Source organism: Eptesicus fuscus, chromosome 5, assembly GCF_027574615.1.
Source record: "Eptesicus fuscus isolate TK198812 chromosome 5, DD_ASM_mEF_20220401, whole genome shotgun sequence".
Lineage (NCBI taxonomy): Eukaryota > Metazoa > Chordata > Mammalia > Chiroptera > Vespertilionidae > Eptesicus > Eptesicus fuscus.
In genome coordinates, this window is record NC_072477.1 from 7,473,255 (window position 1) to 7,615,417 (window position 142,163).

Here is a 142,163-nt window from a genome sequence, read left to right on the forward strand (position 1 = left end):
TGCGGATGCAGTGCTAAGAATACTCTAATAATTCAACCGGTTCCGTGTCTGTGAGTGACAGGATGTCACAGCCTTGTGACAACCGATTCTCTCATTTTCTTCCTAAGTTTTTCCTTCATTATGTGGACGGGAACCCACATTTCTGTCTTCTTCCTGGAGTCTAAGAGAACTGAAACAGCACATGTGGAGCTATATTTATATGAGGGTGGGAGTCAGCTGTGAGTTTTTTAAGGCCGGGACCTAAGAGATGGCACGATAGGTAGAGGTTTTGTTTTTGGGTAGAGAAAGAGCAATTCTGTGGGCAACCGCCACACCATGGCCACACTCTCGGGCACACTGCCCACTGTTTCCTCTCTGCAGCTACTGTCCTTGCTCGGCATGTTTATAGGGCACGGGAGGAGGTGGGAGCAGCGCAGGGTGGGAGTTTGCCCAGGAGACATGGTAGGTAAGTCACTACTGGAGCCTGGTGTCCTAGAGGGGCAAGAGGGACTTATTACGAGAGCATGGTGGAGAAATGGTTTCCAAACCAAGAGATATCTCTTCCTTTGATCCTAGAAGAAAAGTGTGAGAATGCCGAAACCGGTTTGGCTCAGTGGATAGAGCGTCGGCCTGCGGACTGAAGGGTCCCAGGTTCGATTCCGGTCAAGGGCATGTACCTTGGTTGCGGGCACATCCCCGGTGCGGGGGGTGCAGGAGGCAGCTGGTCGATGTTTCTCTCTCATCAATGTTTCTAGCTCTCTATCCCTCTCCCTTCCTTTCTGTAAAAAATCAATAAAAATATATTAAAAAAAAAAGAAAAGTGTGAGAATGGGTTCATGTAGAGATAAAAATGCAGGTACAACCTGGGAGGTTCACGTTTTATGGCAGAGATTCCCGTCTGTTTGGTTCTCAGAGCCCTTAGTGTCTTGGTAACTTCTTCATGTCACCCCTAGACGGAAAGAATACTAGCAGGTCCATTTACTAGGTAAGGCCGACAAACCTAGTAAGTATTCATTCCTCATAATTTAGTAGCTGTCTGAGACATAAATTGGGCACAATACTGGGTGTGCTCTAGTTTTAACAACACATATAGATTGTGACCTGAACGTGTTAGGAAGAAATGCTTCTACTTTTGGGAAAAGCTATCATTGTGGGGCTTTCTGTCTCAGCTGCCAGCTTCTTTCAGATGTAGTTTGGAAGAGACGGTAGCCTTGGAGCAGCGGGGAATCAAAAGGAACTGTACTCCAGTAGCAGTACCTGATGAACTCCATCTAAGGAACTTCAATCACACTTGGACCTGAATTAGGTATCAAGATTCTGGACATCAAGCTGATGCCATAATGAGATGAGACTTTTGAAGGTCTTAGGAGAGGTGACCTGCTTGACCAATTGAGTGACTTTCTGGGACTTCTGAGGCTAGGTCATAAGAAGCCTTGCAGCTTCTCCTGTGCCTCTTGGAATTCTCTCTTTTGAAATACTCACTCTCAGAACACAGCCACTTTGCTGTGAGAAGTGAAAGATGAAACAGAGGGCCGGAGACCAGGGACCAGGACACAGGCTTTACTGGAGAGAAGACCCCTGCTGGCTCCCTTCCAGAGGGAAAAAGAGGGCGTGCCAGGGTGGAAGCACCTTTTAAGGGGAGGAAAAGAGGGGATGGGGCTTAGGGCACTCAGCACACACTGATTGGTGGTTTCATGTAAGGTACATGATTAGGCACCTAGGGACTTAGGGTATTTGGCAGGTGCTGATTGGTGGTTCAATGTACAGTCCACATAAGGTGTTCAGGAATGTCTGGCTGCAGGTGGAGTTTACGTCATACTCCGTCCATCAGTTGGGGGAAGGGAGGATCTATCAAGAAGCCCAAGCCAGATGGAGAGGACCCATGTAGGCACTGGTTGATAGCCCCAATGAGCTACCAGCAAATAGCCAGCATCAACTAACTGTCAGCTATGTGAGTGAAGGAACCATGATGGACAGTCCAGCTCTAGCAGACACCACCTGGAGAAGAACTGAGGTCTCAGACACATAGCTCCTTTTGAGACATCCCAGTCATCTTCATCTATTCAAGTCATCATCACATTTGTGGGCCCAGGCATTGTGGATCAGAGACACAGTGTCTCTGCTCTGCCCTGCTAGAATTTCTGGCCCACAGAATCATGACAATAATAAAATGATCATTGTTTGCCACTAAAAACAAAACAAAACAAAACAAAAAAACAACACATACAATTCACCCATTTACAGTGTATAATTCAGTGGTTTTCAGTATATTCAGAATTGTGCAACTATTCACACAATCACTATTAGAACATTTTCATCACCCCAAAAGAGACCTTGTACCCAAGCAGTCAACCTTCCTCCCCCTTTCCCTACCACCTCTAGGCAACCACTCACCTGTTTTCTGTCTCAACAAATTTGCCTGTTCTAGACATTTCATATAAATGGAATCATACAGTAAGTGGCCTTTTGTGTGTGTCTCCTTTCATTTACATAATGTTCTCAAGGGTTACCCGTGTTGTATGTATCGGTATTTCATTCCTTTTTCTGGCTGAATAATACTCTGTGTATCCATTCATCAGTCAATGAACATTTGGGTTATTTCTACTTTGCGGCTTGAGGTGCCACTGCTAGCGTGGCCTGGGTTCAAAGACCTGGAGAGAGGGCTGACGCGCAAATTAATACACAAGACAAGAAATATAAATTTAGCCGAAACCGGTTTGGCTCAGTGGATAGAGCATCGGCCTGCGGACTCAAGGGTCCCAGGTTCGATTCAGGTCAAGGGCATGTACCTTGGTTGCAGGCACACCCCCAGTGGGGGGTGTGCAGGAGGCAGTTGGTCGATGTTTCTCTCTCATTGATGTTTCTGGCTCTCTGTCCCTCTCCCTTCCTCTCTGTAAAAAATCAATAAAATATATTAAAAAAAAAGAAATATAAATTTAGAAATTATGGGGGAAGCCAGTTGTGAGCTTGGTACAAGGGACCAAGTTCCACTGAGTCTCCGTTCCCATCTGCCTTTTATTTACTAGAATACACAATTGCCTTTTAGGAATGCAAATAGACATATCAAAGGTGATGTTTACTAAACAGTAAAGAGATCACCAGGTTTTGGGGGGTTCCCTTCGGCTATTGAGTCAGCAGCAGGTAACAACAATGCAGACGTTCAGCCTTCTGAATATCAAAAGCCCCATTCAGCCTTCTGACCGGACTTCTCGAATTTATATTAATTACTGTTGATCTTGGCTCCCAGCAGAGGCTATTATGACTAATGATGCTATGAACATTCATGTACAAGTTTTTGTGTGGACCTGTTTTCACTTCTCTTGGGTGGAATTGCTGGGTCATATGGTAGCTGTTAAAACAGGTAAAAATAATTTTTTAAAATCCTCGCTAGAGATATCTCTTGATTTTTTAGAGAGAAAGGAAGGAAGGGAAAGAGAGGAAGGGGGAGGGGAGAGAGAGAAAGCAAAAAAAAACCCAAAAATACATTGATCAGTTGCTTCCTGGATGCGCCCTGACTGGGCATTGAACCTGAAACCTAGGTATGTGCCCTGACCAGGGATCAAACCTGAAACCTTTTGGTGTACGGGATGACACTTCAACCAACTGGTCAGGGCAGATGTTTTTTGCTATTGTTGTTAATCCTCTCCTGAGGATATTTTCTGCTCCATTGATTTTTAGAGAGTGTAAGGGAAGGAGGCAGGGAGAGAGAGAGAGAGAGAGAAACATCAATGTGAGAGAGAGACTTTGATTGGGTGCCTCTTGCACGTACCCTGACCAGGGATCCAGCTTACAACCAGGTACGGGCCCTCAACTGGGAATTGAACTCAGGACCCTTCAATGCACGGGCTGATGCTCTAACCACTGATTCATACTGGTCAGGGCCAGGGCAGCTATTCAAACCTTTGAGGAATGCCAGACTATTACCCAAAGTGGCTGCGCTGTTTTACATTCCTAATAGCGTGTGTATGAGGGTTTGAATTTCTCCACATATTCACCACTTGTTATTATCTGTCTTTTTAATGATAGCCATCCTAATGGGTATGAAGTGGCATCTCAACGTGGTTTTGATTTGCATTTCCCTGATGGCAATGATGCTGAGCATCTTTTCATGTGCTTACTGGGCGTTTGTGTATCTTCTTTGGAGAAAAGTCTATTTGGATCTTTTGCCCACTTTAAAGTTAGGTTATTTGTGTTTTGTGTAGGAGTTCTTTACATATTCTACATACAAGTACCTTACAGAGGTATGATTTGCAAATACTTTATTCCATTCTGTGGGTTTTCTCTTCTAATTTTGAGTTTTAAAAAACATCCTTTGCATTAAAAAAATATTTACTTCACTTAAGTTGCTATTCTTCACCTTTTGGTAATGTATAATTTTAAAATGAATATTTTTTAAATTTTACTCTAAGACAGTGGTCGGCAAACTCATTAGTCAACAGAGCCAAATATCAACAGTACAACAATTGGAATTTCTTTTGAGAGCCAAATTTTTAAAACTTAAACTCCTTCTAACACCACTTCTTCAAAATAGACTCGCCCAGGCCGTGGTATTTTGTGGAAGAGCCACACTCAAGGGGCCAAAGAGCTGCATGTGGCTCGAGAGCTGCAGTTTGCCGACCACACCTCTAAGATGTTTCTCTTTTGAGACCTGAATTCAAATTTTGTCTCTGCTAATACTTAGCTCTAGATCAGGGGTGGGGAAAATATGGCCCATGAGCCATATAAGGCCCAAAAAGTCATTGGGTCTGGCCCTGCCAAGGCATTAGAGGTGAGTTAATGAAATGTTTCACCAAATACTAATTTTTAAATTGATAATTTTGTATGGGCCACAAATCCTATCTAATAAAGAGGGAATATGCTAATTGACCCTCATGCCACCGCAAAAGATGGCGGCACCCACAGCTAATAAAGAGGGAATATGCTAACTGACTGCCCCGCCTTCAAAGATGGCGGCACCCACAGCCACAAGATGGTGGTGCCCAGTCCCCTCAGCCCTGCCGGGGCACCTGCCTCCGGAGTCCCCCAGTCCCCTCAGTCCCCCAGCCGCCCAAGGCTGGCCCGAGGCACAGGCAAGCCTTGGATGGTGGCTGCCCAGCTACCCAGGGCTGCCCAAGGCTCAGGTAACCAGGGCTGGCCGAAGCTTGTGCTGCCGGCAGTGGCAGCAGCAGAGGTGTGATGGTGTCACCTTCCCCTGATCGCCAGGTCGCCTCCTGCCCCTGAGGGATCCCAGACTGTGAGAGGTGAGAGGTAAGCCGGGTGAGGGACCCCCCGCTTCCAGTGCATGAATTTTCATGCACTGGGCCTCTAGTGATGTTATAACTATCCAAATGGCCCTTGGCAGGAAAAAGGTTCCCCACCCCTGCACTAGACAGTAACTTAGACAAGTCATTTTAATTTTTCTGACACCAAGTTTTCTCATTTCTAAAAAGATAATGGTTCCTATTTATAAGGTTGTTCATGAAGAGCAGGTATAAGCACTTAGCATAATGCCCACCTAGTGGGCTCTCACAAAATGTGCTGTATTTGAACACCTTAAAAGATCTTTAAGAAACACTTATATTTCAAGATATGTGTTAAATATTAAGTACCGCATCCACTTAAATGATTACTTAGAAAGGAATAAGATGCTGCCCAGCCAGTGTGGTTCAGTGGTTGAGCACTGACCTATGAACCAGGAGGTCACAGTTGGATTCCTGGTCAGGATATACCAGGGTTGTGCACTTGATCCCCAGCAGGGGGCATGCAGCTGATCAATGATTCTCTCTCATCATTAATGTTTCTCTCTCTCTTCCTCTCTCTAAAATCAACAAAAAATAATTTAAAAAAAGAAATAAGACGCTTTGTAAATGATCAATTTGTATCTAAAAACATATAATTTAGCTGATGTGGCACAGTTGGTTGAGCATTGTCCTGTGCACCTAAGGGTTGTGGGTTTGATTCCTAGTCAGGGCACATACCCAGGTTGCAGGCTAGATCCCCTGTCAAGGGCGTGTACTGGAGGCAACTGATAGATGTTACTCTCTCTCCCTCTCACTTCCTCTTTCTCTAGAATCAATGCAAAACATACCCTTAGATGAGGATTAAAAAAAAAAATTCACAATTTAGCAAACCTAATTGTGTGTCAGACTTACCATTCTGCAGATCTGAGGCAGAAGTAGAAGTGGTATTTAAGGACACTATGTTATGGGATGTTTTCCAAGTTTGTTTTCAAGTCCCATAATCCTATATAATGAGAGAGGAATATGCTAATTATCCATTACTCTGTGAGGCGTATCGACCGACCAACCATGTAACGACCAGATCATGGATCTGCAAGAGGGTGTGGCAGTGAACTACAAGTGGGCGGTGGAGAGCTACAGGAGGGGGCAGGGCAGCAAGCTGTGAGGGGGGTGGAGAGGGGAGCTACAGGAGGGTGGAGCAACGGGCAGAGAGCTACAGGAGGGTGGCAGAGAGCTACTGGCGCACAGGTTTGTGTGCAGGGCTACTCGTGGTCTTATGAAGAAGTACTGAATCATCTATACTAATAAAAGGGTAATATGCTAATTAGACCAGATAGACTGGACGTCTTCTGGACGTCCTTCTGGACAAAGACGTGGTGGCTGTGAGGGCCAAGGAGGGCCGGCAGCTGTGGCGGCCGGCAGTGGCAGCAGCAGCGGGGTGATAGGGGTGTCGCCTTCCCCTGATCGGCCCGGTTGCCTCCCACAGAATCAACCAATTCTATGCTTCCTCTCAATTCAAGCAATTCTATGCTTCCTCTCAACCAGTCAACTTGCTTCCTCTCAACTTCTGATCTTCCTTTCAAAACCTGCTCCTTCCCAAGCTTCTCATCTCGGTTAATGACATTTCCACTCTCCAGCTGTTGTGCCTACTCTGGATTTATTCTTGACTCCTCCATTTCTCCCATAAATCAGATCTAATCTGCTGGGAAATCCTATTGGCTTTACCTCCAGAATACAACTAGGATACTCTAACCTCTCTGTCTGGACTGCGACCACCCCTAGTCCAAGCCTCCACTTCCTTTGGCCTGGATTACTACACTAGCCTCCCAATGGGACCTTCCACTCTTGCTTCCCACAGTCTACTTTCAAACCAGCAAATGGATTTTAAAGCCTGCAGTGGCTTCCGTGCCCACTCTGCTCTAGCCACTCTGGCTGACTGACTTGTGTTCCTTGAACACCCTGTGTTAGGGGCATAAATAGAATATTGGGAACTAGCTATGTTTATGGGAAACATAATCATGCTCTGTTAACTGTGATTGCCTTGTTCTGGTTAAAGAAAGGAAATTCTAACCTGGTTGGGAGTTGTATGCCCCACCCCTGGACCTGGGAGTCAACGTTGGAATAAAGTCCATTCTCATTCAAGAACTGCCTATTATTATGGAAAGATTAACAACTTTGTTGCCCAAACAAAGGAGTACCAACCCAGACTCCCCGTGTAATCCTTGTCCTACCCTATATAAGCAGCTGGTTTATGGGGGGCTGCAGAGCAGAGTTTTGTGGATGACCTGCTGCTCTCCCACACTGACAGCAGTATTGGAATAAACGCTTATATGTGACTCAACCCTGTCTCTGCTGAATTGGCTCAAGTAGTGACAGGCAGCACGGACCCATTGATTGTCCGGATACATAAACACACTTGTGGCTTTTTCCTCTGCGTGCTTGGCACTTCTCCCTGATAGGCCATGGCCCACTCCCTCACCTCTTTCAAGTCTTTGCTGAAATGTCACTTCTCAATGAGGCTTATCTTGATCACCATATTTTATTTTATTTTTATTTTTAAAAGATATTTTATTGATTTTTTACAGAGAGGAAGGGAGAGGGAGAGAGAGCTAGAAACATCAATGAGAGAGAAACATCCATCAGCCACCTCCTGCACACCCCCCACTGGGGATGTGCCTGCAACTAAGGTACATGCCCTTGACTGGAATCGAACCTGGGACCCTTGAGTCCACAGGCCGACGCTCTATCCACTGAGCCAAACCGGTCAGGGCTTGATCACCATATTTTAAACTGCAACCTACCCAACACATTCCCAACTCTCTTATCCTGCTCTTCTTCTTTTCCTAGCACAATCACTATTTGGTTTACTTATTTGTGTTTATTTTTTATCCTCTGTCTTCTCCTTGCAAGAATATAAACTCCACGAGTGAGGGATTTTTGTTTACTGATGCCTCCCAAAGGCTAGAACAGAGTGGCACACCTGAGCACTCAAATATTTGAGGATACAAAGAATTTGAATGAGTCTGGCCGGTGTGACTCAATGGTTGAGTATCGACCTATGAACCAGGAAGTCACAGTTGGATTCCTGGTCAGGGCACATGCCCAGGTTGTAGGCTCAATCTCCAGTAGGGGACATGCAGGAGGCAGCCTATCCATGATTTTCTCTCTCTCTCTCTCTGAAATCAATAAAAACATAAAAAAAAATAATTTGAATGAGGCCCCTCATATTCTTGAGTGTGCATACAACCTGGTTGAAAGGCAGCATGTACATACTAAAAGATAAATACCAATACAAGACAATTAGCATATCCTAATACCAAAAGAAGATAATAGCTTAGGATTATTACACATGAAAAATGAAAGCTTAGCCCTAGCTGGTTTGGCTCAGTGGATAGAGCGTTGGACTGCGGACTGGAAGGTCCTGGGTTTGATTCCAGCCAAGGGCACATGCTCAGGTTGTGGGCTCAATCCCCAGGGATCGGGGTGTGCAGGAGGCAGCCGATCAATGATACTCTCTCATCATTGACGTTTCTATCTCTCTCTCCCTCTCCCTTCCTCTCTGAAGTCAATAAAAATATATTTTAAAAAAAGAAAAGAAAAATGAAAGCTTGGCAAAGTGCCACAAAAGTTTAGAGAGGTAATTTTTAAATTTGGGAGGGGGGGGTGGTCACACCTCTTTGAAAATCTGATGAGGCTACAGACTCCAATAACATAATAAACATGTACACAACATTTTAAATACAATTACAAAGAGTTCAAACACTTCCTGAAGCCAGCCATGTATCCTGAATAGGGAATGCTTGGTTTCAAATTTGGTTTTATCACCAGGGGCTTGGAAAAGGCTTGGTGAGGATGGGACTTAGACTAGGCCTGAAGAGAACAGGCTATAAAGGGGAAAGCAGAGGAAAGAAGGTTGTTTTCCAGCAAGAGAAAGAGCTAAGGGTGATGCAGAACAGTCTGACTTTCTGCAATACGTAACAACAGGCTGAGAATTACTGGGTGCATGACTTAAATAATATGGCTGTTGTAAGTCATTGAAAGTTTCTGGGCAAGAATGCAGTATCTAAAGTAATGTTTTAAGAAAATTAAATTGGAAGTTGTTTATAGGAGCAAAGTTGAGAGAAAAAGTGAAATTAAGGAAATCATTCGTAAAGCTATCTATATATGTAAAAGCCCAGCGACCGGAATGGCAGAACGACCAGAATGACTGGAATGACCGGTAGCTATAACGTGCACTGTGGCAGCCAACCAGCCTGATCTGGGCCCCGATTGGCCCCCAACACCCCGATCAGGGGTGGGGCTGGCTGGCCAACCGCCCACGCCCCCCACCCCCACCCAACCCCACCCGTGTACGAATTTGTGCACCGGGCCTCTAGTTACATAATAATTAAAGTTTGAAGAAAAGGAAAGGGGACTGCTAAGGTTTAGACACTGATGAATTGGAGGCACAAATCCAATAAGAAATTCCAGTATGAAAGGGAAAAATCAGAAATGAATTTCAGGTCAGGCCTAGTTATATACGTTCAGGTATTATTTACTGCATCCTTAAGTGTGGGGGGAGAAAAACTAAGAATAGAGATTATGCAAAGGCATTGGATGGGACAAAGTGAACAGCTTATTATAATTGTGATCACAATAAAACATGTTAGGTTCATATAGAATAAAACTCTAATAGAATGCTTGAGGCATACCGGTATTATGGGTAATTGAAAGCTGTGGTTGAGGGCTAACAAATTATTTTTGTTTTAATTTTTGCTTGCTGAGTTATTTTTTCTCCAAAAAGTATTATTATGCTTTTATCCCCCTTGATAACGGGAACACAATTGAATTATTTTTAGACTAGAGGCCCGATTCACGAAATTTGTACAAGCGTAGGCCTCCCTTCCCCTGGCTGCCGACACCAGCTTTCCTCTGGCACCCAGGACCCGGGCTTCCCTCTGGCCACCAGCAGGCATCCAGGCTTCCCTTGCAGCCCTGACTTCGTCCGGAAAGACATCTGGTCTAATTAGCATATTATGCTTTTATTATTATAGATGATTCAGGATGTCACTATCCCTCAAGGTGATCATTATAAATATACTAGAGGCCCAGTGCATGAATTCATGCACGGGTGAGGTCCCTTGGCCTGGCTGGCGATCGGAGCCATCTTGCCCAGTCCGGATCAGGGCCTGCTGGCTGTGGGGAGGGGCCATGGGCAGTTGGCTGGCCAGCCTTGCCCCCTGGTCGAACTCCCGGTGGAGGGGACAATTTCCATATTAGCCTTTTATTATATAGGATATTTTTAACATAAAATAACAGTTATAGAAAATTGGGATACATCCATGGTGACCACAGAAGACATCCTGGTATTTTAAAAGACTTCTGATATTTATTAGACTTTTATTTTTTTATTAGACTTTTAGGTAAACGCAGATAACATCAAAACAATATAACAAGAAAATTTTAAAGTATTTTAAGGACCTATTAAGTAGAATGTTAGTGCTTTTTTTTGCCAACAAAAGATATAAGATGTTAGTGTCAAATGCATTATTACATCATTGGCACAGTTTCCACTGACATCTACTTGCTTTGTGATACACAAGATGTTTATGATTTAGACTCCTCTTACTTTAGAACTTAACGTCCCTCCACTTCTTTTGTGACCCTCCAGCTACAATGTGAACTTAAAGAAATAGTTCATTCTTTCTGTACCCAATGTGACCGCCCCTCCCAGAATTCTACCAGAATGTTTCTGTCACTTCAGAAACGTCAGAAACGTTCTTATTCTAGTGCAACATGCTGAGGCCCAGGTATAAAATGCTGACTGTTTCACCTTCAACACGTGTGCCTGTCCTTACCTATCTAGACACAGTACAGTATATGCACAAAACTACGCCTGGGAAACAATTTCGCAGCTTCCACTTGAGCCTCTTTAAAAAAAAATATCAACTGTCTATAATCAAAGGGCTATTAATAACTGAGGAAGACAAGTGAATCCTCCTTAGTCTCTGATTCCCGTCCCCGCTCCCCTTTTCTCTAAAAACCTGGTGAAGACAAACTTAACAGAAGTGCCGACACAACCGACTTTTCTTAAAATCAGCCACCGCTCACCTGTAATAGGTACTCAGGTGTCTGACTTGCAAGCTCAGTGTGTGTATACGCCACTCTCCCTCCACCCCGCCTAAAAAGGGTGGCGATGCGCAAAACTCGGGTCCTCGGGTGCCGGGAGGTGCAGAGGGGATCCCGACAGTCGCAGGGATAGGGGGTGGGGGTGGCCGGAGGGCAGGTCCCAAGGGAGGGGGACCGCCCCACCCCCGCCCCTCCTGAGTCATAACAATGGGGCTCCGGCTCCCCTCGCGGCAGAAAAGGGGCGGCAGCCGAGACAGCTCTCTTTCTCAGCGCCTCCGGGTCCCGGGGTGCCTCGGGTCCCAGCCGCCCCGAGCTCACCTACGCTCTGCCTACAGCAGCCCCGTTCCCCCTAGGAGTCTCCGGACCTGCAGGGCGGAGGATGCGGGCGGAGCCGGCCTCACCTGCGCCGCAGAAGGGCCGACTCAGGCCGCGCCCAGGGGAGGAGCCTGCGGCTCCCCGCGGCGTGGAGCGGGCCAGGTGAGCACGCCTGCGCAGTCGGCCCGTAAACAAGCCCGCCCCTGCCCCTGGGCCTGCCTCCGTCGGGCCGGCTCGCGGGTGGGCGGGGCCAGGAGGAAGGGGCGGGGGGAGCGCGCGAGCACGGGACGGCGCCTGCGCGGTGGGCGTGATCCGGGCACTTAGGGCAGGATGAACGCTGCTTTCCAAGATGGCGACGGAGGGAGGAGGGAAGGAGATGAACGAGATTAAGACCCAATTCACCACCCGGGAAGGTCTGTACAAGCTGCTGCCGAACTCGGAGTACAGCCGGCCCAACCGGGTGCCCTTCAACTCGCAGGGATCCAACCCTGTCCGCGTCTCCTTCGTAAACCTCAACGATCAGTCTGGCAACGGTGACCGCCTCTGCTTCAATGTGGGCCGGGAGCTCTACTTCTATATCTACAAGGGGGTCCGCAAGGTACCGACCCGGGCGTCACCGGGGCCGCCGGCGGCGTGGGCAGATGCCGGGAGCAGGGCGGTGACCGCGGGGGCCAGGGTGACCGTCGCGCTTACTTTTGAGTGGGCCGGTAACTCCACTGGGGTGCTCTTGAGGACGGGGGTTTCTGGAGAGCAGGGTGGGGGCGGTGGAAGGACCGGGGGTGCAGGGTCCCGTCCGGGAGGCCCCAGGGCCGCTGCCTCCCCTCGGGCAGGGTCCGGCAGGCGCCGCCAGGCTCTGACACGGCCAGGGAGCGGGCCTGCGAGTCCCCGGAAGAGGTGGGGTGGCCGTCTGCTCGCTGAGACGGCCTCGCCTCCCGGCAGCGCTTGAGTCTCGCTCAGGGTTAGGGAACGGGCGGCTGGGGCCGGGAGCGGAGGACCTGAGACTGGGTCAGAGGGACCCGCCCGGCGCGACGGGCTGCTTCACCTGCCGCCGCACTGACACTTCCTTGGAGTCTCTCCTTCTGGTGTCAACACTCGCTCTTTACAGAAGCACCCGAGGGAGGGCCGCTGTCACTGTCTCCGCCGGCGGAGCCTTCCTCCGAGGGGTTGCTAAAGACTCTTTAGTAAAGAGGGTCAGCTTGTCCCTTGTAGTATGTATGGGGTGGCCAATTAGCCGAGTGTGAGGTCGAACTGACGTTTGCAGCGAACCAAGCTGGTCCGCAAGGGTTCCGTGAGAGCGTGCCCGCATCAGCCTCGCCCAACAAGTCAGACTGTGTCCCAAACAGGGAGGGCTATGCCTTAAAAGCGACTTTACAAGAACCATTCTTGGCGGGCGACTTAACAGTAATTCCGTGAAGCATGTAATCATCCTTTAAAAATATCTCTTTAAAAGAAGCGACTTAGTAGAGCTTTTCTTTCATTAGCAACATAACTTTGTCCTCATTGAGAACTGCTTTAGAGATATGTGGTCTTTGACTGGACTCTTGGAAGACGGAGGAAATTAGCACACCCACAGCACCTAGGCATGGGAAAAGGTGGTGACCGGTTAATTTATAAATGTGCGGTTAGTATGCAAATAAATTGTGCATCTTGAAGAGTGAATATACTCTGAGATTTAATATATCCAGAACAGTAGGGAATGACAGTATCTAAATGTAGCAAGTTGTCTTACTTGTTCAAGGTGAATCTTTTTTAAGAGTGTATGTGTACCACTATGTTTGAGATATGTTGTTACAAGTGACTTGACAATAAATCGCTTGACTGTATTTTTTCTCTTTTGGAATTGGGAGAGTGTGAAGTCATTAGTAGTCTAGGAACAGAAGTTTTAGTCCTAACCCCAACTTTGTCACTGACTTGTTGGGTGACCTTGGACGAGTTATTTAACTTCCCTATCTGCACCTCTTTTAAAAGAGAATGGTGTAATACACACATTTAATTTATAATATCATGGCTGGAATGAACTTTAAAGCCCTAAAACACTCAGTAGATGTAAAATAGAGTTAAAATAAGCATTAAGAGTAACTGTCAAACAGAACACTGCTGTCTTGACATTGATAGGACTGAACAAATCAGCCTTTTCTCTGGAAATAAGTTTAGAATTTTAAGTTAACACCTATTTATATAAAAATAAGCAAGTGCTTAAAAACTAAGTTTTCTAGCAATTACTAGTGTAAAAGAGGGTTTACCCTTTTTAAAAAAGTTTTCTTTGAACATATATTATTTCTGAAGCATTCTAGTGGGAAACCTTATCTGGATCAGGTAGCCCCTCTTTGCATCGTAAAAACAGGTCTCTTGCCTGGAAGTATGGAAACAGCGTTCTCTCTTAGTGGGATACTATTCAATGAAGGGTAAAACTAGGAGAGCTTTTCAGAACCACACCAAAACATTATTTTAAATAAGACAAAATCTTGAACATGTAAATTTGCCTTTAGCTGCATAATCTATTTGGGCACTTTAATTTTTTTGTAAAATTTCATTTTCATTTGGTAATATCTTGTAATACATTCACATTATTTGGTAGACATTTCAACTCTTGTCTAGCCATTATAATTAAAAATTTTTTTTTCATGAATGAGTTTGCATTTATTATTTCTGAGTATAAGTGATTGTTTCTGGGACTGTTTTCTGATTTTAAAATAGGGCAGATAGTGTTCTTTAATCAGAAACCAAAATTTACTTTTTAAAAAATATTGTTTTTATTGATTTCATAGAGGAAGGAAGAAGGAGAGATAGAAACATCAGTGATGAGAGAATCATTGATTGGCTGCCTCCTGCACACCTCCTGATTCATAAGTCGACAATCAACCACTGAGCCACACTGGCGGGGCCAAAATTTACTTTTTGGGGTTAGGAATTGTAAGTCTGTTTTTGACAGTTGGTCATTTTGACTTTTTTTCCTTTGGGGTGCGTATAAAGTTTCACAACAATTTTTCAGATCATTCAGAAGTTCTGATTTGGATGAAGACATTCAACTTAAATCTGCTTATAAGATAAGTAAAAATAGGACTCTTTAAAAAACTTCCTGAAAGGAAGTATGGAGTCGGGAATGGAGTGGATGAGGATGTAGTCTAACAACATCTAAGCTGAGAGCTGTGATTTTGGCCCTTTTAAAACATTGACAGGTCAGGTTCTAGAGCTAGAAGGGACCTCAGAGTTTGTGCAGCCTCACCTCCTCAGAGAAAACCAAGGCTAGAGAGCACGTGCAGACCTGTGTTAGGGTTTTCTCATGGTAAGGAAAAGGAAACACAGCTGAATCTCAAGTACTGCCTTAGTGAGAAGAGACTGATCAAGCTTTTTGGTCACAAGGATGCCATATACTCTGAGCATTTCAGAATTTACCCCAGCATTTTGGCGTATGTTATCTCATTGATTCTTGAAAGCAATCCTCTGAGGTAGGTGAAAGCATCATTTCACAATCGAAGTGGTTTGAAATGGGGTTCCTTGTGTGAGGAGATGTAGTTTTATGAATTTATGTTGCTTAACTCAAGGTAATTTAAACATCCTACCTAATAAAAGAGAAACATGCAAATTGACCGTACCTTCACTACGCCCACATCCAATCAGAGTGAACAAGATGGCGGTTAATTTGCATATGCGGGCGCTGAGTGACCTGGGTCCCGGAAACATCCTCCAGACCCAGGCCTCTCCTAGCCTGTAGACCCGCGCTTAGGTCCTGAGCAAGCAGGGGCCAGAATGCCCCCTGGCCACTTGAAGCCTATGGGTGCAGGCCCCAAGCCGCCTGGCAGGCTGGAACATCCCCGCGTCACGTTCCCGCCCCGCCCCCAGCGACTTGCAAAGGCTCGTGCACGAAGCAGCAGTTTGGGGCACGCCCCCAGCCAGGTGCCGACGACCGGGGGCTGGCTGCTGGCCTCTGGGGTGTGCTGAGACCCTGGTGGCCACCGCTGTGTGCTGCCCAGGGTCCCTGCATGCCCCGAGCCTGGGGCCCATGGTGGGGCTGGCTGCTGGCCTCCCCCAGCGGCTTGCAAAGGCTTGCGCACAATGCAGCGGTTTGGGGTGCCACCCCCAGCCAGGCGCTCAGGACCGGGGGCTGACTGCTGGCCCCTGGGGTGTGACAAGACCCTGGCGGCCACCGCTGCGTGCTGCCCAGGGTCCCTGCATGCCCCTAGCCTTGGGCCCATGGTGGGACTGGCTGCTGGCCTCAGGGCGTTTGGAGACGGGGATGTTCCCGCCCCTCCCCAGAGACTTTCCAAGCTCCAGCACCAAGTGGCGGTTCGTTTTCACGCCCCCAGCTCAGCGCCCTCCACAGGGGGAGGGCTGCTGGCCTCTGGGGTGTGCGGAGACCCCAGCAGCCACCACTGGGTGGCAGGGACACACCCCTAGACCAGTGGTCACAACCCAGGGGCTGCGTGAGCTGCAGAGGATACACCTTTTTAAAAAATATGTTTTATTGATTTTTTTTACAGAGAAGAGGGGAGAGGGATAGACAGTCGGAAATATCAATGAGAGAGAAACATCGATTAGCTGCCTCCTGCACACTCCCCACTGGAGATGTGCCTCCAACCAAGGTACATGCCCTTAACAGGAATCAAACCTGGAACCCTTCAGTCTGCAGGCCCACGGTCTATCCACTGAGCCAAACCAGTTTGAGAGTAAATACCTTTTCTGACAACTCATTGGCTAAGCTCCCTGTAGGCTGCCACTTGCAGTGTTCTTGGTAATTTGGATTATAAGAATCCAAGAAGGTGATCTAGGGTTTTTCCACCACACTCCTGGAGGAAAAAATGAAGGTCCCTTGAGGGGTCCCAGATTGGAGAGACTGCAGGCTGGGCTGAGGGACAACACCCCCCCCCCCCCCCGCCCCGCGTCACCCCCCCCCCCCCCCCGCGTGCACGAATTTCGTGCACTGGGCCTCTAGTTGGTTTAATACTGATACTAATAATTTCAACAAAGATTTGAGTGACTACCATGATAATAATTATACTAGGTCAGTGGTCGGCAAACTCATTAGTCAACAGAGCCAAATATCAACAGTACAACGATTGAAATTTCTTTTGAGAGCCAAATTTTTTAAACTTAAACTTCTTCTAATGCTACTTCTTCAAAATAGACTCGCCGAGGTCGTGGTATTTTGTGGAAGAGCCACACTCAAGGGGCCAAAGAGCCGCATGTGGCTCGAGAGCCGCAGTTTGCCGACCACGGTACTAGGTGATGTGGGGTATCCAAGATGAGTAAGACTGTCCCTCTCCCAAAGAACTTTGAACTGCTAGCTTTCAAGCCTTTTTCTAGCATACTTTGCTTTTCTTTTTTAAAAAAGGTTGTTTTAGGATACAGATGCCAAAGGTAGTTGGGCTTATTGGACCAACCCTTTCATTTTATGGAGACTGTTTTTACATAAATGTGAATGGCCACCATTTAGTTCCTAACTGAAGCATCACTCCCTCTGCAAATCCTTCCAGTCCCAGGCTAGATCAGCTGTTTTCCCTATTACGTGTTCTCAGAGCATCTTGTACTTTGCCTTTATAGCACTTTTTAAAATTTGTAATTCTTTGGGTGATAACGTGTCTTTTCCATAAACAAAGCTCCCTTAGAATAGAGACCATGTCTTTTCTGCCTTCTCTGTCCTCCTAGGGCCCAGCAGAGTGACCAGCATAGAGTAGGCCCTTCCTGTTTACTTGTTGAGTAAACGACAATAAAACATCCATGTCCATCTATGTCATACTTTAAAAAGATCTGTAAAAGCTGAAAAACCTATTCACTTTTGAGCCCACAAGTAATAGTTATTTTTAGTAGCTCACATCTTTTTAAAGGCATTGGAAATTATTGTTAATAGGTTACAAATTAGCTTTCTTACAACTGGGAATTGTGTTGCAAGTGGTGGTGAAGTAATGGCACAGATTACTTTTGATCTACTTCTGTCAAACAATGTTACCTACCAGATCTATGTACTAACAAACACCTCTTTAAAGCTATACATATTCAGAATTACTTGGCATTCAAGTCAAAGAGCCTTTCTCCCCACCCTCCATCTTGAGATTCCAGGCCACAAATGTGCTGCCCAGAGATGTTATTGAAACAATTTCTACAATAGGTAGGACACAGAATTACATGATTTGCAAGGCCTTTTCAATTCTTAAAGTTGTATGATTCTATGCTCAATAATTTTTTTTACACTTTAAAATATTTATTGATTTGAGAGAGAGGGATTGATTAATTGTTCTATTTAGTTATGCATTCATTGGTAGCTTCTTGTATGTGCCCTGACCTGGGATCAAACCCAGAACCTTGGGCTAGCTCTAACCAACTGAGTTACCTGGCCAGGGCAGTCATTTTTTAAATGAAAATGAATTCATCTTTCTATTGAGAAGATATCTTCATGGATTCATTGTCTATTTCTTGAATGGGAATTGGAAAGTGTGGAGTATAGTGAAGGCAAGTTGAACACATTGTGATTCTAGGTCTTTATGCTGGAAAAAGCTTTGTACTCACCATGCTGAGATGGAGCGGGGGGTCTGAAGAGTCCATTAGTAACAGTTAAAATATTTTTAGAGCCAGAGTTTATCCAGGATGGTGATGTGTTGAGTTGGGAGAGAATGATCATTCGGTGTGGAAAATATTCTCTTTGGCAAAGACTGCAGGACCACCTGTTGGTGACTGAGGAATTAATGCTTTGTGGGGGAGGGTGAACTGGATGCCTTTTAAAGCTCCCTTCCTCTCCCTTGACTAGTTTTAGACACTGGATTGCTCCAGAGAAGGTCATGTTCTTCACACTTTTCTCCCCATTTGTAATTTTCATTTCTCTGTGCTCACCATTCATATAGTTTGAACGAGGTTTGAAGTCTAGAACTTTTTATAGCAAATTTACTTGGAGAAATTTTGTACTTAGTAGGGCACATGTGAAACTGAGTGGAAATGTAGAATTTTTTTCCATTAAGGGCTACTTAATGACTTCTAAAGTAGTAAAGATTTAGTTATTTGAGGGGAAAGCATCTTAATTGATCACTTACAGCAGGTTTGAGAAACTCACGTGATACCTTGGTTTTCTTGACCTTGAAACAGAAAATAATGATGAGATTTTGAAAGACTCCATGGATAGATATCAGCAATGGCAAGGACCTCCCAAATATGTCAGTGAAATCCATGACATAGTCATAAATGCCATTCCTTAAGCAAATGTTTATGGGGCATGCTTACCAGATATGAATTACTGTTATAGATGTGAGGTGTAGACCGAGTCTCCACCCTCAAAAAACTTGTCACCTATGTTGTTATCTTTGAGTTAATCTAATGTTTATTGTGCTCTGGTAGAAAACTTGAGCAAGAATCAAAACATAGTGGATTTTGCCACTGACTAGTTTGGCCAAATGCCTAAAGAATCTTGTTTTAAAAATAAATGTGGAGATTTTTGTAGTCTGGTATTTGATGTCTTAGAGAACAACTTAATTTATATATTTATATTTAACATATTTTTAAAATATATATTTTTATTGATTTCAGAGAGGAAGGGAGAGAGAGAGAGATGGAAATATCAGTGATGAGAGAGAATCATTGATCCACTGCCTCTTGCATGCCCCTCACTGGGATCGAGCCTGCAACCTGGGCATGTGCCCTGTATGGGAATTGAACTGTGACCTCCTGGTTTATAAGTCAGTGCTCAACCACTAAGCCACACTGGCTGGGATAATATGTTTTTATTGACTTGAGAGAGAGAGAGGGAGAGAGACAGACAGACAGACAGACAGACATACATTGATGTGAGAGAGAAACATTTATCAGGTGCCTCCCGTACGAACCCCAACCTGGGATTGAACCCGAAATCTTTTGGTATATAGGACGATGCACAACCAACTAAGCCACACTTGTTTTATTTATGTTTAATGAGGTTAGTTTTGCAGAAATATGAAATGTGAACCTATTTGGTTATTTAGGAGTGGACATCAAAAATGGAAATAACTTTAATTAGTAGACATTGTCAGTTTTAACTTTGAGAACATTTTAAGTGGTCTGAGACTATCAGTGACAAGTTTACCTTATCCTGTAAACATTTGGCATCTGTTTTCGATAATAGAGTATAAGGTATGTCTTGTTTTTTAAAAAACAACAACCTCATTCATCAAGTTATGTACATTGGAGTTATGTACATTCATCAAGTTATGTACAAGGTACTGCTGTCTGTTGTGGTTAACTTGAAGGTGATTTCAAGTCTGTAAGGAACTTGTGTTTTTGTACTGATAATTGTAACAAGGTAGAAGGCACTGAAGGAGCATACTATGAAAGGTATTTTGCACCTTATTTTTTCTGCTTAATGATATAGATTGGAGATATTTCCATATTAGTAAGTGGAGAGCTTCTACACACTTGCTTTATAATCCATACTGTGGATGTGTCATGTTATTTAACCAGATGACTCTTAAATACACCTGGTGCTATCTACACTAATAAAAGAGTAACCTGCTAATTGACCATACCTTTGTGATGCCCACAAGCCAATCAGGAGTGAGTATGCAAATTAACTCAACAAAGATGGCAGGTTAATTTGCATACGCAGGCACTGAGCGGCCAGGGGCGGGGCGGGACGCAGGCGTTCCGCACCACCCCAGCTGCTTCGGGCCTCTGGGCAGTGTGGGAAGGCGGAAAGGCGGCTCCCGCCAGAGCGAAGGCGGTGCCGGCAGCCAGGGGAAGGAAGGCCCATTCTTGCACGAATCTTCGTGCATTGGGCCTCTAGTAGTAAATAACTTTGCATGTATAGTCATGTGCACAGAGGCAGGTATATCTATAGGATGCATTTCTGTTTTTTTTCCTATAGGATACATTTCTAGAGGAGGTTGAGGTGCTGCTGGGTTAGAGGGTACTGCTAGGTCATATGTATTTTTGATAGACATCATCACATTACTCTCCATAGAGAGAGGTTGTGCTAGTGTATATTTGGACAGAGCACCTGTGTCACCACAGCCTCACCAACAGTGTGTTGTCAGACTTTTGCATTTGATCTGATGGGTGAGAAATTAGTGTCGTTTTTGTTTGTTTTTCCCTTGTAACAAAAGAGATTGAGCATCTTTCTATACATTAAGAGTGAAATGTATTTCTTCTTCTGTGAACTCTCTGTTTTATATCTCCTGCCCATTATCCTATTGGATTGCGTAATATCCTAATTTTCAAAAAGGAGCTCTTTTTGTATTAGGGAGATTAGCTCTTTGAGATATGAATTACAGATTTTTTTCTTCCCAGTTTGTCTTCTGTCATGTAACTTTGCTTAGGGGTGTGTGTGTGTGTATGTATGTGTTTTTTTTTTGCCATCAAGAATTTTCTTATTTTTTTTGTAGTTAAATTCATAAATTTATAAATTTAAAAGTTTTCTTCTATAAAACTAGAGGCCCGATGCACGGATTTGTGCACCGGTGGGGTCGCTTGGCCTGGCCTGCACCCTCTCGCAATCCCAGACCCCTCAGGGGATGTTGGACTGCTGGTTTTGGCCTGATCCCTGCAGGCCAGGCCAAGGGACCCCACCGGTGCATGAATCTGTGCACTGGGCCTCTAGTATGCATATAAGATCTTTGGTTAATCTCTTCCTGCCCTTCCCTCTCCCCCCTGTCCCTCTGAGATTCATCAGTCTTTTCCATGTTTCCATGCCTGTGCGTTGAGCATCTGCCCCCTGGTTGTCAGTGCGCGTCATAGCTACTGGTTGAACGGTTGGATGGTTGCTTAGGTTTTATATATATAGATTTATAGATAATTTTGACCCATAGTTTTATTATTTAGGTGTTAACCACTTGACATTCTCCAGAGTCTAAATAACAGGAAAGATTTACATTTTAATATTTGAGAATTAGGTTTAACAGACTCTTTTTGGAAGCGAGAGATGAACATTAGCATGTGCTGTGAAAAAGCTGGTGGACAGTGATTCACTAATGCTCTTCATGGTTTAGCATACCTCAGATATATTATGTTAGGGATGTTTTGGTTTGCATGTAACAGGAAACCCAACTCAAACTGGTTTGCACTTTAAGGGGTATGCATTGGTTTATGTCATTGAAAGTTCCAGAGGTAATGTGGGCTTTAGGCGTGGTTTGATTGGGGTTCCAGCTCTGTTTGCTGAGATTCGCTTGATTTTGTTTTCTACTGTGTGTTGGCAGAATGGTGGTAGGCATGGAGCAGAATGAGAGCCAATATCCAGAATGAGAGTGAGCAGTGTTTCTTGTCACTTTCTCAGAAGAATAAGGAAGATTGTTGCACAGAAGCCCCCAGCCAACCTCCTTTGATACATTGCCCAGATTGGATTACCCGCCCATTCCTGTGGCCAAGGAAATGCTGTTGTGCACTGGTTGATGAACCCGCACCTTTAGCAAGGGGGATTAGATTATCCAGTCCCCTGATTGGTCTGAAGCCTTCTCTGGAGCAGTGAGTAGATACCAGACAGGAAAATAAATCTATAGATGGACACTGGGTAGGGAGCCAAGAGTTGCAGACTACACTGAGGATCTCACACTGGGTTAGGTACGGGGGACTCAGACATAATAGACACAGTTCTTTCGTTAAGGGGAGCTCATGGTGAGATGCAGCATTAAAGAGGGGAAATAGAGCGCATTCAAGTTGGCACATTGAGCCTGGCCTAGGCTGCATTTGTAAACCTCTTCTCTTTGCTCTTGCTGTTTGACTATTATCAGTGCCCTTCCAACTTTTCAGTTTTGAAATTTTTTGTTTGACTCTGTCTTCCTCATTACCATGTGAATCTTTTTAAAAATATGTTTTATATTGATTTCAGAGAGGGAGAGAGAGATAGAAACATCAATGATGAGAGAGAATCATTGATTGGCTGCCTCTTGAACTGGGGATTGAGCCTGCAAACCAGGTATGTGTCCTTGACTGGAATTGAACATGGGACCCTTCAGTCCGCAGGTCAGAGCGCTATCCATTGAGCCAAACCGGCTAGGGCATACCGTGTGAATCTTGAGAGCCGAAACCATCTTATTCATCCATGCCCATTGTGGTGCCTGTGCATAGTAGGCAGCACATTGTATTTGATTTTACATGAATGAATTGGTTGAGATTATAGTCCTCTAAGCACTTACTTGAGTAAATTAATCTTTAAAATCCCTGTCACAGGCCACATATGGTCAGTGTTAGTTGTCAAAGCTCACAGATAGCCTTGCCAGTGCCTTTTGCATTGCTCGAGAGGCTCTGAGACATTCTTCACAGCCCCAGGTCTTGTGCTATTTAGAGTTGTGGGCTGTCCCAGGAGGAGGCTGTGTCTAGTGTTTTGATCGCCTGCCGCTGACTTTGTTTGGAAGCTACATTCATCCTTATCCTGATGTCCTGGGAAAAAGTGTCCCTTCTTCCCCCTTAATTATAGGAATTTCACACTTCCTTACCGTGTTCTTTTCCCCCCTCTGGATTTTGGAATAGGTGTACGCTTAGCTAGCAAAATTAAGGGCATTATTAGCTCGGCTAATTAAAAAATGGGGGTGTTATGCTCAGGGCTTTCCCTGATGTGGCATTTTGCTTTCCCATTGAGCTCAGGGAGTGGGGTACAGGTTGAGCTGGAAAAGCTTCACAGAGTCCCGCCGCTGGAGTGCAAGTGTAGCCTGGACCAGGCCCAGGTCCATTGCCACTCCCCTGGTGTCCTTTGGAGCCTCTGCCCATAGACTCATGCTGCTTTTCTTCCTTCCTCGTGACTGTATACTGACTTCTGGCCTCCTCTGCTCATTGAAGACTCTGGTATCTGCCTCACAGCCTTCCTTTCCACTGGAGTTCTGCTGTCTTCCTGCATGGTTTCATGTCCACCATACAACCTGTCAAGCACCTGGCTTTTGTCCGTGATCTCTTCTAGTCCACCTCTGGCTCTCTCCTGTGGCGACACTCTGGGTCTTATCTTCAGCTGAAGTGGCTGCAGCTCCAGAATTGCTAATTCAGATAGAAACAGTTGTCCTTCTGTTCCAGTGTGACCTTGGTTCCCACCGCTCTATTTCTCCAGGATACTGGCTGCTCAGCTTCATGCTGCCAAATCCGTTGGCCTCTGTGCAGCCCACACTTCCTTGACACCGCTGATCATCATCTCTTTACTGAAACATTCCTTGTCGTGACACTTAATCTCAGCTTTTACCTTTCTGGTCCACATCTTTATTTTTAAAAAAATATATTTTTATTGATTTCAGAGAGGAAGAAAGAGGGAGGGAGAGATAGAAACTTCAATGATGTGAGAGAATCACTAATCAGCTGCCTCCTGCACACCCCACATTGGGGACCAAGCCCACAACCTGGGCATGTGCCCTGACTGGGAATCGAACCTCGACCTCCTGGTTCATAGGTCACTGCTCAATCACTAAGCCACACTGGCCGAGTATCTGGTCCACATCTTTCTGGCCATTTACTACTTCTGCTTTTGCCAGTTCTTTTTCTCTCCCTAGTCTTTTCTGGATTTTTCTTAAAACAGTCCTGTTTCGCTTTGTCACTCCCATTATAAGTCTCCACTGTATCTGTATCTTTTTAAAAATTTTTTATTTTATTGATTTTTTACCGAGAGGAAGGGAGAGGGATAGAGAGTTAGAAATATCGATCAGCTGCCTCCTGCACACCGCCTACTGGGGATGTGCCTACAACCAAGATACATGCCCTTGACCGGAATCGAACCTGGGACCCTCAAGTCCGCAGGCCAAAGCTCTATCCACTGAGCCAAACCAGTCAGGGCTGTATCTGTATCTTTTGTTCCTAAAACTGTTTATGACTTCCCTACTACCCCCCAAAAAGAGAAAGGTATTATTGCAATAAATTAATCCAGTGGGTATTTCCTTGAAAATAGGAATCCATTTTTAGGGCAATTAAAACTGACACTACATGTGCTCCAGCAAAGCTCTGTCACCATCATCTTTTTAAAAAAATAAAATTTTTATTGATTTCAGAGAGGAAGGAAGAGAGAGATAGAGATAAAGACATCAATGATGAGAGAGAATCATTGATTGGCTGCCTCCTGCATGCCCCCCACTGGCAACTGAGCCAGAAACTGTGACCTCCTGGTTCAGAGGTTGACCCTCAACCAACGCGCCACACTGGCTGGGCAAAATTTTCCATGTATTTTTAAAAGAATGTATGCCCTGTTTGTCAGGCTCAGGGTGACATCTGTGTACGTGTGTTTGATCAAGTTTTGAATGCTCTTCACATTGTCCATAGCCTTACAGTTTTTGTGGCTGCTTTATTTATCAGTTCCGGATAGGTCTGTTTAGTACCTCACTGATTCTGGACTTGTCCATTTCTCTTAGTTACTTTTTGCTTTATATTAAATTCAGAATCGTTACTCTTTGTAGATTGTTCTTCATGTTGCTATACTGTATTTTTTCATTATCTCTGCTTTTGCCCAAAATTTTACTTTGAAGATTGGAAAATCAGCTTATTTTTGTTATCATTTGCATAGAATGTCTTTCTATCCCTCATTTTCAACATATTTATGCAGTTTTGTTTTCGATGTGTCTTTCTGGTCCTCTTAAATGTTTTCTATTTCATTGTTATTCATGACACGCTCTTTTTCTCTCCCTCCTCTACCTACTTTCACTCCATCAGAAATTCCTCCAAAGTAGATCTCCTTTTGTATTCACTGTTCTCACTCATGTTGCCTGGACACCACACAGCCTTCTGACTGGTCTGCTTTGCTTTTGCTGCCCTCTAATTTATTCTCTATATAGTGGCCAGAGTGATCTTTAAAAATGGGAATCTGGTTGTCACTCTCAGGCTTAACATCTTTGAATGGTTCTTATTGCTTTTAGTATTAAAACCAAAAATATTAACATGGACAGCTAGGCCCTGCATGAGCTGGCACTTCTTACCTTATTATCCTCTCTCCCCTTTACTGTATCTTTCTCACTGGCTTCCTTTTAATTCTTCTAACAAGCCTTACCCTTCTTGCCATAGATTCTTCTTATGTGCTGTTTCCTTTGCCTGGAATGTACTTCCACTCCCTATCCCTTCACCTGTTTAATTCCTACTTCTTTAAATCTTAGTTCATGTCATTTTTGTCCAAGCCTCTTATCCTGACCCCTAGGCTAGGTCACGTCTCCTGTTAGCTTCTACCAGGTCATCTCTCTAGCACATGTCATGACAATAATAAAATAATTTGAATTTGAAATTCCAAGTCCCTTTTCTCCCCACCCCCTAAACTAGATTGCAAACAAAGGAGAGCTGGTTTTATCTGATCTTTGCTGAATTCCTTATGTCTTGCTCAGTGCCTTTAATGTATTATAGGCATTCTATAAATATTTGAATGAATGGATAAATGTATAAGTGACTTTGTCACTTGTTTATAGATGTGGCTAGATTACTATGATAAGCATATTGTCTTGAATATACTTGGTATTTGATTAAATATTTCAAAGAATAAGTCTCTGATCTTTCTCATCTCTGTCTTGAGATAACGTACTTAAAGAACAAAAGCTGTTATGGAAACCTCATTCATCTGTACCTTACTCCTCTCTTCCCCCATTCCCCATGTATATCGACCACACATAGCACTGGCAACAGGGAGGTGCATGGAAGAAAGCTAAGAAATCGATTGTCTTAGAAGGAAAGTCTTGTAATCATTCAAATCACTAATAAGTTTGGTGTGTAGGTGTTTTTCTTTCACTGGTGGCAGTGAGAGGGAACGATCCTTCCCCCCCCCCCCCCTTAAAGTTAAAAGTTAAGGGTATGTTAAACTTCAAGTAAGGAAAAAAAAATTCTCATCTCCCACAGCTGTTTGTATTTTGGTGTTTTTCCTGCCAAACCTTTTTTGGTGCTTAGTTATATATTTTAAAATAATTTAGGTTCCCAGTCTCTAATATTGTGCCTGGTACCATGTAGATGCTCATAAGTATTTAGAGAATAAACCCAGGTATGTGTTCTTTTTCAACTTTAAAATCTTCTGCAGCTTCCTAATTTAGTATCTAAATAAGCATTGCTTTTGCTGATGGTGTTCATAACCTATTTTAGAGTAGTTGAGCTTTACATGAAGGTGTGATTTTTTGTTTGTTTTAATGAACCTATTAGATCATTGTAGAAAGTTCCTTGGGCTAAATATTTTGGAGTCACCTGTAAGTTCTTTCTTTTTCTTAGTCCACTTCCAATTCTTCAGTAAAGCCTGTTGGATCTGCCTTAAAATAGAACCAGAACCATGCCCTAGCTGGTTTGGCTCAGTGGATAGAGCATCAGCCTGCAGACTCAAGGGTCCCAGGTTCGATTCTGGTCAAGGGCACATGCCCAGGTTGTGGGCTCAATCCCCAGTAGGAGGGTGTGCAGGAGGCAGCTGATCAATGATTCTCTCTCATTGATGTTTCTGTCTCTCTCTCCCTCTCCCTTCCTCTCTGAAATAATAATAATAATAATAATAATAATAATATATATATATGTATATATATATATATACTCCTTAAAAAATATAAATATCCAGAACCTTATCACCTCTACCTTCACCTTCACCTCCTCAGTTTAAGGAAGCATCGTCTCTCACTTGGATCATCCTAGTGGTTTCCAGATGGGTTCCCGCTTCTCCCCTTGCCTCTAACATTTTTCTGATGGCCAGCGGTGATCTTTTAAACAATACAGATCAAATCATGTTTGTCCACTGCTTAAAACTTTCTGATGCTTGTTCACATCACTGAGAATAAGATCTAATTTCCTTATTATGATCCGGCACCTTCTTTCTCCCCAAACGCCGGGAGTGATTTGCTAGCACACTGTGAACACATTCAGCCCTCTGAGCCATTGTGTGTGCTCTTACCTCTGACTAGAATCCTTGCCACAGGCTGGCTCCCTCACTTCTTCACATCTCTGCCCAAGTGTGAGCCTGCCAAAGAAGCTTTCTGTTGCCCGACCCAGGAAAGCATTACCATCACCCATACCTCAGCCCCTCAACTCCCTTCCTGACTGGCATTTCTTCGTAGTCCTCATCACTCTCTAATACACACTGATTACTTGATGACTGGCTGTACCCTCCTACAGTCCATAGCAGGAGGGGGCTCTGTCTGCATTGCTAACACCCTAGTGCCTACACAACGCTTCGCACATGTAGCGGAACTCAGTAAATACTGTTAAGTGAATAGTGAAAGGAATTTATCTCGATTAACTTAGTGAGAAATCTTCATTTAGGACATAGGTATTATGACTTCTCAGAGGTATATTTGATTTCTTAAATAGGCGATAAATCCACCTGGTTCAGAATTCAAAGGTCATGCAGTGATGTCTCTCATCCTGTCCCCTAGGTCCCCTGTCTCCCTCAGAAGTAACCAGTGTTAAGTCTTGTGTATATTTCCAGACATGGCCTGTGGTTTTACAAAATCACAGATACAGTCCTCTCCATTAAATGCAAATTTTAGCATCTTCATTTTTTCATACCTTTTTGTTTTGTTTTTTGTAAAATGTATTTTGGAGATTATTCTTTGTCAATGTGTAAAGAGCTTCTTTATTTGGTTGATGGCAGCACAAAGTCCCATTGTACAAATGTATCATAGTCCCTCTTTGATGGACATTGAAGTTGTCTCCAGTCCAATGTGTAGCTCTACAAACTATGCTGCAATAAATAGCCTTGGACAAGTATCCTTTTGCCATGTTGCTAGTATATCTGAGGACTAAATTCCTGCGAGTGGGATTGCTGGGTTAAAGAACATGTGTATTTGTGGTTTTGATAGACACAGATTGCCTTCCACAGCTTGTACCAATCTATACTACTGGCACAGTGTGCTGTTATTTAATCTTTGCCAGACTGACAGATGAGACATGATATAACACCATCGCTTGTGTTTCTCATTCTATGAGTTAAGCATCATTTCATATACTTAAGAGCCATTTGTATTCTCTTTCCTGTGAGTTGTCCATGTCCTGTACCCATTTTCTGCTAGGATTTTGTTTTGTTTTTTTGTTTGTTTTTTTTTCTATTGACCTGTAGGAGTTCTCTTTTATGTGGATTAGCCCTTAATCTATAGTCTGAGTTGCAGACATGCAGACATTTGGTTCCATTTGTCAGTTGACTTCTGGTTTTGCTTGTGGTGTTTATTTCTAGGTAGAAATTTTATTTTTTATAGAAAAATGTATTAATTTTTTCTCATGGCTATGGGTTTTGGGTCATACTTAAATCTCCTAACTATATTTTTAAACATTCTTATGGTTTCTTGGTACTTTCGAGTTTCATTGTTTACATTTGATATCTCTTTGATACTGCTGAGGTTTATTCTGGTATAAGATGTGAGATGAGGTTTCAAACCACATCCACACACACCACACACGCACACGCTTTATTTGTTTTGTTAATCCTCTCCTGAGGATATTTTTTCCATTGATTTTTAGAGAGAATGGGAGAGAAGGAGGAAGGGAGGGAGGGGGGAGGAAGTGATGGGAACATTGATGTGAGAGAGACACATTGATTGGTTGCCTCCTGCACGCACTCCTACCAGGGCTGCACCCCAACCAGGACTGCACCCCAACTAGGGCCACAGATGGAACCTGCAGCCTAGATACTGGGAATTGAACCCAAGACTCTTTGGTGCATGGGCCAACACTCTAACCATTGAGAAGCACCAGCCAGGGCTAGTCTCCCTTTTTTGGGGGGAGCAAACCATTAGGATTTCTTGCTCTTTCTTGATCTCTATGTCTTATAGGAGGGATAATTTGTCTGCAGTTTTCTGCTGAACTCCGAGTAGTGAACAGTGGGGCCACGTCCAGTATATTTTTCAGTGTAAGTTGTGGTGATGTTTTATCAATGTTGACTTAAAAAGAGTGGGTGAAATGCAATCTACTGATAAACATTGTTTTTAAACAGATTTTGTAGAATTTTTATTTGGTAAAGAAAGATTGATAAGATTGGTAATAAATGAGGCAATGTTAGTTAACTTAAGGGACATGTTTAATACATAATATAAAACTGAAGAAATGATTTTTCTCTCTCATTGAATGACTCATGTTTGAGGCCTCTTAGCTCCCTTGACTAATGCCTAGTAATACCAGTTCATAAAGAGAAGAGTTTAGTGAGGGCTTGAGTCTCAGGTGGCTGTGTTTCTCCTGTCTAGTGGACTCCCTGTGTGGGCCGTCATGTTGCAGAAAGAAAGCTTTTGGCTATAGTGATAGAGGGAGTTTTGGGATCACCTGCATCAGAATAAAGATGGTCTTTCACTGCTTTTGCTCTTTTTCCCCCATTTCCATGCCACTCAGTCTGGCCTTACCTATGGTCCCATTTCTGCTGCAATGCCATTTTTACCACGTGACTAACTTTCCAGGATTTGTAAGTCTCACTCTACTAAAACCATCAAACCCAAGCTGAGTGTAGTAAGCATGCTAGCCAACCAGTGGCCTCTTCAAAATCTCTCTGTCCCCATTTCTGTGATGAACAAGATGGCCAAGCTGAGACCTTGTTGCCCCTGCACACCTGTTTTGTGTGTCCGCGTGATTCGGGCTCTCAAGTGCCATCCCACATCCTCGCCTCTACTGTTGCCTAAATATTTGACTTCCTACATTTACGGAAACCATCGAGCGCCTCTTCTCTCTTCCTTTACAGCAGTGGTTGTTTTACGTGTGGCCCTGCAGCAGCAGCATCTGCTCAGCATTTGTGGAAATGCAGATTCTGGGGCCCACTCCTGACCTGCTGAATCAGAAACTCTGGGGTGGGGCGCAGCAGTGTGTTCCCCTTGCTGTCCAGATGATTCTGATGTGCTAACCTTTGAGAACCACTGGCTTAGCAGATCCAATCAAGGCTTTCCTCACAGGAAACTCCAAGTTAAAGCGTATTAGCTATTTAATTCGTAGATTATATTAATAGCTATTGACTAATTTGTATATCATCACAGCTACCATTTATTCAACACCTACTCTGTGTGGGCACTAACCTGGGGGGTGCTTTCACATGGCCGTCTCACCCTCACAAACCCTGTGCACACTGGGCAGTGGTGTTTCCCACTTCCTGAACAGCTGAGCGAGGGGAGGCTGTGAGGGATGAAGGGCTTGCCAGGGCTGCACAGCTGGCAGCGTCCTCTCTAGCATTCCACGCTGCCTTTCGTGTGGACCTTTGTTCCTAAGAGTGCATGTGAATATGTGACTGTCATGTGGTCGTAGAACAAATGGTTGTAATACCACATTTCCAGATTTCTCTCATCATAGTCTTAACCCTATCCACTGAGTAGCAACCTTTCAGCTTTTTTAGAAATAAAGAACAGGCTATTTTATTTTTTCTTCTTAATATTCATTTATTTACAGTATGTCAGAGAAGTGGGGGGTAAAGGAGGCTTTGATATCATAGTCCAGCCTCCACATTTTCACATAGCCATCATGTTCTATGTGCTACTCAGTGTATTTGTCTCAGAAATTAACTTGTATTTCCATCGAGATGTACATTGGTATACTAGACAGATCTGGCCTCTGAACTTATTTTTACAACTTAAGAAATTATACTATATTGAGTTTAGTAAAATCTTAAGTGGTTGGAAAAAGTCATTTTGCTGGCTTTGCCTGAGTCCAGCTGAGTGGTGAGAGTGAAGTGGACAGATCAGCCGATTGCAGCCTGCTTTGACCCTGGGGACAGGGTCATTTCTGACGAGGAGAGAGGGCTGTTGTTTAGGCTCCAGATGCTTCCTCTCTTTGACCTTACCCCCTTCTCACTCAGATGTCCCCCATATATTTATATTCACGGATTTTTTGACAGGCAACTAGATAGAAAAATATACTTTTTTTTTAAGTGCCTGTGAGGAATCAAATGTTTGTTTTCATGCTCACACACTGTACTTCTTGGTTTGAATGCATTTAACAAATGTAAATTGATCTTATTGACTTAACAATTATAATGTTTAATACATAGCACTTTGTGTTCAAATCACCTTACACATTTAACTCCTTAATCTTTAATCATTGTTTGTTAGAACTGTTTATTAATGTAGTACCCCTTATCTGTGGGGGTTATGTTCCAGGGCCCTCAGTGGATGCCTGAAATTGCACATAGTACCAACCCTACATATACTGTGCTTGTTCCTGTACATACACACGATACGTTCATTTATAAATTAGGCACAGTAAGAGATTAACCACAATAACTAATAATAAAACAGAACAATTATAACCAATATGCTGCAGTAAAACTTACGTAAATGTGGTGTAGTTATGCTGGACAAAGGGATGAATCATGTCCCAGGTGGGACGGCGCGGGATGGCGTGAGATTTCATCACACTACTCAGAACGGCACGCATTTTAAAACTTGTGAATTATTTATTTCTGGAAGTTCCCATGTGATATTTTTGGACTATGGTTGAATGTGGGTAACTGAAACTGCAAAAGCAAAACTACCAATAAAGGCGGGGGGGCTACTATATTCTTATTTTCCCATTTTGTGGAAACGGTAGTGAGGAAAGGCAAGAAATTCATCTAGGCTCACAGGGCTGGGAATGGCAAAAACTGAATGATTGGTGCTCCTAACCACACCTTAAAGTGTAATGTAGGTTTTCACCTGAAGTTTTCTCTAAAGTTTTACTTTTGAAATGGTACACTAGTCAGTGTTTTTGTTTTCCTGGATTAGGGTCTGCGTGGAGGATGGGATTGACATGTGAATTCACACAGAAATAATTCAGGTCCTTCAAAAATGTTTGCCAGGGACTCGGGCTGAAAGAGCTGTGGGAGTGGGCTTTAGCCTTAGTTGCTCAGGAATTTTGAATTATCAGGAAGCAAGCACCTCCCTTCTCCCTGCTGCTCTGCCTGCAACCTCAGTCTAGAGTAGCTGCCAGCAGCCGGAACACACCTGTGAACTTTGTGCCAACTCTATGAGTGTCCTTTGGTTTATGCTAAGCTTAATGAGCTTTGCAAGGTTTTCTGTACTTTTAATATAATTTCAAGTTCTGAGAACTGGTTGTTGTTGTTGTCTGATGTAGAAAGGAAAGGATAGAGGGCTTCGGGTTCAGCTACACTAGTGCTTTTCCTGAGTTCACTGGGTGTAGTGCACTTAATAGGGAGTAAGACAAGAGCTCCAAGTTTAGTTGCAACGTGAATTGATAGGCTGATTTGGGGCAATTGACTTCTTTGGTCTTAAATTGCAGCATCTTGAGAGCAAATGTGCCTGTTTTTTTTTTTTTTTTGTTGGTTTTTTTTGTGTGTGTGTTTTTTAAATTCCTCTCCAGCTCTGTTTGTCCTCTGATTCCATGAATGTAGACCATTGTATATAGAGATATATCACACAGTTGCTCACACTGGGAAATAGTTGCTTCCACTTCTGTCCACTTCTTTGTGAATAGCTTTATATTTAACTTTTTAAGTTAGTAGGTGCAAGTTTTTAATTATGTATGTTTTATTACATGAGATAATGAGTGATAAGTGCTTAGAGTGAAGCACTTGTTGCCAAGAGTTAACTTTCAGATTATGGTTGATTTCAGCCTTCACTGTGGAGCTTCTCATTCAGTGCCAAGCTGGTGGCCTGCTAACCTACATTTAAAATACAGTTTGTCCCAGCTGAGGCTATAAATATAATTCCATCCCTATTGAGCTCAATATTTTTATTTCAGGCCTCAAGATTTTAATGTTATATACTAAAATATTACTGAATGCAGAAAAACAAATTCTACCGTGTAACCCTTTTAGCTATTTTTTTCTGGACTGAGGATAATGTAAGATTAAGTTTTCCTATGATTTCTAGAAAAGCATGGGATTGATGATAAATTCTCAGTTCAATTCTTGTGAGAAAGATGTGGATTCAATTTTACTAGTAAACCTACATTAGAGGCAGATTGGGAGGCAAACTTGGAACGGATTGGATTTCTCATAGAAAAAGTAGCACATTAGGAGCACACGGTGGACGCTTCTCACTCTGGAGTACTATTTGAAGAGTGAAACAATAGAACCAGCCATGGTCTTATCTGTCTGTCCTTTCTAGTCTCATTGAGTGACATCACTGGTGCCACAGAAACGTTAATAACCAACTCCAGTGGTCCTAACTCATGTGAAACTTATGATGGAATAAAGCCTCACCATCCCACTCACCCATTTACTTGATGAAACAGTAAGCTCCTTTTATGGTGAATTTTGCTGTTCACAAGCCACATGTTTTCCTGTGACCCTGTGCTAGGCCATGGCATGCTTTAAAACTATTAGAATAATTTTGAAATAGTTTCAGTAGTGTTTTTGGACTATTTGTTTTTTTCTCCTTTTCTATTTAAAAATATTACACAAGTAATATGTGATTATTGAAATTCAGTTAGAAATTAAGGTAAGCACACATTGAGAATGGCTTAACAAACTTCCATATACCTGTCTCCTGACATTGCCATTTGTCTCATGCCCACTATTATCTCACCCTTACGGTGGAGCAAATCCCAAACATCATATATCTTCTGTATTTTTTCTATGTGCATGAACTAGTTTTGGAAAAAAACACTACATTTTCATATGTAAAAATTTTACATTTGAACAGTCTGTTTTTTGACAGATTCATAAATATTCTTTATAGTTGGTCTCTTGATTTATAAGGGTCTCTTTATTAACTTGTTTTGCTTTATTCTACAAGACATTGAAAATAACAATATACTGTTATTTTTAATAGTATGATTACAGCCCTGGCTGGTTTGGCTCGGTGGATAAGCGTCAGCCTGCGGACCGAAGGGTCCCAGGTTCGATTCTGGTCAAGGGCACATGCCTGGTTTGTGGGCTCGGTCCAATGTGTAGGAGGCAGCCAATCAATGATTCCCTCTCATCTTTGATGTTTCTGTCTCTTCCTCCCCCTTCCTCTCTGAAATAAATAAAAATATATATTTTAAAAAATAGTATTATTACAGTATGAATAGTTTTTCTTTGAGATTCTTTTTGTAGAATCCTGTTTTTATTGTTGCATTTTTCATTTAATGATATAGTAAATAATATGGTAAAATAAGTAAATAACCTTCATTTAAATGGCTACATGATATATTCACCCATTTCCTTCTTGAAACACATAGGATGTTAATACTGTTTTGTTATAAACAGATGAGTTGACTGTCTTTGTATGTGTGTTTGCTCATTAAAAGAGTTTAACATTGCCTGGCGGGCATGGCTCAGTGGTTGAGTGTCGACCCATGAATCAGGAGGTCATGGTTTGATTCCGGGTCAGGGCATGTGCCGGGTTGTGGGCTCAATCCCCAGTAGGGGGTGTGTAGGAGGCAGCCAATCAGTGATTCTCTCTCACCATTGATGTTTCTATCTCTCCCTCTCCCTCTCTGAAATCAATAAAAATATATTTTAAAAAAGTATTTAACATTTAAGATAGGAAAAAACAGGGATGTTTCTAAGTTTAAAGCTCTATTAATTTTTCACAAAGTAGAATCAACCGCAGATTAAGAAACAGCATTCCTGGCCACCCAGAGCCTCCCCTGCGGCTCCTTCCTCACACTCCTCAAGGGTGACCACTGTCCTCACTTCAAAGCATCGCAGACTAGTTTTCCTGATTTTCGAACTCTATATAAATAGCATTATTTAGTAAATGCTTCTCAAGATTGTGTTTGAGATCCTTCTGTGTTCTGTTCTCAGTGCCTTACCCCATGAGTAGTAGTCCCTCTATAGCCCACTGTGTATTTAGCCTGCTGTAGATGGACGTTTGTGTTGGGCCAGTTTTTAGCTATTACAACTAGTTCACACATGTGAGAAACATCTTCTAAAGCTAGGAGTTAGATTTATGTCTGAGGAAAGGAGGCTTTTGCTGAATGTTGCCACATTGTCCTGCATAAAGGCTGTGCCAGTTTACACTCCCATGGGAGTTAGGTGAGGCCTGCTCCTCCACATTCCTGTATGTGCCCGTCTTACTGGTCCACGTTTTGAAACTGGTGCTGTTGCGTTACTAGGGCTATACCAGTGCCTGATACATTTCAGGTGCCTAAAAGAGCTTTTTAAATCTCCTGGGGAAAACACAGAAATATTTAAGTGGCTCTTCCTGTGGCGGCCTATAAAGCAGTTATGCCCTGAAAAATGCTGAGAAGTTCCAGTGATGCTATAAGATTTAAGATGAAGGAGAAATCAAAGCTTTCATCCTACTAGTACTTGGGATGGGTCAGCTCTCTGTGACTCTCATTGATTTGAGGCTACTTTCTTCAGCTGAGGCCTGGCTGGACCAGACTATTTGAATTACGGAAGCCAAAGTCAATGTTTAGGTCACTGTTTTAGTGGCTGACCTCTCTTCATTGTATAAGACAAGTTTAATGTTCTCGCTGCCTCTCTTGCTTCCTGTTTGAAAATACAGCAATGTACAGGCTCCAAAATGCTGTCTTTGATGTAAAATTACTGGTACACATTGGTGTCATTTTTTGAAACTTTGCACGTTACAGATTTAAGTAGTTCGTTGTCCCAACTGAAATTGGGTGCTTGGAAAAAAGGTAGACACAGCTTGCTCTGGTTAAAAGCACAGTCCTAGGCTCAGTGAAGCCTCGGGCAGATCACCACCTCTCCCTGGGCCTCAGTTTCTCTGTAGGATGAGGGAATGGGGCCAGGAAATGGCAGTGCCTCTACACAGTTAGGGCCGCTCTCGCTTCAAATGGGAGCTCCTCTGCCGAGGAGCTTATATTACTGAGCAACTTGAGTCAGAAAAATTTAAACTGGGCTATGTGCTGTGTCAAACACTGTAAGCGCGTGAGCCGTCTAAATGTAGGAACACAAGAGTATAGTCCTTAGGCAGCATCTGGGCACTGCTCCCTGCCTGGAGTGGCCTTAGTTGCCCAGTGCTGTCACACCACTTTTAGAAAGTTGTAGAATTCCCCACCCCACCCCTTTCATGGGAACTTTTAAAAATTACTCTCTAAGAATATCAGATGAGTGTCTTTTGCAGAAATGAAAGTATCTTGCCTTTTCTTCCATTTGAAATGTTTTAGTTCCTGTAAGAATAGGAATGCATATTTTTATGCATCTTTAATAGGGTTTAATAAAAAATAGGTTATTTGAATATATTAGCATTTTAATGAGATGAGATCTGGTTTTAGGACATGTGCAAATTGAATTTATCTGGCGTTTATTCATAGTTTTTCTTTAATGAAGAAATCAGTGTTTCATTCGCCTGGACGAATGAAGCACCACGACAGCCTGGTGGCCTTTCGCCTTGATAGGCTCTCCCTGGAAGTGGAGTGCAACATATGACAATGAAGAGGGCGAAGGTGCTGCAGCTCAGCAGCTGTTTCAGTTCATTTTTAAAAAACGACGCGGAGGGAAGAGGAGTAGATTTTGCATAGCTAACAGTTTTAAGTGACAGGCTGCCTTGGGAAAAAATCATGCATGATAACAACAGAAGCCTGTTATTTTAGCAGACATTTGAGTGACAGTGCTGGGGGGGGGGCGGGGCCGGGGGGGAGGAGAGGGTGCTTCCTCCGGCACCACCTGCCCCCCGCAGGTCTGCAGGGAGCTTTCTGTGTGAACAGCAGGCAGCTGCACAGATGGCTGCTCTGAAGACCTCACCGAACGCATTTTGCCTGTTTTGTACCCATGCACCTCTTCCCCTTGTGGGATGGTGGCAGGAAGATGGCCCCGGCACGTCCCATCTCGTCATCTGCCTGGGTTCTGAGGTGGTCTCACTTTGCCCTTCTCTCTTCCTCGTGGAGTCCCCTGTCCCTCTCCTCATGGCCTGGAATATGAGTGGCAGGTGCTCCTTCCAGGCTTCGAGCCTTCAGAGCATGCTAGTAAGGGATGTGGGACGGCAGTCATCAGTGAGGGTGGGCGTGGTGTTTCAGAGGAGGAAAGCAGAGAGGGAAGCTGCTGCCCTGTTTGGGAAAATTATGTTGGAAGGAAAACATGCCTTACACCGGGGTTCTGCTGTTGTCTACAGGAAATTTAGGGCAGAAAGAAATACTTGTTTCTCCTATTTCTATTTCTTTGTAGGTATTAATGGAATGAGGAGAATTTTCAAAGCCTCTATGATAAGCAAAAAATCCTTATGCTTTCAGGAGACGTATAAGTTTAGAAGGGGAGCTAACTTTTCTCAAGTGGCAGGCATCATACTTGGGACTTTTGTATTTTACTCCATTTTCACAAAAACAGCCCTTTGAGGTAAATGCATTGTGAAGGTAGGGCTGGACTCTGGGCCACATGGAGCAGGGCTGGAATATTTGGTTCCCACCTCATCAGGCATGGGGACATGGAGTCACACGGTGATGGAATCGGAGGAGGCAACAGCAGCGTGGTGCAGTTGGAGGAGCCAGGGGCAGAGTGCAGGCCAGGGACTCCAGCAGAGCTTCCTCACAGCTGATCCTGTCCCTGTCCCCATCTGTAAGATAGGCCTGGCAGGGGAACTTAGGGCCCAGTTTGTGACAGCACCAGAGGAGCTGACTTCCCTCTGTCTGCAAAGGGCACCCACAAAGGTATTTGTTGTTGGGTAGGATTTTGGTCAGCAGGAGGATCCTATGTTTGCTTTTATACCTGTCTGGCTGCTTGTCTCTTCTGGATTCTAACACTTTACTTTTCTTTCCCTCCATTTTCAGAATTGCTTCATTTCTACAGTAGATATTTAATGAGACCTATGTGCCAGGTTAAGACATAAGTTCCTGCCCTTTCAAACATGGAAACTGTACAATTGACTGACATTGTTCTCTACTGGGATTAGGGATCCCACACTCAACTGACTTCTTAACACCCCTGATCTGAGAACCTTTTAAAAAAAATAAAGGTTGGACTCTTTAAATATCATTTGTGCCAGTTTTGCAGGGTTTTGCGATGTAACTGTTGAACTGAAGATGCAGAAGGATGGGTTGTGCATATGGGTATCTCACAGATTAGACTGGGTTTTTTTTTGTTGTTAACCTCACCCGAGGATATTTTTCCATTGATTTTAGATAGAGTGGAAGGGAGAAAGGGAGGAAGGGAGGGCGAGAGAGAGAGAAAAAAAAATAAAAGAGAGAGAGCTGTGTGAGAGAGACACATCACTTGGTTGCCTCGCACACGCATTTTGACCAGAGCTGGGGATCTTACCTGCAACCCAGGTATGTGCCCTTGACCAGGAATTGACCCTGAGACCCTTCAGTGCACAATCTAATACTCTAACCACTGAGAAACACCAGCCAGGGCTAGACTGGTTTTGTTTCTTCTAAAAGGGCAGGTGGGTTGGACACCAGAGCCTGTACCATGCCTTACAGCTGATTGCTACCTGAGTGTTAAATTCTTGACCTGAGTGTGAAGTGTGGGCAGTTCGGTATTTGAAAATCGCTGTTGGTATTTTTGTTATGAGAGCCAGGTTATTTTCCACTATGTTGAAGATAACTTCTCTTAAATAGTGCATTGAGCCTTGTTCACAGAGTAAACAGATATCTCAGCTCTGAGTAGTCAGAGCCTCATTTCATTCAGTCTGTGATTTGGAAGGTGCTGGCGTTTTCCCAGCCCCTCTCCCCCCACCCATGACCAGTTAAATGTGCATGGTCCAGCCCAGATTGTGGACTCATCCCTCGCAGGCACTAGGAAGCCCGGTCTCCCCAAGAAAGGCTGTGGAGCAGCCCTGGTGATGTGGCTGCTTTTGGATCCTGAGTCTTAGGTAGGACTCCACAGGTCTCCTCCTTCCTGAGGAGGGGAGCCCTCATGGCCCTGGGGAGTGATCCCTTGTTTCCTCTAGGCCCCAGTCCTGGTCGCCTGGGATGAGGGCAGAGTGACAGTGGAAAGCACGACCTCGGCCTCCTGGGTTTCAGATGGCACATTGGAGCTTCGATGCAGTGGGGTTGCTCCAGCTATTTTTGACTTATCCATTCAGGCTGTCAGTGACTCAGCAGGCTCCTGACTTTGTCATTGTTTTAAAAGGAGCTGGACTTTCACAGTACATGGAACACAGTTAGCATGCTGCGGCTAATGAATGTGGCACATAGTGATCAGCACTCCCGAAGGTGAAGAATGCCTCCGGAGGTGAGATCAGGGGGAAGTGACACTGGTGCTGCTTAAGCCGAAGCGTGTGGATGTCAGGGTGGGGTAGGTGCTCTAAGTGAGAGGAGGATGTGAGGAAAGGCCAGAAGGTGTCAGAGCACAGGCAGCCCCTGGGGGTGAAGCGTGTGGAGGGGCCCACTTTAGGAAGGCCTGTAGATAACAAGCGGGGGAGCTGGCCGATGTTATGTCATGCGTGGCAGGGCCCCGGAGGATTTGAGTGGGAGAGTGACCTAAGGCTTCATGAAGATTAACCTGACAAAATGTGTGGGCAGTGAGGTGTTTGGCTGAATTGGTTGTGGGCAGAAATGGGTGGAAGGAGCCTGGGGCTCAGCCAAGGAGGCCGACCTAGGTTGGGTGGGGTCTGGGGAAGACTGCCCGGTGAGGCTCTGCAGCCATCATTTGGTAGGGGTGCCGTACAGGGGGCCCGACTGAGGCAACAGGCGTTTATGCTTGGGAGCGGGGCTTAGGAGGAAAGAGAGAGGTGTCTCGTGTAGACTGGGTGAGCTTCTGGTCTGGGTTGAGTATTTGGCAGCTGTTAGATATGCCAGTAAAAGGACTTGTTTCTGGCAAGTTTTGTGCGACTGGTTCTCTCTGAGGTGATTCTCAGATGAGGAAGGAGAATGTGAAATTTTGGGAAAATAAAGCCTGTTTTTATTACCTACGTTGCCCCCATAATCATAATCTGATGTGTACTTTTCAAAAGAGGTCTTTCTGAGATACTTTCCATATCACATCAGATGCTTCTGGGTCCTCAGGTAGGTCCCCACGCAGAGGGCTCAGCACAGGCCCTCTCTGTGTTCCTGTTGGCTCCGCAGCTGGCCGGCAGCCGAGGCGGGGTAAGGGCTGAAGGGGTGAGCTGGAACAGGAGGGTGTCTTTTGCAGACCTTTATGGTGCTGGGAAGATAGATGCCCGGTAGTATGGTGCTAAACCAACCAAGCTGACTCTGTATTGCAACAATATCTGTTATAAAATGAATTCCAGGGATTTTAAGGAATAAAAGTCCAAAAAAAAAAAAAAGTCCAAGGAGCTGGACCATATGGTTTAGTGATTGAGTGTCGACCTATGAACCAGGAGGTTGCAGTTCGATACCCAGTCAGGGCACATGCCCAGGTTGCTGGGAAGGGGTGTGCAGGAGACAGCTAATCAATGATTCTTTCTCATCATTGATGTTGCTATCTCTTTTTCCCTCTCCCTTCCTCTCTGAAATCAATAAAAGCATATTAAAAAAATAATAAACCTCCAAGGAAAAGAAAAGCAAGACTTTTTTTTATTGTTGTTGTAATTAATCCTTACTGGAGGATATTTTTCCATTGATTTTTAGAGAAAGTGGAATGGAGGGGACAGATAGAAACATCAGTGTGTGCGAGAGACACATCACATTGCCTCCTGAACGGGCCCTGACTAGGGCCAGGGATAGAGCCTGCAACTGATGTACGTGCCCTTGTCTGGAATCGAACCTGGGACCCTTTAGTCTGCAGGCCAACATTCTATCCACTGAGCCAAACCGGCTAGGGTGAGAAACATGACATTTTAAAGTTTGTACTTATTGATCAAGGATTTTGATAGCTCTGTAGTAAGAGTTTTAAACCATCATTTAAAAATTTTCTGTGAGTTGTGAATATGATACTAACAAATTATTTGTAATTATTAAGTCCTTATGCAGAAACTAATGAGTATAATGATAAAATTTAATCTTACTGTTGAAAAAATTAAAAACAATTGCAGTTTCATTCATTAACAGATATTGAGCGTTTACAACATACTGGATATGGATACTCTACTGGGACTAAATAAGCAAATGTGATCTAATTCTTAAAATTGTTAAAACATTTTAATAAATTGGTTTTGGTAAAATCCATACTTACGAATTCTGATAGTTGGCAATAATTAGGATGCAGAAGCATTACAAAAATTCCAAAGTGTGTGAAACCCATCTGTGCAGAATCCACCAGAAAGCTGAAAAAACAAAAGCTAAGTTTGTGGAACGATACAATGATAACTGTTTAATAAAGTTCTGCTCCTTACAGGAGTTTGTATTGTAATTTTTATCGTAATTATAGTATAATTGATGATAATAGACATATAACAATACTGTAACCACATAAGTGATCACATACTAAATTTTGTGGAACAAATTAAGTACTTGGGAATTGAGGTAAGGAGCCAGCACAAAGAACGGTGGTTGGCAAAGTGCTTGCTGGAGGTGGTGGGACTTGAACCAGATAGATAAGATTAGTGGAAACAGGGGTGAAGGAGACTGTCCCAACCGAGAGGGCTGCCTGCCTGCACCAAACTCAGGCCATGTGGTGTGGGGGGCAGGTGGAGGGTGCAGCAAGACCCCTGCACTGCTCCTCAGGTTCCTCAGCTATAAAATATGGGTGGTATCACTGCCGGTTGGAAGGATGCTGTGAGATTAAATGATATGGTGAGTGCAGAGTTCCTGGTGCATAGAAAGTGGCCCATAGATGGAAGGTTGTGTTGCTGTTAGAGAGGAAGGAGGGCAGGACTGCTAGGTATGGCATCTTACTCTGATGTGATGGGAATTAGGAAGCCATTTGACCCTAAGTAGGATGTGACCAGGATGAGTTAATAATGGTAGTTATCATTTGAGTGATTATCTGGTGGCCTCATCACCACCCTGCAGGGATGCTGGGGGACGGGGAGGTGGGGGGGGGGCGGGGGGGGGAGGGGCAGGCAGGTTGTGCTCTGAGGCTCAGGGGGAGGAAAGAGCACCTTGCACTAGGTCACCTTGCTACCAAGAGGGAAGACAAGGCTTTAGGCCAGGCCTGCCTGGTTCCAGAGTCTGGGCTCTATCCTTCCGGACTGCCTCCACCTGGGAAGTCACCATGGGCTGCTGGCCCCGTGTGAAAGAGCAGTGGCTGGCTCAGGTAGTTATTACTATTACTATTACTAAAAAGGTATGTGAGCCCTGGCTGGTTTGGCTCAGTGGCTAGAGCATCAGCCTGCGGACTGAAGGGTCCCGGGTTCGATTCCAGTCAAGGGCACATGCCCAGGTTGCGGGCTCGATCCCCAGTGGGGTGTGTGCGGGAGGCAGCCGATCATTATTCTCTCTCATTATTGATGTCTGTCTGTCTGTCTGTCTGTCTCTCTCTCTCTCTCTGCCTTCCTCTCTGAGATCAATAAAAATATATTAAAAAAAAAAAGGTATGTGAGTTCAAAGTACAGGTGGGCACATCTCCAGCCCCGAAAATGGAGGAGGAAGAGGAAATAGGACAGCAACACATCAGTGGAAAAAGAGACAGAGCCTAGGACCAGAGGTGCCAGAGACCATTGTGCTGGGGTTGGGCTCCAGAAAACTCAGGCACCAGTGTAGAGCCTGTGGGAGTCTTAGAAGTATAATTTCTTTAGGTACACACCCAGCCGTTACTCGGGCTTCACAGGAATTCCTGCTGCAGGTGCATTCTGCCTGGCCAGACTCCTGCTGTGCAGTACGTCAGTGAGTGCCATTGGACTTGGGCGGGGAGGAGTCACCTCACAGAAGAGGTATCCTGAGGGCTCCTTTGGTCTGGGTCTACTTCTTTGTTTGTTTGTTTGTTAAATATATCACCCAAGAATATATTTTTTTCCCATTACTTTTTAGAGAGAGTGGAAGGGTGGGGAAGAGACAGAGAGAAACATAAATGTGAGAGAGACACGTGACCAGCTGCTTCCCACACGTGCCCCACCCGGACCAGAGATTGAGCCTGCAACCTAGGTACGTGCTCTTGACTTGAATTGAACCTGTGACCCTTCAGTTTGTGGCCGACGCTCCAACCACTGAGCCAAATCGGTCAGGGCTGAGTCTACTTTTGTGTCTTCTAGGACAGCGGTCGCCAACCTTTTGGACCTCACAGACCACCAGTGGTCCACGGACCACCAGTTGGCGATCGCTGCTCCAAAGGTTTCCTTAAACCAGAGGTCGCCAACCTTTCCGATCTCACGGACTACTGGTGGTCCGCAGATCACTGGTTGGCGACCGCTGTCCTAGGACACTGCTTCTCTCACCAGTGTTGAAGGACCAATTTTTAAAATTTCCAGTCTATTTGGACAGATTAAAAATTTTTGTAAAATGAAAAAGGGATTGCCCAGCCAGTGTTTCTCAATGGTTAAGCATCAACCTATGAACCAGGAAGTCAAGGTTTGATTCCTGGTCAGGGCATATGCCCGGGTTGTGGGCTCGATCCCCAGTGTGTGGCATGCAGGAGGCAGCTGATCAATGATTCTCTGTCATCATGGATGTTTATATCTTTCTCCTCTCTCCCTTCTTCTCTGAAATAAATAAAAATATAAAAAATAAAAAATAAGATAAAAAAGGGATTGATACTAAGAAAAGAAACTAATTGAAAAAGATACACAGAATGCACACTCTAATTTTTTATTATTAGATTCAACAGATACAAAATTACTCTGTCAAACTGCTGTAAAAGTTTCTAAAGCTTATTCGCAATTTCTGAATTTAATTTTGATTGCAAACTGTTAAACTATGCATAGACTGATTCATTTTAAAAGCAGTGATCTAGGAAGAGTTTGTTAAGCAAATTAGTAAACAGGATGTTTTTGGAATATTCACATGACTTAAGAGTAAAAAAAGCCTTTCAGTTGACATTTAAAATACTTGAGGTGTTTGTTCACAGATGATCTAATTACAGTGACATCTTTTCAGTGAGTTACATTAAGGATAGGGATGTAGAATAAATATGGGGTGGGCAAAAGTAGGTTTACATTGTATGGAAAATGATACATAATCCTGTATAATAAAACCCTAATATGCAAATTGACCAAACGGTGGAACGACCAGTCGCTATGATGCACACTGACCACCAGGGGGCAGACGCTCAACACAGGAGCTACCCCCTGATGGTCAGTGCGCTCCCACAGGGGGAGTGCTGCTCAGCCAGAAGTCAGGCTCATGGCTGGCAAGCGCAGCTGCAGTCACGAGACCGGGCTGAGGGATCCTGCCCCCCGCCACCGTGAGTGCACGAATTTCGTGCACCAGGCCTCTAGTCTACACTAATAAAAGAGAAACATGCAAATTGACCATACCTCCGCTACGCCCGCAAGCCACGCCAGCCAGCCAATCAGGAGCAAGTATGCAAATTAACCCAACCAAGATGGCTGCGGCCATGGAGCGAGCAGGAGGCTTGGGTTGCCCACAGCGATGGAGGAAGCCAAGCTTCCTGGCCGGCCCTGGCCTCTGCTGAAGGCTACAAAGTTTCAATTATAGAAAATAAATAAATCCCTCCAAAAATGGCGGTGGCCATGGAGCTGGAGAGAGCAGGAGGTTTGAGTTGCCCCCGGTGATGGAGGAAGCCAAGCTCCCTGGCCAGCCCTGGCCTCCGCTCAAGGCTACAAAGTTTCAATTATAGAAGATAAATAAATCCCAAATACCAGGGCCTCCGCTTGGGTTGCCGGGGGGCGTGGCCAGCCTGAAAACCACCACAGGCCCCTTGCCCAGGCCGCCCCACACTCCAAGGGAACCTCCACCCTGATCCGGGACACCCTTCAGGGCAAACCAGTTGGCCCCCACCCGTGCACCAGGCCTCTATCCTATCTAATAATATAATAAAAGAGTAATATGCAAATTGACTGTCACTCCAACACACAAGATGGCTGCCCCCATGTGGACACAAAATGGCCAGCAGCGGAGGGCAGTTGGGAGGGATCAGGCCTGCAAGGGAGGGCAGTTGGGGGCAATCAAGCCTGCAGGGGAGGGCAGTTAGGGGTGACTAGGCCAGCAGAGGAGGGAAGTTGGGGGCAATCAGGCTGGCAGGGGAGTGGTTAGGGGGTGATCAGGCTGGCAGGCAGAAGCAGTTAGGGGCAATCAGGAAGGCAGGCAGGCGAGCAGTTGGAAGCCAGCAGTCCTAGATTGTGAGAGGGATCCCAGATTGGAGAGGGTGCAGGCTGGGCTGAGGGATACCCCCCCATGCACGAATTTTGTGACTGGGCCTCTAGTTAATAAATAATAGGCTAAAATTTTGTGTACTCACAACTGTAAACCTACTTTTGCCAATCCCTGTGAACCAAAGAACTGAAGCTAGTGTGATTATAAGGGATCCATAGGTTTAAACTAGTTGCAATACTTGTAAAAATAGGTGCTTTTACTTTCTCTGTTGTTTCTGAGAGCCATGTACATTCTTTTGCTCATTTCATTTGTTAGTATGTTTACTAATTTTTGGCTTGCCTTTGAATTGATTTTTATATTTTAGTGTATAATGTTAGATATATTCTTTTAGGGGAGAGGCTCCCTAAGCAAACATTTATTTACAAATTTTCATAGTTATATATGCTGACATATATAAGAATTTAATTTGTTCACATTTTGAATTTGAGTTTTGTCTCTAGCTACCTGAGCTCGCAGAGTACTCTTACCACTCAGGGCTAGGCTTCCAAATGCTCAGGCTTTGAGTTTGCTCAAAGATGCCTGTGATTTTGAGGTCCTCTCTGATTCTCAGTATTTAATTTGTTATCTGAAAAGTCAAACTCGAGAATGCTCGGTAGAGTGCACAGGCCTCTTTGAAAAGAGAATATCTTCAGAAGCTGCACAGGGCAGGGGTGCTTGGTAGAGAGCTGTGTGCCCCAGAGCAATGCACAGGCCCCGGTGGCATTAAAGGACGCAGTCAGCAGCGTAGTTGTCTCCACCTGTGCTTTTCGAACAAGAGTGGGAGGGGTGGGTTTCCTCTGTGTCAGCCAGAACAGCCCAGCGCATTGGGTTGCACAGGACGTTGCTCACGAAGAAGAGAACCTGCCTTAAAGGAGGGAGGCACATTGGAAAGTCACGTTTAGCCCAAGTCAGAGTCATTTGCCTTTACCTTTAGGGTGTGTGACTGTGTTTTCTCCCTGTCTCCTTTATGGTCAACAGACCTGAGTTCCAAATCCAGTCCTGCCACGTACTAGGTAGGTATGGTGACCTTGGCTGAGTTATTTAACTTCCCAAAACTTGTTTTCTCATTTGTAAAGTGGGGGAATCTTGTCTACTTAGAAGGGTTATTATTAGGATGAAAGATGATGCATGTACTGCACTTGAGTGAGTATGGGCTCCATGGGTGAAAGGTACTTGAGAGTGAAGGTGGGGGAAGGATGGGACCTAGTAAGGAATGCCTGCTTACAGCAGTGGTTCTCAAACCGGAGTGGAGCGGCGGCGGGATCACCCAGAGCCTTTAAATGCAGTTCTGGGCTCACCCTAATGTCTGATCATTAGATCTGGGTGGGCTGAGAACTGGCATTTTGAGTGTTCAGGTGCTGCCACTGCCCTGCTGGTCTGGGGACCGCTCTGTGAGAATATGGGGCTGCAGGTGACTCACCCATGAGCATGGAGGGGCTGTAGATACATCTCAAAGCTGAGCTTTCATGTGGTTAGAAAATGCTTGAATGCATTTTGCAAATACTGAATTTAGTATCTCAAGGATTTTTCCTGAAGTCCAGGAGTCTTAGTTAAATATATTTGAAGAAGAATAAGTTGTGAAAGTAACAGTTATAAGCATTTTATGGGTAGTCTAACAATGTCAAATTGGCTAAGGTATGTGAAAGTGCTTTGATAAAATGCTAAAATCTGAAAAAGTATTTTAAATACCTTTGTTTTTAAGATTGAACATCACAGTGGAGTATAAAATAGTATAACTTAGATTTCTCATCTCAATGTGCTGTTTACCGTATGTATTTTTCTCTTTCTCCTCCAGGCTGCTGACTTGAGTAAACCAATAGATAAAAGGATATACAAAGGAACACAGCCTACTTGTCATGACTTCAACCACCTAACAGCCACAGCAGAAAGTGTCTCTCTCCTAGTGGGCTTTTCTGCAGGCCAAGTCCAGCTTATAGACCCAATCAAAAAAGAAACTAGCAAACTATTTAATGAGGAAGTAAGTAGTACCCTGTCTTAGCTGTTAAGAATCCCTTTAAGAATGTGTATGTCCTTACCAAGGGGAGTGGGCCTTATTTTACACTTTTGAGCTAAGCCCATTTCTCTCTCTCTCAGTCCTACCTAGTCTCACCCAAGTTTAAATGTGGTGAATGAATTGTTGACTTTTGCCTGTTCTTCCCTGGGGTAACGGTTTTGTGTGTGTGTTTTTGTGGAGCATGCTCAGGTGTCTATAGCAGGTGTTTTAAAACTCCATTAAAATGGAGATAGGGGTAAGACTGTGACTTAATTTTTATAATTTAAATAAGAAAATAGAATTCCAGACCTTGTTCGCATCACCAGGAATTTTCGTGCAGACCAAGGAACTTGATGACATTTAGCTAGGCAGCTTACATGGTACTTAAAGCTTTTGTATGTATGTGTGACAGGCCTTTGGCTAAGGAGCAGTTCTCTTGCTCTTGAAAATATTTGCTGTTAAGTCACCTTTGACACAGTTAGAAATCCTGGCACTTAAAATTGGATCACACGACAGAGCTTTTGCCAGTGTTGTAGTATGTACTGGGGTTTCTAGTATCTTCAGTTTCATTCTGGAAGAAGTCGAGATATCTGAGCTGTCTGTTCAGGAACACATCAAGACTGTGAAATCTGGCAGGTAGAAGTTGCCAAATAGGTTATGTTTGTGAAAACTGTTGGAGTGGCTTTTTGGCCCCAAGAATTGCAATGTTCTCCCTCCTGTATTTCCTGTGACTCTCCTAGCCCGTGGGAAAGATAGCATAGGTTGGCCAACTTACAAGTCCTGGGTTCTTCTCTGTGTGTGACCTCAGTGCTGATCTGACAGGGTCAGGTTGAGTGGGATCCCTCTTCTCAGGAAGGACATGTGGTCTCCCACTGACACATGATTTTAAAAAATATGTATTTTTAGTGATTTGAGAGAGAGAGGGAAGGAGAGGGATAGAAATACAGAAACATCGATGAGAGAGAAATATTGATTGGCTGCCCACAACCCGGGCATGTGCCCTGACCTGACTGGGAATTGAACCAGTGACCTTTTGGTGCATGGGTCAATGCTCAACCACTGAGCCACACTGGCCAGGCACTGATGCATGATTTTAACGCCATTAATTTGGAACAGAAGCACATTATAGATTCTGATTTTTAAGAAATAATTTTGTTTGGGTGAGAATTTTCAACTTAACACATTGCAGTTAAAATTCTGATTCTTTTGCAGTCGTTATGGTACAAGTGGCTCCTGGGTGGCTTTGCCAGTGGACTTGGTGAACTCTTTTGAACCATGTCATCTCTCTAGTTTCAGCTGGGTTGACTGGAAACAAAACTTGCCATCTGGATTGACAAACTAGAGGAAAAGTATTTAAGTCCATTTTCCGTGAACAAAACTTAAGCAGAAAATCATTCTATTTACCTAGATATTTTACTAATATCATCTGAGGAAGTGATTTCTAAGTTAGTTGATGATACTTAACTTTTTTGGTGGGGGAGAGTAGACACAAAACCATCCTTCTCTGCACTGTCAGTAGAAATTGTGAGGATTTGTTTGCGTGGAGGTAGGAGCGTGTTACTGAGGGGGAAGGGATTGGGACCATGTAAAGCGCTGTGGTAAACAAGGTCAGGAGGCTGCTCTGGCCGAGGATGGCACGGAGTGCCACTTAGAGGACAAGGGTTTGTGTGTCATCACTGGGAGGGTGGAGCCAGAGACCGTGGGTCCCTGGAGTCGCAGGGCCCTGAGAGCACGCAGACATCAGCCAGGCTTGCCCCTCACTCTGGACACCTGGAAGTTGCAGGTTAGAAAGCACCTTCTTGCTCTTAGTGATCTAAGCATGAGTTACCTCATACTCTTTTTTTTTTCTTCTAAATTTATCTTTATTGTTGAAAGTATTACAGATGTCCCCTTTGTTCTTTTTTTTTTTTTATTATTTCAGAGAGGAAACCAGAGGGAGAGAGAGAAACATCAGTGATGAAAAAAAATCATTGATCAGCTGCCGCCTGCACACACACACACACACACACACACACACACACACACACACCTGACCGGCAGCGGAGGGCAGTTAGGGGCAACCAGGCCGGCAGGAGGGGCAGTTATGGGCAATCAGTCCGGCACGCAGAGGCAGTGAGGGACGATCAGGCTGGCGGGGGTGGCAGTTAGAGGCGACCAGGCAGGCAGGTAGGTGAGCGCTTAGGAGCCAGCGGTTCAGGATTGTGAGAGGGATGCCCGACTGCCGGTTTAGGCCCAGCAGTCGGATATCCCCCAAGGGGTCCCGGATTGGAGAAGGTGCAGGCTGGGCTGAGGGGACCCCTTCCCTCCTCCCCCCCCGCCCCGTGCCCAAATTTTGTGCACTGGGCCTCTAGTTTCATATAATAGTGGTTTGGTGGTGATGAACTCCTTTAGCTTTTTCTTGTCTGTGAAGCTTTTTATCTGACCTTCAATTCTAAATGATAGCTTTGCTGGGTAATCTTGGTTGTAGGTTCTTGCTATTCATCACTTTGAATATTTCTTGCCACTCCCTTCTGGCCTACATCGTTTCTCCTCATACTCTTTTTACATTTTGTTTGAAAAATGACTATTCAAAGGCATGGACTATGTGTGGTTAATGCCAACTTGGCACTTCAGCTCGAGGCTGAACTTGATTGTCCTTCACAGTGAGGAAGTTCTCTGGCTGTGCGGATGATATTTTCATCAGGTTTTGGTCGGGCTGTCTAAGAGCAAGGGTCGTCAGAGGTGTGTGTCTCAGAGAGCCCAGGTGTGGGCTGGCGCAGTCGTCACACTTTGCAGGGGGATGAGAGTCAGAGGGTTTAGAGCGTTTTAGATGGTCCTTCTGTCCAGGAGCATGGGCAGTTGTCCCAATGTTTCAGATAAGGAACTTGTCAAAGGGAAGGTAAGTGAATTGTCCAGGTCAGGTCTATCTTGGTGATAGGGCTAGAACTAGAACTTAATTCCACAAGCTCGTATGGTCATGGACAGTAAGCCCCACCATATATGGTTGCAGGATGGGTGGGCCCTTGTCCTCCCAGGAGCGCTCAGTTTAGTAAGATGGGCAGACAGTGTACTGCGCCATGTGTTATCCCAGTGTTAGGAACACAGTACCAGTGATATGTGTAAACTCTGTTCTTCAGTGTGTATCAAATATCATAAAATAAAAACAAAAGTTAGCTCGGTGGAAGAGGGCCAAGGAGGCTTCCAGATGTGACATTTGATATCTGGGTCTTGACAGATGCAGAGGAGGTGAGAAAGGCCTTCAGAGCTGGAGCAAACAACTTGGCGTATGGAGGAACAGTGCCGAGCCCAGTGTGGCCAGGTCCCAGCGTGTGGGCCTCAGGGTGGCAGGAGTCCGAGCCCGTCAGATAAACTGCAGGCAGACTGAAAAAGCCCTTTTGTGACATGCTAACCAATCTGGATATGACACTGGAGGCTGTGGGGGAAGCTTTGGGCTTTTACTCAAGGGAGTGACAGGATCAAATGTGTTTTTTTAGAGCTCTTGTCAGCACTTGTGGAAGGTGGATTGGAATGAAGAAAGAGAGAATGAAGGTAGCAAGACCAGTGAGGAGGCTCTAGTAACTGTCCAGGTGAGAGCTGAGGGCTTGAACTAGAGTTGTGGACATTTTTTCATTCATTCGACAGACCTTGATTACTACTATGTGGCTGGCACTGGGCCTACATTGGCAGGTCTCGGTCTCTCTCTCTCTCTCTCTCTCTCTCTCTCTCTCTCTCTCTCTCTCTCTCACACACACACACACACACACACACACACACACAGCAAATGGTGACTTGTGATGTAAAAGGAGACAGTGGGCCTGGGAAAGAGAAAATGGAGGCCACTGTAAATGGGGAGGCAGAGAACATGTCTCAGAGGTAGTGGTGTGCTTTCATCTGGGCCTCACATGAAAAGGAGGTCAGTCAGGTAAGGAACTGGAGGTAGAGAGCTCCTGCAGAAACAAGAGCAGGTGAAGGCCCGGGAGTGGGGACCCAGACAACTGAGAGAGGGTGGTATAACTTGGGACCCAGACAACTGAGAGAGAATGGTATACCTGGGGAGGGTGGTGCCACCTGAGGGCCTTGCCCCTCGGGGTCTGGCTCAGGTCTGCATCTTCACCTGAGCCGTGGGGTCCCATAGAAGGGAGCAGGAGCACGAGGCAGTCGGGTGGCGATTTTGAAAATGACCCTGGCTGCTTCTTGGAAACCAAATCGGAAGGAGAGATGAACAAATCGTGGGTTTCTGGAGCCCACTTTACCACACTGGATAAAAGGGAAGGAGTGGGTGTTGGGGAACGGAAGGAGAGGTCCAGTTCCATTCTGTACTTACTAAACCTGAGAGGCCAGTAGGTGGTTGCATACATCCATCTGAAGCTTAAAACTAGAGGTAAAGATTTGGGCATTGTCAGCATATACATAATAATCACATCCTTGAGATTAGAAGAAAGGTCTGTGAAGAAAGTTTAGTAAGAGCAGCAACAGTGCCTAGACCAAGTCCTGATAGTACTCCGAGATTCTGGCCATCATATCATCCTGTCTCCAAAGGAGCTTTTAACACAATCAGGTTATTACTGCGAATTTGCAGACTCAGCCCAATGGCTCAGAACCTGGAGCCTGAGGCCGAGGCCTCGGGTTCAGACACCAGCCCTTCACTGACTGCTTGCTGCTGTGGGTCTGTTACTGCAGCTCCTCTCAGCTGGAAAAGGGTAAGGACAGTGCCCGCCTGAAAGAGGGATGCAAATGAGATTTAGCAGAGGGCCTGGAGAGCGAGCCCTGGTGGGTACTCAAATTCCAGATAGAGGGGAAACTCAGAGCGTTCCATTTCCCAGGGGTTGGAAAGAACAGCTTCTTGGGAGGTGAGATACTGGCATTTTTGAAGGAGAAACAGCAATTTCCAGAATGAGAAGGTCAGAGCAGGGCAGCCAGGCAGAGAATCCACATACAGGAGACTGAGGATGGAGCTGCTTATCACAGCTGTGGTGTCGGTCTCTCTCATTCTCCAGAGCACTTCTCAGCCACCGCTCCACACGCGTGGTGCACGCACGCCCCAGTGGTGGTGATTCTGGGTATTCTGATGTTGCCTCCTTTCTGGAGGTGCCTGGTACATGCAAATACATCACACACTTGGGTGGGGCGGATGGCATGGAATTGTAAATTCCAGAAATCCACCTGAAATTAAAGGTAGATGGAATGTTCTGTGTGGCAATCAAGTAGATCTTAAAATGTGTTTTTTTCCCCATATGAATTAAAAAAATTTTTAAATGCCTCTAGAAACATTGGGACCCAGAGAAGTACCAAGAAGAGGGAGACTATCACCTGTCACTCCCAGTGCTCACTGTTAACTTCATTTCTTTGTAAGACTAAGAGTCACACTGTCCAGATGCCAGTGCCTTCACCTCCCAGTCTGGCCTCTGACCTGCTCAGTTCAGTTCAATTCACAGAGGCGAGTGCTGGCTGCTCCCAGGCCGTCCCGGTTACACTGGACCAGGGCCAGTCTGGAGGAAGGAAGTACCTGGTCCTTTCTGGCCTCCCTCGGGAGTGTTGGCCTCAGATCATTGGGTCCCTGAGTGGATTTTAGGTTTCTGTTTGTAGCACTTGTATATGTCGTGCCCTTAAAAGTGTCTGATGAGCCTCTTTTGAGAGTATTTTGACATTTCTGATAAACTCCCAGAACATGGAGCCTCCCTTCATAATGGCATTCAACCTTGTGGGGAGCACCCTGAGGGATAAGGGGTTTACTTTTCATTACTAGTGGTTATGATGTATTGGGGAGGAGGAATTATAGAGACAGTTTCTATATGATGATAAACTTAGCCTCGTTCATCTTTATAAAAATGCTAATTATTTCAGGATTGTAGCCATAGAATAGTACTTCAAAGGGTTTTCAAGTATGTTTTCATTGTTGGATAATATGTAAAATCTAAAAAAAACCTTGTCATCTTGGCTTCTTTCTCAGCTGACATGTAATAAGACCCTCTGTTCTTCATTTTCTCCTTGTCACAGGGCCGGCACGTTGAGTAGGCTCTTTAGGTCAAGTCCAGTTGAAGGGCACGGAGGAGACCCTGACTCCTGGGCCCTGTTAGCAGCCCAAGGCTGTGAGTTCGCTCACTCCACTAGCTGCAGGCTCCTCCTGTGCCTGTGCCCGTGGAGGGGGAAGGGGGCCAGGCCCGGCCTTCGCCTTGCAACCTTCTGTCCAATACTGTCACAAGAGAGCGGTTCTGCGCATTCTTTAGTTTTGTTTTTGTTGTTGCTTTTTTTAATCAAAGGAAGGAAATGAACACATAACGATCTCAGAGTTTTAACATTGATAAAAATGACATCTGACCCTCTTCTCCTTGGCTTTGAAGTAGCCTTTCCTAGTGCCTCCTGAGGGAGCCGCGCCTGCAGCCGCCCTTATTGTGGCTGCATTATGGCTTTTCCAGCAGTTGCTGTGGTTTTTGAATTGCTTGTTTTAGTATTTTTGTTATAAATTAATATCTGCATTTTAAAGTGCACACCCACTCCCTCAAAATAACTTTTTCCTGCTTATCATGTTGATGGTAGTGAAATAAAAGATTAAGTGCTTTGGAAGCTTCATTTAGCAGCAAAGCTTGAATCTGGCAACAAAATGATGTTTATTCTTGCTTCCTTTTTACTAGTTTAGTACAGTTCAAAAATCTTATCTGTTAATGCCATTCATAATGGTAGTTGGGGTGTGTGTTTGGTTTTCACTGGGTTAATGTAGGAAGTGGGACAGTTTCGTCGCCATCCACATAGGGAGTGTGGGGGACCTTTAGTGAAGACTTGGGAGAAGTATGGGTGTGGGAACCCAGGGAAGGGATTCTGAAAAATCCAGATTTTGATTTTTTTTTTTTTATGAAAGTGATTACAAAACTAGGTCTTGCAGCATTTTGGAATTTGACTCTCTTTATTAGAAAGCCCAGTGGCTATGCCCGTTTCCTCACAGTGACCTTCTTAACTGCTCAGCCTCCCCTGCTGTTCCTCCAGCCCCTCCTGCCCTGCATTCCTCCTCTTGCTCTCTCTGCTCCTTCCCACAGTGTCCTCCCTCTGCTTCTCTCTTCTGATCCCTCCCTGATCTCTTCCTGATCTCCAGACTTGCTGCTCTGCCCTGCCCTGCCCTGCCCTGCCCTGCCTGCCCAGAGCCACTTCCTCTCTGAGTCTCAAGTCCTGTCCCCTGACCTAGGAAGATTTTCATGCCCAGAGCAGAGCTCCTGCCTCTCAGCCCCACCCTCTCCTCATGGACCTTCTGGGTCCTTTCTCTGCTTTCCCTCTGCTTCCCTAATATTTTCCCTTGTAAGTAGGGTTTTATAGTTTCACACTCCTTTTCTTCCTTGGAGCTCTTCGGATGTCACAGATCTGGCTCTCACTGTTCCTTGCCTTCCACTCGTTTTCATTAGCTGCCTGCTGGATGAGAACACTTGGATTTCTCACAGCTTAGTCTCCCCCTCCTCTTCATCCTTTTCTCTCACCGCCTTCCCCGTCACTCAGGCTCAGAACCAATCACTTGTCACATGCCCACTTCATTCCCCACCATCTACTCTACCCAGCCTAATCCAGGCCTGCCCCCTAGCCACTGGTCAAGTTGAATGTCCTCTGACAATTGTCATGGCCTCCTTACTGGTTCCTCCCCCACCCAGCCCATCTTCTATTCTGTGCAACTGCCGCATTTCACATTAATCTGGCATTTCCCTTTCGGGAACCTTGGTGCCCACTGTCTGCAGCAGCACTGCCTGCAGAGTAGGGCGTCAGCCACTTAGGCAGTTTAAACTTTTCTAACGGCCATAGCACAGTAAATCAGTAGAAAGTACGTGAGAGTAAGATTTTATTTTATCCAGTATATCCAAAATGTTATTTCAACATATAGTGTAATCAGTATAAACATATGAATACTCCAGTTTCCATAATTTCTAGTCTTAAGAATCCATTGTGTATTTACACTCACGCACAGTTCACTCAGACCGGTCACATTTCAAGGGCTTGGGCAGCACAGGCCTTCAAGGTCACAGTCCGAGCCCCTTAGCCTGGGACCTGATGGTCCTGAGTCCCAGTTCACGATTCTAGACTGAATATACTGCCCCTGCCCAGGTGCTCCAGCCAGAACAGGTGCGGTGCTTTCCTTTTTCTCTCAGTCTCCCCCCCGCCCCCCCTCCCTGTACTCTTCTCTCTTTGGGATGTCCAGTGCCTGCCTTGCTCCCGCCTCGGCATCCTTTTAGGTGCTATTCCCTGTGCAAGGACGCTGTTCCCTGTATCCTGTCAGCCTGCTGTCTGCCATCCTCACTGTCCATGCACAGTCACCCTCACTGTCACCAAAAGGTTTTTATGGGCTCTTCAGTTTGAGATTAAAATCACTACAGTCCCTCCCTGCCCTCACTTTATTGCCATCCCCCCCCCCCCCCCCGCCCCCATGGCTTATTCTGCACAGCACTCACTACCATCAGGTCTTGTATATTTCACTATCTTCTTTTCCCACTTGAAGATAAATTCCATTCTGGAAGGGGTGTCTGTCTATTTAATCAGTGCAGAGAATACAGCAATGATACCTACCTTCCTATGGGGAAATGGATGCTGCTACTTACACTGCTGATGGGAGTGGAATTGTTGTCTTCTGTGGGAGGTAATTTGGCGATATCTATAAAAATTATAAATGCATATACCTTTTGACCCAGCTATTCCACTGAGACTTTACCCCGCAGGTATATTCATACCAGGTGTAACCGTTAATAATGCAGATTTTGATATCAAAGAAAACACGATAATTTCAAGAGAAACATCAGAAGTGCTTTATTCAAAGTAATGTCCATCGCTAGCTACACATTTCCCCCATCTTTCAGGTAATTTGTGGATACCGTCCCAATAGAACTTTGCTTGTTTTGAGGCAGACCATTCAGAGACCCAATTTTTCACTTCTTCGTATGTTTTTAAGTGCTGCTCAGAAAGTACGTGTGCCATTGATCAGAACAAGTGGTAATCTGAAGGTGGGATAATACTTCCCAGGCAAGATCTTTTAACGTGTCTTTAACTGGTTTTGAAGTGTGTGATGGTGCGTCATCATGAAGCAAAATTACGTTGCTGTGTCTTCTGGCCCATTCTGGTTTTATGATCAGAGCGTGGTTCAAATTGATTATTTGTTGTCGGTAGCGATCAGTATTAATGGTGTCACCTGGTTTTAGAAGCTCATAATACACCATACCTTTCTGATCCCACCAAACGCAGAGCATCGTCTTCTTCCTGAAGCGATTTGGCCTTGCAGTCAATGATGGTTGACCTGGATCAATCCATGATTTTGTGCATTTGGGATTCTCAAAATAAATCCACTTTTCATCACCAGTTACAATTCGATGCAAAAAAACCCTTTCTTTTGTGCCGTTGAAGCAACATTTTACTGATGACTTTTCAGTTTTCCATCAGTTGATGTGGCACCCATTTTCCTTCCTTTAAAATCTTTTCCATTGCTTGTAAACGATCAGAAATTGTTTGCTGAGCAACGTTTAGTCTTTCTGCAAGTTGTTTTTGAGTTTGACACACATTTCATCCAATAATGCTTGTAATTGTTGGTCTTCAAACTTTTTCGGTTGACCTGGACGTTCTTTGTCTTTCACATAGAAATCATCACTTTTAAAGCATTTAAACCAGCATTCACAAGTATCTTGAGATGGAGCATGTTCACCATAAGCTTTCCGAAGTATATGATAACTTTCAGCAGCACTTTTCTTCAAAATAATGAATTAAAACTTCCCGCAAATGCTCTTTTTTGGCACGAAATTCGACATTTTTAAGCGTAAACACATCTATGATATTAACACCTTCAGCAAATTTGACATATGAAGTTTTGAAGCTTGTCAATACAACAAAATATCGTATATATCAAATCGCATGTACTGTATATGTGTAACTCCATCTATTGAAAAAATCCGCATTATTAACCGGTACACCTAGTATATGTGAAAACAGCCCTGTGTACAAGGGTATTATTGCTACACTAGAGGCCCGGTGCATGAATTTGTGCACCAGTGGGGTCCCTCGGCCTGGCCTGCGGGATCAGGCCGAAACCGGCTCTTCGACATCCCCCTGCAGGGTTCAGGATTGTGAGAGGGCACAGGCTAGGCCGAGGGACCTTACCTGTGCACGATTGGGACCAGGGAGGAATGCTGGAGGTTGGTCAGCTGGGGAGGGACCGCAGGAGGGCTCCAGGGTGTGTCAGGCCAGTCTCGCTCAGTCCTGATCTGCTGGACCCCAGCAGCAAGCTAACCTACCAGTTGGAGCGTCTGCCCCTTGGTGGTCAGTGCACATCATAGCGACTGGTCGACCAGTTGACTGTCTGCCCCCTGGTGGTCAGTGTACGTCATAGTGAGCAGCTGAGTGGCCTTAGCATATCATTAGCATATTATGCTTTGATTGGTTGAATGGACAACTGGGCACTTAGCATATTAGGTTTTTGTTATATAGGATAAATGCCTGTCAACCAGGGACTCTTAAACTATAGTATACTCATGTAATTGCATACTCTGCAGCATGAAAAAGCTGTTTTTGTGCCCAGGCAGACAGATGTGTGGAAGTCTCTGGATGAGAAGGCAGGGGTGCAGACCTTACATGGTGTGCTCTGGCATGAAAAACGAGGGTACACAGGTTCATATCCTTGTCCACGCATGAGGACACTGGACAGAGAAGCGAGAAGCTGCTAGCAGTGACAGGCCGATGTCAGTGAGGCTCCTACTGTATGCTTTATATGAATTATGAATGTATTATCTAATAAATAAGTGAAAGCTAGCCTTGCAGGCTATTTTGTAAGGACTAAAGAGCATGTACAGAGCTTGGGCCTGGGCCGGGCATGCACAGTAGGTTCTCTATACTTGTCCTTGTACTTGAGCACACAAACAGGCAGAGTTGGACCCGTGATTGTTTTACAGTTGCTTAAACTGGCATGCCCGGTGCACAAGTGCTGGAGTGTGCACAGGTGGCCACAGGACACGGAATGTGGGCTCAGGTTTTTGTCCGTGAGGTGCAGTGACGTGTCCACGTACAGTAGTCGCAGTGAGCTCCTTTCATGTGCTTGTCATCCCAGTAGCACCTCGTTTATGATGGGGCTGTAGCTGCCCTTCGTACCTCCGAGTTGTAGAGCAGCACGGTTCTTACTTGACAGAATTGTAATTTCGAGTTCTAATGGAATTGTGTTGTTTGTTTAAGCCAAGAGTAAAATCTTCTCCTAACCGTAGTGCTAGAAGTTTTTATGTCTGTCCTTAGCCCTGGCTGGTTTGGCTCATTGGTTAGAGTGTGGGCCCCAGATTGAAGGGTGGAGGGTTCCATTGCAGTTTTCCCAGCCCCAGTAGGCACACGTGCATGAGGCTATCAGTCCATGTTTCTCTCTCTCTCTCACCCCCCTTCCCCTCTCTCTCTCTCTCTCTCTCTCTCTCTCTCTCTCTCTCTCTCTCTCTCTTTTTCTCTCTCTCTCTTTCTCCTTCCCTTTTCCTCCTCTCTCCCTCTCCTCCCTCCCCTCCACTCTCTCTAGAAATCAATGGACAAAAAATGCTTGGGTGAGGATTAAAAAAAAAGTTGCACATGTGATTGGAGGGACAGTGGTGTGATCGTGGGAAAACAGGTTTGACTTGGTTGTGGGGACATGGGAGGTGCTGGGCCGCCTGACCAAGCCACCCATGGCGGGTGAGAAGTGGCCACCCTTAGACATTGGGCTGGCAGGCCAGTCACCCTTATGGGGTCAGGAATGCTGGAGGCACCTGGGCCTGACGGGAACAGCAAGGTCTGGCCTGGCCTTGCAGGTTCTCTGTGACCTTGTGAGGATGAAATGGTGACAGGCTTGTGGGAGCCCCCCCGGAGCGGCACTGGCTCTTGGGCCGGATGGTTCATTGATCTCCTCGAAAAACTCAGGTTTTTAATTTTCTGTAAAAGTGCGGCACACACAGCAGATTGAGGAGGGAGAAGGTGCCCTGCTCTTGGCGGGGTTCAGGGGTCCCAGCCAGCGAGGTGAAGGCGTCAGTTGCTAGAGGGGTGGCTTCGAGGATGTTTGGCAGTAGGAGTCTCTGAGAACTGGGGACTTGTGGATTGTTGCTGCTGCTGTGATTTGGGGCGGGGCCACCCTGCGGGGGCTGCTGGGCCTCTGGCCTCCAGGTCTGCAGGCAGGGCCGGTGCTATGCCTGTGGGTGGGTTTTACTTTTGGCCTTTTCTCCTTTTGGTTTGAGAGGCAAGGCTCTCCTAACCTGTGCCTGTTTAAGACACGGTTGTCAGTGGACCAGCGGTGAGCACGGAGTAGAGGGGCCGTGATCGGGCCCATACTCTTGAATTAGTCACCTGCCTGTCCTTTTTTATTTTTTTTTCCCCTTTAAATTCTTTATTGTCTGTTTCTTAAACACCACCTTGTTCCAGAGGCGATGTGGAAGGATTGCCTGTAAAGGGACTCACAGGACAGCGGCCCCAAGGAGGAAGTCTGCTCCAGGGCCGCGGTGGAGCCGGGGTGTGTGTGTTGAAGTCCTGTGTGCTGCTGGCAGGGGCCTCCCCACCTGGGAACAGCTCAAGCAGGGGCAGGTGTAGTCCGCTCATGTGAGACCAGCACTGCGGGTTCCCTGGGTCCTCACAGAGGACGCTGTGTAGGTGCAGTGACTCGGATCCAGAGCCTCCTAGTGGAAGAAATGTCAAGTGCTCAGGGGCTGTCCCTCTCCAGGGTCCCAGCACCTGGCACAGTGGCTGTTGAATAATCAGCTCCCTCTGTGAAGGCCAGTGGCCTCACACCCAAGTGCAGTTGTAGAAAGTCATTGTTCAAGCGGCCAGAACGCTCTTCGCTGGCCTGGTTGGCCACGGGAGAGAGTGGCATGCCCGGGTGACTTGTCCCTTGTCACCGAGCAGCAGACAGCTTTCTTGCTGGAACATAGACAGTTAAGCTCCCCATTGTGATAACGTCTTCTCCTTTGTCTTCACAGAGACTAATAGACAAGTCACGAGTAACCTGTGTCAAATGGGTTCCCGGTTCGGAAAGCCTTTTCCTAGTAGCCCATTCGAGTGGGAACATGTACCTGTATAATGTGGAGCACTCTTGTGGCACCACAGCCCCCCACTACCAGCTCCTGAAGCAGGGCGAGAGCTTCGCCGTGCACACTTGCAAGAGCAAATCCACGAGGAACCCTCTCCTCAAGTGGACGGTGGGCGAGGGGGCCCTCAACGAGTTTGCTTTCTCCCCAGATGGCAAGTTCTTGGCGTGCGTGAGCCAGGACGGGTTTCTGCGGGTGTTCAACTTTGACTCTGTGGAGCTGCACGGCACCATGAAAAGCTACTTTGGAGGCTTGCTGTGCGTGTGCTGGAGCCCGGACGGCAAGTACATCGTCACGGGGGGCGAGGATGACCTGGTGACAGTCTGGTCTTTTGTAGACGGCCGAGTGATAGCTCGAGGCCACGGGCACAAGTCCTGGGTCAGTGTGGTGGCGTTTGACCCCTACACCACGAGTGTAGAAGAAAGCGACCCTATGGAGTTCAGTGGCAGTGACGAGGACTTCCAGGACCTGCTCCACTTTGGCAGAGACCGAGCAAACAGTACCCAATCCAGGCTGTCCAAGCGGAACTCCACGGAGAGCCGCCCCGTCAGTGTCACGTACCGGTTTGGCTCTGTGGGCCAGGACACGCAGCTCTGCTTGTGGGACCTCACGGAAGATATCCTTTTCCCTCACCAGCCCCTCTCCAGGGCACGGACACACACAAATGTCATGAACGCCACGAGCCCTCCAGCCGGGAGCACTGGGAACAGCGTCTCGACACCTGGCAGCTCTGCGCCCCCCCCTCTACCGCGGTCCAACAGCCTCCCACATTCCACTGTCTCCAACGCTGGCAGCAAGAGCAACGTCGCCGATGGGGCCATCGCGTCTGGGGTCAGCAAATTCGCAACACTCTCCCTACACGACCGGAAGGACCGGCACCACGAGAAAGATCACAAGCGAAACCATAGCATGGGACACATTTCTAGCAAGAGCAGTGACAAACTGAACCTAGTTACCAAAACCAAAACGGACCCCGCTAAAACTCTGGGCACGCCCCTGTGTCCTCGAATGGAAGACGTTCCCTTGTTAGAGCCGCTCATCTGTAAAAAGATAGCACATGAAAGGCTGACTGTGTTGATTTTCCTTGAAGACTGTGTAGTCACTGCTTGTCAGGAGGGGTTTGTTTGCACATGGGGAAGGCCTGGGAAAGTGGTAAGTTTGAATCCTTAACGCTGCACCAGACCGAGAACTTGAGTAGGTAGTGATTTTTTTTCCTTGTGGGAGGGGTGGGTGTACAATGAATGAATGACACTTCTTAATGTAAATCTAAATGCATCAGAGCCATACTTTTGGATACTGCATGCCATGTAATTCTGAATCATTTGATAATTCACCTTAGAACGTTTAAAAAATATAATCAAACTAATTGCCAGCCAAGTCCGTCACCCTCCTGGGAGTATATAGAGTCCCAAGGTGAGCGCTCCTGTCTTAGACTATTTCGATTTTAGGAAAATCATGACAGTGTGGGGAAACAATGAATTAAAAAGCTAAAATTAAAATTTCTGCTTTAACTGGAATATTTTTGCTTAACTACTCAATTAGAAAATTGTACACCTGATCAGAGCGTGTTCAGCACGGACGGCCACTGACTGTCATTTATAGTCCAGTTTTTTATCTTAATCATAAAATGTTTAGGAATCTATGAAATTTAACTTTAGGAACAAAGCGTTCAGCAGGGTTGATTGATATTATTTTTACATTGTTCTGGCAATCCACAGAAAGAGAAGAGCCTTAATTTTTAAAACCCATTTTAGTCATTTTATGACAATTAAAATTGTTTAATAAACATCTTTTTTCAAAGAAGCAGTTTGTACCACTTTGATTGAGATTCTGTGCACTAAATAAAATACCCACGTTCCTCAAGCCTGGGCGGTTCCCGTGAACTGCAGGCCGAGGTTGCCCACCGCACGTGTCAGAAGTGCCTCTTGCCACGGAAGCCAAGACCTTTTCTGTCCAGTGCGCTTTTGCCTGTTTTTTTTTCCAACAAGAAAAAAGAGGTTTCATTTTCTTTTGTTTTGGGGCGGATTTTGTTTTTTTATTTCTTGGGAGGTTTTTTTGGTCACGAAGGCTCACGAGTGTAGGCCCTGGGCAGCCTCTTTAGCTTTGTTTTGTACAGACTGACAGACCCTCCTGATCCCCTCCTTGTCTCCCCCCCACCCCCCGTCCCCACCCCGGGCAGTCCAGGTTTGGTTTTCACACTAGAGGGGAAGTCCACCTGCAGGGTGCCCCTTATTGTCGGGTGGTGGTCCTTCCAGGGTTATTCTTGGGATGCTGATATTGGCCTGGCCCTCAGGCTTCCATCCCAGCACCTCACCCCGGCCCAGGTGCCCACTGGATGGACCCGCTGCTCCCGGGGGAAACTGCAGTGTTTGATCCTGAGTCCCTATGACCCTTCTCAGCTGTGGAGGAGTTTCAAATCCCAGCTTTCAGATGGATGCGATGGTTCTTTGAGCTCTGTGTTTTATGTCAAGATGACGATTATCTGGTTTGTTAACTTATTTTGGTCATTTAGGTTTGTTCTGTTTTGCACACTTTTGTAATTAAATATAGCGATGCTGATAACATGTGCTGGTTTGAGTAGTGAATGCCGTTCAGCGAAGTGAAGACCTGGATGTTCAGCTCTCTGATGCGTGAGGCTCTGTGCGCTCTCAGTGCGCCCTCCCGGGAAGCCCACCCACACCTCACCCGTCATGCTCCGTAACGCAGGTGGTGTCTGTCACCTGTGGTCGCAGTGGCCGTGTTCTGCCACAGGAGGTCCAGGGTGGCCTTCAAGGGGCACCTCCCCCGTTGATGCATTACAGCCCGTGGGAATGATGACATCCTCTCTACCGACTGTTAGACGTGGCCCTTTGTCCCTAAATGTTCATGTTCTAAGGTAGCAAAGACAGTGGCCCATGGACCGGCAACTTTGGAGGCTGCCAGATGGAGAGATTAGGAACCAACACTCCATGTGCAGTTTTATGTTCCTACCTAGTTTTAGAAATTCCGTTTCAAAGGCTTCCGAGGCATTGAGAAGTTTCAAAGTTCAGGACTTTGTGTTTGGCCTAAGTGGAGAGTGGCTGCTCCCAGGTGAGCGGCCTTTACGGGGAAGGTTACGATGCCCTTGCACTTCTCTCGCACTGCTCCCGGCATGACTCACACTCGACACGGGGCGCTTTCTGGTTCTTCCTGCCCTTCAGCATCCTCGGCTGCGCGGCCGCGGTAAAGGAGGGGCTGCTGGTGCCCTGGCAGTGACCTGCCTGAGAGACACTTGGGTGAGGGTAAGAGGAGGGTATTGTTCCTTTTAAAAACTCGAAAGTGTGCTCACAGGAGCCAGTGGTGCCTGTCTCTTCCACCCCTCACCCTGCCAGGCTCCTGTCCGTTTCTCGTTCTTCCAGTTTCTGCTGGTGTGGGGGTCCATCTGCCTGTCTGGGAGGCTGCCTGGGGCCCCTGCTGGGTGTCAGGTGCTGGGGAGGCACAGGCTTCCGCTCCTCTGATACCTGCCCCCCCTTTGACAGCCAGCAGAGCCCCTCTCCTGCAGGCGGGAGGACCAGCTTGAGGAGAAGAGGGTGCTGCACAGGGCCGGCAGTTCCTCCCATTCCCCTCAGACCGGCTCCAGTACTGGCTCCTGCGGACCTGGGTGGGACAAGAGGGGCAGGAGGGGCGGGGACTGGAGTGGTGGGTCCTGACCGGGTGGATGAGGCACTAAGAGAAATCTGGGGAGTGTTTTCATAGTTCTTTCTCCCAAATGTGAGCTTCCTCAGTGAAATTTGTCAATTTCCAGCTTAAACATTGTCTTGAGCAGAAATGTCCCTTCTCAACCTGCCCTCTGCAATAAAAGGCATGGGCAAGAGGAGGCGTTACCACTCGGTCAGCAAGCTCCTCTGTCAGCACGGAAGCAAGGGTGGAGAGCAGGGGCCCAAGTGAGGCCCAGAGGCCTCAGCTGGCTCCCTCCTGGCTGTGTGCCGGCCACTCTCCGGCCACGGCCAGGCAGCCGGGCTTCGCTGAGGCAGCTCTGGCCCCACTGATGGGGCAGGGCAGGATGATTCAGAGTCCCCCGAGGGCTAGAGACACAGCCTTGATTTAAAGCAAGTATGTAAGAGGGAATAGGCAGCCACTTTTAAATAACCAGTAACTTTAGGTTCTAAATTTACTTAAACAAATAGTGGTTAAGAATCTTAATTTTGTCTTTTGTGCCAATTGAACCTTCTGGCATTTTGGAGTGTTCTCCTGTGAGCCACTGGCTTGGGACTAAGAAGAGTAAATGCCTTAGGTTAGAGGGATGGACGAGTGGAAAGACAAGTAAGTCATAGCAGAGATGATTGTCTCAGACATTCAGAAACCTCGAGGAGCCGCATGCCATGAGGAGCCCCACGGCACTTCCCAGGTTCTGCAGGCACGGGCGGTGTCCCTCCCAGGCGACCCGGGCTCGGCTCCGGCCAAGTCCCAGCTGGCTGGTAGCCAGGAAGCCATTTCTCCCTCTTTCCTCCACTTCCAGGGTTGCATCTTGAATTTGTAAGAAATTGCCAAGTTTCAAGTTCCCACTGCAGTCCATGAGGCCGCTTTATCAGGTGGCTGTGCCAGTGTACAAGGGTCACGTCCCCTCTTGCCTGGGAGGGAGATGTGATCTGTTTGTTCAGGAAGCTCAAGGGGTGAGGGGGCAGCCGCAGGGTCAGGGAGGGCGTGGGAACCGGGCGCCCCGTGTTGTGCGTCTGGCTGCCTGAGAAGGCGCTAAAAGCAGAGTTCCACTTGGGGTTTTGCAGGAAAGATGCGGGAGAGCTTGGCCCTGGGGCCGGTGTGTGGGTGGACCAGCGGGAGCAGTGGGCCTTGGTTGTGACCGTCTCCCTGTGTCCGCACAGGGGGTTTCCTCCCTCAGCCCGGAGCCTCTGTGTGCCCGGGCGTGACCCGGGGCCGAGCGGCACGCCGGCCCTCATGGGCTCAGCAGCCTGGGAGGTGGAGGCCAGGGCTGCAGAGAAAAGCACTTGTATTCAGCTGTTCCCCTCCAAACCCAGAGCCCAGCTCACACGTGGGAACACACCCCTGGTGGGGGGAAGCCGCCCACAGGCATTGGCCTCATCCGTGGCTGCATCTGTTACATGATGTTTGTGTCATAAGTTGCTGTCTCTCAATTGAAAAGTGTAAAAGTTTTTGCATATTTTATTTCTGTATACCTAAGTTTATTAAAGATTATGTTAGGTGACACTGTATAAAATTGTATGAATATTTATTTTTAGTGAAAATCAAAAGTAAAATTTGTATGTATTTCCTTTTTTATATTTTCATCTAATTTCTTGACAACTTGAATAAATTTCACAAAGAGCCTTCCTAACATGAAATGCTGGTAAATTCAGTTCTTCACTGTTGCAGTAATGAATGGCGCTTTAGTATCAGTGTTGTTACTTATCATTTTAAGAAAACCATGTTCGTGTCCCTGCCTTGGTGTTCGCTGCCCCCATCTCACTGTGACAGCGAGAGACTGACGCACTGGACGTTCGGAAGGACTGCGGGTTGCCTTTGGGACTGACGAACAAATGTGTGAATGAATTATAAATGTAGATAATTTTCACTGTCACTTTGACAGCTAAGCTTTATAAAACCTGTGACCCAAAAAGGAAGAGCTGTAAGAATAAGGGCCTCGGCAATGTGGACCAAGCGGACACGGGAATGGCTGCCTCTTGTCACTGCTGTTTCTCGTGATTAGAAACATAGAAGGGAACCTTTGTTCCGAGTATCAGAGGTCGCGGGTGTCCTATGTGGGGAGGGACTGACCTCAGCCAGCTGTGGAGCAGGCCTGCTTCAGGAGGCAGGTTATCCTGAGCAGCCATCGCTGTGCTGAGCACAGGGGTCACAGAGGTCAGCCCCCAGCTGGACCCCAGAGCGGGGGGAGGTAAAGGTGAGACAGCCCCTGGGCAGGGCCTGGTGCCCCCATCGTCCTGTCAGGCCCCTGCTGTGTCCTGAGATGCCTGGGCCTGGGGCACAGCTGGCAAGGCTGCTGGCAGGGAGCTCCCTGCTGTCTGCCTCCCTCCAGGTGGGCAGCCACCTCTCAGAGCCTTCCTGCCACCGTCCTCCGAGCCTTCAGCTCCTGCCTTCAACTCGAAGCTGCCAGGCGCAGCCAGACATTGCGCCCTCGGAGTGCCCTGCTCGGACCCCCTACCACAGGAGCAGGTACTGTTCCTCGGCACGGAGTCGGTTCTGAGCCCTTCACACTGCTAGGTCTGCAGCAAGTTCAGAAGGACACACACTTTCTATCCTTAAAAACAGTTTATACTATTTATATAACTAGAAAAAACATTAAGTCCATTCTTCCATGTGTGGCTGCCTGTCGAAAGAAACAGCTGTCCCGTGTGTCTCTTAAAAGAGGCCCTTAGTGTCGGCCTCGAAACCAGCCTCTCAGTGGTTTCGGGTGGAGGCCCGCCTGGGACTCGGGAAGGGCCTCGGGCTAGAAAGGCTTTTGGAGGACCCAGGAGGGGTTCATCCCTCCTGCCCGCTGAGCAGAGAGGTTTCAGAGCCGTAGTTGGCCACACGGTTCTCAGAGGTTACAAAGAATTTGAATGAGCCTGGCCGGTGTGGCTCGGTGGTTGAGCGTAGTCCCATGAACCAAGAGCTCATGGTTCGATTCCCAGTTCAGGCACATACCCGGGCTGTGGGCTCAATCCCCAGTAGGGGGCTTGCAGGAAGCAGCCAATCACTGATTCTCACCTCTCCCTCTCCCTCTCTTAAAATCAACAAAAACATTTAAAAATACATACATACATAAAAATAAGTGCTGCTAAACTCTCAATGGAGGGGCCTGCCTCTGAGGGGCTGGGTGGGCAGTACTCTGGGGCCCTGAGCTGTGGCCCTTGGGGAAGGTGGGGAAGGGCCCCCCTGGCAGGTGCCCCTCACCTTAAGGCCAATGAGGTCCCAAGGAACCCAGGCCCTGAGAGCCCACATTGTCCCCCAGCCACCTGGCCCCAAATCCACGCAGAGCCGGGTTCCGTGGGTTCTGGTTCCAACCAGGCAGGACTGTCAGGAAGGATCTGGACAAATTCAGTAGGCGAACGTGGAGGATCTGTCACAACTGGCTCCTAACCAGCAGGAGTCTGTTCCGGTGGCGTCAGACTGCGGAGAGGTGAGTGGCTGGGACCCTCCGAGGCCCTGTTTGCTGGATTAATGTAACCTGCTTTGTTTGCAGCGTTTATCATCATCCCCAAACCAGGCCACTTCCCAGGTGAAACTGTAGTGTAGCGACCCACTACTGCTCAGAAACTCTCACCCGGACCCGGTCTCGAGGGAGTATGACGATGCAGGAGCTAAGAGCTGCACCTCAGCCACGCGTGGGAGGCGGATGTCACCCGAATCATGAGGGGAAGAGTAACTCAGAGCAGGGCTCTCGGCAGGGTGCTCGCTGCTCATCTGAGGAGGTTGTTTCTATTTTAAATCGTTCTTTGGGGGCTGCAGTGAAAAATGAGAAATGAGCCCTGGCCAGTGTATTCCAGTGGTTAGAGCATTGGCTCCAGCACCCAAGGGTCACAGGTTTGATTCCCGGTCAAGGGCACATACCTGGGTCACAGGTTTGATCCCCAGCCCAGGTCGGGGCACAAAGTGATGTGTCTCTCTCACAATGATGTTTTTCTGTCCACCCCCCACAGTCCATGTCCCCCCTGAACTCCCCCATCCCTTCCACTCTCTCTAAAAATCAATGGATAAAATATTCCTCAGGTGAAGATTAACCAAAAAAATAAATAGTAAGTGAAGTTTTCCTGCTTTTTACTTTTAAGATTCAATGTAATTAAAGTCTCATATATATGTGAAATATATACATATATGCACAGTATAAAAATCCCAACTGTTACAACTGGTACTTGTCTCCTTTTGCAGTCAACAGCAGTCGGGCTGTCTGTTTCGGCCCCAGCTGCCCCCTCCAGCTGAGCTCAGGAGGCCCCGGCACTCGGCAGGTGCTCAGTAGACGTGTGGAGTGAGCGAGTTCGACAGGATGGTGGTCGAGGACGTGTGAGACTTCTCCCCTTCTAGAGTTCTGCGTTGGGAGCCATTTAACAGCATTGCCCAGAAAGGCTTAAATGGCCTCGCCGTCCACAAGCTTTCCAGTTCGGAGGGCAGACCTTGCCAGGGCTCTGGCGGCAGCGAGGAGGCCTCCTGTGCCCTAAGCCCTGGCTGGCACCATGTGGGGCCCGCAGACAGGCACAGCGCCAGAGCCACTCCGGCTGCCCAGAGACTGGCTGCCCAGCCAAGAGCAGGTGGGCGTGAGCTCCTGGCCACGCAGGAAGCCCTGCTCGCCGATCTGCGGGAACCTGGACTGGCCTTGTGCACTGATGTTCGAGCCCCGTGGGCCAGGGAATCACACTGCCCCTCCGTGGAGGCAGGCTTGTGGGGACGTGCCCCTGAGGGCCTGGGGGCTTCAGAGCTTGTTTATTCCAGAGGCCAAACGCAACTAAAGGGCCTTACTTGGTGGACAGCGCTCGTCCTTCTCGGGCCTGGCCTGCTCGGAGAGCCCCCAGCCCACTGCCCCTGCCTGGGCGGCGACTGTTGCAGAGTCGGGGCTGTGGGTTTCCCGAGAAGCAGCACCCAGAGTTGGCTCTCTCAGAAAGGTACGCAGAAAACTTTTTCAGATTGGATATACTTACAGGGGGTAACAGTTTTCCTAAACCCAAATACCTGTTAGTCCTTAAATGTGCGCCCGAGAGCCTCTTTGGGGCTCTCTGGCCCCACCCCACGGACTCGGTGTGGGCCCGCCCACCTTGCAGGCCCCTCCCTCTTCAGGCCCAGCAACTGCTCACGCCTCTGGGGCACCTCCCTGGCCCTTCCTCGCTGGGCCCAGCACCTCGTTTCTGGCCTCCTGCCCGTCTGTGAAACTGCCTCTGCTCCCACATGACCCAGAACCGCCCTTCCGCCCAGCGCCACGTCCACCGCGCCGCCCCGAAGCCCGCTGCGGTCTCCCGTGGGTCTAAAAAGCAGCTCTTTCCAAACCTTCCCGAGTGAATGTCACCCAGCTCTGAATGTCACCGTTAAGCCTTGAACCGGCCCTCCCGGGGCATCTCTGCCCCACGTGGCCCCACCTGTGTCCACGCTCATGCCCGTCCTCTGCCCCGAGCCTGTAAAATGCTGATTCCAACCTGCCCCTCCTGTGGCTGCCACGTCCACCCTCCACAGCCCAGCTGTGCTGTCACTGGTTCTGCTTCACCTGCTGTGAGGTGGACGGGAGGTGGTGGCCACAGGAGAGCTCAGAGGGGTGTCAGATCTGTCTTAAAAGACAACAGGAAGATGAAAAACGAGCTCAAGAAATGTGCTTTAAACGTGAGTTGGAGAAGATGAGAAGAAGGAACACTCAATGATTAGGTTACAGGGACAAAAAGGGGGGCTCCACAGGGTCTTGGCTCTGCCGGCGGCCGGGCCCACACCCTGCCCTCCAGCGCCGCGTCTCTGCAGCGCCCGCTCCACAGGAACAGGTTTCTTCTGTGCCCAGCTTGTCGGCGCCCCCAGCCCAGCAGGAAGCGGCGTTCTCTACTCAGGGGAGCCAGCTGGGCCTCAGGAGCTCCGACGCTGAGGCCACGGGGGAGCCTGCCCGCGTGCCCAGCACCACCGCGCCGGCTGCGGCTCCCTGGGCGGCACCAGGGCACCGGGCACAGCCCTGGGCTTCCTCCCAGGGCTTCTCCAGTGAAACAAAATCAAGCCGCACCCAAGTCTTCCCAAGATCAGTCCCCCATCTGTTCACAAAAGCTAAAACAAAGGACGGGGTGGTGACCTGGTCAGCGCAAACGGTATCACAAGGAAATACTGTGACGAGGGCTATTCTTTAATGAAAGTCAGCCTATCCTCACGCAGCCACGTGCTACAGTGCTCTTGGCGATGTGCTGAAGCCCACGCAGAGCCCGCGGGGGAGCCAAGCCTAAATAACAAATATAAACTCTAACTTCTGTTTGGATTCATATAAAAATACAAAAGATTTCCTGTCCCAAAGTCTTAGGTTACAAAAGTGAAATGGCACCCTCGAGGGAGGTGGTTTTACACGTGTATTAGAGCGGAACATACAGTTCGGCTGCCTTCAGGATGCGAGCAGCGGGGCTGGCGGCCCCAGGCCATTGTGCCGCTGGCGTGTGCGCTGCGCTCCGGACGCCAGGCCCGGAGGACTGAGCCCGCACCGAGGCTCCGAGGCGAGCTGGATGCGCTGCTCAGTACCCCCCGCCTTTCCTTTCTATCGTGGGCAGGTGGTACTGCTTCAGGTTAGGCTTGATGTCCTTCTGAGCATCTGCCTGAAAAGGAAACGACAGACGTTCAGGGGAGGCCAGGACGGCGGCAGGAGCAGCGTGGAGGGGAGCTAATGAGGTGCTACCTTCTGGTTCGCGCCCCCACACTTCAGGGGTCTCAGCACCGGGACCTTCCCGCTCCCGCCAGGTCTGAACACCGTCTGCAGCGCGGGGCTGGAGTACGAGAGCTTGGTGGCCCCGGAGAGCTTCAGCTGCGGCAGCTCCATCAGGTAGGCCGGGCCCTGTCTGCGGGGCCGGCTCTCCTCCTGCTTCAGGGGCTGTTTCTTGAAACAAAACACAGGTCAGCTGAGCACACGGGTGGTGTCTCCACGGAAACCAGGGGAAACAGAGGCTCTTTGGTGTCACTTCTGCCTAAGGAACTTCTTGACCACGAGGTGCGACTAGACCACAGGCGTCCTGGCCACCCCAAAGTGAGGTGGCCCCACACCGGGCGGGAGGCGTCTGCACCTCAGGCTGGTGCGTGTGGGTCTGGCCCTGGTGCAGCCACGGGGCGGGCCGGCCTGCCTTGGGGCCAAGCCGAGGCCGTGGGGGTCCTACTGCCAGCTCCCCCGGTCAGCCAACCGGCCGCCTCCTGCTTTTGTGCGGCCGGTGAACTATGAATGGCTTTTACCTCGTTCGTAGTTGGAAATGCTTTCCTGGCACGTGTCAAGTCTATGAAATTCAAATGGCAGCGTCCACAGTTCTATGGGAATACTGCCCCACCATTCCTTTACGCATGTCCATGCGGGCAGCTGTGACGAGACCTTATGGTCGCAAAGCCTACAGTGCTTGCTCTGTGGCCTCACAGACACGCGTGGGCGTGGCCGGGGCAGACTGGAAGGTGGGCCGGGGCGCCCAGAGTTCTGGCTGCAGGTGCACGTGCGTCCCCAGCCCCAGCGCGCAGTGACACGCTGTAAAAGCAGGGACAAGTGGACGTGACGCTGAATGGCTGCAACACTGGGGGCCGAGCACATGGCGCGTGGACAGAAATGAAGGTGCTGCCCAGGGAGGCTGTCGTTTCTAAGCCGCCGTGTGAAACTCTCTGTGACGGGGGGGTGGGGGGGGGCGCGCTCGTCTGGAGCCCGAGGGGCTCACGCTCTGGCCGAGCAGACGGCACGCTCTGGGCGGTCACTGGCGAGCTGGGTCCCCTGGGCCGGTGTGTAGCTCTCTGTGCCCCCTCTGGGTGGGTCTGAGGGCACAAGGAGTGACTCCTGGGCTGGAGGAACCCCTCCGCCCCCGACTGGCCTGCTCACAGATGTTGTCCTTGACCCTTAGCTAGTGGGGCAGAAGGGTGGGGCAACGGAGCCCTCGCAGGTGGGGTTCGCTCCGACACCAGCCACCTGAGGTGTGCAGTCCGCTGCAAGCCACCCCCCGCTCACCGCTCCCTCCGTACCTGCTTGCTGCCCTCCTTGGAAATCTGCCACTTGTTACTGAGCAGTTCCGGTGCCACTTTTCTGTGGCTGCCCCGAGCCTGCTTCTCCGCGGCCCTGCAAGGGGGAAGACGGGCGCCCCGCTGAGAACCGCACACAGCTGCTGTCTGTCTCCAGGGGTGCTGGTCACGGCGCGGTCACCGCTCTACTTTCCACGCGAACTATCTGAACTATTTTTCCTTTTCTGTCTCAGCCACAGTCTCTGGGCTGGGAATGGCCCTGCCCCAGGCCCCCACCCCTGCCCCAGCCTCAAGGTTTGAGTCAGATGTCATCTCCACGGTCACACGCAGGAGTGGACAGAGGTGTGGAGTCGGACAGCTCAGAGCATGTACTGCCAAATCAGTACGCCCACGTGCTGAGACCTTACAGCGAGTTCAGCGTTCACAATGGTGCGGGCGGGCTCCGCAGTCTTAACAGAGCCCTCCCCTGCCCTGCCACGGCGCCGCTAACAGCCCCTTCTGGGAGATATTCCAGAAAAGGACAGGGAGAGCTACCAGGGACCCTGCTGGGCGGCCCACCGCATCCCCCCACCCCCGGCTCAGCAGCCAGCACCTGCCCCCCCCCAGTCATCCAGACCACCCACCTCTGTTCTTGGAAATAGGGGTGCTGCAGGGCCTGGTGGGCAGTGATTCTCTCGTCAGGATCATAGGCCACCATTGCGTGCAGGAGGGAGAGGCATTGCGGGGACAGATTGGCTGTCTGTAGAGGTATTCCTGATCCCTTTTTAAAAGGAAAATCAAAACTCATAGCTCTCGACCTGTATTAAAAGCCCAATGATAATAAACAATCATGCCATTGTCACTCTACAGGGACCTGCACTGGGGGAACAGTCTGTGACCTAAAGGGGCAGAATACGCAGGGTCCAAACCCACAGATGGTGCCACCCAAGAGTGGCCCCTCGTGGGAACGTGGACCTCGGGGGACAATGCCGGGTCAGGTCAATGCTGCTCCTCATTCTAACAGACGGCCCTCTGGGGCCGACGGCGGGGGAGGCTGTGCGTGCAGGGCAAGCCCTCAGCTGTGCTGTGACCCGCAACCTGCTCTAAGGTCTTAGACTTAAAGAAAGGGTGGTGGTGGTGAAACCTGTTCCGCTACAAATGGGAGAAAAGTACTCTTCGTCAGAGACTGACGTCACATTTCCAGCTGAGAAGAAGGCAGTAAAGTTTAAAAAAGAAGCAGAGCCGAAACCGGTTTGGCTCAGTGGATAGAGCATCGGTCTGCGGACTGGAAGGTCCCAGGTTCGATTCCGGTCAAGGGCATGTACATTGGTTGCGGGCACATCCCCCGGTGGGGGTTGTGCAGGAGGCAGCTGGTCGATGTCTCTCTCTCATCGATGTTTCTAGCTCTCTATCCCTCTCCCTTCCTCTCTGTGAAAGATCAATAAAATATATTTAAAAAAAAAAAAAAAAGAAGCAGCAAGAATCCCAAACAGCTGTCACCTCGCCTTCCCTGGGAGCCCCACTCCCCGCCGAGCTTCATCTCTGACCCACACACAGCCTAACGGTCGGGTGTCAGTGTGGGGCAGCGCTGGCGTGGCTGCTCCACGTCCTCCCTGCCCGGAGCCGGTGCCGGGGAACCTCGTCCACCCAAAGGCCTCCCGGTGCTGTGTGAGCGCAACTACTCAGCGCCAGAACCTCACTGCCAGGCCTCGGCAAGACGGGAGGAACTGTGTGATGCTTGAGGGAGAGCACCCCTCTCGGACCCCCGGGGGGCCCCCAAGGCCTGAGGGGCTGCACTGGCCCCACCCTCATGCCCCCGTGCTGCCAGCCCTGGCAGGGCACAAGTCCACACGGGGCCCCGGGAGCACGGGGCACTTACTGTTTGAACTTGGTGAGGGTCTTCGCCGCGGGGGTGCCCATGACGTCGTGGATTTTGGAGATCTGGTCCAGCTCGTTGGCTCCCGGGAAGAGGGGCTGCAGACTGGAAGAACGTGACAAGGGGCTGTGGTTAGGACAGTCCCCTTCCTCCTGGCCGTTCTTGACACCGACGTCCTGTAACGTCCTTCCAAATTAATTCATGGCATTTAATTAGCACAAGAGAAAGGGTGGTCTGTTGGCACTTTTAGCGTCAGTGAAATCGCAACTCAGCTCTCAAAAACTAACTGTTATTAATATGAATGATCTAGAAAGGTGTGAACACACGTCTGCATTCATGAAGCAGTCAGCTGAGCAGGTGGGAGTGGACCTGGGTCCCTGCCTATGCTGGGCTCTCCGTCTGATGCATCGCCCAGACATTAAATGCACCCCAGTCCTTAACGCACTGTGAGCCTGGGGGTGCTGCCCCACCCTCTGCGAGGGCTGCTTCCCCTCGACACCCTCCTTGCCTCCTCCCTTCTTCCCAGGCCACGCTGCCTCCAGCGGTGAAGCACGAAGGCGGGGCATGGGGCTGGGAGGATGGTGAGGACTGGGACTGTGCCAGGTGGCCAGAGAATCCTGCTGGATGCATCTGCACCTCCAGGGCAGGGCTGGGGCCATGCTCACCCCCACCTCACCCCCAGACCTCCTGTCCCCTGCCGGCAGGCCCCCCAGGTGGCAGTAAGCACATTTCTACTGGGTTCCTAGCTTGGTAATCGATCATGTCACTGATGAAACTGAAAGCAGAGGCCCAGGGCTGGGCTGCGAGTGTTCTGTTCCCCATCACCAGCAAGTAGGAAGAGTGCTGGCAAAATACATTCTGGTGAGTCAAAGGCAGTCACAGCCTCAGGATGACTGGGAAATGGCGCTGTAAAGGAGGGCCTGGCGGGAGGCCTGCCGTGGGACCGCGTCAGCACGTGTACACAGCGGTGCACTGGCCCGGGCGGCCTGCGGACACGGGGCCGCGGCTCTACCTGGTGATCTCGTAGAAGACACAGCCCGCGCTCCACAGGTCCATCTTGTGGCTGTAGAAGCCGTCGGTGAGGAGGCACTCGGGGGCCCGGTACCAGCGGGTGGAGATGTATTCCGTGTACGGCTGCTTTGAATAGACACTCCGGCAGGACCCGAAGTCACCTAATTTCAGGATATCCTGCTGCAGGGGGAGAAAAGCAGGGACAAATGACGTCTCACAGAGTCGCTGCTGTAATATAAGGCATCTCAAATGTTTATGCACTAACGGGAAAACACTAGCATCTAACCTGGCTTGTAAAATGCCAGGTACCCTGACCCTGACCCTGACGGTGAGGAAGAGGTGCTTCTATTCAGGGGAACATGTTTCACACGATCTCCCAATGTCTGCAGATCCTGGGAAAAGCCAAGTCCCAGTGTGAGTCTACGAGCGAGTCGCACACCACAGTCAGACGCCCCAGCCCACTCGGGCACGTCAGACAGACCAGGGAGACGGGTTTCGGGATATTCCTTCCATTTCCTTCACCCCTCACGTTCGGTAACAAAATACATGCTGCCAATGACTGCAGCCTCTGGCATGTACGCTACCGCGAACACTAAACACAGCCTATCTCTGAGCCAGAAGACCAAGAGGCCCCGCTCTGCCGCCGTCTGCGAGGTTGCCATTCCCCAACCGGTCACGTCAGGCTCTCAACAAGAAAGCGTAAGGCTGATAAAGGGCAGGAAAAATGCAGTCTGGAGTGACAAAGCAGGCATCAGGCCTGGGCTTAGACATGGCACGGGTTTCAGAATTATCAGACGGAATTTAAAGTAACCATGACTGCCCTGGCCGGTTTGGCTCAGTGGATAGAGGGTCGGCCTGCTGACAAGGGTTCCAGGTTCGATTCTGGCCAAGGGCACATGCCCAGGTTGCGGGCTCAATCCCCAGTAGGGGGCGTGCAGGAGGCAGCTCATCAATGATTCTCTCTCATCATTGATGTTTCTATCTTCCTCTCCCTTCCTCTCTCAAATCAATAAAATATATTTAAAAAATAAATAAAATAACCTGATTCACCTGTGAAGGGCTCTAATGGAAAAAGTAGACAACATGCAAGTTCAGGTGGGAAATGTCAGCAGAGAGATGGAAACTCTAAGAAAGAATCACAAGGAAACACTAGAAATTTAATAAAATTAGCAGAAATAAAAATGACTTTGCTGGGCTCATTGATAGACCAAACACAGCCAGGGAGAGAGAGACTCAGGGGGCTGGGAGACAGGCCAACAGCAACAACCCGAACTGAAAGGCAGAGAAAAAAGAACGGAAAAACAGAACACCTAAGAACTGTGGGACGATTTCAAAGTGAAATAAGCCAGATCAAAAAAAGAGTACATACTACCTAATTCCATTTCTAGAACATTCTAGAAAACGCAAACTAATTCTATACTAACAGAAAGGCTGTCACTCTGCCGGGGGACGGGCAGGAGGACACTTTCGGGGTGATGGGCTTGTCCATCATCGGGGTTGTGAGGATGGTTTCAGGGGTGAACACATGCGCCAAGGCTATCAAGTGGTCGCTTTAGTGTGCAGAGGTTTATGGCTTTGGAGGGAGACAGACCTGCCCAAGTCCTGATTCTCCCACTTCTATATTTCGAGTGTTTGCGGTGATCATGTGAATGGAGTTTGTTTTCGTACATAGTCTGAGGAGGGTGCCTACAATTATTTCCTTCCAGATGTACAACTATATTGATGACATTTATTAAATAAACCACTTTTCCAAACTGCATGAGGAGACAAAACCCTATTGCAAGCCTGGTACCCAGTTACTGGGACTGAAAGCACACCAGTGAGAAGTCTTACATTCTAGCCCTGGCCGGTGTGGCTCATGGATAGAGCGTCGGCCTGTGGACTAAAGGGTCCCGGGTTCAATTCTGGTCAAGGGCACATGCCTGGGTTGCCAGCTCGATCAATAATTCTCTCTCATCATTGATGTTTCTATCTCTCTCTCTCTCTCCCTTCCTCTCTGAAATTAATAAAAATATATTTAAAAAAAGTTTTACATTCTACCTTTATTCTGATATCAACTTTTCGTATAAAAGCCCTTACCTTTATTAATATATTTTCTGGTTTTACATCTCTGTGAAATATTCCATTTCTGCATTCAATATAAAAGGAAGGATAAAATTAATTGTACCTCGTTCATTCAAATGCCTTTACATTGCATCCCTAATGACTGTTACCACATCCCATTACCACGGAGCTGCGCGTCTCCGGAGCGTACCTGTGCATATGATCGAGGGCCCTGCACAGCTGGTACATATAGTGTACAACTTTTTTTTCTGATAATGGATGTCTTCTCCCTGTACAATCAAGGAAATAGCCAAATACGATTACTAATGGTCCTTGGACCCTCTTCTGAAATAAAAAGCAGACTCTGTTTTTATTTAATTCTATGTGAAAACCTAACTTCCTCTGTGAGAAATGACCTGGAGCCGTTTTACAGGAAACACGGAGTGTACTACAAAAGGAGCCCCTCGGAATTCCACCTACGGGGACCAAGTTGCAGGAATCCCGGTGCTGGCGTTCTGAGGCTGGTGAGAACCGCGTCAGTAAGAATCACAGGCGGCCTAGTCTGCAGCCTTCCTCCAGGACCCTCCTTCCACCTGCTGCCTGGGGGCCATCAGGAGTCACTGGTGAACCCAGTTTGCCTGGGGCCCTGTCTGGTGCAGCTTTCCATTTCCAAGCGGGGAGGTCACAGGCTAACGAAGTGCAGTTGTTTTAGCCCAGGAAGACCTGCAGCCCCCAGTGGAGGAGCCCTCTTCAGGGCCCACCTCCTTTCCTCCTGGGGACCCCCACCCACTCGCACCCTGGCACCTCCCCACCCTGGAGAATCCCTGCTGATGGAGCGAAGCTACTGATGGAGACGGGCGCCTTGTCTCTCTCAGCTCTCCTGACCAGGGAAGTTTTTCCAAGTTAATGTTCTCATTAGGGAGATTCTAAAGAATGTCACGTTCAGTACTAGTAATGTGAACACAATGCTTAACTACGGCTTTGCTGTCAGGCCTCACTGAGGAAATGTGTGCCAGTGCAGCCTGCACTGTGACAGGCCAATCACCCGCCCCCCCCCCCCTTCCCACATGGGACCCAATCCCCAGGCCTGTGCCTGGCCTTGCTGGTCAGTCTTGGAGTGCACACTGCGTCCACCATGGCACAGCCAAACGGCCCAGAGGCCGTGTCCCACGGCACCACGCGGTGCTTTGCAAAGGAGGGCCTTGCATCACGGCCCACTGCTCTGAGAGCGGTCAGCGATCGGGACCGGCAGAGGGAAGCAGGTGAGACGTTAGACTCAGCGAGGAGCCTGAGCTGTGACCGCACCCCCTCTCAGCAACCACGGCCACACCAAGCACCGGTCCTCCCAGTTCGGCTCTTTGAAGCTGCTCATCTTAGGCAAGTGCTATCTCACTTCTTTGAGATTCTATTTCCTCACCTCTAAAGTGGAGCTGGCTCCACCATGAACTGTCAAATAATAACAGCTGTTAAAGTTTGTTGAAGGCAGCGAGTCAGGCACGTTTTATTGGACTCTCACAGCAACCCTCCGAGTTAGAACTGATCCCCCCATGAAAGCGCCTGCCCGACCTCCCGGCATCCCGTGCACGCGCTGGCTCTGGCCGGTGTGCTGCTCCTCCACGTGGGAGGTCCGAGCTGCGGCAACGGAGCCAGACGGCTCCCCCGAAGCACCAGCTCTAGAACCGCCAGGACGGTGCCACTGGCACAGGGGTAAAAAGGTGACGCCACCCACACTCTGAACGGCAGACTGACACGTACAGAAAGCAAAGCCAGCCATCACTCTGCGTCCCGGGAAGTGTGAGGAGCCCGTGACAGACTACCTTCACCCCGACTTTCCCTTGTACACGTGCACAAAGTGACACGGGAACCGGCTAAGTAGATCCCAAAGGGCTCTCTTCTAACATCGATAAAACTCCGATCGCTAAGCGATGAGAATGCTACGTGTCAGAGCTGAATTGGCAATGTTTTTTGTTTTTTTCTCTCTCTCGGTACATTAAAAACAGTGGAGTGCATCGTACAACCAGTGGGTCAGATTTGATGAAATAGAAACACACAACTGAACGAGTCTGACACAGTCACGCCAGGCGGAACAGTCAGCGGCTGCGTGGTAACCCCGCACACGGCCCGAGCTGCCCATGGAAATGAACCGTCGCTACGGCCATGGTTACAGCAAGCTGGCTTTACCTTTTCCCACCTGGTTCATTCCCCAGCATCATGGGTTTATTTCAGGATGCCCGCCCCACCCACAGCCTCTGAAGATATAACCCTAAGGTGACCGGGCCAGCCCACTGGGCCTGCAACAGCCCACGCTCCACAAGGCGGCCCGTGACTGGGATTTCCACACGGGCTCGTCTGCTGACAACGGAGGGTCTCAGGATCTGGGGGGCCATGTCTCCAAGAGAGGAGGAGGGGACCATGTGGCCCGGGGACCGTACGGCCTCAGCAACCGGAGCTTAGCTGGCCCCACCTCCCTGGAGCCTGTCAGCTTTCTCACATTTTACAACATACTCCTGCCTCTGCAGGTGAACCAGCAGAACGGCGTGACTTCTTCCGGTGGAAACAGTCTAACTATGACACTCAATGTCCAAAACATCATCCAGGTGGATGATGGGCATCTGGGGACACCAACGATGGAGCTGCCAGGACCCCACTTCCTGGAGGCCAGAGAGCTAACACTCCAGCGCAGTCCGACACTCAGAGCAGCAGGTCTGTGTCAGGCGAGCAGCAGGTCTGTGTCAGGGAGCACGGACAGAGGAGGAGGAGCCAGGGCGAGGGGCGAGGGCACAACTAGCCAGCCATCGGAGTGCAGTCACTGGAAGCTGACAGGAGGCCGGATCACACGCAGAGCAGGCAAAGAGCAGGCCTCTGTGATCCGGGGAGAACCGTGCCTCCCTCCTCCAGATGTTCCAGAACAGCCTTTCCCACGGTGGAGGGCACGAGTCCAGAGCCATGAGCGCCAAGCCCCGAATGAACAGACCAGGTTACAGCCAGTCTCCATTCACCACGTCACTAACTCACTCTGATGGGAGCACCCCGAAAATTCCTCCCGAGTGCCCCCTCCTCACTCCTCTCCCCCTGGCACACCCCCCAGACCCGTCCCACCCACCGTCTAGCACGCCAGGCTGAAAGCCAAATGACATGCCTCCGTGTGGGGCTCCAGGTGTGGTCTGACCCACTCGTGAGAGACCCTCAGCCCCAGCCACGAGCTGAGGAGAGGAGGGGAAGGCAGAGGCCCCGAGGGTGCGGATCACGGCAGGCAGCTCCCGCCCGCAGCGGTGGCTGGGCCTCAGCAGCCCAGGGGAATCGCTTGGGAAGCTACTTCCCAGAGGCTCACCCTAGACTAGAGGCTGTTGCTTCAGGCCTCTCCCCCGCCTCCCCCCGCCCCCCTTGCCCCGGCGATTCTGTCAGCTCTGTCCCACATAATAAAACCCTTCGGTTAAACTAGCAGGAATGCACGCTATTGTCTGCAACGAAAAGGGATGACCCCTACATCTGTGTCCGGTCCCTTTCTTCTTTAAACCGCAGCCCGACAGCCCCTACAGGTGCTCCTCAGAGCACAGCCTGCACACTGACGCCGGCCTCGGGACCCCCCAGTCTGAGCGGGGACCACGAAAAGGAACAGCAACTGCTTGGCAGCTTGGGCAGCAGTGCAGTATTGCTGTGACATCCAGCACAGGGCCCTCTTCCTGGCAATTACTGCACTTACAAATGGTTTGGTCACAACATAGTAAAAAACAAATCTGGTTTTCTGCTATAGTTTCAGAAACACTGGTCTAAACACCAATCAATATATACCATCCCCCTGGTTTAAACATTTTTTTTTTCTTAAAAAAACTGATATCAGAGAGAGGAAGGGAGAGGGAGAAACAGATCGATACATCAATGATGAAAGAGAACCATCCATCGGCTGCCTCCTGCACGCCCCCTAGTGGGGATGGAGCCCCAAACCTGGGCATGTGCGCTGACCGGGAATCAAACTGTGACCTCCTGGTTCCTAGATCGAGGCTCAGTCACCAGCCAAGCCTCTCTCCTGCTTTAAACCCCACGGAATCATCTGAATCTTACCCAGCCCGGCGACCCTGTGAACCTCATTTCCTACCACCCTTCTCCTGTGTTGGGGCCACAGTGGCCTCTTACCTCACGGTGGCCTCGGGGCCTGTGCACCAGCTGTGCCTCTGGACCGCAGCGGCCTGTGCCTCTCACACCACTGGGCCCGTCTGGAGCTCTGGATCACTTCCTCACGGGTTTGCTGTCTCTCCCCTCACCTGTGAGCTCCCCGGGGGAGGGGGCTGTGTCTGTCGTGCTCCCCCTGGGTCCCCACCTTGAGGACAGCCCAGGGCCTGTCACGGTGAACGAGGACCCTCTCCTGCATCTGCCCAATGCTACCCTCTCCAGCTGAGCCCACAGTCACCTCTGCCTCATCTGACATCTACGGGAGGACGAGAAAACGACCCAGGCAAGTCACTCCCTCGTGATTTTGCCTTTATACAGTTTTCTCTCTACGAGGGACTATGCTCTCTGCATTCAAAAATGCATCTTCTCGGGGGTATAGCTCAGTGGTAGAGCATTTGACTGCAAAAATGCATCTTCTCTGCGGCCTCTCTCCCTTTGCCGGCCCCTGACACTGCTGTGCACACCGCAGACAGCTCTGCAAAGGCTGAGGAACAGTCCCTCGGTTCACTGACTGGTTCCAGCATTTAACGGTGCGACTCAATGTTCTCATTGTCCAAGAGACCAATTTAAGTGAAATGAATCCTGATCCTACTAGAAAAAGCTTTAGTGATTGCTTTGATTTTCAGTGAGTCAGTGTCATGGCAAGAGCAAGCAATGAGGAAGCGTCCAGTCATTGAGGCACTGAGCTAGGGCCAGGAGTAGGAAGGCCAGGGTGGCAAGAGGGCAGCATGGTTACGTTTCTGAGTCAGACCTGACTTTAAGTTCTGGCTCTGTTACTTATGAACCACTTAACTGTGGGTTACCACTTACTCCTTCAAGGCTCTTTCCTCATCTATAAACCGGGGATGATGATGAAAGTGCCAACCACTGAGGGCTGCCCAGAGGCAGTGTGTGGGGTGAGTAAGAACACTCACTCGGGAGCCAGCCTCAGTTCAGACCCCAGCTCTACTGCTTCCTAGGTGCAGAGCCTTGGTCAGGTTCCCTACCTCTCTGTGCCTCAACGTCCTCATCTTTAAAATGGGGACAAGGACAGCATGTGCCTGACGGGGCTGTTGTGAGGCTAACATGAGTTCATTCCTCTAAAGTGCTAAGAACAGTGCCTGGCATGTGGCTAGCATTCATGAACTAGTAGCTACTACCAGTCCCTGCCTTTCATCGATGATCTAAGGGAGACTTTTTGTGTTCAGGTTAACAGCTCTGAAGTCAGGATGCTATTCCAGCACCTAGTGTCTGACATATCGCTGCTGCCGCTCTCCCAGGTTCTGACACCTCTGACTCCAGGCCGCCCTGACCACCGAAGCACCGTCCTGCTGGCGGCACCGTGTCTGTGTTGTGAGTCAGTGGCCCCTCATCCACATCGCACAGCCTATTCCACAGTCTCCCCCTGGAGGCAGGTACTGGAAGAAATGGATGCAATTTCCCCAATGATACAATTCCCCTGCTGCTGAAAATTAGACACTTACTTCTGAACAAAGCTTTCTCAAATGTCTAGATGCATAGAAACTTGCCGGAAATGACTCCTTGGCCTTGAGTTCTGAACTACCCACTGTAGGAAGCAACGCGAGACACCTGTCTCACACCGAGAACTGCCCTGAGCCAAGGAAGCGGTTAGGCAGGTTCGTCCCAGAGTAAAACCTGGGCTCACTGGCACCAACGTTACTGTAAGGGAACTGGCGAGGCCGTGTTGATTCTCCCGGCTGCATGGGCTCCCGCCTGCACTCTCTTAGTTACACACGCAGAGGATGGAGTGAAGGGCCAGCAGGTGCTAGGAAACGTAATCACGTGGTAACACCTCATTTGCCCGGGCCCATGAGGGGCAAGTGAGATTCCCAGGTAAACGAGTTTACTTCTTGAACGTCAACTTCTCTACTGCAATCGTTTTAAATGGGACTCTCAGAAACACCGGACTCACTTTCCTGCCTCTCCTCTGTGGTGGCCGCCACCGCCCACCGCGGGGCGTGCCTTTTCTAACCTGTCCTGTGGAACCCGGAGACTTGCAGCTGTTCGCCCAGATGGCTCTCAACCTCTGTTGTTGTTTTCAGAATCACGTGTAAGTTCTATACCCTCAGCCTCCCCCAGGATGGACTGTCCCCTGTCACTTTCTGCTATTGCTGGTGTGCCAAGTTCTAGAAGCTCCTTCTAAGAGCTCTATTTTAAATAGGTTTTAGACTAAGAAGCCAGATCTAACTCTGTTAGAATTGCATTTAAAACAAGATTAAACCTATGAGTAAAGTACACACGTTTTATAATTATAAGAAATACCCTAGAGTCCCAGATAGACATCTTCTATTTTCCCCAAAAGATCCAAAAGCTTTTGCATCCAAACATTTTACATCAACTTTTATGCATGTAGGAAAATGTGTCCACGTATTTTAAATCACATGTGAACTCTGCCAGTGAGCCATGATGCTGTTCCCACTCTCCCGCGTCATAAAACACCTGTGTGTGCACTCCCCACGGGCGTGCTCAACGTGGGTGTCCTCGCGGCAGGCGCGGCGTGACTGCGCTTCTCCAGAGCACGCCTTCCGCCTGGGCGGATCCGGCCGCTTTAAAGCATCTATGGGGCTGCCGCAGACAGTCCATCCCAAGCCATAAGCAGGTCCTCACGTGACATGAGGAGGTTCTTTTCTTGCTTCGGCCCCTAAGCATAGTGTGACCTGTGAAATGCAGCACTTCCTCCGGGCTTTCTCAGTGATATTTACAAGGCTCACTTGTCCTGACATCTAACCAACTGTGAGGTCACACGCCCGGGACAGTTGTTAAATGTGGGCCAAACATCTGCCTCCTCCTCTCCATTCCCCTCAGGTGACCTCTGTAAGCCTCCAAAGCCAGCCGACTGGCCAGCGCCCACCCCCCCCCCCACCCCGCCCGCCTATGCTCTCCTAAACAGGGCTTCATTGTTCACGACAAAGTCAATGAATGAGCACCCTGTCTGTCATTCGGGAGACTGTGGAAGGATCCAAATATAAGGAGGTTCCCTTGCATGTGAGGGATTCTTTGGGGGGCGAGCCCCGCCTTACTCTGAGGCAAGAACAGAACGTGGATCGGCAGCAGAGCCCGAGGGAAGAGGGACCCTCGCAGTGGGGACCCACAGTGCGGAGGCCCCAGCTGTCCTGCGCGCCATCCTCCTCCCCACACGCACAGCCAGGCTGGCGGCTGGCAGCCTTCCTTCTCATTTCATTTACCAGGGAAACCCCTCCCGGCGGATGGTCATCCCTGTGTTTATACTTGACTGCCCCCCAGTGCACCGACTTTGAGCACCAGCAAGTATGAACTACAAGCTTTACAGTCAGTTCTTACATTAGCTTTCAGATGATTCTACGTACCTCGTATCAGTTCATAAACATTCATGTCCATAAGTTCACATATTAGCGCAAGAGAACCAGATTTTCTGTCACTGAAGGAGAAAGCAGGTTTTTAAAATGTTTTCTCGTGTCTTAATCAGAAAATATAATCAAATATTTAATTCATCTGTAAACATTTCGTGTAAAGATAAAGCACTCCCACATCAGACAAAGCCTGGAGTGCAATGACTGAAACAGAAGTTATATTTCAGGTAAAATTAATTTAAAATAATAGTAAAACCCTGCTTTAAGCACAAACTCTAAAAGCCCTCTCCCCATTTTAAAGCCTCCCCTCCCCATTTTAAAAGGCCCCTCTTGACAATATAAAATTAACTCTCAAGAGAGAGAAGAAATGAGGTCGGGGGCGGGCCAAACAGAATAACCAAGGAGAGAAAGGTTTAATTCCTGCCTGCAACTGCAGTCTTAGTTTTAATTTACCTAAAGCACCGCCATGTGACTCATTACCACGGGGTGGGGTGGGGGTGGGGAGAGGTGGGGTGGGGTGGAGAACAGAGTCCAAACGAGTCAGGGGAAGCGGGAGAAAGATGAGTGGCATCGCCCCTGAGTGACATTTTGCCCAGAGAGGGGACAGAGGCCTCTGTCTGCGCCGACAGCTTCCCCGGGGTTCAAGTAGCCCTGAAAGGGACCTCTGACCCCGGCAGGGCAGCCCGTGACACCTCAGGCTGCTCAGGGTGGGGCCCCACTGTCTCTCAGGGCTGTCAGGAGGCCCTTCCATTCTGGACAGAGCGCTTTCTAAAGCGCACGTAAAGCACCTTCCCCGCAGGCAGAGTCGTGACTGTCACACGCAGACTGTAGTGTCTAAACGCAGCCCAAACCGACGGCTCAGCACACGGCAGGCCAGGAGGCCGCACGGCTGCGACAAGACAGTGGACACTGAGTGTAACACGGTCCGGTCCTCCGATGGGCATCTGCCGCACCTTAGCTGTCAGAGACCACGGTTTCTTGGCAGGTTTTAAAGGCCACGCCACCTTCTCAGGGATCAGCACCGCTGGCCCAGGGAAAGAGGCCCGGAAGCCCGGCTGAGCCCCACTCTGGGACAGTGCCTGGGGACCAGCTGTGCCCTGACTTCCGAATGGGTAGGTGAGCCTTATGGAAACTGTTCTATGGTTAGACCAGAAATAAAATATCCCTGACCATACCGAGAGAGGCTCCATGAGTCTGCAGCGATGAACAGATGACTGGTAGGGAAGGGAAGCCAATCTCCCCCACTACCCCCCAGACACGACCCAGACCCAGCGGGCCAGGTCGGAGTTCACACCTGAGGCCTCCGGCGCCCAGAGTCACTTTACGAATCAGGTACACAGCTGACTCTCTGGGCTACAAAACCGATATCTATAATGCCAACCGTGATTTTCTTTCTTAAAAAGAGATTTAACCATTATCATCAAATTTGATAAATTTTAAAGGCCCGAATATACTTACAAAACCACTTCATGCAACGTAAGAATGTTTGGGTGTGGATTCAGGCGCCTCAGTGCTTGTATCTCTCGGAGGTTGTTCACTTGCTCAATACTATCGTGTAGGCAAAAACAAACAGCTAATTGATCATTCAGGTCAACTTTAAAATCTGGGCTATTAAATCATTACTTATCATCCCTGATCAAAACTGACAAACTCACAAATACTTCAAGCAAGTCAATCAGGTTTTATTTCTCCCATTAGCAGTAGAAATTAAGCATATCGTGTTTGTGCATTATCTTATAAAAATCAAGATCTTATAGCATTGGATATAAATTCAAATTTTTCCCATCTAAGCTCCTTGGTAGTTTCTTTTACTATTAATAAATATAAACAGAGATATTAAAATTTCCTATTAATCAGTTTATGGGAACTAACCAACTCACAATGTAAAAGCCAGGTAAAAATAAGCATTTTAAATTTCCATGAACAGACCCACCCTTCCTTACTTAAGGCTGTCATTTTTTTCAACTTCCTTCACCTGGTGACAGGTGCTCTCTCAGCAGGTGTGTCTATGCAGCCTTTTCTTTAAGAAGACAGCTCCACAGACACCCTGTTCACACCCCAAGTCCATCAATGCAAGTGCAACAGCGGCCCAGGGCCTGAGGCGGCCACGCTCTCCGCACAGAGCCTGAGGGAGCCTGGTCTCCCTCCCGAGCCTGGGCCCAAGGGCTCACATCCAATGAGGACTCAGGCATCAGACACTTTCATATCAGAGGTTCTGAAAGGAAGTGATTGTGCGAATCTTCTTCCTTTGAACTGGTGAAATTCTGTTAACGGAGAGTGAAGCTCGGCATCCTGCTTAGTGATGTATCCAATAGTAACTGTTATTGTAAATCAACGTGGCTGAAAACGGAAGTAGCTCATGCTAGCCAGCGAACGGGAGCCAGCTATGTAAGAGCCTCAATCGTCTGTGTGTAAGGATATTTTAAACTAGACGTTCAGACCCTTCTGGCATCACTGCCCCGTTCCCCTCACACCCAGGATGATGTTCAAACTGTTAGCAACTTGTGCGCCATGGTCAACAAACAACCAGAAAGGACACAGCCCACAGCTCAGGAAGAGGGTCCGAAAGGGGCCCACTAGGTGCTGGCAGACGGCGGTCTGGGAGTGCTGGGCAGGGTCCAGGCACAGGGCAGGGAGGGCGGCACCCAGAGGCTCAGGACAGCAGCTCCTCACCACCCGGGACAGGAGGCTTCCACTCTTCTAATCGAGATGGGGAGTCTTCCAGAACTGGGTCCATGTCCTAACACTCACCCATGATGGGTAGATTTTATGATATGCAAATTATATCTCAATAAAGCTTTTTAAAAATCTTATGTCCCCTTTTATTTAGAAACCCTGAACCTTTCTGTTTTGATCAAGTCACATAGCCTTTCTTTGGCTTATTAAAAAAAAATCCACCTAAAATACAGTTGCATTTAAAAAAGTAACAAATAGCCCTAGCTAGTTTGGCTCAGTGGATAGAGCAGGCGTCCTCAAACTACGGCCCACAGGCCACATGCGGGTGTTTTTGCCGTTTTGTTTTTTTACTTCAAAATAAGATATGTGCAGTGTGCATAGGAATTTGTTCATAGTTTTTTTTTTTAAAATATATTTTATTGATTTTTACAGGGAGGAAGGGAGAGGGAGAGAGCTAGAAATGTCGATGAGAGAGCAACATCGACCAGCTGCCTCCTGCACACCCCCTACTGGGGATGTGCCCGCAACCAAGGTACATGCCCTTGACCGGAATCGAACCTGGGACCTTCCAGTCCGCAGGCCGACGCTCTATCCACTGAGCCAAACCGGTTTCGGCTGTTCATAGTTTTTTTTAAACTATAGTCCGGCCCTCCAACGGTCTGAGGGACAGTGAACTGGCCCCCTGTTTAAAAAGTTTGAGGACCCCTGGGATAGAGTGTCGGACTGTGGACTGAAGGTCCCGGGTTCAATTCTGGTCAAGGGCATGTACTTCGGCTGCTGGTTCAATCCCCAGCCCTGATTGGGCCCATGTGGGAGGCAACCAATCGATATGTTTCTCTCACATCAATGTTTCTCTCTTTTTCTCTCCCTTCCAGTCTCTCTAAAAAATCATTGGAAAAATATCCTCAGGTGAGGATTAACAAAAAACAAAACAAAACAAAAATAAGTAAATATAACGCCAGGCAGCAGGGATCTGGGGGGCTGGGTGCTGTATACCAGCTTCCATCATCTCTACAAATGCTGCCGCTGCCATGGTGTCCTCATGCTCCCCTTACCGAAGCTGTCAATGCTCAGCCTCAGCACTGACTCTATGTATGACCCGGCCATTGCTCCCCGGCCCCCATTAGCATTTGAAGATCCGAACTTGCCATCAGCACTTCGGGGTGACCACTGAGAATGCCTCCTTTCACAGTGATGATGGCCTCTAGAGTTGAAATAGTTTTTCCTGCGTCCTGAGGATGTGGTTTGTATATGTCTCTCATCTGCTGAAATCCTATTTGTAAATGAATTATCAGGGGGTTGAAGTTCCATTGTTTCCCCAGAGTCAACTACAGATGGTCCGGCACAGGTGCGTTGTTCCTGCCGCACTGTCAGAGATTTCACCGTGGCAGGCGCCCCCACTCTGTGCCAAGAAGCCTGTGGCTGTGCAGCTTTCCCGAAGGGGTCAGACGTCTGTCCAATACGCCAGCTCCCAGCACACCTGGCTTCACAGGGTGTGGGCATTTCTGCTTTGCAGCTGTTGGAACAGTTTCCCAGGGGTGGTCCAAGGCGTGCCCCGAAGACCAGATCTTCATGGTGCCGGCGACCTGTGCCACGTCCGGGTGGCGCCCTATTTGAGTCTTCAGCATTCCGTGCCACCCATGTACCGTGATGTTATCTGCTGTTCCACTACTTCATCGCACTGTCAGCTCTTTACCACTCTGACTGATGCTGTAACAAACATCACACAAAGAAGACTTCTAGGCCCAGACGATTTCACTGACGAATTATTTCAAATATTTAAGAAGGAAAGACTCTTGCACGTTTCACAAAAGAAGAGATGAGCTGCCAACAAGCAGGGGACCTGCAGGCTGGGTCCCACGCGGCTCCACACCTGCCAGCTGGGTGACCCGGGCGGTTGGGGACCTTCTCTCTCTAGCCCACGGCCCCCCAACCTGACAGAAGGCCGCCGGCACCGTCCCCAGAGGGCGGCAGCGAGCACCAGTGACAAGGGCAGCGATTCACCAGGTCTGGGCATGGCGGCAGGTGCTTGGTGAGCGACCGCTGTAGTCACCTGGCGTGACTTCCTGTCACTGCTACTCATTTCTCACACCACCCACACACATGCAGGGCCACTGAGACAATGAGAAGTCGAGCAAATGGATTTTTAAAGGACACAAAGTTATTCTTCCAGTGGATAAGGGTAAGTTGTTTAACAATGAGGGTAGATGGTCCAGGTTTCTCACTGTAAAGTTACTATCTCTTCCTTTTTATTTTCTCCTAGTGGCCCAGCATGCGAAGTCACGTGCAGTAGGCCGCCCGCTGCTGCTGAGAGAGCCGGCAGGAGCCATGCCACTTCTGAGGAAGGTGAGAGCGAGCCGCCAGCGCCCACGGGAGGCGGGAGCGAGCCACCAGCGCCCACGGGAGGCGGGAGCGAGTGGCCGGCACCTGTGGGAGGCGGGAGCAAGCCACTGCTGCCGCCTGCAGGAGCCAGGGTGGGGGTGGGGGTGGGGGGACCGAGAGGTGCTCCATGCATCTCCTGGTGACCAGTCATGCACGCAGCCCTGCCCACCTGCGTGTGCCTGCTGCGCATGCAGCCTCCTGCTGATCGGTCGTTATGTGTGAGGGCATGACAACCATTTGCATATCAGCCTTTTATTATATAGGATTCTTTAGAAGCAAGCCACTTATTGCTGTCAGCATGTGCTCATGGTTATTTGAATAGACAGACGGCTGGGTAGAGGGTGGAGAGAGCGGGGTAGGGGGGTGGGTAAATGGGCCCGTGCACACACACACTGGCTTCGTCTCCTGAGGAAGCCTAGAGGCGGTGACATCCCAGGAGCCAGGAGCACACCTGGAACAAAGTCTTGTTCCCAAGTATCTTTCTCCAATAAAGGGCGGCAAGGCTCCTTGGAGACATGGAGGTCCTAGGGGCAGGGAAAATCCAAGATGAGCTACAGAACCTTGTGGAGCCAAAGGAATAAGAAAAGGGCGGGCAGCAGAAGAACAGAGCCACCCTGGAAGAGCTCCCGTGGCCGGAGCTGGGCTGTTTATTAGATAAGTAACGACAGCACTGGATTGAACGTATGTGTAAGAGCTCACAAGAATAAACCCAGAGTCCGGTTCCCCTCGGGTCTGGTCTGCACGGCTGCGGACACCTGTCCACATGAGCCTGAGGTGACCACTCAGCTACACGTCAGCCACCAGCCGCCAGTGGCCCAGGTCCACGCTCCCTTCCCAGGAAAGCAACATCCCACAGTGTGGCTCACACTGCAGACACCTCCCCACGCACCCAGACTCGACAGCAAAGCAAAGGAACAAATCCTGTGGTACTTGATTAAAAACCTTTACTTATGGGTTTTTTAAGGAAAAATGTGTTCTAATCAACCACTTTCAAAGTGAAGGCCAAGAGCAAGAATTGTTCTCAACTACATCAAATGATGACACATTCAGCAACGAGGCTGCCGTCTGTTGAACAGTAAGCGCACGCCCACCTTGCTAGCTACTTCCTAGTCCCGTGATCGGCAAACTGTGGCTCTCGAGCCACATGCGGCTCTTTGGCCCCTTGAGTGTGGCTCTTCCACAAAATACCATGGCTGGGCGAGTCTATTTTGAAGAAGTGGTGTTAGAAGAAGTTTAAGTTTAAAAAATTTGGCTCTCAAAAGAAATTTCATTACTGTTGATATTTGGCTCTGTTGACTAATGAGTTTGCCGACCACTGTCCTAGTCCTTCCCTCGCTTGCTCCTCAAGCCCCTCATAACAAGGAGGCCCGGCCTCAGGTGCACGAGTGTTACTGATTTCTTCTCTGCAGCTGGCTACACTGATCCTGGTTGAGGTCCTGTCAAGTTCATCCTGTTTACAGCTGGTCTGCAAAGTACTGTGCTGTATTTGAACACTAGCAAGAATAGCATTCAGTGACAATGGCCCAGACCTTGAGACCCTTGTCCTGGCTAACACCAGGGTGCCCTTTCGGTGTGTCGGGGACCTGGTGGAAGGAGGAACAGGAGGCGTGTCACCGCCAGGAAACCACGTCCTTAGGTAATGCTACCTCCTCCCGAGGGGCGGGGGTTACACGAGTGTCTGCCACCCCTCACAGGAAGGCCTCTGAAGGCAGTCTAATCTTGGTTGACTTCTAAGCCGTGTTCCAGATAGCTCTCCCTTCCTGAGGGGACCTCTGGGCCGAGCAGGCCACGCTGACGGCTGGCTCCACAGCGAGCGTGCCCGTGCAGTGTCACGGAAGTGCCTGAGTCGGGAGGCTATTTGTCAGCCCACTTTTTATTTGCGTCTCTTCACCAAGATAGCAGCTGGCAAGTCCTGTTGTCGGCAAGCACGTCTACCCCTGAGCCTGACAGTGGGACCGGTTCTCTTCTGAGAGGCAACTGTCTCGCACCTGCTGCTACCATAGTCCATCCTCAGCCATCTGAGCTGTGTCTCTCCAACGTGGCTGTTTGAGTCTGCTCCCACATACCAGGCAGTCAGTACACTGCGTCCAATTCTCTATCAGGAGTAATCTGACAGCCCTGCCCAGGTGCTCAGTGGTTAGAACATCGACCCTCGGACTGAAGGGTCTTGGGTTCAATTCCCAGTCAAGGGAACATACCTGGGTTGCAGGTTAGATCTCTGGCCCCCGTCGAAGCAAGAGCAGGAAGCAACCAATCGATGTGTCTCCCTCACATCAATGTTTCTCTCGTTCTTTCTCTCCCTCTTCCTTCTTTTCCACTCTCTCTAAAAAATCAATGGAAAAAATACCCTCAGGTGAGGATTAAAAGAAGAGTAATTTGTCGCACAGGGGAAGAAGTGGCAGAGGAAGGCAGGAGACCAGCAACAGCAGTCTCGGCAGAGCAGGTAACGGCCACACACTGTGGGCAGTGAGGACGAGGAATCTGGATTCAAATCTGGCTCTGCCCACCTAGGGACCTAGAGTGACAGCTGTCAGCTGCGTCACATCCCTCGGCACCTGTTCTCCTGCACGGAACAGAAAAAAGATGACTCTGACCCTGTGGGGATGTCTCGAGGATGAAATTACTGTTCTCCATACTCTTGGGCACCACTAGTGCCCTATACTCCTTTCTGCTCTCAGACACAATTTTTCACACTGAGAGTCTGAAATCAAGGTTTATATCCCCAAACACTTCAGAAGGCTCTGCACCAACGTGGGGGAATGACTATGCTTTTTAAAAATGTGCTTTAGATACTCAGAGACTTCAATTTCTTTGACATTAAAAGCTGAGCCTCGCCCGGCCAGTGTGGCTCAGTGGTTAAGGGTGACCTCTGAAACAGGTGGTCATGGTTTGATTCCCAGTCAGGGCACATGCCTGGGTTGCAGGCTCCATCCCCAGTAGTGGGTGTGCAGGAGGCAGCCAAACAATGATTTTTCTCTCATCATTGATATTTCTCTCCCTCTCTCCCTCTCCCTTCCTCTCACTGAAATCAATAAAACAACAACAACAAAAAAAATAAATAAAATTAAAAAGATGATCTTCAAGCGTCTGTATTGGAAAGTTTAACAGTTGGGACAAAGCCGGCATTTACCCATTATTCCGGTAGTGTGTAATGACTGTTTAGTGTGATCTAGGCCAGTGGTCGGCAAACTCATTAGTCAACAGAGCCAAATATCAACAGTACAACGATTGAAATTTCTTTTGAGAGCCAAATTTTTTAAACTTAAACTATATAGGTAGGTACATTGTTATTAACTTAATTAGGGTACTCCTAAGCTGGCCTTTGCTAAAAACTCAAGGGGCCAAAGAGCCACATGTGGCTCGCGAGCCGCGGTTTGCCGACCACTGATCTAGGCTAAGGGCAACCTCAAGGACTTTAAGAGACTCCGAGGGACACAGCCCCAGCACTCCTGCAAGGGACTAGTCCATAGCCAGAGAGTCCCCTCTCCACACACTGTCACCCCAAGGAATTGATTTCTCCAACCCTCTTTGGAAATTATTTCTCACAACATTAATTGATTCAAAATTAATTCAAACACAAGGGCCTCTGTATACTTAGACTAAGGTTTCGTTTATAAAAGTCCAACACCCAGAACTCTGAGGAACATACAGACTGTTTAAGAGAGGCATACTTTTCCAACTGAAATTTTTTGTGACCAATTAATCATTGATATCACAGTAAACTGGGATATAAATAAAATCCAGTATGACAAACATAAAATTAGTCCATAATCCTCCCTGCCTAAAGAAATTTGACTGTGTTGTACATACTACATGAATAGAATCTTCCCACGAATATGAAGTTGCCCTGTTGATTGAAACCCAAGTCCGCTTTCAGTGTTAACCTCGTCTCATCGCCTACCTTTCAAAGTGCTGTTTCATTTGTTTGCATGCATAGTAGTTTCCATCCCTCAAGCTCTGCATCTTCATAACTTCAGAAAACGTTCCCTCGCCTATTTTGCCAATTGCTTTGTAGTCTATAAATACAAACAATTATAAAAATAAGATTTTATTTATACATGTATTTTGTACTTGTTTCCAGACAGTGAACATTTTACCTGTAAGATAATCAGCAGTTGACCAGCCGGTGTGGCTCAGTGGTTGAGTGTCGACCTATGAACCAGGAGGTCATGGTTCCATTCCTGGTCAGGGCACATGCCCGGGTTGCGGGCTTGATCCCCAGCAGGGGGCGTGCAGGAGGCAGCCGATCAATGATTCTCTCTCATCATTGATGTTTCTATCTCCCTCCCTCTCCCTTCCTCTCTGAAATCAATAAAAATATATTTCAAAAAAAGATAATTGGCAGCATGTACTGAGGATTTCTCCTTTTTTATAAGGCTTAGCATTCCCCCCACTTTGTGTTCTCTTTGCAATCCCCCGCCACAGAAAGGAACCACGTGACTGGCATCCTGGGGGGATGAGAGGCTCAGACCCCACGAGATGTGGCAAGCACAGACGCAGGTGGCCCGCTGGGGTGGGTTGGCAGGAGCGCTCACATGGGCCTGGGCATTCAGCAGAGGGGACACTGTACCAGCAGCCTCGGAGCATTCCCCTGAAGGCCACCCTCTCTGGTCCCACTGAGGCCCAGCTGGGCCGCCCAGCTTCCTGCAATTCCTGCAATTCCTGATTTCCTGAAACTGACAGCAGCGGCCCTGGCCTTGCGCTACCACCACCACCACTGCCCCCTGCACAGATAATGGTTTTACAATGGCAGATGCCTTCCTGCTTGAAATGCCTAGTTTCTGTTTACAAACCAAACCCTGACAGATTCAGACATGAGTAACTTAAAGTGGGGTGTGGCTGCTAACAAAAACCTGAAAATACAGCCACTGGCAGAGAGCAGGCTGGACCAGGGGGAGCCTGGTGAATGGTGACACGATCCTGCTGCCTTCCCCAGACCAAGTGTCTGCTGGGCTGCTGGGCCTTTCCCTTTGGCCCAGGGAGAGCGGGAGGCAGGGTCACAATGATGGGATGTTGTTTCAGGGACTCTTGGAGGCTCCGGTGGAATGAGACACAGAGAGGAAGAGCAAGACTAAAAAGAAAAAGCAGTTTGAGAAGTAGGTCTAGAATCGAACCTTACGTGAAGAACTCACCAGAAGCAAACAGATCAGAAACCTATTAAACAAAAATGCTCATCACCTTCAGATCCCAAACCTGCATCAGCACAGAGCAGGCCTGGGAAACTGTTCAGCCTAAAGGAGGCAGCCTCTTCCACACCCCTTCCATATGGCACATTAAAAAAAATATATATATTTATATATATATATATTTATATATATATATATTTATTTATTTCAGAGAGGGAGGGAGAGGGAGATAGAAACATCAATGATGAGAGAGAATCCTTGACTGGCTGCCTCATGCACGCCCCCTACTGGGGATTGAGCCCGAAACCCAGGCATGTGCCCTGACCGGGAATCGAACCATGACCTCTTGGTTCATAGATCGACACTCAACCACTGAGCCAAGCTGGTTGGGCTGAACTGCTTGTTTAAGTAGAAAAAAGATATTAGAAAGATAAGAGTCCATATCCTCTGACTCAGCAGTTACAGTTCCAGGTTTCGATCCCGAGAGTACCAACAGAGACCGAGCAAGATTCATAGTCAAAGATATTTGTCACAGTGTCACGGCAGCAAGGATGCTAAAAACGTAAGTAGCTGATATCAAGGAAATGACATTCATCATGGAACAGCCACAAGCTAAATATTATGCAGCCATTAAAAACCATGCTTTCAAATCCCATTTAACGATACAGGAAAATGTTCAGCCATTATTTAATGTGAAGGGAGAAGAGGATGCAATGATCCTACAAATACATACACATGCATAGAAGATGGAATGTAAAGATGTAAACATTTTAAAAGATAGTATATATGTCTGGGTGGGATTGATGGTGATCTTAATTTGCTCATTATACTTTTCTATCGTTTTCAATGTTCAAGATGAATTTATATTCCTTTAAATGTGTGTGGTGTGGGCATTCTCAAGAACTTGAAGAAATCAGTGAGGCCGTTGGCTAACTGCTAACAGAACAATGAGCTTAAAATGAACTGTCCTAACACTACAACAGCAGTTTACAGGGAGAGGCATACAGCTCACCAGAGCCGAGGGCCAGTTCCTGAAAGCCAGGCTGTGGCCTGAGGAATTCAGATTTGAGATGAGAAGAGGCAATTTTATACAACAAATTCCAATTTGTGTTTTATCACAGATAAATTAAGTTAAGCAGACTTCCTTAAAAACAACAACAAAAAGCAGACAGCCCGACTGGTGTGGCTCAGTGGTTGAGCATCGGCCTGTGAACCAGGAGCTCATGGTAGATTCCTGGTCAGGGCACATGCCCGATGGCAGGCTCGATCCTCAGTAGGGGGCATACAGTACAGGAGGCAACCGATCAATGATTCTCTCTCATCATTGATGTTTCTATTTCTCACTCCCTCTCTCTTCCTCGCTGAAATCAATATATATATATTGATATATATATATTTTAAAATGGCCAACTGTACACTTTAAAGTGGGTTCAGTACAAACTCCACGTGTGGGCCAACATTGCAGGCTCCTCCAGACCATCGAAATTAGACGTCAACAAATGGAACCTGCAGCCCTGGAGGAGGCTGTCTGAGGTGGGAAGAGGGTCACCATTTCCTCCATGGCTCCTTCAGTAACAGAAGACCTGGTTACAAAACAAGGATGAGGGGGGGAGGGGTAGAGAACGGCCCCCTCTCATCTGCAACAGAACCCACGTATTTCACAGGCCTTGAGGGTTAGACAAGCAAGATGAAGACACACACAACGCTGTGAAGGGTGCAGAGCTGAGCTAGGGAAAATCCCCGCCCCGCATTAATGGGACTAGAAATAAATAGTCACCCAAAACAAAACGAACCATCCACCCAGACTCAAGGACAAAGAGGACTTAATATTACCGAATAAAAAAGGTGGAAAAAGGAAAATAAATGAGATCATTTGTGTTCACTAAGATTCTATTCACTTTTATTAAAGCAAGGCTCGTTTGTTTAAGCGGAATCTAAGCCTTATTTAACCGTGAAAGTGGAGGTCAAGTTCACTTTTTGTGAAAAGAGCAAGTTGTCAGGGCCAAGTGCAAACATTTGTACTCAAGCACTGCTTCTGAAGCTCTTAATCCGCAGGTGACGTGCAGCAGAGCTGTGGGGCCCAGCCAGCTGAGGAATGGACAGAACTGGGGGAGGTTAATTGCTATGTTCGGGGCATGTGCCCGGACTACAGTTATCAGGGAGAAGATTCCGCTTCTAATGTCTACTCTTTTCAAGAGATTAAGTAATTCAAACCAAATGATGAAAACAAGGTCAGGAACCTCCAAGGAAAAGTTCTGCACCCAATTAATGACACGGTGTAGTGAGGAAAACTGTGACCTGAATTACTAAACATCCTGAAAACACAAAAAGACAGAAAATTATTCCTAACTGCGTGAACATTTTACATTTAATTGCACCCTGCTCTGGCTGGCATGGCTCAGTAGTTAGAGCGTCGGTCAGAGCACCAAAGGGTCTCTGGTTCATTTTCCCGTCAGGGACACATACCTGGATTGCAGGTTTGATCCCCAGCCCTGGTTGGGGCCCGTGCGGGAGGCAACCAGTCCATGTGTCTCTCTCACATTGATTTTTTTTTTTTCTCTCTCTCCCCCTCCCTACCCCTCTCACTCTCTCTCTAAAAAATCAATGAAAAAAATATCTTCCAGTGAGGATTAACAATAACAACAAAATTAAAAAATAAAATTTAAATTGCACCCTTTGGCCCTGGCTGGGTAGCTCAGTTGGTTAGAGCTTTGTTCCGATATGACAAAGTTGTGGGTTTGATTCCTGGTTAGGGCACATGCCTGGGGTTGTGGACTTGATCCCCAGTAGGAGACGTGCAGGAGGCAGCCAATCAATAAACACACACACACACACACACACACACACACACACACACACACACATATATAGTTATTGATTTCAGAGAGGAAGGGAGAGGGAGAGATAGTAACATCAATGATGAGAGAGAATCATTGATCGCAGCCTCCTGCATGCCCCACACCAAGGATCCAGCCTGCAACTGAGGCATATGCCCTGACCCGAAACCAAACCTCGACCTCCTGGCTCATAGGTCTACACTCAACCACTGAGCAACACCAGCCGGGCAATAAAAACATATTAAAAAAAGAAAAGACACAAAAGGCAGGACGCTGCCAAATTAAAGGAGACCAAAGAAATAGGATATCAAAATGCAATTTCTGATTTTTGATTGGATCCCGGAAAAAATAAAAACACCTATAATGAACATTATTGGGATGACTGGGGGAATCTGAATTATAGACTGCATACTCGATGACAGTGTTGTATCAACATGTTAGTTGTACTGTGACTGTGTAGGACTATGTCCTTGTTCTTAGCAGACACTTGCTGAATTGTTAGTGCCGAAATGTCATGATGTCTACAACGAACTTTCAAAGGTTCAGCAAAAATGAATACATCGCTTAGAGAGAAAATGCCAGAACAGAGTGGGGCATCTAGGTGAAGGATTTATAAACATTTAAGGAACTCTCCTTGCAACTTTTCTGCAGCTTCAAAAATTTGCAAAATAAATAGTAGTTGGAAAGGAAAAAGATAAGTTAGTTATTTTTAATATCTTTGTCACACAATTTATGCCATATACCGCTACTAACTGACAATTAGGATACGATGCAAATTTAACATTACAACTACACTAACGGAATTAATCTTTTCACAGCAAAGGAAGACCGAAATTTTTTGCACCTTCGACTCATCGGATCTTCCAGCCCAGGGGCGGGGGGGGGCTGGGGGCCTCCCCGAGTGACGCCCAAGGCGATGAGGCCGGCCCCTTAAGGTCCGGGTCCCCTGGGGCCCTCCGGCCGCCCTCGCTCCCAGGGCCCCTCGGGCTCCGCCACACCCCCGCGTCCCCGCCCCGGCCCGGCCCGGCCCCACTCACTCTTCATCCTGGACGCGGAGGCCGGCGACCAGCCCTGGCCGACACTGGGCGGAGAGGAAAGGGGCGGGCAGGGTGGGCCCTGGCTTCCACGCCTCCGAGGCGGGGTCTCGAACTAGGACCTCCGCGGTGGTCCCGGTCGGAGCGTTAGGACCCGGCCGCCATGTTGTGTCTCCGTCTCCCTGGCAACCGTCAAGCCCGGGACGCCCCGGGATGCCTCCCGCGCGTGCGCGAAACGGCTGCGGGAAACTGGAGCGATAGACTCGGAGCCCCGGCGGACTGTGCAGACACAAAGTCGGGGTGGGAGGCGGGGGTGATCGCACACTTCTCGGGGGGCGCAGGGGAGCTGCCTGAGCAAAGTAGGGGCTGGTCCAGCAGAAGAGGGCGGAGTGTTCCAGCCAGAGGGCGGGCGGGCGGGCGACACGTCAGGGAGCGTGGGACCCATCCCTCCGCCCAACCCAGGGTCCTGCGGAGGGGACAGGCCGAAGCGAAGGCGAAGGGGTCTTGCGTCCCAGACAAGGCTGCGAACTTGGTCTGCAGGGTACAGGGAGCCACGAAACGTCTTCAGCAGGGGAATGGCGAGGAGAGACCTGGGTTAGAGTGAGCCCTTTGACAGCGCGTGCATTGGGAAGGACCCAGGGGAGGGGCTGCAGGGGACCACGGTCAGAAGGATGGAAAAAGAGGAGTTAACGAAAAAAAACAAAAACAACAACATTGAAACCTGTAAAGAATTTTTGTGAGTTTATTTGAGCCAAACTGTCGACATATGCCGGGAAGCAGAACCTCAATGAATTGAGATAATGCTCCGGAGAATGCAGGGTTACATCTATATTTATACATTGATATCAAAGGAAAGGGACGTAGGTGAGTTACAGGAAATCCATTGGTGATAGATTAGGGAGGTGGGACAAAGCAAAGCCGGGAAACCTCTGGGATAGGGTGAAAAGTGAAATGATGGACATGTGCTTCTCTTACAGAGATAGATACAGGATACTTTAACGTAATTAACAGTTGACAATTAACTTGATAACAATAACAATGAGGGAATGTCCCGGTGCCATTTGTTGTGCCCTGAGGGGGTCCGGGGTAAAAAGGAAGTTACAAGTTACCCAGACATCTCACAGATATGTTATCTTAGAGGCAAAAAGGCAAATGGGCTCAGTAAAGAAGATCTAAGTTGATCTTTGTCAGGGAAGATATCAGACTAGGACATGACTACCCACTATAACCTGTTTGTAGTTAAATATTTAATTTTCAAACCATCCTTTGTGGTTATTCCAGGTCTCTGAGTTTGCAAGACTGCCACGCAGGCCTCCCCTGAGCTTGTCAGGTTAGCATGTGGCTCCTTTTGTCCACAGAGGGTAGCACCCAGAGTTTGCCCGAAGAGTCTCCACCCGGGTCAATGAGGTGGGTGCAAGGGAAGACAGCTGGGTTGTGGCTCGGTGGCTGGCTGGTGAAGGGAGCTGCAGAAGGGGGTTTGCGTGACCTTGCAGCCTAGGGGCCCCCACCCCCATCCTCTCTCACAGGGCATCTCCATGCTGACCTTTCACCTACCAGATGGGCAAAGATGAAGACCCAGAAAGGAGTCAATGAAGGAGGAGTGTGGGGAACAGGCGCTCACTCTCAACGTGAGTGTGAGCTGGCACAGAAGCGGGTTGGAATTACCTGTTAATTAAAAAATAGATTTATACATTTTTCCTAAGCTACTAGTATTTCTGCTCTAGCTGCCCTAGGACCAGACCACCAGGTCTGACAAGCCCTGAGCCCTACCACCCAGAGCAAAAGGGAAACTGCACGCAGTGTACCCCATTTTGGTAAAAAGTAACAGGGAGGAGGTTAATGTCTGCATTACCTATTCCAAGGCCTTTGGGTTTCTGGGAGGAAGAGCTATGGAGGACTTCCCCTTTCCACATTACATAGATAACTATAGTATTGACTTTTTTTTTTTTTGATCAACAGAATTATTTTTGTATCAGAATTTTTAAAAATAATCAAATTGATACATGGAAACAAACAAAAAAAAGGTAAATGCAAGTGTTATGGGCTGCATGCCAGTACCCCCCAATTTCATATGCTAAATCTTTTTTTAATATATATTTTATTGATTTTTTACAGAGAGGAAGGGAGAGGGATAGAGAGTTAGAAACATCGATGAGAGAGAAACATCGATCAGCTGCCTCCTACACTCCTCCTACTGAGGATGTGCCTGCAACCAAGGTACATGCCCTTGATGGGAATCGAACCCGGGACACTTAAGTCTGCAGGCCGACGCTCTATCCACTGAGCCAAACCAGTTAGGGCCATATGGCGAATCTTAATCCCCAAGGTGGTGGTGTGACGACGTGGGGACTTTGGAAGGTGACTAGGTCATAAGTAAGATTATTTAAAAAAATTCTGATACAAAAATAAGTAGGGTTAGTTGCCCTTGTAGAAAAAAACCCAGAAAGCTCCCTCTCCCCTTCCACCATGTGAGGACACAGCGAGAAGATGCTGTCTGTGAACTGGAATGAGGCTCCTCACCAGACAGGGAATCTGCCAGGGCCTTGATCTCGGATTTCAGCCTCCAGACAGCAAGATGAATAAGCCCCACAGTTTGTGGTGTCTGTTAAACAGCAACCCAAACAGACTAAGACACTGAGTTAAAGGTTATACTTTAAACTGTATATTATATTACTCTTAATAGGTCAATCATGTTATTTTTAAGGAGACATAAGGCAAAATCCCAACCCACAGTTTTATCTAGGCTGGGGGACAAGTGTCTGATGCAACAGCTTCGGTCAGCTCCTCAATTCTGACCCGCCTGGGTCAATCCTGCACGTAGCAGGGCGATCTGTTCCAAATGCAGATCGATTTAAGGTGATGCCCCCCACAATCTTACCCTCTTGTCCACTTAAAACACTTTGCCAGTTCCCAGTGCTCCCAGATAAACACAAAACCTAGCATGAGTTGGCAGACCATTCACATCTGGCCATGCCTACATCTCCAACCCATCTCTTGCATGCACAGACACTCCTAGGAGCACACACACTCATGCACACATGCGTGCACACCAGCACCCTGGCCCTACCACTTGCCCTGTTGCACATCATCAGCCCCTGTGTCATTCATGGGATGTTGTATGTTTGCAACCAGCCCTTTCACCAGGTCCAGAGAAGCAGAAGTTCCTGTCCACCAACTGCCCTGAATGCCCGGGGAGGGCGCTGACATTCACTCACTGAACCGCTACTGTGGGCCAGACCACTTCCAAGCACTCCGTGGGGATAAACAGATTTACTTCATTTGTTCCATGTGCTGACAAAAAGGGAGACTGACTCCCTATTCCCAATTGGCACCAGAGAAACCATTGGATGAGAGACAGGCATGGGCTCCAGGGTGGAAGACAGAAGGGAGACCCTGTAGAGACCTGGGTGGGGGTAGTGAGGGTGCTGAGTATCCACACGCAGCAATGGAGGAGGTGGGACAGACGGAAGACACGCCTGCTCTTGAGTCTCCCTTGCACAGCCCTGCACACAGGTCCTCAGCCCTCTGGCAGATACAAGCCCTGGTCCACCTGTCAGGGCACAGGATGGGAGGTTCCCAGGGAGGCAGGGATAACCCAGTGCCCAAGGCACCCCCTCCACCTGCTCCTCACCCCCAGCATGGAGGCTGCAGCTGGGAGTCCCTTCCTCTCCTGTGGCTTCTCTCCAGGAGCATAGGAGACAGTGACCGGGCAGGTGGGCAGGGACCAGAGCTCTCCACACTGCCTGTGAAACGCTCACTCCCGGAAATCAGGGTGAGCGCAAGGTTGGTCCTTCTGGGGCTGCGAGGGAAAATCTCTCCCAGCTTCTGGTGCTGCCAGCTGTCCTGGTTCCCTGGCTTGGAGACCCATCCTCCCCACCCATCTCTGCGTCCAAGTCACATGACCTTCTTTCTGCGAGTGAGTCTAATTTCCCTCTTACAAGGACACCTGTCACTGCAGTGAGGGCCCAGCCATCCAAGACCCAAGGCCTCCTCTGAACGTGATTACATCTGCAAAGGCCCTATTCCCAAATAAGGCCACGGTCACTATGTCCCACCCGCATGGCTTTGGGGACACTGTAGAACACACCTCAGAAGAGGTATCACGCGGCCCAAGGTGGAGTGGAAACACCAGTCTTAGAACAGCAGAGCAGGAATTTCTTGTAAATACTGGTAAATACACGCCCAGGCACAAGGACACATTTCCCTATGGGCATGTCCTCTCCCCCGTCAGTGCACCCGTGTGTGACAAGATTCACGCCCTGCGACAAGCACGGCCCCTTCCGTGGCAGGGCGGGAAGAGGCCTCTGTGCCAGGACCTGCAGGGCTTCGCAGGATGAAGGGAGAACTCATCTCTGCACTCCCCACCTCCTCCTGGTACAGCTTGGCTAGAGGAGACACACTGCTGCTGCGCGGTTCCCTGCACTGCCGCCGCCCGCCAGCAGGGGGCCGCGCCCCTCACAGAGCCTGCTCTCCGCCCGGAAGTCCCGCCCCTGCAGGAAGTAACCAGGTGCCTCAGGAAGAGGGCAGGGTCCAGGGGCTTAGGAGTGCCTGGCCAGAATGGCTGCTGGCAGCAAGGGACCCTGGAAACCTCGAAGCGGACATGGGCCTGGGGCGGCGGGCGGGGCCCTGAGGCGGCTGACCCTGCGGGGGGAGCGGAGCTGGTGCGGCGACCCCGGAGGGCATCCCCGCAGGAGACGTGCTCACTGCGGGGAGTCAGTCAGCTTCTGCAGCAAAGATGGGGAGTGGGGGCCGCGGGGCACGGGGCGCGGGCTGAGGACCGCCCTGCTCAGGCCCGGGTCCTCCGGGGTGGAGCTCCCCGCTCTGCGTGGACCCGCCGCTGAGGGAGGCGCCTTCTGAGTCGGGTTTGTTTCTGAGGAAGACTCCTCCTCACAGGCCAGGCCGCCCTCCCCGCAGAGGGAGATGGAGCCATGCCTGCCTCTGCCCCGTGTGGCCCCGCTCAGGGCGCTGCTCCAGGGCCGCCCGGGCCCAAGTCCTCCTGTGACGGACCGGGACCCTCCTCAGCCAAAGGCTCTGGGCTCAGACAATGTCACCGAGTTTAGTGAAAGCCATCGGCCCTGGCCACCTGCTGCAGGTCCGGCGTCCACTGGACTGAGCACAGGAGGTCACTGGGCCACTTCCCACGCCAACCTGCTCTCCTGGCCTGAGGACACCAGGAAGGACTGGATGCGGGGCCTCATCATGGTGCCTGGGCGCATGGCGGCCCCTGAAACCTGTGCAGAGCCATGAGCTCTCCGGGGTGGCGGCCATTAAGCTCCAGTTCTGTGGTGACAGGAGCGTCCTCGTGGGACCCAGACTGTGTCAGGAGCCCGTGGGTCCGTCACTGAGCTGCTCTTGAGTCATTTATCAATCAAACATGAGGTCTCTGCAGAGTTGTGTGCAAGTCCCATCGGAACTCATGTACGTGCTTAGCAACTTCAGCAACAGGAATGGTATTGCTCCTTTTAAATGCTCTCCTAAGTTATAGTTTATATTGAAGACATCAAATGCATTCAGAATTTCAGATATTTGGTGTAGTTAAGTAATTTCAATCATGTGTTGAAAACGTTCAACCTGAGTATTTCATACATAAATTATTTTTATGTCTGCAGAATTCTTATTTCCCTTTTTAAAAATATCTTTCTATTGATTTCAGAGAAGAAGGGAGAGGGAGAGAGAGAAAAACATCAATGATGAGAGAGAATCTGATGGGCAGCCTCCTGCTGGCCTCACATTGGGGATTGAGCCTGCAACCTGGGCCTGTGCCCTGACCAGGATTCAGACCTCGGGTCCCTAGGTCATAGGTCGACTCTCAACCACTGAGTTATGCCATCAGGGCTAATTTCTCTTTTAAAAGTTATATTTGAGCATAATGTTGTGGTCATAGTATGTTCTTCAGGTTAATTTTCGTGAAGGGGCTCCAGTAGGGAGTTTACAGATTACATTATTATTTGTTACCCACAGAGAATCCCCCGTCTATGTGCGCTGGCCTCTGTGAGGTCACTCCCTCCTGCCCATCTGTGCCTTTCTCTGGAGTCTTCTAGCATTTAGGGTTTGTCCTTCAGCAATGTCACGTGTGTATCACACTCTCACCTGTCTGGCTGAGCTCACCTGCAGCCACAATTGAAGCAGCCCCCCTTAACCTGCCCCTCCCCTCCAGGTTTCCTCTTCCAGCTCCTGATCCTCAGAGTTTAACCTTTTACGTCTAGTGGCCAAGTGGCTGGTCACAGCTGCCAGTTCTGTCTCGGGGTCTTTCTTCGCAGGTCCTGCAGGTCTGGGTTTGTGCAGGTCTTACTTCCCAACTGGACCTACGACACCGCTCCATGCCTCCTCCAGGCTCAGTGCGCCTTCAGAAGGAGTGCTGTTAGGTGGGCTGCCTTGCAGACAGAGCTAGGCAGTGGTCTTTTTCCAGTGAGCCAGACGGCTGCTGGCTGAGGCAGTCCACCTTGACCTAGAAGACGAGAGGGTGTGCTTACAGGGGAGGCTCCAGTGCTCTGGCGGATTGTTCTGTGCTGCATCCAACAGTCCTTGTGGCCATGTATCCATACTGTCCACGCATACTGGTTTTTAAAGTGGATGACCTTGCCCTGACCGGTTTGGCTCAGTGGATAGAGTGTCAGCCTGCAGACTCAAGGGTCCCAGGTTCGATTCTGATCAAGGGCATGTACATTGGTTGCAGGCACATACCCAGTAGGGGGTGTGCAGGAGGCAGCTGGTCGATGTTTCTCTCTCATCGATGTTTCTAACTCTCTATCCCTCTCCCTTCCTCTCTGTAAAAAAATCAATAAAATATATTTTTTAAAAAGAGACTAAAAAAAAGGTGGATGCCCTGTGGGCATGTGTATCCTACCATGTGTATATGGATGCGTTGATTTTAAAAGTACTGACACTTTCAGCATAAACACTTCAGCTTGTTGAAAAGAAGGATCCCTGAGAGGAACTTGCTGTCACGATTGTCAGGTATTGGCGATGACGTTTGGTCTGTTTCATTCGTGCAGGCCACAGCTCCCTTTCTGGAGACCGCAGTGAGGAAGTTTGATGACGTCTACAAAAAGGAAGCGAGGGCAAAGAGGGTGGCAGCCTGTTCGCCATCATTGCCCATTTGTATGACTTCCCCGTGGTACAGTCTCTCTGCATATTCGACATTTTGGAAAAACTTACTGGGATTTGCACAAAGATACCGAACTGATCCTATTACTTCTGAGAAATGTCTCCAGAAGTGATCACAGAGACCCAGGCCAAAGCCAGCAGGGCAGGCAGCAAGTTCCAGGACAAGACCAGGTACCGTGGGTCACTCAACCTGCCTCCTAAGTGCCTCAATCCTCAGAAGCTGACCAGCACATAGAAATAAGTGGGGAAATGTTATGTTTCATTTCCTAGTAATCTTTTATCTTCTGCTTCTGCGATTTGATTTTTTTTTTATCTTTCAAACTACAGGCCCAGTGCACAGATTCGGCTCTCCAACATCCCCCAATGGGGGCCAGATTGCGAGAGGGCACAGGCCGGACCAAGGGACCCCAGTGATGCATCATCAGGGCCAGGAAGGGACCTTGGGAGGGCTCCAGGGCATGTCTGGCCCATCTGGCCCAGTCCCGGTCGTCTGGACCCCAGCAGCAAGCTAACCTACCAGTAAGAGCATCTGGTCAAACGGTTGGAGGGACAGTTAGCATATTAGGCTTTTATATAGAGAGCTTTTATAGAGAGAGACTAGAGGCCCGGTACACAGGATTCGTGTACTGGTGGGGTGGATGGCCTGCAGGGATCTGCCTGCTGTGGAAGCTCCATTCATCCTGATCAGCCTAGCAGCGCTAACACTGTCGGAGTGCACTGACAACCAGGGGACAGCTCCTACATTGAGCGTCTGCCCCCTGGTGGTCAGTGAGCATCATAGCGACTGGTCATCATTTTGGTCTTTCCACAGTTCAGTCGCTGGGCTTTTATTAAATAGGATGTGAACAAGCCTTGTTTTATTACTAAGAATAGGATATTTTGTAAGTTTAAGAATTGATTTTTTAAATGCTCATCTACTTAAAAGATGTTTACTGAGGAAGGTCATGTGGTTCAGGGCTTAGGTATCAGCTCACCTGGACTTCTAGCTCAGCCACTGGACAGCAATGTGACCTGAGCCTTCCAAGCCTCAGTTGCCCCGTCTAGAAATCAGGGCTGGGCATAGCTCTGACCTTGTTTCCTTTTCTGCAGATCAGAGATAGGGGAGGGCGGGGAAGCCCCTAGGGATGTGTGAGAACCAGGAAAAGGGTTCGTGTGGGGCCCACAGGGGAGCAGGGAGGAGGCCGTTGCAAGGACTTGGGCTTTTATCCTGGAGGCACCTGAAGGGTTCTGAGTGGGAAAATGGCCCGGGAAGTCTTTGTGCTAACGGTCCCGTTGGCTACAACATAGAAGACGGATGTAGTCAGGCAGGTGTACCCCCCTTCAGGGGTCGGAGATCACAGTGGGAGGACTAGCTCAGTTGGAGTGGGTGTGGGTGTGGGTGTGAGGACTGACCAGGTAGGGTATGGATGGGAGGGAAGGCCAGAGTCAGCCCATGTTCTCAGTTTGGGCCTTCAGTGGACAGGAGTGCATGCAGGAGACCTATGCTCAAAAAGGAAGATGGGCTCTTTTCTGATATCCCGTAATAGTCACTGGGAGGAGTTGTGGTCTGAGCCCTCCGAGGAGGTCCTGAGGCCCTGAGGTGGCAAGCCTCAGGCTTAGAATCACTGACCTTCAGACATTTGAGAGGACGAGCGGGAGGAAGGTCACCAGAGACAGGCCATGGTGTCACAGAGAAGAAGCTTCCCCTGTATTGAATGCCCAGAGATTAGCTTTACAACACAGAAGTCAGCCTGGCTAACGTGGCTCAGTGGTTGAGCATGGACCTATGAACCAGGAGTCCCTGGTTTGATTCCTGGTTGCAGACTCCATCTCCAGTGTTGGGTTTGCAGGAGGCAACTGATCAATGATTCTCTCTCATCATTGATGTTTCTCCCCTTCCTCTTTCCCCCTTGAAATTATATATATATATATATATATATATATATATATATATATATATACAGTTTGTTTTGTTTTAATCCTCACCCAAGTATATTTTTCCATTGACTTTTTAGAGAGAGTGGAAGAGAAAGGGAAGACTGAGAGAAATATCAATGTGAGAGACACATATCCATTGGTTGTCTCTTGCACATGCCCCAACCAGGGCCTGAGCCAGGGAGGAGCCTGCATCCTAGGTATGCCCTTGACTGGAATTGAACCCAAGATGCCCCATCCATAGGCTGACGCTCTATCCACTGAGCCAATCCGGGTGGGGCTTCATGTGAGTGTGTGTGTGTGTGTGTGTGTGTATTATTGGTTTCAGAGAGGAAAGGAGACGGGGGAGGGAGAAACATCAATAAGAGAATCATTGATTGGCTGCCTCCTGCTTACTCCACACTGGAGATTAAGCCCACAACTGGGGCATGTGCCCTGACCTGGAATTAAATCATGACCACCTGGCTCATAGGTCAACACTCAGCCACTAAGCCAGGCCAACTAGGTTCAGGTGCCAGTATAAATACTTGTATAAATAAAAAAAAATTTTATTGCCGGTTTAGTTCTCTTCAAGGTATTCTTTGAAACTATTGGGAAATTTGGTAGGAATTTAGAAGTTAAAATTTGACAATTACCTTCTAAGTTGTAATGGAACCCATTCTTTCTTTAAATCCTATCTCAGGGATATGATCGCTGATTAGAAAGAGAGAGAATCGATGATGTTAGAGAAAAGCATCAGTTGGTTGCCTCTCATATGCACCCCCACTGCGGACTGAACGCCCAACCTAGGTATGTGCCTTGACTGGGAATTGAACCCACAGTCTTCCATGTACAGAATGATGACCCACCCAACTGAGCCACCCCAGTCTGGTCATGGAACCAATATTTAGAAAAGAAAACCTTATATTCCTCCTAAGATTTCTGCATATTGAAAGTCCAAAATACAGCTAAGTCAATGGGAATTGATGGAACATTATGATGACTTTGAGTGGGTTAAAGGAGATACGATGTATGCAACATGCTCATCGCTGTGCCAGGCTGGCACTCACTCTTTTGTGGTTTCAGTCGACCTCATCCTGTTTTCTGTGTCATGTATTCTCCCTAAAATAGCTCTAGGTTCATAAATTTTGCATCATTTCTCTGAAGCATTGGCCCCAAAAATTGGGAGCAGAGAATTTAAAATTTTAGCATCGACTCAATATCTCACTGGCGTAAGCTCATAAATCTGACCATTATTGCAATCTTGATTTGCATAATGATGATAAAAGAAGTAATTTTCAATATATCAACGTTCTAATCTGTTTGAGAGTTGTACGCCCTGGCGCATGGGAGGTAACATGGGAATGCAGCTGCCGGGAATGGCCTAGATCAGTGATGGGCAACCTTTTGAGCTTGGTGTGTCAAACTTCGCCAAAAAACTGAGCATAACTCGGGTAGTGTGTCACTTTGAGGAAAAAACATTATTTCGCAAATGTTTCATCCTCAGGAGCAGCAAATGTTTCATCCTCGGCACGCGGCCGCCTCAGCGGCCACGTGTCATCAGAAATGGCTACGCGTGTCAGTGCTGACACGCGTGTCATAGGTTCGCCATCGCTGGCCTAGATTAACAACCTTTGTTGCCTGTATGCTGGTCCCTGAGGCACCCGCCCTCTGCCAACTCCAGCCCGCATTGCATGTAACCTGTAACCACGGTACCTTGCCTACTTTCCCATGCGTGTAATTTCTACTTTCCCATGGAACCTGTGTCATTCTACCCAACAGCAGCAGCTGGCTTATGGGAGAGTAGAGCAGATGTTTGTGGATGACCTGCTGCTCTCCCATTCTGCCCACATGAATGGAATAAACGCCATATAGGAGCCAACCCAGTGTCTGCTACATTCGATCAAGTAGTAACCAGCAGCCTGGACCCATTGGTTGTCCAGTGTCACTTTAAGTAATTTCATAACAGTTATTGGAACTGGATTATTAATAAAAATGCCAGTCAGTACTATTTTTCTCTGTAACGTAAGTCCAAATATCTCATTTACTTAAAATTTTTAAAATTTATTTTAAATGAAGAATGAGTTTTTTAGTTAACCCAAGTAAAACCATTCCTACTTTAGAAATAACTAAAACACTTTTAGTGCATTGGTTGACAGCCTAAATGTTTAAATTCTGTTCTGAGGATACCTGCATATTTGTTCTCTAAATGACTTTCTTGCATGTGCTAATTTAATACTCCTTGCACAGAGAGCTGTGTACAATATCTTTTTGATAAAATATTTTCCAGTCCGGCCAGTGTGGTTCAGTGATTGAGCATCAAACTATGAACCAGGAAATCAAGGTCGATACCTGGTCAGGGCACATTCCCGGGTTGGGGGCTCGATCCCCTTTATGGGGCGTGCAGGAGGCAGCCGATCAATGATTCCTTCTCAGCATTGATGTTTCTATCTCTCCCTCCTCCTCCTTTCCCCTCTGAACTTAATAAATATGTATTTTTAAAAGTAAGTAAATAAAGTATTTTCCAAATATACATCTTTACTTTGTTCATTTTTCTAATAAACTACACATGAATGAATGGTCTGTCAAATTGTTTTTTAGGCAGTTGCCTGGTGGAGTTCAGGTTTTCTAATGTATGAACTATTCACAGTTGATGATGAGAAGAATTTCGGAGCTGAGCTCTCTAGGTAAGACTCCACAAAAGAAAAGAAATATGTTGTTATCTAAAAGCAATGGATCAAATTTTGGTAATTTGGCTGATGGAAAGCAATAATTTTTAGAAATGTGGATAGACAAAATTGAAATTAAGCAGTTAATTTTTATTGATGTAGGATATATATATTTATAACCTTTATGTTTCCTTATATTTTCTATGCCCAGATAGATGTTAAGTTTCATACGGAGAGGGTCCTAATTTTTGTGTCTTCCAAAGCAGTTAACATGGGGCGTGAGCCACTGGCAGAGCCGTTTAGAATGCAGGGCACAGGGCCGTTTGGAATGGGGGGTATGGAGACAGCGGAATGTGTGGTGCTGAGTCGGTGGGCGTGGAGTCGGTTGGGCGTGGAGTGGTGGAGTCGTGGAGTTGGTGGGTGCGAAGTCTGTGGGTGCGGATTCGGTGTGTGAAGAGTCGGTGTGTGAAGAGTCGGTGGACGTAGAGGCAGTGAACGTAGAGTCAAGTGAACTTAGAGTCGGTGAGCGCGGAGTTGGTGAGTGCAGAGCCTCTTCATATGGAAGAAGGGACTGTCCCTGCCTCCCCCTCGGGGCGGCTGTGAAGAGTGAATGTGCAAGGACAGAGGGCACCCAGTGCAGGGCTGGGGATGGGCAGAGAGACGGTGCCCAGGTGAATCCAGGGTGTGTGAGCCAGCCCTTCCTGCTGCCAGGCCTTGATCAGAACTGTGTCCACTGATGGGAGGTCCACGGCTTCCCTTCTGCCAAGAATCTTGGGTTCTGGCCCCTGCAGGGAAATGAACACGAGGTGGAAAAGCAGCAGCTACTGCCCACTCCCAGGCGCTAGAACCCATGAGTGGGGCCAGCCTTGGAGAACTGCCCACTGAGAGCAAAGGTCACATCCCATGTGTGCGTGTTCCCCAACTGTGAAGGCATTCAGGGGAGACTCAGCCCCCTAAGACACCGAGTGGTTCTGGGAGGGCTCCTGGGGCGGGAGCAGAAATGAGGGGAAAGAGCTGAATGGCTCCCCCATGTGTGCTGGGCACTGGGACAGGAGTAAGTCCAGCAGACTCCTCCCGTGAGGGGGCCTGTGAGGGACCCAGCATGTGTCCCACAGCCAGCATGTGTCTGACACCCAGAGGCCCATAGTATTGTTAGTTGTGTCTTAGCCCTCATGTCCAGGAAACTGCTGAGAGCTGCCAAGAGCTGTTGGCTTTCCAAGAGGACGTGTGTGAACTGTTCAGATACGAACTGTGTGTTGAACAAAAGCTCACCCGAATAGCCATTTATTTCCAGCACCCAGATCAGTGGAGTGACTATGGAATCGAGAGGCCTAGACTCAGCCCTGAAACGCGGGATACACCCTTAGCCCATTTCCTTCCTTGTAAAGGAAACGGCTCAGTCAAGTCCCATGCCTGGTGCACTCGTCCAATAGACAAGGCTGTACATGTCAGACACTCTCTCGCCACGTGTACAACGGATTGGGGCACTTTTAGGGTTATGTTGTGCCCTTCTCTGACTTTCTGCTACTGGGTTGGGATTGCTGTCCACGCAGTGACCTGCTGACGCTGAAGACTTGCTTGCTTAGCTCAGCAGCTTGAGTGGGCAACACTAGGTCCTCAAAACAGACAGGGCCTTCCTGGCAGGGGTCAGTGCCCCAATTGCAGGCTCCATGTCCAGGGGTGGCCAGTGGGAGGCAGCTGATCAATGATTCTCTCATCATTGCTGTTTCTATCTCTCCCTCTACCTTCCTCTCTGAGATAAATATATATATATATATATATATATATATATATATATATATATATATAAAAATCAAGGTGACCACATGACTGGTCATTAGCTGTGACACACACTGATCCCAGAGGGAAGATGCTCAACACAGGAGCTGCTGAGCTGCTGTCACTTAGTAGTGGGGTTCTCGGGTGACCAACCCGGAACCAGAGAGGAGGGAGACCAGTTCTGGGGTGTGTCACCCGAGAACCACCCTCTCCCAATCTGGGACCCCTAGGGGGATGTCTGAGAGCCAGTTTCAGCCCAATCCTGCAGGCCAGGCCAACGGACCCCACTGGTGCACAAATTCATGCACTGGGCCTCTAGTATGTATATGTGTATACTTAAACAAACAAACAAAACAACAGATAGGGCCTGACTGCTGTGTTGCTTTTCTGTAACAACGGGTGTCTGTGAGTGACTATTGCAAAAAGGGTCTCTACTGGTGTATAGGATGTTGTTTAAGCTATGCTTTAGGAGTCTCTACAGCCTTTTCAAGACATGTTAAACCTGCTAAGGGGCTGCAGAGCTGACATTCATCATATTACTTGCTTGAAAGCCCTGTGCTGTACGCCACTTTGTTCAGACACCACTCAGAGACGTTGGGCGTCTTCATCACCTAGGGCACTGGGTCATCGTGTGTTTAGTGGCTCTAGGTCTCCCAGCTGGGCCCTGTGTTGGAGTCACTTCTGTGCAGCGGTGTTTTTGGAAGTGAGCAGGTGCATGGAGGCCCTTCATCCTGGGGAATGGGGGTGTGTGCACGGGGGCGGGGCCTGTCCAGAGGATGGCATGGGGGCATCCTCACCACTCCCTTTTCCTGCACTAGGATCGTGGACACATCCCCCAGCAGTTCCTTGAGGAGCTGCTGGGGGACAGCATGGCCCTCGAGGCTGAACAGCTCCCCAGGATGAACCAACCCGCTCACCTGAGCTGGGAGATGGAGCAGCTGAAAGAAGGTGGGTAGCAACCCCTGCTGCCTGGGAGCCAGGCTGGTTGCGAGTTCTCCCTCATGCAGGGAGCTGAGCCCTTGGCTCTGAATCTCATGTGTGAGCCCATCCTCACCCCAAGTGAATAGGGTTTTATTCAAGGGCCATTTGGAGCTGTTTCATTGCAATTCTACCCAAGGGGAACATGGAGGGTCTGGCAGCCTTGAAGTCAGTACCTGAACTACAAAGTAAGTGTTGCCAGATTTCTCGGCTCCCATGCGGACAGTCCCAGGAGCTTCCAGATGACAGCACACTGACACCCAGGGGATGTCTTAGAACTGTCCGAGGGGGGTTGAAAGCTCTGGATGGCAGGAGCCTTCCCCAGAGGTCTCAAACCTCCAGTATCACTAACCCTGGGCATGATTTCCTCCGTTCATCTCATAATCGGGCAGGTGGGTGCAGTCTGTTCTCTGTCTCCCTGGGCAGGGGCTGCTAAGTGTCTCCTTCTCAGGGGAGCCTGGCCCCTTCCCCTCCCTCTTGTGCGTGCCCCCTCACAGCCCCCAGAGGAGGTGTGGGGTTGGCCAGGGGAAGATGGGTGGCGAGGCAGGCAGTGCACCCGGCAAACAAGAAGCCAGTTCCTGTGCTCAGCATCATCACATGTGCACCTGAGTGCAGGAGGGCCTTGGGCTTGTTTTGTGGGTGGGGGAGGTGCTGCTTTTCCCATTCTGATCCACATTCCTAAGCATCATGGGGAGGCTGTTGAAAGCAGCTGGGTATTCCTTCTCTTCAAGGGTTGCCATCGGTTCCAAACCTAAAATCAGTTCATTGAACTCTGAATCTGTGTGAGAAGTCAGTTCTTTCTGTGGTTTGGTGTCTCAGCACTCCTGGGACCAAGGGTGGGCAAATCAGAGATCCCTGCTTTGGGAGTTCAGGTTCATGGGGAGGACACTGCCGCCTGGTGGAAGGCAGGAGTGGTGCCGGCTGGCAGGGACCTCTCAGACCTAATGTTTCTGTGAGAGACCAGGGAGGCTGGGGGATTGGCCAGCCTCCCTGACTCAGGCACTCTGTGTAGTTTGTGAGCTCTTTCAGGTGGCTTCTTGAGTCAGAAAGGCCTGGCTTCAAGTCCTGGCTTCTCCACCAGTTAGCCAGGTGACCTCTTTTAAACCTCAGTTTTCTTATCTGCAAAATGGGAGTAGTGAAGCTGCCTCACAGGATTCCTAGGCTTATATCGTGAGAGGAGACAGTGAAGCGTTAGGTTGTGCCTGGCCCCCGGGGCACCAACAAAGGGTGGCTGTCCTCATCGTCCTTGTTGAATTAAAAGATTCCCATTGCTCTGGTTGTTGGGGTGCTTGTGAGCACAGCACCCAGTAGAGAACCATTGGTTGTTTTCCCAATATACTGTTGTGTCACCTCAAGAGCCTCGGGGGCGCTGGCCTCAGGGAAGAGGAAATGAGGCTGGTCATGAGCTTCACTGCTGCACTTGGAGGTCCCTCACGATCATTTCCCAGGAGCACAGAGCCGAGGTGTGAGGCACTGAGTGAGTCAGCAGCGGGGCAGGGTGAGTTGCAGGACAGTGGGGAAGCATCGAATGCCACAGAACCATGGCTGAAAAACAGCCAAAACGGTAAACCCGTGTTGCATATATTTCACCCCAATCTTCTTAACACATGTATTTTTTTTATTGATTTCAGAGAGAAAGGGAGAGGGAGAGAGAGAGAGAAACATCAAATATGAACGAGAGTCGTTGATTGGCTGCCTCCTGCATGCCCCATACTAGGCATGGAGCCTGTAACCCGGGCATATGCCCTGACCTTGAATTGAACCATGACCTCCTGGTTCATAGGTTGGCACTCTACCACCCAGACCCCCACCACTCTGAGGGCTGGCACAGAAAACGAACGCCATCTCTTTGCCATCTCTGTTAGTCTCTGAAATCCTTGACTTGAGGATCAGGTTAGAACTTGGTAAAAAGTGGTTCCAGCACTTTTACCATCTTGAGGATTTGCATTGGCCTCTCCACCGTCACCTTCTTTCTTCTTAAGCTCTGGGTTGCTTCCCTACCAGGCCCCAGCTGAGGCAGCAGAGGGGCCATAACCGCCTGAGGAGCACTCTGGTGCCGACAGCAACAGCACCCTGTGAACAAGGGAGGGCACCCAGCCGACCATCCCAGGCCCCTCAGACCTAGGGCTCTGGGTGGTGGTTGTTTCAGGGCCGGAGGCAGAGAGTGGAAGCCGAGGCCCTGGAATCTAGGCTCTGACTGGACTTTGCTCTTTAGCCTCCAACCATACCATACAGTTGAAAAATGAAAAACAGACTCTCGAGGGCACGGCCCAGGAGTTGCGGGGTGGCTCCGGGTCCCTGCAGGAGAGGAGCATCAAGTCCCCGGAGCTACAGGAGGAGAACCAGATGCTCCAGAAGCAGGTAACCGTGGGTGGTGTCTGGAACATACCGGTAAGCAGGTGGCCAAGTGGAGCACCCAGGTGTCCGTGAGGATGCGCAGCTGGGAGAAACGCGGAATGCAGGGCAGCCACAGTAGCGGGACACGAGTCCTCATGGAGCAGAGTCCCTAGGCAGCATGACGTGTCCCTGCAGCAGAGTGAGCGGACACTATGGATGTCTGTGTGCCCCATTGCCTTCATCTTCACCTGTGACATGGGGTTACTGATGTGCCCCCTGTAGGTGGTGTGAGGATCGTGTGAGTTAGTATGGGTAAAGGGTCCCATCCCATAGTAAGTGCTCACGGAAAGGAGAACAGTGCCCTGTTAGACAGCACAGGGCGGGCCTGGGAGGGAAGCAGTGGTGGAAGCCACGCACGTGCGTGTAGGACCTCGGAGGGGCCGCTTCACGGCTGGGTCTTGGCCCTGCAGATGGAGGAGTTGCAGTTGCAGCTACAGCTGGAAAAGGGCCACAGCCAGGAGTGGGAGACCCTCACTGAGGAGCTCGTGAACGAACTAGAGCAGCTGCTTAACGAAGTTGGCACCCTGAAGGCGGACAGAGCCCTGCAGGTAGGACTCCCCTGGCACCCCTGCCTGCAAGGGGGAGCGTCCAGGATCACAGCCCTGTCCTGGTCATTGATCAGTGATTCCTGGGTGACCAGTTTCCTGCCTCACCTGCAGCTCAGAGCAGCAATCCTCAGCTGCAGCAGTGGGATGGGGACAGGTATCACTTCCCAGGGACAATGGCCATCTTGTGTTTGATTGACAGGACTTGGGGGAAGAGAGGGGAGGTGCTCCTGGCTGTGGTGCAGTGAGGCCAGGAATGCTGCTAAATGCCCTGCAGCCCCTGCGACAAACAAGGATCCCGCTCCATATGTCCCGGGTCCCCTTGAGAACCCTGGCACACCTCCAGGGTGGATCTGCCTGGCACTACAACAAGTGCCATGGAAGCGAGCCCAGCGCTGGGGCAGTGGCTTAGTGACGCCACCCAGCGGCCAGGCTTTCCTCTTCCTGCTCTGCCAGCCTTGGCAGTGACTGTTGTACCTCCCCAAGTGGGCAGGAAGGTTTTTCCTTGAGAAAAGGCCTGTGAAAGTGTTCTGTGGGGTGACACGTTTGGTCTTTGCTTTAAAGTTCGCTCCATGAAACGGACTTTGACACGGGCTGGGTCTTTGGCTCTGCAGATGGCAGAGTTGCAGATGCAACTCCAGATCGAAAAGGACAATGGCCAGAACTTGGAGGCCATCAATAAAGAGCTGTTGAAAGATCTAAAGCAGGTGCTCGACACTGTAGTCACCCTGAAGATGGAGGCCTCACAGGTAGGCCCTCCAGAGCACATGCCTCCCCTGGTACCCCTGGATGCAAGGGGGAGCGTCCAGGATCACAGCTGTGTCCTGGTCATTGATCAGTGATCCCTGCGTGACTGGTTTCCTCATTCAGCTGCAGCTCAGACCAGCATTTCTCAGCCGTGGCAAGGGGATAGGGACAGGTGTTGCCTCCCAGGAACACTGGCCATCTTGGTTTTGATTGGCAGGATTTGGGAGAGGGGAAGGGAGGTGCTCCTGGCTGTGTTGGGTGGATGGTTGTTGTGTAAATATCTGGGTAAATTGGTTGGTACTGTTGTTCAGATATTCTATATCCTTACTAATTATCTATTCCTCTCTTTTTCAATAGGCTTTTCAAAGTAGTCAGAGAGGGCACCCAATGAGTTTATGCAGAGAAAGGGCACAAGTTTCCCAAAGAAGGTCACGTGTATGGAGGGGGGCACAGGTCTCAGTGTAGCACCATGTGATAGTCCGTCTATGCTTTGGGCCCTTCCCAGCACAGTTCCCTAAGTGCTGGTAGAACTGTCTTCAGCACAGCTGGGTTTTGCCTGCCCTGAGGGTCCCTGCTATTTTGGTGCCTTCAACTTGCCCTGCTCTTGGCCCCTCACTGCTTTTGGGGGTGCGGGGATGCAGAGTCTGTGACTCCCAGGACCTGCACCCGGTGAGGCATCATCACCTTTTCCGTCCCGGCAGGTGGATCCTTCTTCCAAGAACCAGCAGGAGGCCAAGGACAGGGAGCTGGAGGAGCCGTACGAGCTGCTGGAGCAGCTGATTGAAGCCCATGAGGCCCTGCTGCAGGACCACGGGAGCCTGGGGGCGCTCCATGAGCACCTGTGTGGGCAGTACCAGGCCCTCATGGAGGAGCACAGCCGCCACAAGACCCTGCTGCGTGGTTCCCTAGCAATGGAGAGCCAGGCGTTCAGACTCAGGTGGGTGCCGGCAACTGTTGGGGTGACTAGCGAGCTCTGCAGGCCTTATCCTTCAGGCCCTAGACGGGTAATATGCTAATGAGTCCAACCAGACATCCTCCCGGATGTCCTGACAAAGCCGGGGCCTGAGCAAAGCCGCCGGGGTCCCGGGTGCCTGCAGCTGCCCAGAGGGATGGAAACCAGGGTTCTGGGCTCCTGCGGCTCGCTGGGGGAGGGAAGCCTGGATCCTGGGTGCGGTAGCTGAGGCAAAGACTTTTAGGGGCATTCAGGCAGGCAGGGGAGGAGTTAGGGGCAATCAGACCAGCCAGGGAGCAGTTAGGGGCAATAAGGCAAGCAGGCAGAGGTGGTTAGGGACAATCAGGCAGACAGGCAGAGTGTTTAGGGGCGACCAGGCAGGGAGGAGGGGAGCGGTTAGGAGCCAGCAGTCCTGGATTGCGAGAGGGATGTCCGAGGGGTCTGAGATTGGAGAGGTTCCAGGCTGGGCTGAGGGACCCCTCCGCGTCCTCCCCCTTCACAAATTTCGTGCATCGGGCCTCTAGTGATATACTTAATGTCTGCTCACATGTGGAAGGTTTGTGCAAGTGGAATCTGACTGGCTCTGAAGGAGGAGTTCATTGTCCTTCTGCCGGTAGCTCCTTGCTTGGTAGACCTCCTGTGTTACTCGGTGGTTTTGCTGGTTGCACAGAGAGCTGGAGCCCTTGGTCTGTCTGCAGCAGGGCTGCAGGGTGGGAGGTGGAGGTGCCTGGAGCCCATGGTGCTGACTCTGTGTTCATTTCACTTGACGCCTGCCTGGCACCCTCACTACTTTGTTCCCAGCACACATTTCCTGGGTGTCAAGCCTCGTCCCGGAGACTCAGTGGGGAGTGAGACTCGCAGTTTCTGCCTTGCAGTAGGGTGGTTACCAACGTTTGGAATGTGCTTGATCCGTGCGCTTTCCAGGACACAACAGGGAAGCAGGAGTTGGGAACCCTAATGGTCCATGCCCTATTTGTCAACCCTGTATGACTTGTTCCAGAATCGTTCACCTGGATGAGAAAGATCACTGCCCTGAAAGCCAGGCAGATCCCCCACCCCCACTTGCCACTCCCCATGTCGGGGCAGCCTCCACTGTGGCTAAAGGCCACAGGACGCTTGTCTTTCAGCAACTGTCACTGCAGGTTTCCAAGTCTGAGTCCCCCCAAGTCTTGGCTCCAGGTGGATGGTACTAGTACAGCTGATGGGGGTGGTAGAGTGGAGGCGGAGGGCTGCAGACAGAGGCTGCAAACCCTGGAAACCTGGGTGGTCTCTGTCAGCCTGTCTCTGGATGTGGAAAAGTCAGGAAGGTGGTCTGGATACGGATTTGTCTGTGTGGGATGAGTGAAAGGGGATGACTCACGAGGAGCTGCCGAGTCACCCTGAACAGGGGAGGTTCCAGCAGGTGGGAGGGACAGCCAGGGGCTGGTCAGGGACTCCCCCTTGTTCTCTGCAGCCCTCCAGAGAGGCTGTGTGGGACCCTATAAACACTGAGGCAGGGAGAAAAATAAAAGCCTTGAGCTGAGGGGGATCTGAGGAAGAGGGTAAAGGCTGGACTGGGGTGCCTGGAGGAGCAGGGTGTGTGAGTGTGCACGTGCCTGTGTGCCACTGGCCCCTGGCAGCTGCTGGGGCCCCAGCAGGCAAGCCTCTGGCCCCCACGCTGCCTGGCTCAGCACAGGGAGACTCTGTTCACGAAGTGGGCGGAGGGCTCATCTGGCCCTGGTGAGGGGGGGTCAGCTGTCACGTGGGTAGAATTCCCTGAATATGTGCTAGTTTCTTTGAGATGTGCGAGTTCAGAAAACAGTGTTGGTGTTCCCAGCGGGCTAAAGGAGAGAGGCTGCTGAGACTGGGAATGGAAGGGCCCCTGGAGAAGGGTCGTGTGGGAGGAGGGACACTCAGCTCCCGGGCTGGAGGAGACCCGTGTCCATCCCCGCCTCTCTCTGCTCTGCAGAGAGAAGCCGCTCCCAGAGGCTGTGCAGTCTCCTGTCTGTGGGTGCCTAGCGGGTGTGTTTCCCTCCTCAGGGAACAGGACCAGCTCCAGCACGAGACAGCACTGCAGGAGCTGAGGAACCTCCTGAGCACCGAGAGGGAGGCTCTGAAACGGGAGCAGGAGTTGAACGCCCTGGCTGCTCAAGAGAAGCAGAGGCTGCAGCAGGAGGTCCATAGGTAACCGCCTCCGCCCCTGCTGTGGCATCTGCCAGGTTTCATTCAGAGCAGCTCACTCAGCACCCACTGAGCTAAGCTCAAGCGAGTCTCCTGGTGATGGTGTATCTTTCCCATCCCTGTCATGGTCACAGCTGGACGGTCACAAGGTAAAGGCACGCCAGCTGGCTGGATGGAAGGATAGCAACACTGGGATGCTGCATTGTCTAGGCTTGGATGGCCTTCCCTCCCACCTTGATGATGGTGAGGACGGTATCGGGCATGGGCCCCTTCATCCTCTAACAGCAGCCATCCCGTGAGGGAGAGACGCTCGGTCCTTGGCATTCATGCATTCCCTACTGGCGAATTCACCTCCTCGCTGAAATGCACCTTAACTCCCAAATCGGTAGCCGTGGCCTTTCATGGACCAGTCCAGACTGTGAGATACAGGAGTCGCCTGATGGGCACGTTTGCAGATGAAGTTGAACAAGACCTTTGGCTCCTGCCTTGTTTCAGCTCTCACACTGCAAACCAGTGTCCCTTCAGTGGTCCATTGAGTGCCATGGAGTTCTATTTTTGCGCTTTTTGGTGGTGACATCGCTGTTTGAAATGGCCCCCAAATGGAGTGCTGAAGTGCTGTCTAGTGTCCCCAAGTGCAAGGCTGCGCTGGGCCTCACGGGGAATAAAGCAGCGGCACATGAGGCTCATTTTGGGCCCGAATGTGGTGCTCTTGGCTGTGCGTATATTACACAAGCGTCTTGACGACTTGATCCATTGACACAAATGTGGCCAGAGACTCACAGGAACCAGCGGGGACAGTTTCAGTATCCACTAAGTGAGTGTTCTCGGTGGCTTGATAGGACATTATACCGTGAATCATGAGAATTGACTGCACTATTGTTACTCCTTTTCTTAAAAAACAAAACAAAAACACACAATAAACAGATGAGGAAAGAGGCTCAGAGAGATTAAGTAACTTGTTCAAGTTCATGCTCCTAGTCGTTGGCCCCGTCAGGATTCAAATCCAGGTCTTGGAATCTAGTCGGGCAGTTAGGATGATGACGACGATGATGATGATGATGATGATGATTTCAGTGGATTTACATAACACTCCTGAATCTCATATTTTACTTGTCTCAGGAGTTGAAATTAGAAAGGGACTTGGAATTGGGGAGAAGAGCTGGGCGTATTGTATATAGATTTAGAACAAAACTGTTCTGATTCCACGTATTTCAAAAGCATTTCAGCCGAAGAACCCTTTGTTCCAAGTCGGCAGATGTGCCCAAGCCTCCATGGGAAGGATTCTCACAGGGTGCTCTGTTGAAGTGTCCGAGCCTGCCTGTCCTGCCTCCCCCAGCCCACGGTGGGCAGCTGGGCTAGCCTCCTAGAACCCCAATGGACAAAGTTTGAAAACCGCTGATTTGGTTCAATCCTCATTTACACACGGGAAAAAACGGAGGCCCAGAGAGGTTGTGGTTTTGATTAAGATGCACACCGGGGACGGAGGCTGGGAGTGCTCCTCAGCTTTGTTCCTGTGGCTGTCCACCCCCAGAGTCCAGTTTTGGAACCGGCTGGTGGAGGGGGAGCAGAAGGAGCTGCGCAGTAAGAGCAAAGACATGCAGGAGTCCCTGGAGCAGCTGCAGCAAGAAGTGAGGCTCTGGCAGACCCGCTATGAAGGGGCCCAGGAGGACCTGCAGAGGGTGGAAGGCTCCCTGAGGAAGCTCCACAGCCACTGCGAGGTGAGGCCCGGGCTGGTGGGCTAAGGCACCGGGCTTGTGCCCTGGGCGACAGCCTTGGCTCAGCCAGGTCGGAATGGGTCCTCACTGGCGTCTGTGCTCAAAGACTGTGTGTGAATGTCACACTGAGGCCGAGAGGAAGCCAGGGGCAATTAAAGGGGACAAACCTCATGACTGGTGGGGTTGCGTTAGAAACACCTTTCACCTGACCTTTGGTTTTTGCAGGGTCGGGGTGGTGCATGGAAACAGCCAAGTACTGTTTTATTTCCGAACCCTCAGCTGAGCACTTTGCTCTGTGCTCCCCCGTGTCCTCTCATTTAATCCTTGCAATGATGTTGTGAGCTGGCGTACCCATCCTCGTCCCTCTGAAGTAGTGGGTTGCAACCCAGTTTGTCTGAAGCCAAAAGTTGCTATTCTAGAACAGGAGCAGACCAACCTCAGCCCAAAATTCATTTCCAGCCCCTACCCCGTGTGTTTCTATGTCTGTGAAACAAGAATATTTTAAATATATATACATATTTTTTAATTTTATTGATATCAGCGAGAGGAAGGTAGAGGGCGAGAGGGATGGAAACATCCATAATGAGAGAGAATCACTGATGGGCTGCCTCCTGCAGACCCCTACTGGGGATCAACCCCACAACCTGGGCGGGTCCTTGACCGAGCATCTCACGAGGGACCTCATGGTGCCTGGGAGGATCCTCCACCAACTCAGCCACACAGTCGGGCAGCTTATTAATAAGATGTTCTACATTGGTTTTTAACATTGTGATTAAGGCCTCAGAATCTGTTGTCTATTTTGCACTTGCGGCACATCTCCGCTCAGACCGGCTGGGTTTTCAGTGCTCGGTGGCCACAGGAGGCCCGTGGTTAGCTGATTGGACTGTGCACTAGGTTGTCCCCATGTCATTGGCTGTGTTGGTCATTCCCACTGGCGTAGATCATACCGCAGTGGCCTCTTTGAGCACGTGGCCTGTTTCTTCTTGGGGGAACAGATTCCCAGCAGTGGAATCACAGGGGCGCATGGTGTGGGAGACATTGTTGCCCTGTGTTTTAGATGCTGTCCTCTGAGAAAGAGAACTTAGAAGAAGCACAAGATAACCTGAGAAGCCAGATTGAGACACTGACGGACAGAAACAGGAAGCTTCTAACAGAGAATGAGGACCAGGCTCGGCTCATGTAAGTGGTGTGGGCTGACCTGTCAACAAAGGGGTCCTGGCTTCCAGCTCCACGCCTAGGCCTTGGCCTTCTGGGCAGAGCCGCGGGCACACTGGTGTCCCAAGGACAAGGGACAGACCATCTTCCCAGTGCATCCTCCTCTCGTTTTCCTGGAATGGTTCTCGATTTCTGTAAGAGGGGTGGTTGGCTTTTCAAAGATACTGCCCACAGCCAGACGGTTCTTCTTCCGCTTTTGAATTTCAGTTCAATTTAAAAACTATGACAGCGGTAAAGAGAGGTACCTAGGGGAGGAATTCAGATGGTGGGCTGAGCCGTTTCTGTGTGTTTTCCCTTAACAGGCTGGAGAGAGGGTCGTTGGTGCACCGTGGTTGTCCTCCCTCTGCCAACAGGACACATTCCTGGCTTTGGCATAGGCCCTGCGAGGTGCACAGAGCCAGTGACCTGGTGGCCAGGAACTAGTAGGCATGATGGGATGTGAGCAGAGCTGTGTGCACAGCAGACAGATGTTGAGGAGCTTCATAGAATCCTTCCTTCCTTCATAGGAAGGAAGCATGGTGGTGGGAGTTGGGGTGCTGCTGCTGAGCCAGATGTGGACAGGGCTGGCCAGTGCGGGGACGTGAAGGTGGAGCACCGGTGGCCTGGGTGCAGGGAAGGTGCAGGCAGTGGCAGGAGGGAAGGCGGCAGCAGGTGGCGCCCAGCTGTGGAAGGCGTCCATGCCCGGCTAAGGAGTCGGGTTCACAGGGAAGTGAGTGTTGATGGGAAGCTGGCCTATAGGCCCAGGAGCTGCCAGAAAGGAGGGCAGGAGGAAGAGCCTTGGTGATGGAAGCCTTGTGGTTGGAAGTCAGGTAACCCGAGATGCATCTTGTGGGTCCAGGGTGGTCTTCCCCCCTCAGTGCCATTCTGCTGGACTGTCCTTCCTTGAGGTCGGGAATGGCTGGCCATGTGAGACAGAGGGACATGGTTACAGTGACCACGGGGGCACTGTCCCAGCTCCCCGGGGTCACGGTGCTGCTTTACTATTCTCTCAGATTCTTCTGCTCATCTACAGGTGGTTGGCCACCTACCCAGGATGGTTACATGGAAAGCCACACTGTAGTTTTGGGGTAGAAATGACTGTGGCCTGAAGTTGGCTCTCTGTAACGCAGCGGGTAAAAATGACCAGCAGAGGTTGGGCAGGTGCCAGCTAGAAGCATCGGGGCCTGGTGCCCAATGGTTTTTCATTAGACAGTGTCTGCAGGAGGCCAGGGAGTTGTCAGACTTGCTGAGCCTGCTCTGAGCAGAGTGTTCCCCAGTCCTGGGAGGGTAGTGCTGCTGCCCTGCCTGAGTTTGTGCGCCTAGGGGTGGAGGGTTGGTCAGAGCCCTATGGGAAACGCTCTAGCATAAGGCCAAGCAGCACGGCTGTGGGAAGAGAAGAACACAGACTAGAAGAACAGTGCCAAGGGCGCTGGGAGCAGAGCAGGGTGGTCCAGCGGTTTGAGAGCCATCAGTTCTTACGGGATGTTTACTTCATGGTGAACTCGCAGAAATTTCCTTGTGCTGACGGAGTCTGAGCAGCTGCCTCGATCCAGAGGACTCACTTTCTAGCGAGGAAACCAGGGTCTGAGCTGTTAAGGACCACAGTTTCCGACCCTGAGTTTCACATGGGTCAGGGCTTGCTCTCCTGAGATGACGTTCAGCCTGATCCTCGGTGCTTCGGGTCTCCTCACCTGTTAGGGTGCCCGGACCCACGTCACATGCTTCCATCCTCACGGTCCCGACTCCGCGATCATAAAGGCCATGAGCACCGTGATGTCCGAGTCCCAGGAAAATGCCGGTCCTTCTGGGCCAGGTCCCAGGCTGGGCCGATGAGGCAATTTGCGTGTTTTATTTTAAAAACCAGATTGTTTTTCTTTCTCCTCTATTTACAGAGAAAAAGTAAATTTCTCACCAACAGTAAAAGTGGAGGAGGAGGGAACCTTAGTCAGTTCCTGCGAGTCCCAGGCTCCGGTTCACAAGAAGTGAGTTGATTTAATGGCAGTAACTTAAGCCCAGAACAGAGAGCTTGCCCTTTCCCGAGTGGGGAAAGCTGTGGCCATCTAGATCCGGGACCCGTTTGTTGGCCCGCACCTTCCCCTCTATGGCAGGTCCAGAGTGGGCTCTGTGTGAATTCACTGCAAGTTGTGTTCTATCCCCTGCGCCCCACATACGAAGATCATGGTGCTAGCGAAGAGCTCCATCCTTCTGAACCCCAAATTAATAGCCACTTGCCCGGCTGGAGGGACAGTGAGGTTGGCAGTGTCCTAAACCTCGACTTCTAATAGGAAAAAGCGCTGGATGCGAGCTAGAGCAATCGTCAAATTCTTCAAACGCAACAATAGCGCTTCTAGAAAACCAGCCAAGCCGACCCCCGACAGTCCTCCCGAGCCCGTGGAGGCCACGCCATCGTGCTCAAAGTGGTTGGAAGAGCGAGACAGCCACAGTGCGCCTGTGGGAAAAGGTAGGAGGGCTGACTTGGCCGCAGGCGGGAAATGAAGGGGAGGGCCTCGGGTCTCCTTCGTGGACAGGGCAGCACCAACCAGATGGCGTGCTGGGTGTGCACACGTGTGTAGGAGCCTGAAGGGGGTGTGCACCCGCCTTAGATATGTGAACAACCAGATAGAAAATATAAGCCCACGTCAGTGTTGGGGCAGTTTCATCCCAGAACAATTTAGTTCCTTTAGCATGAGACCCTCACCCATCACATACAGGTGGTGGGTCCTGGAATGTTCATAGCAGATCTCCATACAGTCACCACAGAGAGGGCTCAAGAGTGCATGTTTTTGGGGTTCCTTGTATCTTCCAGGCCTAGGATAAGCCACTTCTGGAGGGAGATCCCAGTGCATTTAGCATGTAGTGGACATGTGCAAGGTCTTCAGCAAGGTCTCGGGGGCTCTGATCTTTCTGACCCTCTGAATAGCAGGTGCGGTTCTCTTCTCCCACCTTCCTGGCCTTGAGGTCTCCCTCCAGGTCATTTAGGGCTGTGGATGGGAGTGAGCCAGAGGTTCCACAATGGATTTCTAGTTGCATGTGCTGCATGTGTTTCATCAGATCTGAGAGCTGTCAGTTAGAAGCTGCACGAATATGTGTCCATAAAAAGAAATGAATGGGTGTTGGCAGTGATGATTTTGTCAGAATTGCCAATCAGCTGACAGTGACTGTGAGAGATGCTTGAAGCTGCATCCTGATTTCAGAGATGTGAGGTTTAGGGGTGAAAATGTGCATCTTGCAATTGATTAAACAAAGCCTTTATCTTAAACGTGGCTTTTTTAAAATACACTTTTAAATATCATTGTGTACATTATTTATCTGTAAACCTGCCAAGCATGCCCCCTGAGAAAGCTAAAGGTTATGAAGGACACTAGGGCTTTCTGGGGACCAGGGCCATGCCTGAGACTCGTGTGCTCTCAGAGGCGGGCGTTACAGCACCTGACAGGACCCAGGGCCTCTGACAAGCCGCCTTCTGAGTGTGACGTGTGCACAAGCCTCTTCGGGTGGCATTCACCACTTCAAGTCCTGGTGTGGCACTCAAGATGCAAAAGTGAAGTGTGCACACGCATGCCCACTGTGTGGGGACTGATGCGTGCATTCCCATTCTCTACAGCAGGTGAAATGCTCACGTGCAGGTAAATGATAATAAAGCTTGCTAACATTTGTTTTATCTAGAGGGGTTCTGTTGCATCAGGGTTTCATACAGGCTCCTTAAATGTTGTGACATTTATCACGTCAACTTGTGTTAAATTGACTTAATGGATATAATCAGCCTAATTGAGTTAGCAAACCTTTCAGAGAAAAAATGCTTGACTGATCCAAACGGTGGTTTGGCCCCATGAATGCGCGGTCAGTGGTAAATATTAGTAACGGCAGCCGTGCAATGGTGCTTCCTGGGCTCAGCAGCCTTTAGGTAGTTGATCTGCTTTATCTATCGCCTTTAGGTGTAACTGTCAGGTGAGGTAGGCATGATTCCTATCCCCTTTTCAGAGCTGGGAAAGGGAGGTTTGACAGGGTTAAGCACTGGCCCAGAGAAAAAGTGGTGGAGCTGGGTTTCAAACCCAGGCCTCACAGATTATGGGGCTTGAACTTTAACCCCTGTGAGCACTGCCTGCACTTCAAGCTGCTTTGGTCCCTGAAGATGCTGAACCAGCCTGGGCCCCTGCATTGAGTAGTCAGTCCTTCTCCTGTGGTGTGAGCTGTGGTCAGCAGGTGGCGCTGTGAGGAAAGAAGTAACAGAGGTTCCTCTATGGGACTTGAATCCCCAATCAGAAATCATCGGGTAAATCAGTTATGTTCATGTCCATGTACATGACATGCTCAGTAAGTTAGACCAATTGTCTGCTCTGATAAGACTATAACTTAAAGGTCATGAAGGGTAGGTTTAGAGTAGAGGATGTGTAGGGATCTAAACAGGAATATTTTTTTCAAAATATATTTTTTATTGATTTCAGAGAGGAAGGAAGAGGGGGAGAGAGAGAGAAACATCAATAATGAGAAAGAACTATTGGTTGGCTGCCTCCTGCACTCCCCCTCCTGGGGTTTGAGCTGCATCGCAGGCATGTGCCCTTGGCCGAAATGAAACCTGGGACCCTGTAGTCCACAGGTCTATGCTCTGTCCACGGAACGAAACCAGCTAGGGCTAAATAGGAATAATTCTTGATGTTGAGGGTGTTTGGGCATCCAAAAGAGGTAGAGCCTTCTCTGTTTTGGCAGAGGTAGGTACTCGCATTATTTTCAAACTTATCCTCTATAAGAGGTTATGTTAGATGTATAAGAATTATTAGCGAGCCCTGGCCAGTTTTTGCTCAGTGGTTAGAGCGTCGGCCCACGGAACAAAGGGGCACAGGTTTGAATCCTGGTCAAGGACATGTACCTCGGTTGCAGGTTTGATCCCAGGCCCCAGTTGGGATTCATGTGAGAAGCAACCAGTGGATGTGTCTCTCTCACATGGATGTTTCTCTCTCTGTGTCTCTCGCTCTCTCTCTTTCTCTGTCTCTCTCTCTCCTCCCGCCTCTTCCACATTCTCTCTAAAGATCAATGGAAAAAATATCCTCCAGTGAGGATTTAAGAAAAAATTATTAGTGAATAGTGGAGGTAGACAATTTTACTACAGAAATATACCATGAAGTGTTCCAAGCTCTTTGAAGAGGAGCAGGAGTTAGTTGTGTGTGAGCCTAGGTGTCAGGGAGCCTGTCATTAAAATGGATGAGGAAGCCCAGCTGGTGTAGCTCAGTTGGCGGAGCATCGTCCCAAGAACCGGGAGGTCACGGTTCCCTTCCTGGTCAAGGCATGTGCGTGGATTGCGGGCTCGATTCAGGAGGCAGCCAATCCATGATAGAAACATCATTGATCTTTCTGTTTCTCTCTCCCTCTCTCTTCCTCTCTCTGAAATCAATAAAAACATATTTTTTAAAAAGGATGAGTGAGAAAAGCCAAGTCCTAAATTAACAAACAGCCTTATTTAATAATTTAACACATTGAAACTGAAAAATGGTCTACCCGATCAGCTCCTAGAGCAATAGAGACTTCCCCTCACGTGCTAAGTAAAGCATTGGCACAAGGGTGCCACTGAATTAACAAAACGGAGTCGGAGCCTAAATGATTCACCGAGTCCTGATTCTGGTTGTGCCGTGGGCATTGTTTCCATCTCTCCTGGGCTGGGCAGAATTCTGATTCCCAAGTACGTTTAGCCCATGTTGCGTCATTTGTTATTATTCAGTTCACTTATTGGCTGTTTTGTGTTGTTTTCTTTTTCCCTTCTTCTCTTGGGTTATCTGGGGATAACACTTTAGCTGCTCCGCCCAAAAGGAACAAAAAGAAGAAAAAAGACAAGTCAGCAGCAGCCCGCCCAGCTTGGTTGCAGCGCCTTCAATTCTGGTCATCCTTGGCCATCCCATCCCCTTCCAAATAGGCTCTCCCTCTTCCAAACACTAGATATTCCTTTCCCTTTACCACTTCCTCACCAAATACCCTCCCTAATTTATGAAACAAACAAACAAAAAAATCATCAAAAAAAAAAAAAACACCCATAAAAGACCACCAGTGACACGTACCAAAAAGCCAGAGGAACCGTAGTGGCCCCCTCCTCCTGACCCCAAAGCAGCTCCCGAGCCTTCAAACTACCAGCGTGCCTTCTGAGGACAACGGCCTCCTCTCCTGTCTGCTTCCGGTGCCTGGAGTGGCTGTAGAACAAGGAAAGAGGTTCCCGGGCTGCTTCTATTTGTTCTGTTAGTGACAACGCTGCGCCAGCCCTAAGGGTCACACACCACATGTGGAACTCCGTCTGATCCTCCAGCCACTGGTATCATTCGAACAAATCCACTGTGGCCTGGGGATGCTCACAATGCAGTGACAAACCGACTTCCCAGAGGCAGACACTATGTGAGCATGCCCCTTAGAACACGTGTTAGCTACATCACCTCCATTAAAGTGTGTGTGTGCGTGTGCGGGTGAGCAGATACACACACGCACGCACTCTCTCAGGGCTGGGCCCTCGTGGTCCGGAAACTCGACTCCCTTTCCCAGAAGCCTGGTGGTCCCAGGGGAAGCCCAGGCCAGCCAGACTGCAAAGACCTTGAGGTCCTGGGTGGACCCTGGAGTCAGGCTCACTGTTAACCCAGAGCGTTGCCAAGCTAGGCTGGGGCCCCACGCCCTGCAGGCCAGGGTGGTCTTCCAGGCAGGTGGCCTCAGGCTTTGCCTCTTTCCAGCTGGCTCCTGGGGCCGCAGGGGGACCTGCCTCCCCTGCTCACTTTTCTATAAACACTGGGTCTGCCCGGCCTGGGTGACGGGGCAGAGAAAAGCCCTGCCCGCCCCCTCCCAGCAAGTGGCCACAGTGTGCAGAGGGAGCGTGTGCAAGAGGCAGGCGCAGCCTGATTGGGAAGTGGCTGCAGCGCCCCAGTGTGCCCCATGGAGATGAGACTTTGATTTATTGTTTCTGAGTGACTTCCTGGGGTAGAAAACACATTTAATATTTTACATACATGTGTTCAGCCTCGTGAAATACGGGCTTTGAGGTGTCCCCCAAATATATGTACTACAGGGTGTCCCCCAAATGAAAGCACACTTTAACAGCTGATGACTCAATTTTCACTCCATTTCAGGGTTAGCGGATTTGACGTAATGGGTGAAGCCAGACTAAGCTTTGAGCAAAGAAGATGTATCCTCTGGACTTTGTTTTGGGGACACATAAAGGATGAGGTGTCTGGGCCACAGTGCAGGCATGGCGGCCGCTGTGGACAGAGGAGGCGCACAAACAGAACGCAGCGATCTCGGGGTTTGCGGTTCCATTGCTTCCTCAGCAGCAGCGCCAGAACTCAGGCGAGCGATGGAGGCGCAAACAACAAGAATCGTCCCTTCGGTTTGGTGTGTGTACGTCTCTCTCTCCACAGCTGCGCTGGACTCCTCAACCGTTGTCGGTTGTCTACCCTCTCCTTTATCTTTTATGGATCCCCACAAGAAGCCTAGTGGGGAAATTTTCTTCGCTCAAAGCTTAGTCTGGCTTCAGCCATCTCTTCAAATCAGTGAGACTTGAAAAGGGGTGGAAATGTGAGTTGTCAGCTGTTAAAGTGTGTGCATATTTTTTGGAACTCTACAATCTGTTCCATTGGGAGTCATTCTCTTCCACCAGTCACACCCGAGTGTACATTTTTTGGGGGGACACCCTATATTTATATTCAAAAGGCAGTCATTCTTTTCCTTCCGTGGTTGATATTTATTTTCACGGTGTGCACATTGTTTGACAAGCCTCTATTCACATTCCATAGGGCAGTGATGGGCAACCTTTTGAGCTTGGTGTGTCAAACTTTGCCAAAAACTGAGCATAACTCGGGTAGTGTGTCACTTTGAGGAAAAAACATTATTTTGCGATATTTATAGTTTAAATAACATAAAAGTATAATTGTTATATATAATTGTATTTAATAAACCAAAACCTAAACATTTAACTCACCTGCTTAGTGACTTCTTTTTCATCCGTCAGTCGGTTTCTTTCGTTGCTCTTGATATTATTTAGCTTGTGTGGGGTGCCGTGAACTAAGATAAGTGAGGGGGAGGGAGAATTCTTTAACGAACCTGCCTATTAGTGACTTTTTGTTGCTGAATTTCATTGGCTAAATCTTCAATTGAAGGTTGGTATTTTGTACACTTCAGGCCCAAGCAAGCGCTACCAACTTCATCTGTCAATCTGTTTCTTTTGTTGCTTTTGATATTATTTAGCGCTGAGAATAAGGCCTCACAAAAGTATGTAGAGGGAAAAATTGTGAGTAAAGCCATTGCTATATTTTTCAGGGTGCTCAAAGTGTCTGGTAGTCGGTTCCAGGCACTCCAAATTTCCTGTTTGTAGTGGCACTCCTCTTGATTCTCCAAGCGGCACCTTTCCAGATTCTCAAGCTTTGACCTCAAGTCGACAAACACCTGAGCCCAGATACTGTCTTGAAATTCTGCAAGTTGCATCTCCAAATCATCAATTTGCATCCATTGGAACCATTTAATTCCAAACTACTGTAGACTACTACATCAGGATACTTAATTATTTTCATGGTCTGTTCTAGACTTCTAAATTGACTAAATCTATCACTAAACTGGTCAAGTAACGAGTCTAAAACGTGCTGGTACTTCATATGCAAGAGTTCCATTTCATTTTGTACAGCTGCACTGGCCTTCTCAAAATACTTTGTTACTCAAGGAAAATACTTATAAGTTTTTGTTTCTACATCTCGCTTGAAATTTTTAACTTGACTTTCAAAAGCTTTCATGTATCCAAACATAACGTCAATACTTTTGCCAAAACCTTGTAACTTTAAGTTCAGTTCATTAATATGAACAGAGAGATCTGTAAAACACATCAGGGTGTTGACCCAGTTATCATCATTAAGCTGAGGAAAGATTCCCAGATCCTTATCGTCAAGAAATACCTTAATTTCTTCAAAGCACTCCACAAAGCGATCAAGAATTTTGCCTCGGCTCAGCCATCTTACATTATTGTACATCAGCAGTCCACTGTAGGTGGAATCAACCTCGAATAAAAGTGCCGAAAATTCTCGCTTATGAAGGGGGCGAGCAGCTATTAAATTAACTATTTTTGTAACAACTGACCTTAAGTCGTTTAAGTCGGTGAATCCTGCCTTGGCACATAAAGCCTCCTGATAGAGAATACAATGAAAAGGCACAATCGGATGTCCAATAGCTTCTGTAAACAATTTGACAAATCTGACTTTCCCCCCCACCATATTGGGTGCCCCATCTGTCGTCACTGACACAACTTTAGAGATATCAATGCTTAGGTCATGAAATGTTTGTATAACAACCTTACATATTTCGCTTCCTGATTTACTTGTTGACACTGATACTAACTTTATCAACTCTTCTCTCATTGTGAGACCATCAGAATATCGACCAATAATGGCCAACTGAGCATGTGATGTGACATCAGTAGTTTCATCAAGAGAGATCAAAAAATATTTACACTTCCTTATGTCTCTCTTTAATTGATGTTGTACGTTTGTGTTCAGTCTCATTATTCTGTCTTTTATGATATTTCTACTGAGTGGTGACTCAGATATTCTCTTAATAATTGCACCTTGATTCTGCATGTCATGAAATAAAACTGGTGCACATCTTAGGAGTGTTTCTTTAATAAATTCTCCCTCACTGAGCGCTTTTCCATGCTGAGCTATAGAGTGAGCAATGCTCAAACTTGCAAATGTTAAATTTGTAGAGCTTTTCATAAATTTAAGGATGGAATTAGATTGACACTTATAAAGGTGTAGCTGCCTGGAAATGTATTCCTTCCTTTCATCCTCACTTTTTTCCAAGAGCTGGGAATGATTAGTTTCAAAATGTCTATTTATATTCCACGTTCTCCTTACTACCGTTTCAGTACATAGAACGCAAAATGATCTGCCATTTTTTTCTATAAAGCCATACATCTCGGTCCATGTCTCTTGAAAGGGTCGGCCACTGCTACTACCACTTCCTTTACTTAACCTTAGTTTTTTATTTTTTGGGTTCTCCATCAGGGGGGCAGTGACAGAAGATAGAATTATAGATAGCTTGTTAGGCCTGCAGGCAATTAGGGGTTAACTAGCCTAACCACAAAATGGTGCATATAACTGTCTTTTAGGAAAGGACAGGGTTAACAAGCAGAAATAGGGGTTAATAAGGATGCACAACAGTAATAGTGGTGAAAAGGAGTCTGAATTATGGAGCAAGATGATGTTCCTTATGTGAATTAAAATGGCTGCCGCTATTTCTAATGGCAGGAAATGGGACCCATAGCACACCACAAACCCTTGCCTTTCCCAGCCTCTCCCTCACTTATCTCAGTAATGATGGATTAGAAATCCATGACACCCCAGAACAGTAGATAATGGTTGCTGTGGTTAACTGTTATTTGGTTACTGGTAATGGCAGGGCCCCCAGAGATGCGTCCCCCGCTGCGTTCTGCTGATCCCTGCTCTGCCGGCAGAAGTGAGGGCAAAGATCCCGGCTTAACCTGAAGTCCCAGAACTAGACGCTCTTTGCCGGACTTCTGTTGTTTTGGCCTACAGACCTCCAGCACAGGGTGTCTAATAGGGGAGGATAAAACATTTGCGACTAGAGTCTTGGAGTTAGAGTCTAATTCCAAGACTCTAGTTGCAAATGCTTCATCCTCAGGAGCAGCAAATGTTTCATCCTGGGCAGGTGGCCGCCTTAGCAGCCGCGTGTCATCAGAAATGGCTACGGATGTCAGTGCTGACACGCGTGTCATAGGTTCGCCATCACTGCCATAGGGAGTCATTCATGTTTGTCGGGAGTCTGACCTCTGTGTACCTTTCTTGGGGGACACTCCATGTTTATGTTCTATAGGGAGTCATTTGTTTGTGTCGGGAGTCTCACCTGCTGCTGTGTGTTCGGCCGGGTTCCTGACACAGTTGTTTCCTCTTGCTACTAAAGGTGCTCATCGTGGGATGGACTAAACCTGGAGATTGGGGTTTTATAAAGATTTTCTCCATTTGAGCTAATGCACTGAGAAAGAAGTGTTCACATGGTCAATTGTCAAAGTGCTTTGGGTTGTATGTTAAATGGCCATTGATTCTGGAACACAAGGATGGGTTTGTAATGAAATGAGATGTAGAATTGAGTCCTAGTTTTCCTCACCGCTCGTCACTGGCAGCGTTTTTGGGGTGTAGGTTCTCTGGGCTCCCTGCATCAGCCCCCCAGTCTGCCCAGCCCCCAGAATCCACCAGCTCTCTTTGCCAAAGGTCAGAGCATGGAAAGCGAGGTTTCCTGTTTACCAGGCAACAGAGTTTATTTTATGCTCCTATTAGTAGAATCCCATTTTGATTGGGGATTTATCTCAAACAGGAGCTCAGCTTACAGTGCTCCATTGTATTTTCCCAAGGCTACTCAACCAGGAAGTGTCAGAAGAAGGAGGGAGGGAGGGAGGGAGGGAGGCATGTAGCAATCCCCTCCTGGCCTAACCTAGTGGTGTTCTGTGCAGCAGCCGCCTGGATGTGCCCTTGCTTCCTCACCAAACCTCTCCTGTAAGGAGCCTCCTCTCCTCCCTCCTTTCCATTCTTTCCCCAGATCCTGCCGCTCTGGGAGCCGCCCACTCAGCGAGCTGCCCTCCCCAGTGCTTTGAACCAAACTGAGCAGCGGCACCTTAGGCCTCCTCCCCTGTGCCTTTGGCTTTTGCAGGATCTGACACTGGCCAGTCACCCCTCGGAGCTCTCAGCCTCTGTCCCCTGACTCTCTCCCTTCTGGGACAGCCCTTCAGGGCTCACACTTGCCAGTCGCTCTGTCACTCACTCATTCCTTCCACAAACACTCATTGACCGCTCCTGTGTGCTCACCCCCAGGTTCCACCGTGGAGGCAGCGCCCTCCAGGCCCCCTCTGCAGGGCTGACCACCTGCTCCTCTAGCACTGACCACTCCTGAGCTTCAGGCCTGAGGTCGGCTGCCTTAGACCTTCTGCCCGGGCGGCAGGCTTCCTCCACTCTCCCTGGCTCCTCTGGGCTCCCTACTTATCCAAGCACACCAGCTGTCAATCACCGACGCCAAAAGCCTGTGGTATGGGCTGGACTCCTCCTCTCTCCACTTCCCACAGGTGGTAGCTCCCCTGAACCTGAGAATGGGTGTGGAATCTGTCCGGCCATCTTAGCTGACTGTTCTCATCCCACGCCCCCCGACATCCCTGTCCCTGGGTCTTGGCAGGGGCTTGTCCACTGGTCTGCTTGCCTCATGCAACTCCTCCAGCCAGTCACAGCCTAAGGCACTCTTGTTTGGGGCTCAGCTCCTCACGAGCGGCTCACTGGCCCAAGGTCACGTAGCCAGTTAGAAGTCACAGTGATGCTTGCACTTGGGGCTGACTGACCCCCCAACTCTAGAGTTCTCTTTCCAGCCCCAAGCAACCTCCCGAGTGACCTGTTTGTAGAAATCCAAAGTCAGACAAGCCTCGCCTGTCACAGGGCCCAGCTCTGGGACCTTCCTGAGGCAGCCGCCCCGGTGAGCATCACAGGCAGCCGCCCCGTTGAGCATCATCCAAGAGGACCAGATGCAACTGCACAAGCTGTGCTGCTCTCGGGCCCAGCAACAGGTCAGCAGTCTAGAGTGTGTGTGTGTGTGTGTGTGTGTGTGTGTGTGTGTGTGTGTGTGTGTGTGTTTGCATACAAACACAGAAGCACATGTGTGTGTGTATATGTGTGTGTCCAAGGGTGATGAGAGCACAAACTGTGACCAAAATCAAGGGCTTGTCTGTGTCTCCTGCCTGGCACTTGTCCCCTCTCCCCTCGGCAGACTGCCTGCTCAGTGCCAGCCCCGAGGGGTCTTGGAGGCCATGCCCCCACCTCCTGGCGAGAACATGCTATCACTCTGCCCTCACTAGGGTGGCAGCAGGGACCTCAGCAATTTTTATTTTATAAGTAGTCTCCATTTTAATTCCTTCTCACTTTTGCCTCATTGGTTTACTTAGGATAATGGCTGCCCTGAACTCAAGATATTTGGAGATATTTCACCCAATACAGTCAAAATGTTCCTACCTATACCCCTCCCTTCAAAATATGCTGCTGGGCCCTGGTGGTGTTGCTCAGTGGTTGAGCATCGACCTACAAAGTAGGAGGTCATAGTTCAATTCCTAGTGAGGGCACATGCCCTGGTAGTGGGCTCCATCCTCTGTAGGGGCCATGCAGGAGGCAGCCGATCAATGATTCTCTCTCATCGTTGATGTTTCTATCTCTCTCTCCCTCTCCCTTCCTCTCTGAAATCAATAAAAATGTCTTTTACATAAAAGTTAGAAAAATATTATCGCTTTTTTGTATATTCTATTACTGAGGTAAATTTTGCTTATCCCCGACTTAGAGTGTCATTTTCCGAATGATTTCCTCAAACCTGCTGGTACAGTTACTGTGTCCCCACAGTGCCGAGTCCCTTCTACCTTTAAGTGTGAGCTGAGTAATCCTTTCCTGCAGTGGCCTCGCAGCCTAATGCAGGAGATGACTCAGCACAGGATGAGTCTGAAGAGACGTTTCAATGACGTGTCAGGGAAGCTCACAGGAGACCAAGCTCCCAGCCCAAGAGCAGCCTCCATGGTGGGGCGAGAAGGCATCGGGCTGGCGGCTTTGCTTGGAAACTTCTTGGTAGAAAGAGAACCTGTTCATCTGTCGATGTGTACGTTTAACCAGGGTGGCGACTTTGCAGGTACATGGAGAGTGAAAAACAAGGGATCCTTGTATGTTTGTGCAACTTGAGTATTTGAGGTGTCTTGTTATCCAAGCAATGATCCCTTTTACATTTAAACCAGCACGATTACATATATATCTTTAATTGATTTCAGAGAGGAAGGGAGAGGGTGAGAGGGATAGAAACATCAGTGATGAGAGAGAACAGTTGGTCAGCTGCCTCCTGCACGCCCCCTACTGGGGATAGTGCCCATGTACCTTGAGCAGGGATTGAACTGTGACCTCCTGGTTCATGGGTCAATGTACATCTACTGAGCAACACCACTGGGCAAAACAGCACGACTGTGAGCTTGTAGGGTAGATTGCTTAAATAACTGGTTCCAGTTTTAGTATACGGACTGCCGACGCGAGCACAGACTGCTTAAAGACATGGCTCGGAGAGCTGCATTCTCCCGCTGAGGCTGAGATGGGGATTCTCTTTGCTTTGCCTCCTCGGGCTCCTTCCAACAGGACGTTAGTGCTTCTCACAGGATGGCTGTTGACAGCTTCTGGTGGCAGCATCATGTGCTTACTGTGGGCAGGAGCTGGCCAGTGGAGCGACAGGTACGGGTGGAAAAGGAGATTGTAGGGACCCGTCTCATCTGTTCATGGGCATCCTTATATCTACACATACATATGACATGGGCATATGTCTACACATACATGTGATATGCATACATATATACATATACATGGCCATCTCAGCTAGTGGCTGAATAAAACTGCTGGACCGACCAGATAGAGTGGTTTTCGAATTGGTCTTCTCAATGCCAATGCTCCTGGACAGGATGGATTAGCTCCATTTCATCCTGATGACAGCACTGAGGAAGGTCTCATGACCCCTGTCTTAGAGATCAGAAAACTGCAGAACAACCAGCTTATGTACCTTCCCCAAGACCAATTGGCTGAGCCAGGAATTGAACCCCTGCCGGTCTGAGCAGAAAGACCTGGCTCTTAACCACCAAGCTGCACTGTCTCCTTCACATAGTGAGATGCTAGCATGTGCTGGTGAGCAATGTACAGGGGCCAAGGCCAAAGCGGGTGCTGGAGGGCCTCAGAGAGGCAATGGTGCTCTTGAAACCAAGGATGGACACCAAAGGGCTGGCCTTGATGGTCTACAGGGGCCTGTGCAGCGAGGAGAGGCTGGTAAGCCCTGCTCTAAAGGCGTGAACAGAAAAGATGAAACACATTCACCGCCTTAGGAGGAGCCGGGCCCTCCTGTATGGGCCTGTGATGTTCTGTCCTCCCCGGGGATGCGCGTCCCACATGCCCCATTGCCAGTGGGAGTCCAGTGTTGGCCCCTCCAAGGTCATGGTGATTAGCTGGGAAGCTTGCCTGCAGGGGTCAGTGCCTCATCTTGAGGGGCAGCTGGCTTGGGGGGCTTAGGTGGGTGTGAGGAGTGGCCAGTGGCAGCACTGGAGAGGACGGGAGGCAGCAAAGTCACAGGACAGCACAGAATGGGCAGGCCATTTGGTTTCTATCTTAATGGTGGTAAAACACACACAAGGAAACTGACCACTTAGCCAGGTTAAGAGCACAGTTCAGTGGCATTAAGAGCTGCTGTACAACCATCCTACCACCCATCTCCAGAACTATTTCCATGTTACAAAACTAAAACTTCATTCGCATTAAACACGAACCCTCTCCTTGCCCGCCCCCGCCCCTTTCTCCAAGAGGCCTCCAGAGAAAGGAAAAGCATTTCTCCTTCCACTGGCCTCCATCGTGTGATGCCAGAGGGCGAGTAGGCTTTCTAGAGGGAGTCCTTGTGCCAGGGGCTCTGTCTCCAACCTGATCAAAGGAGAGAAAGAGCCTGGGCCTCCTGGGCTCTGAGGCTTGTGACAAGGACACAAGTTCGCCTGCACCCCCTGCAGTGTGACCAGGACGGCTTTCCGGCTCACGTTCCCACATCCTGCTGACCCCTGGAGACTCGGAGCCATCAGCACCTTTATTAGGAGTAAAGTGTGGTTTGTTCCAATGAGATGTGTAGGCTCCATCGATGTGTTTATTGTTTTAATATATTTTTATTGATTTCAGAGATGAAGGGAGAGATAGAAACATCAATGATGAGAAAGAATCATTGATCCGCTGTCTCCTGCACACCCAACACTAGGGATCAAGCCTGCAACCTGGGCACGTGCCCTAACCGGGAATCGAACCGTGACCTCCCAGTTCATAGGTCGATACTCAACCACCTAGCCATGCTGGCCGGGCTCCATTGATGTGTTTAATGACTCAAAAGGAAGAGGGGTCAGGTCTGCTAGGTCACTATTCTGCGACCCTGGAACAAAAGGCCTTGTGCTTCTTAAGGCCGAGTGTTCTGGAGCCCAAGAGCTTTCTATGTGTGTGGGAGTCGGAGGGTTTGTCCCTGTGGCAGGCCTTTGTGCCGGGGGACTGTCCTGTCCTAAGTGCTGAGTCAGGAAAATGTTTCCCTTAAGTTTCCCTTTCATAGGGGGCTCCCCTAGACTTTCTCCGTCCCCATTACCCCGGGAAGGAGAGTGGAGGGGGTACAGGCCATCTGTCACAGCACTCTGTTTGAGTTTCCAGCAAAAGTGCCAGGAGCCCTTGCCCACAGGGTACCTTCTGGCATTTTCCCTAAGCTATTTCTAGATGATAACTTGTGAAACACTGGCACATCTTCAAAATACACACACACTCATGCACACACACACTCATGCACACATGCGTGCACACCAGCACCCTGGCCCTACCACTTGCCCTGTTACACACCCATCAGCCCCTGTGTCATTCATGGGATGTTGTATTTTGCAACCAGCCCTTTCACCAGGTCGAGAGAAGCAGAAGGTCCTGTCCAACAACTGCTCTGAATGCCTGGGGAGGGCGCTGACATTCATTCACTGAGCAGCTACTGTGGGCCAGACCCCTTCCAAGCACCCTGTGGGAATAAACGGATTTACTTCATTTGTTCCATGTGCTGACAAAAAGGGATACTGACTCCCTATTCCCAATTGGCACCAGAGAAACCATTGGATGAGAGACAGGCATGGGCTCCAGGGTGGAAGACAGAAGGGAGACCCTGTAGAGACCTGGGTGGGGGTAGTAAGGATGCTGAGTATCCACACGCAGCAATGGAGGAGGTGGGACAGACGGAAGACACGCCTGCACTTGAGTCTCCCTTGCACAGCCCTGCACACAGGTCCTCAGCCCTCTGGCAGATACAAGCCCTGGTCCACCTGTCAGGGCACAGGATGGGAGGTTCCCAGGGAGGCAGGGATAACCCAGTGCCCAAGGCACCCCCCCTTCCAGCTCCTCACACCCAGCCTGGAGGCTACAGCTGGGAGTCCCTTCCTCTCCTGTGACTTCTCTCCAGGAGCATAGGAGACAGTGATCGGGCAGGTGGGCAGGGACCAGAGCTCTCCACACTGCCTGTGAAACGCTCACTCCCGGAAATGAGGGTGAGCGCAAGGTTGGTCCTTCTGGGGCTGCAAGGGAAAATCTCTCCCAGCTTCTGGGGCTGCCAGCTGGTTCCCTGTCTTGGAGACCTATCCTCCCCACCCATCTCTGCGTCCAAGTCACATGACCTTCTTTCTGGGAGTGAGTCTAATTTCCCTCTTACAAGGACACCTGTCACTGCAGTGAGGGCCCAGCCATCCAAGACCCAAGGCCTCCTCTGAACGTGATTACATCTGCAAAGGCCCTATTCCCAAATAAGGCCACGGTCACTACGTCCCACCCGCATGGATTTGGGGACACTGTAGAACACACCTCAGAAGAGGTATCACGCGGCCCAAGGTGGAGTGGAAACACCAGTCTCAGAACAGCAGAGTAGGAATTTCCTGTAAATACTGGTAAATACTCGCCCAGACACAAGGACACATTTCCCTATGGGCATGTTCTCTCCCCCGTCAGTGCACCCGTGTGTGACAAGATTCACGCCCTGCGACAAGCACGGCCCCTTCCGTGGCAGGGCGGGAAGAGACCTCTGTGCCAGGACCTGCAGGGCTTCGCAGGATGAAGGGAGAACTCATCTCTGCACTCCCCACCTCCTCCTGGTACTGCTTGGCTAGAGGAGACACACTGTGCTGAGCTGCGAGGTTCCCTGCACTGCCGCCGCCCGCCAGCAGGGGGCCGCGCCCCTCACAGAGCCTGCTCTCCGCCCGGAAGTCCCGCCCCTGCAGGAAGTAACCAGGTGCCTCAGGAAGAGGGCAGGGTCCAGGGGCTTAGGAGTGCCTGGCCAGAATGGCTGCTGGCAGCAAGGGACCCTGGAAACCTCGAAGGGGACGTGGGCCTGGGGCGGCGGGCGGGGCCCTGAGGCGGCTGATCCTGGGGGGGGAGCGGAGCTGGTGCGACGACCCCGGAGGGCAGCCCCGCGGGGAGACGTGCTCACTGTGGGGAGTCAGTCAGCTTCTGCAGCAAATATGGGGAGTGGGGGCCGCGGGGCGAGGGGCACTGGGCGCGGGCTGAGGATCGCCCCGCTCAGGCCCCGGTCCTCCGGGGTGGGGCTCCCCGCTCTGCGTGGACCCCCCGCTGAGGGAGGCGCCTTCTGAGTCGGGTTTGTTTCTGAGGAAGACTCCTCCTCACAGGCCAGGCCGCCCTCCCCGCAGAGGGAGATGGAGCCACGCCTGCCTCTGCCCCCTGTGGCCCCCCTCAGGGCGCTGCTCCAGGGCCGCCCGGGCCCAAGTCCTCCTGTGACGGACCGGGACCCTCCTCAGCCAAAGGCTCTGGGCTCAGACAATGTCACCGAGTTTAGTGAAAGCCATCGGCCCTGCCACCTGCTGCAGGTCCGGCGTCCACTGGACTGAGCACAGGAGGTCACAGGGCCACTTCCCACGCCAACCTGCTCTCCTGGCCTGAGGACACCAGGAAGGACTGGATGCGGGGCCTCACCATGGTGCCTGGGCGCATGGCGGCCCCTGAAACCTGTGCAGAGCCATGAGCTCTCTGGGGTGGCGGCCATTAAGCTCCAGTTCTGTGGTGACAGGAGCGTCCTCGTGGGACCCAGACTGTGTCAGGAGCCCGTGGGTCCGTCACTGAGCTGCTCTTGAGTCATTTATCAATCAAACATGAGGTCTCTGAAGAGTTGTGTGCAAGTCCCATCGGAACTCACGTACGTGCTTAGCAACTTCAGCAACAGGAATGGTATTGCTCCTTTTAAATGCTCTCCTAAGTTATAGTTTTTATTGAAGACATCAAATGCATTCAGAATTTCAGATATTTGGTGTAGTTAAGTAATTTCAATCATGTGTTGAAAACGTTCAACCTGAGTATTTCATACATAAATTATTTTTATGACTGCAGAATTCTAACTTCCCTTTTTAAAAATATCTTTCTATTCATTTTAGAGATGAAGGGAGAGGGAGAGAGAGAAAAACATCAATGATGAGAGAGAATCTGATGGGCAGCCTCCTGCTGGCCTCACATTGGGAATTGAGCCTGCAACCTGGGCCTGTGCCCTGACCAGGATTCAGACCTCGGGTCCCTAGTTCATAGGTCAACTCTCACCACTGAGTTATGCCATCAGGGCTAATTTCTCTTTTAAAAGTTATATTTGAGCATAATGTTGTGGTCATAGTATGTTCTTCAGGTTAATTTTCGTGAAGGGGCTCCAGTAGGGAGTTTACAGATTACATTATTATTTGTTACCCACAGAGAATCCCCCGTCTATGGGCGCTGGCCTCTGTGAGGTCACTCCCGCCTGCCCATCTGCGCCTTTCTCTGGAGTCTTCTAGCATTTAGGGTTTGTCCTTCAGCAATGTCACGTGTGTATCACACTCTCACCTGTCTGGCTGAGCTCACCTGCAGCCACAATTGAAGCAGCCCCCCTTAACCTGCTCCTCCCCTCCAGGTTTCCTCTTCCAGCTCCTGATCCTCAGAGTTTAACCTTTTACGTCTAGTGGCCGAGTGGCTGGTCACAGCTGCCAGTTCTGTCTCGGGGTCTTTCTTCCCAAGTCCTGC

The 142,163-nt window shown here is 49.0% G+C and overlaps 2 protein-coding genes, 2 long non-coding RNA genes and 1 pseudogene across 12 annotated transcripts; 2 read left to right on the plus strand and 3 right to left on the minus strand.

Annotated features, from left to right (window-relative positions):
- Window positions 1-2,914: 2,914 nt before the first annotated feature.
- Window positions 2,915-12,627, minus strand: LOC129149096 (uncharacterized). 3 transcript variants are annotated; one of them, XR_008556042.1, is made up of 3 exons: window positions 12,315-12,627; window positions 6,111-6,201; window positions 2,915-3,328 (listed from the first exon to the last, which is right to left on the minus strand). It is a non-coding gene; the product is annotated as an uncharacterized LOC129149096 (long non-coding RNA). The 3 variants fall into 3 exon arrangements; XR_008556043.1 differs by lacking the exon at window positions 12,315-12,627 and adding an exon at window positions 11,708-11,813; XR_008556044.1 differs by lacking the exon at window positions 12,315-12,627 and adding an exon at window positions 11,625-11,701.
- WDR20 (WD repeat domain 20) lies at window positions 11,557-62,914 on the plus strand. Of its 7 annotated transcripts, none has more exons than XM_028130008.2 (4): window positions 11,557-11,783; window positions 47,143-47,325; window positions 50,814-50,906; window positions 60,243-62,914. In XM_028130008.2, the coding sequence occupies exon 4, from the start codon at window positions 60,330-60,332 to the stop codon at window positions 61,518-61,520; it is 1,191 nt and encodes a 396-aa protein (XP_027985809.1). In that variant the 5' UTR covers window positions 11,557-11,783; window positions 47,143-47,325; window positions 50,814-50,906; window positions 60,243-60,329; the 3' UTR covers window positions 61,521-62,914. The 7 variants fall into 7 exon arrangements, with proteins under 7 accessions (XP_027985809.1, XP_027985823.2, XP_027985825.1 ...); XM_028130017.2 differs by lacking the exon at window positions 11,557-11,783 and adding an exon at window positions 11,907-12,219 and having other exon boundaries at window positions 60,502-60,624; XM_008154756.3 differs by lacking the exon at window positions 11,557-11,783 and adding an exon at window positions 11,919-12,219.
- Window positions 62,915-70,106: 7,192 nt separating this feature from the next.
- MOK (MOK protein kinase) lies at window positions 70,107-98,591 on the minus strand. The gene is made up of 12 exons (XM_008154792.3): window positions 98,430-98,591; window positions 93,331-93,445; window positions 85,830-85,919; window positions 84,369-84,439; window positions 77,084-77,162; window positions 76,909-76,957; window positions 74,831-75,009; window positions 73,822-73,923; window positions 72,587-72,760; window positions 71,967-72,060; window positions 70,660-70,857; window positions 70,107-70,579 (listed from the first exon to the last, which is right to left on the minus strand). The coding sequence occupies exons 1-12, from the start codon at window positions 98,434-98,436 to the stop codon at window positions 70,499-70,501; spliced, it is 1,239 nt and encodes a 412-aa protein (XP_008153014.1). The 5' UTR covers window positions 98,437-98,591; the 3' UTR covers window positions 70,107-70,498.
- Window positions 88,111-88,621, minus strand: LOC114227492 (PRELI domain containing protein 3B-like; annotated as a pseudogene).
- Window positions 98,592-98,645: 54 nt separating the features above from the next.
- On the plus strand, window positions 98,646-100,053 carry LOC129148955 (uncharacterized). Its single transcript, XR_008555948.1, has 3 exons — window positions 98,646-98,726; window positions 99,708-99,833; window positions 99,953-100,053. It is a non-coding gene; the product is annotated as an uncharacterized LOC129148955 (long non-coding RNA).
- The last annotated feature ends 42,110 nt before the right edge of the window (window positions 100,054-142,163 follow it).

Coding starts and splice junctions, on each gene's coding strand:
- WDR20 (XM_008154756.3), top strand. CDS start 11,971: ATGGCGACGGAGGGAGGAGGGAAGGAGATGAACGAGATTAAGACCCAA. Junction 47,326..50,813: donor GCAAACTATTTAATGAGGAA/GTAAGTAGTACC, acceptor GTGTTTTTTTAG/AGCTCTTGTCAGCACTTGTG. Junction 50,907..60,242: donor AGGCTCTAGTAACTGTCCAG/GTGAGAGCTGAG, acceptor TTGTCTTCACAG/AGACTAATAGACAAGTCACG.
- MOK (XM_008154792.3), bottom strand. Junction 73,924..74,830: donor GTCTTCTACGAGATCACCAG/GTAGAGCCGCGG, acceptor ACGTTCTTCCAG/TCTGCAGCCCCTCTTCCCGG. Junction 72,761..73,821: donor ACCCTCACCAAGTTCAAACA/GTAAGTGCCCCG, acceptor CTTTTAATACAG/GTCGAGAGCTATGAGTTTTG.